This window comes from Diceros bicornis, chromosome 31 (genome assembly GCF_020826845.1).
Source record: "Diceros bicornis minor isolate mBicDic1 chromosome 31, mDicBic1.mat.cur, whole genome shotgun sequence".
In the NCBI taxonomy this organism is placed as follows: Eukaryota; Metazoa; Chordata; class Mammalia; order Perissodactyla; family Rhinocerotidae; genus Diceros; species Diceros bicornis.
In genome coordinates, this window is record NC_080770.1 from 239,567 (window position 1) to 377,408 (window position 137,842).

General features: G+C 57.2%; 5 protein-coding genes across 12 annotated transcripts; 2 read left to right on the forward strand and 3 right to left on the reverse strand.

Moving 5' to 3' along the window:
- Positions 1-7,795: 7,795 nt before the first annotated feature.
- On the forward strand, positions 7,796-16,888 carry PKP3 (plakophilin 3). The gene is made up of 13 exons (XM_058526042.1): positions 7,796-8,133; positions 10,802-10,881; positions 11,014-11,645; positions 11,733-11,856; positions 12,777-12,981; positions 13,279-13,453; positions 13,963-14,080; positions 14,152-14,322; positions 14,403-14,588; positions 15,171-15,324; positions 15,541-15,733; positions 15,813-15,900; positions 16,137-16,888. The coding sequence occupies exons 1-13, from the start codon at positions 7,902-7,904 to the stop codon at positions 16,170-16,172; spliced, it is 2,394 nt and encodes a 797-aa protein (XP_058382025.1). The 5' UTR covers positions 7,796-7,901; the 3' UTR covers positions 16,173-16,888.
- Positions 16,889-17,262: 374 nt separating this feature from the next.
- SIGIRR (single Ig and TIR domain containing) lies at positions 17,263-26,387 on the reverse strand. Of its 2 annotated transcripts, none has more exons than XM_058526054.1 (10): positions 26,138-26,387; positions 21,503-21,665; positions 20,424-20,622; positions 19,783-19,916; positions 19,542-19,682; positions 19,070-19,213; positions 18,605-18,707; positions 18,391-18,541; positions 17,918-18,107; positions 17,263-17,599 (listed from the first exon to the last, which is right to left on the reverse strand). In XM_058526054.1, the coding sequence occupies exons 2-10, from the start codon at positions 21,564-21,566 to the stop codon at positions 17,436-17,438; spliced, it is 1,290 nt and encodes a 429-aa protein (XP_058382037.1). In that variant the 5' UTR covers positions 21,567-21,665; positions 26,138-26,387; the 3' UTR covers positions 17,263-17,435. The 2 variants fall into 2 exon arrangements, with proteins under 2 accessions (XP_058382037.1, XP_058382036.1); XM_058526053.1 differs by lacking the exon at positions 26,138-26,387 and adding an exon at positions 23,551-23,761.
- A 497-nt stretch (positions 26,388-26,884) lies between these two features.
- On the reverse strand, positions 26,885-45,521 carry ANO9 (anoctamin 9). Its single transcript, XM_058526043.1, has 24 exons — positions 45,459-45,521; positions 39,180-39,254; positions 38,960-39,085; positions 38,634-38,779; positions 37,456-37,502; positions 37,271-37,329; positions 37,115-37,188; positions 36,403-36,537; positions 36,170-36,266; positions 35,928-35,988; positions 35,716-35,798; positions 35,484-35,588; positions 35,239-35,397; positions 35,122-35,158; positions 34,748-34,859; positions 30,621-30,678; positions 30,383-30,480; positions 30,099-30,229; positions 29,296-29,448; positions 28,318-28,465; positions 27,681-27,782; positions 27,515-27,608; positions 27,298-27,410; positions 26,885-27,163 (listed from the first exon to the last, which is right to left on the reverse strand). Exons 1-24 carry the CDS (start codon positions 45,462-45,464, stop codon positions 27,136-27,138), a joined length of 2,247 nt encoding a protein of 748 aa, XP_058382026.1. The 5' UTR covers positions 45,465-45,521; the 3' UTR covers positions 26,885-27,135.
- An 8,233-nt stretch (positions 45,522-53,754) lies between these two features.
- PTDSS2 (phosphatidylserine synthase 2) lies at positions 53,755-83,523 on the forward strand. 3 transcript variants are annotated; one of them, XM_058526044.1, is made up of 12 exons: positions 53,755-53,945; positions 60,492-60,593; positions 68,981-69,063; positions 73,403-73,470; positions 79,627-79,761; positions 80,368-80,418; positions 80,855-80,968; positions 81,225-81,343; positions 81,772-81,886; positions 81,961-82,106; positions 82,202-82,387; positions 82,625-83,523. In XM_058526044.1, exons 1-12 carry the CDS (start codon positions 53,770-53,772, stop codon positions 82,776-82,778), a joined length of 1,449 nt encoding a protein of 482 aa, XP_058382027.1. In that variant the 5' UTR covers positions 53,755-53,769; the 3' UTR covers positions 82,779-83,523. The 3 variants fall into 3 exon arrangements, with proteins under 3 accessions (XP_058382027.1, XP_058382028.1, XP_058382029.1); XM_058526045.1 differs by lacking the exon at positions 80,368-80,418; XM_058526046.1 differs by lacking the exons at positions 79,627-79,761; positions 80,368-80,418.
- Positions 83,524-85,483: 1,960 nt separating this feature from the next.
- Positions 85,484-96,916, reverse strand: RNH1 (ribonuclease/angiogenin inhibitor 1). 5 transcript variants are annotated; one of them, XM_058526048.1, is made up of 10 exons: positions 96,502-96,916; positions 91,175-91,276; positions 89,589-89,759; positions 88,946-89,116; positions 88,241-88,411; positions 87,990-88,160; positions 87,638-87,808; positions 87,167-87,337; positions 85,694-85,864; positions 85,484-85,591 (listed from the first exon to the last, which is right to left on the reverse strand). In XM_058526048.1, the coding sequence occupies exons 1-10, from the start codon at positions 96,522-96,524 to the stop codon at positions 85,504-85,506; spliced, it is 1,410 nt and encodes a 469-aa protein (XP_058382031.1). In that variant the 5' UTR covers positions 96,525-96,916; the 3' UTR covers positions 85,484-85,503. The 5 variants fall into 5 exon arrangements, with proteins under 5 accessions (XP_058382031.1, XP_058382033.1, XP_058382034.1 ...); XM_058526050.1 differs by lacking the exon at positions 96,502-96,916 and adding an exon at positions 93,515-93,547; XM_058526051.1 differs by lacking the exon at positions 96,502-96,916 and adding an exon at positions 92,899-93,145.
- Between the last annotated feature and the right edge of the window lie 40,926 nt (positions 96,917-137,842).

A 137,842-nucleotide genomic window follows, 5' to 3' on the forward strand; every position in this document is an offset into this window, starting at 1 on the left:
TCTCGGACTCTGACCCTTCTGCCTCCCTCTTATACGGACCCCTGTGGTTACCTTGGGCCCACCCAGATAAGCCAGGATAATCTCCCCATTTCAGTCAACATCCTTTACTTACATCTGCAAAGTCCTTTTTGCCATGTGAGGTGACAGTCACAGGTTCTGGGGATTAGGGCGTGGACATCTTTGGGGAAGTTATTCCGTGAACTTGCTCATTCACGTTCAGTGGGAAGGCAGCACAGCTGCCAAGCAGCTCAAACAGTTGTGAGATTTACCCAGATTGTATCCTTACGTCATCGGTCACCACGAACACAGGGCAGCAGGAAGGATGTCAATGAAGGAGGAACAAGATGGACACTCCAGTCTGGCCCCGAGAAGATTCTAAAGATGGCTCTGCTGGAAGGGATGGGAAAGGGACATGCAGACCAGAGCAGCCAGCAAGTGTTCACAGACACTGAGGCACCTGTGACATGTGGCTTCATCACAAGTCCTGCCGGTCCACAGGGACAAGTGCCCACAGGGCAGAGGACACAGCTAACCTGCCACACATCTACTCAGAAGCCACCAGATGCCCCAGCTCACACTGCCCACTCCTTCCTAAGTATCTAGTGCAGATGGAATTGTCCCCATTCACAGATGTGTCATAACAAGAACTAGCACTGGACTTAAAATATACATACTACAAAAAAGAAGAATGGGGGGAGAAAAGACATGTAAGCCACAGGCAGAGGAAGCATACACATCAGAAAAACAGTTACCTCAGGAAGCAGAAGGAAATTTCAGACAAAATTCCATGTGATCTGGACTATCCATACACCATAACTATTAACCCATTTTAACAACTACATGTTGAGCATCACTCTGTGCCAGGCACTGAGGAAAAAGCAGTCAACAAAGCAGACGAGTCCCTGCCCTCAGAGAACTTACGCTCTAGTGAAGGGTGGGGAGGAGCAGACAAGAGACACGAGAAAGTGTCTAGGATATTAGCTGGTGGCAGCTGTTGTAGAGAAAAATAAAGCCAGGAAAGAGAATGGAGAGTTGCTGCAGTTGTAAACAGTGGTTAGATAAAGCAAGTCAGAAGGTGACATCCCAGCAAAGGCCTGAAATTGTGGTGAGGGGGCTACCTTGGGGGGGGGGGGTTAGAGGTAACATCTGAGGAAACTTTTTAAAATCAGCGGTAAACTCCTCACCACTCCTCTTCAACGTCGGAAAGTACTGGAAGTCCTAGCTGATGCAGTAAGACAAGAAAAGGAAATAAAGGGTGTACAGATTGAGAAAGAAGAAAACTTTTTGTTTGCAGATCGAATGAGCATCTATGTAGAAAATATAAAAGAATCAACCAAAAAACTTCTGAAACTAAGATGCAGTTGAAGCAAGGTTGCAGGATACAAGGTTAATATACAAAATTCAATCACTTTACCAGCAATGAACAATTGGAATTTGACATTTAAAACACAATACCATTGGCATTCGTACCATAAAAAATGAAATACTTAGGTATAAATCTAACAATCTGTACAAGACCTATATGAGGAAAACTACAAAACTCTAATAAGAAAATCAAAGAACTAAATAAATGGAGAGATTTCCCATGTTCACGGATGGAAGACTCAATATTGTCAAGCTGTCAGTTCTTCCCAACTTTATCTATAGATTCAGTGCAATCCCAGTCAAAATCCCACCAAGTTATTTTGGGGATATCGACAAAATTATTCTAAAGTTTATATAGAGAGGCAAAAGACCCAGAATCGCCGACACAATATTGAAGGAGAAGAACAAACTTGGAGGACACGACCAACGTCAAGACTGACTATAAAGCTCCAGTAATCAAGACCACGTTGTATTAGCAAGAGCCTAGACAGATCAATGGAACAGAACAGAGAGCTCAGAAATAGACCCACATAAATACAGTCAACTGATCTTTGACAAAGGAGCAAAGATAGTCTTTTCAACAAATGGTGCTAGAGCAACCAGAAAGCCACAAGCAAAAAAAGAATCTAGACACAGACCTTACACCTTTCACAAAAATTAACTCAAAATGGATCACAGACCTACATGTAAAATGCAAAACTGTAAAACTCCTAGAAGATAACACAGGAGAAAATCTAGATAACCTTGGCTATGGTGATGACTTTTTAGATACATTGCCAAAGACATGATCCATGAAAGAAATAATTGATAAGCTGGACTGCATAAAATCAAAAACTTTTGCTCTGTGAAAGACAATGTCAAAAGAATGACAAAACAAGTCACAGACTGGGAGAAAATATTTGCAAAAGACACAGCTGATAAAGGACTGTTATCCAAACTATAGAAATAACTCTTAAACTCAATAATAAGAAAACAAACAACCCAGTTAAAAAACGGGCCAAAGACTTTAACAGACACCCACCAAAGAAGATATACAGATGGCAAATAAGCATATGAAAAGATGCTCCACATCATGTGTTATCAGGGAAATGCAAATTAAAACAATGAGATACCACTACATACCTATTAGAACAGCCAAAATCCAAAACACTGACAACACCGAATGCTGGTGGGGATATGGAGCTACAGGAACTCTCATTCATTGCTGGTGGGAATGCAGAATGGTGCTGCTGCTTTAGGAGACAGTTGCAGGTTCTTACAAAACTAAACATACTCTTATCATATGAGCCAGCAATCACACCCCTTGGTATTTACCCAAAGGAGCTGAAAAATTGTGTCCACACAAAAACCTGCACACAGATGTTTACAGCATCTTTATTCATAATTGAGAAAACTTGGAAGCAACCAAGATGCTCTTCAGCAGGTGGATGGACAAACCGTGCACATCCAGACAATGGAATATCATTCAGCACTAAAAAGAAATGAGCTATCAGCCATGAAAAGACATGGACGAGCCTTAAATACATATTATTAAGTGAAAGAAGCCACTCTGAAAAGGCCACATACTGTATGATTCCAACTATATGACATTCTGGAAAAGGCAAAACTATGGAGAGAATAAGAAGATCAGCGGTTACCAGGGGTTAGTGGAGAGGGAGGGATGAATAGGCGGAGCACACAGGATTTGTAGGGCAGTGAAACTACTCTGTATGATACTGGAATGGTGGATACATGTCACTATACATTTGTCCAAACCCATGGAATATATAACACCAAGAGTGAATCCTGATGTCAACTGTGGACCTTAGGTGATTATGATGTGTCAATGTAGGTTCACCAGTTGTAACAAACGTACCATCTGCTGCGGGATGTTGGTAATGGGGAGGCTGTGTGTGTGTCGGGGGGAAGGAGTATATGGGAAATCTCTGTACCTTCCTCTCAATTTTGCTATGAACCTAAAAGTGCTTTGAAAAAATTAAATCTCCAGTGGCCGGCCCAGTGGCATAGCGGTTAAGTTCACACACTCCACTTTGGCGGCCCAGGATTCACAGGTTTGGATCCCCGGCACAGACCTACTCACTGCTTATCAAGCCATGCTGTGGGAGGCGTCCCACATATAAAGTAGAGGAAGATGGGCACAGATGTTAGCCCAGGGCTAATCTTCCTCACACAAAAAAATAATAAAAATAAAATAAAATCTCCTTTAAAAATCAATGACAAAAACAAAGGAAATTAAAATTATCTGACAACACGAGGAAAAAATGGAAGAGAAAAATAAAACCTTTACAGAAATAAAAGTCACTTTTATTCAAAAACCACCATTATTCAAAAAGTAAGAATAGCTGTTGTTGAAAACCCAGTCAGGAACACAGAAGTCAGGTTTGAGGAAAGGATACAAAATGAAATGGAAAAGAACAGAGTTAAAAGTGATCAGTGAGGAGACAACAGAAGAGGGAGCAGAGACGAGTGAGAAGACGAGAAGAAACTAAAGAGAGAAAAAAGATGTAAGTGATACAGCAGAAGAAAATGTTTCTGAAATTAATAAAGGCCAGAATCCAAAGTGTGAAACACCGACGCCAGAAAGTTCCCCAGTGCGAGTGACACGAAGTCCCGGGCGGCAGAGGTGAGGACCCCTTGGGCATCAGCAATGGGGGTCTCCGCCCTCAGCCTGGATCAGGCCTCGGATTTCTCCACCTGAGGGAAGGAAAATTAGAGCCCAGAGGCACACGCAGCCCCGATGTGTTCACGCAACAAGGCGACCGGCGAGGCAGTGAGCGCAAAGGGCTCCAGGGTCAGGCAGTGGGAAAGGACCCACAGGAGCCAGATCCGATTTCAAACAAAACTGAAGCTAAACCCCAGGGTGGGTGAACAGCGCAGATGCCCCTTCTGGGTCCCTGTGGAGGAAATGGCCCCAGGAAGTGGCCCAGACCTAGCTAGGGGACCACCCCGGGCTCTGCCAAGACCCCCACCCCCCAGCCAGCGCTGCCCCCCCCCCCCCCCCCCCCCCGTCCTGCTGTCACCCAGGGTAAGAAATGTCTCCACACGGCTGACCAGCACTGCAACTTCTGGAAGCTACTGAGCCTTGGAGCCTCAGCGTCCCCACGTGTAGGGTGGAGGCCGTCACAGCTCAGCCCTCCCGGGGCTCCTGTGGACTAAGGACAGAGTGTCACATAGCGTTTGTTTGTTCATTGCCCACCAGACCCCAGAAGGAGGGATCTCCGAGGAGCCGTATCCTCTCCGTCACGCACACCTTCCCCAGAGCAGGGCCCCCGCACAGGAAGAGCTCAGGACCAACTGACGAAAGACGGAGGATGGACGGATGGGAAGGCGCCGGTGCGCAAGTCCGGGTAGGCTCCGTGGAGGAGGCGGGCCCTGGGCTGGACTCGGCGGGAGCCCGGACAGCAGGGTGTTGGAAGTTGGCGAGCGTGGGCGCGGGTTTGCGGACAGGAAGTGCCCGGGACGCGCCGGGCTGCAGCCGAGAGGCGGCGAGAGCTGCCGGAGCTGCGCCCCCGTACCTAGCGCGTCACTCGTGGGAGGGCCGCGCCGACCCGTCCCCGCGCCTGCAGGCTGTGCGCCCCGGGCGACCTACCTAATCTCTCGGTGCCCCAGCGCGCTCCTGAATTTTGTTTGGAATGTTATTATGCTGTTTGCGTCTTCGAGGTTTTCTCCCCACCTTCTGCTCCTTCATAAGCCCCCTCCAGAAGGGGGGTGCGGGGGGTGCCCTCTGTGCCCCCTCCTCCAGCTCCGCACGCACACACATGGCAGCCCCTTACCCCTGCTGAGCATCCCTTCAGGTCACCAAAGCCGGCAGCAGGGGCTCCTCCTTCCACCCCTCCTGACCTAGCCCTCGGCCCGGAAGGCCTCCCCATCCCCCACCCCTGCTCGGTATCCCCAGCTCCTCCTCTGGAGGCTTTTGTAACAGCCGCCGGGGGTCCCCACTCCAGTAGACGCCTCAGCCCATCCTTTACACCCGGTCAGAGGGAGAGGCCCCCACAGGCTTCGTTGGGACTCCCCACCGCAGAGTCCAGGCTCCCCCCCAACCCCGGAGCCGCCCACCTCACTCACGCACCCTTTGAGGCCGCAGGTCCCAGGTTCTCAAACTGGATGCCGCACCAACGCCACGGAGGGCTCACACGCAGATTCCCGGGCCCTGCCCACACAGCCAGCCCTACGCTCTGTTTTCTAAGCTCCTTGGGTGAATCCTCCGTCTGCCGCGGGCCTCCGAGCCCTGCGTTGAGAACGGTGGGGAAGGTTCTTGCCATGGCTGATCCCTCTGCCCTGCAGCAGTTTCCTGGGACACTGGGCCACAGAGGCGGGAGGTCCGCATGGGGAGGGGTCCACATGTTGCTACAAACAGCTTTGGGGCACCCCCAGCCCTCCCCGCCAAGAGAAGGGGGAAGCTCCACAGAACTGGGGACCCTGCAAGCTGTTCAGGAACTTTCAAGGCTGTTGAAAACCGGGCCTCTAGGGGTACCTCCCGCTGTGCCATCCCCTGCCCCGGGGCCTGCTCTCCCTCCCATGGCTCCCTCGGCACCAAAGCCCCCCTACCCCTGTGCAGCTCTGGCCCTCCACCGGGGGCCTTCTCACAAGCCCTCCAGAACCCTGCCTGCAGCCTGAGGCTGGCTTCCCCAGCCTTGCTGCCAGACCTGGTGGACCCAAGTGAAGGGCGGGCCCCAGGCCCATGCCAGGTGTGCACCTCCAGGCCCGCTCAGCGCCGCACAAACTTGTCTCCCGGGATTTTTCCACACAAAACACATCTCCCAGGGAAGCAACCGGTCTGATGAGCTGGGCGTGCGGGCGTTCCCACCCCGCCCCCACGGTCCTGTCCCGCAGTGAGAGGCAGCCCCAGACGGACGTGCTGGGCCGGAATGGAGCCCGGGCCAGCAGCAGTGGCCTCCGGGATGAGCCACAGGGCCAGCAGTATCCGGACCACCAGCAGGGTAGGTCTCCCACCCATGCATCACCCCTCCAGCCCGGCGGCCACACCCCAGGCTTCACCCTGACCTCTCCAGGGACCCTCCCCTCCACCTCTAACCCCCCACACTGACCTGTGACTCCCACCTCCAGCCCCCTCCTCCCTAGCACCGACCTCACCCCAGGACTGCCTCCTGAACCCCCTCCTCACCCCCCGGCCACTGCCACCCAGCCAGCATCCCCACCTGGGACCATGTCCTCTGCCAGGACTGACTGCAGATTAAGGCAAATGCCCCCGGGCCCAGGGTAAGGGCCTCCAAGGGAGAGAGGGCCCGAAGGGACAGACTCCAGGGACAGAGGAGGCTGTTCGGGTGGGCCCCATGGTGAGTTTTCGAGGGGAACCCAGGAGGTACTCAGCCCCCACCCTCCAGCCCTGCTGGGCTTACCCCTCACCCCGCCTCAGTCTACCAGGGGCCTGCCTGGACCCTTGCCAGGCCAACCCAGGAGGCCTTGAAGCATGCTGGTCCAGCTGGGTGGGGGCAAGCCCCGCTGGGCCTGGGCCTCCCCTCTCGCCTCTGACTCCGACACCCCCATGCTCTCCCAGACTCCCGGGTTCTTCTCTGCACACTCCAGCTCCTGCCCCCCCAGCCTGGGCAGGAGGGCCCCTCTGAGTCAGCCCCCTGGGGCAGCCCGGCCTGCCCTGCCCCATCACAGCCCAGCCTGACTCACGTGTGGGAACAGCCTCCCACCCCCATGGCCTGGGAGCAGGAACCGGGGAGGGGCACCAGAGGGCCAAGCCAGCCCTTTGGAGGCCTCTGCAGAGGTGGGGAGCTGGAGACAACTTCCAGGGTCTACAGGGTGGAGGTCTGGAGGGTCATGAACCCAGGGAATGGGCTGGTCTATCTATCCACATGCTTCTGGGGTCTCCCAGGCACCAGGGACCAGGTCAAGGATTCTGTAGGGGAGGGCCCCCTTCCACCCTAAAGTTCTGCCACCATCGTTTTATCCTCAACCCTGACCCTTCTCTCTGACCCCGGACCCCTAATAGTGACTCTTGATGCTGACCCCTGCCTAGGCCTCACCCCAGCCTTGTGGCTGGGCTGCCTAGTCCCTGGAGCTACCCGAAGCCCCCAGCCCCCTAGGGAGGGGAGCCCGCCCCCTTGGACTCCCGGGGGTGGCCAGCCACAGGCTCCCTAGTGGCCTCCTCTGGCCCTTCCCTAACACTCAGGATAGTGGGGCCTGATTAGCCGACCCCCATCCCAAAGGGCCCACTGTGACCTCTGCAGGCTGGGAACAAAGCTGGGCCCAGACCCCTGCTGCCCCTCCTGGGGTCGGCGAAAGGCGGGGAGGCCAGGCCGGGATCTGGGCCACGCAGGACCTGCTCTTCCGCCCAAATTCCCCCTTAAGCAGGCGGTGGCCCCTCCCTCCCACCTGGCCCAGGTGTCCCCGCCCCCAGCTGAGCTCAGGGCTGGGCGGGCGTCTGTCTCCAGGCCCGGCTCTGGGCGAGGCCAGGAGGGAGGGGACTTTGGGGACAGGGCCGCTCGGGACAGACAGTGAAGACAGCTCCGGCTGGAGGTGGCCCCGCGGCCCAGGCCAGGCGGATCCAGCCCGCACCTGCCGCCATGCAGGACGGTAACTTCCTGCTGTCGGCCCTGCAGCCCGAGGCCGGCGTGTGCTCCCTGGCTCTGCCCTCGGACCTGCAGCTGGACCGCCGGGGCGCCGAGGGGCCGGAGGCTGAGCGGCTGCGGGCCGCCCGTGTCCAGGAGCAGGTCCGCGCCCGCCTCCTGCAGCTGGGCCAGCAGCCACGGCACAACGGGGTGGCCGAGACCGAGGGGGCGGCCGAGGCAGCCAGAGGTAAGCGGACGCCGGCAGGGTGGGCGCCAGGCGGCAGGGACGGCTGTGGCGGCAGAGGTGGCCTTGGCGGGTGTGGTGGTGCCAGGGCCGGAGCCCTCGGTGGGGCGGGCTCCAGGGTTCAGCTCCCTGACTCACTGAGGCCTTGCCCTGAGTCACCCGCCCCGCCCCACCGAGCGTGGGAGAAGCATGGGTGGGGCCTCCCACCACCCAGCGGGGACCCCAGGGTCCTCCCAGCTGAGCCTGGCTGGGCCCACCTGCCCCCTCGGCCCTGAGCCCTCCGTGGGGGACGACAGCACATGGCGGGCCAGGCAGGCCCATGTCTGTCTGCAAACCCGGAACAGGCACAGTCGGGTCCCACGTACCAGACTCACACACGGTCTCAGAAACACGCAGACACACATGTCAGTCCCACAGAGACACAACACACTGAGACACAGACACCCAGACTCCAGCCTCCCTCCCGGCACCCCCCATGCCCCTTGGGAATGTGCAGACAGAAACATGAGGGGGCGGGCTCCGGGAATCCAGGCCTGTCTGGACCAGGGTCTCCCTGCGGAATTGCAGGGGAGAGCCCTGCTGGAGTGACCCAGATATTCTCTATGAGAACTGAGGGCGGGGGTGTGCCCCAAGAGCCAAGCTGCAGACCCTGTGCAGGAATCCTGGCTCCACTGGTGTGTGCATGCGAGTGTGTGAATGTGAGTATGTGTACACGTATGTGCGTGTTAGTGTGTATGCATGGGAGTGTGTGTGCTTGTGTGTGTGCATGCATGGGAGTGTTGTTAGTGTGTGAATGTGAGTGTGCATGTGAGTGTGTGCACGTGTGTGGATGCGAGTGTGCGTGTGTATGTGTGAGTGTGAGTGTGCCTGTGTGCACCTGTTTGTGTGTGTGAGTGTGTGCACGTGTGTGAATGTGTGCGTGTTTGTGCACGTGTGTGGATGTGAGTGCACGTGTGTGTGCACGTGTGAGCGTGTGAATGTGTGTGCGTGCACGTGTGTGGATGTGGGTGTGTTCACGTATGTGAATGTGAGTGTGCATGTTTGTGCGCTGTGTGGATGTGAGTGTGTTAAAGGGCCCCGCAGACACGGCAAGCTCAGGGCACTTGTTCTGGAAAGGCCGTCTCCTTCCTTGCCAGGCTGCAACAACAGGGGTGGAGGTTAACAGTGGGATGAACCTCCCAGGATATCAAGGGCTGAGAGCCCGTTCACAGTGGTTCACCTGACGCCTAGAGGGCCCTTCCCCACGACCAGCCTCCAGCCACTGGTCCCAGGAGAAGAGGGTCAGCCAGTGCGGGACGCCAGGGCAGCCTGGATTCCTGGGTCCTCCCCTCCCTGAGCCTCAGCCTTGCTGGTGGCCAAGTTGGGGGCCCAGGGGTAATGGGGCGGATGAGGGAGCAGGGAGGGGTTAATTACCACGCAGCTACCCTGTCAATTAGGGAGAGGAGGATTATAATTTGGGGGTGGGGGTAGGTCTCCAGGCTGGAGGCGTGCCCCCTGGCTGAGCCTCACCAGCATCAGAGGGTTAATAGCCCCGGCTCAGAAGCCTCATTAAACAGGGCGGGTCTGGGGCAGAGGGTTGGGAGGGGCCTCTGCCCCACCTCCCTTCACCCCTGGGTGCATTCAGCCTTCTGGGTAGATGTGGCTCTTCTCCCACAAGGTGTGGCCCCAGCAGGGACCCTGGCAGAGGCTGACCCCTAGACACCCCCTCCCTGTCCACAGACCCAGCCCCTGGCATCACCTGGTGCCTCCCCAGTCCATTCACTGCACTGCCTCCATTTGGCCCTTATCCAGCACCCCTTGTCTGTCCGTCCACCCATCCCTCCGTCCATCTGACCAACCACACCCCGCCCACCCGTGTGTCCACTCTGTATCCACCCGCGTTTTCATCCAGTTGTCCGTTTACCCTCCTCCCGCCCTCTTCCCGTCCCTCCATCCTCCCTTCCCTCTTCCCGTCCCTCCGTCCCCCCGTCCCTCCATCCCCCATCCCTCCGTCCCCCCATCCCTCCATCCTCCCGTCCCTCCATCCTCCTGGCTCAGCTCTCCCTTCACCCAGCCATCTGACCATCAATCCACCCATCTTTCCACTGGTTCCACCAGCCCTCCGTGTCCTTCCTCTCTCTCCACCCTCCACCCACCCACCTGTGTGTCCATCACCATGAAGCCGGGCTGGAGCCAGTGCCCTCAGTTTGTGTGACTGAATGGGGTGGGTATGGCTCTGCCAGGTGGAACAGACAACTGCCCCTCAGGGCAGAATGGCCAGGGAGACTGTGTGTCCTGGGTGAGGGCAGCATCACTCCCGTGTGACCATAGCACAGGACGGGCTGACAAGAGGTCAGTGTGGCTTCCTGGAGGAGGGGGCCAGGTGTTGGGCCCTGGCAGGGATTGGAGGGCAGATGGAGACCCCGGCACATTCTCCAGGCAGCCGGGTGGTCAGTGGGATGAGCGCGTCCATCCCCTGGCACAGCTGAGGGGCGGGAGGCTGTGGGAGAGGGATGACCAGGGCTGACGTCACAGGAACCGAGACAAGGCGATGGCAGGCACCAGGGGTCAAGACACCGGCCACTGGAGTCCACCCGGCCTCCCTGCCCTGGGTCCCAGGGTCATGGAGGAGAAGTGGGAGGCCAGTGCTTTGCCATCTGGCCCGGCCAGCTACCACTGTCCCTGTCCACAGGCACATCCCGAGGTCAGTACCACACCCTGCAGGCTGGCTTCAGCTCCCGCTCCCAAGGACTCAGTGGGGACAGCACGTCAGTGAGTGACACCCTGGCCAGCCCCGGGCTCTGTAGTTGCTGGGGGAGGCTGGGGGCTCCAGGGTCAGGGAGAGGGGATGGGTCCCGGGTGAGTCCCCGCACCCCTTACTACCCTCCCCTCCCTGCCCCACAGACTTTCCGGCCCATCGCCAAGCCCGCCAAGGCAGCCTACGGCCCCGCCTCCTGGTCCTCCCGCTCAGCTGTGGACCTGAGCCCCAGTCGGAGGCTAAGTTCTGCCCGCAGTGGGGGCAGCGCCTTTGGGGCTATGGGGTACAGGGAAGGCCCGCCCACGGTGCCCATGCCTGCCCGGCCCATGTCCTTCCATGAGCGTGGTGGGGTGGGAGGCCGGGGGGACTATGACACCTTGTCCCTGCGCTCACTGAGGCTGGGGGCCAGGGCCCTGGACGACCGCTACAGCGTGGTGTCCGAGCAGCTGGAACCCTCGGCTGCCTCTGCCTACAGGGCCTTTGCTTATGAGCGCCAGGCCAGCTCCAGTTCCAGCCGGGCAGGGGGCTTGGACTGGCCGGAGGCCGCCGAGGGGCCACCCAGCCGGACGATCCGTGCCCCCGCCATGCGGACCCTGCAGCGATTCCAGAGCAGCCACCGCAGCCGCGGGGTGGTGCCAGGGGGGGTCCTGGAACCTGTGACCCGAGCGCCGTCCGTGCGCAGCCTCAGCCTCAGCCTGGCTGACTCTGCCCACTTGCCGGATATGCGTGGGCTGGACAGCTATGGCAGCCACCGCACCCTGCAGAGGCTCAGCAGTGGGTGAGCTGGGCCTGGCTCGGGGAGGGGGCTTCGCCATGGCCCTGGTCTGTCCCTGGTTCAGGCTGACCTCGGCCCCTGTCTGTGCAGCTTCGACGACATTGACCTGCCCTCAGCGGTCAAGTACCTCATGGCCTCAGACCCCAACCTGCAGGTGCTGGGAGCCGCCTACATCCAGCACAAGTGCTACAGCGACGCCGCAGCCAAGAAGCAGGTGACTGCCCCTGCTGGTCCACAAACACCCCTGCTGACCACCTTCCTGGAGCCCCAACTCTCACTGACCTCCAGTCCCTGACCACCCCTCTGATCCCCAAGCTGACTGGGCAGACCCCATTCTGCCCAGAGCCTCCTCGCCAGGGGAGGGGCAGGAGGGAGTCATGTGCACACATCTGAATACACCTGCACACCCCTGCACATGCCTGCCTATACCTGCACACACCTACACACCTCTGCACATGCCTGCATATACCTGCACACATCTGCACATGCCTGCATATACCTGCACACCTCTGCATACACCTGCACACCTCTGCAGAGATCTGCATATACCTGCACACATCTGCATACACCTACACACCTCTGCACACATCTGCACACACCTGCATGCACCTGTCTGCCTCTGCATACACCTGCATACCTCTATGTACATCTGCATACACCTGCATACTTATGCACACATCTGCACGTCTGCATACATATGCACACATCTGAATACACCTGCACACCTCTGCACACATCTGCATATACCTGCACACACCTGCATACCCTGGCACACACCTGAACACCTCTGCATATACTTGCATGCCCTTGCATACACCTGTCAACCTCTGCATACTTCTGCACACCTTTGCACACACCTACACACACCCGTCCACTTCTGAATACACCTGCATACACCTGCACACATCTACACACACCTGCACACACATGCACACAGCTGCATACACCTGCACGTCTGCATACATATGCACACACCTGCATGTCTGCATACATATGCACACAGCTGCATACACCTGCACACACCTGCATCATCTGTATACACCTTCATATACTGGCACACATCTACACACACCTGCACCCACTCCTGTCTAGTGTGCACATGTGTTGCTGACACCCATGCGCCTCTGTCTGCAGGCCCGCAGCCTCCAGGCCGTGCCTCGGCTGGTGAAGCTCTTCAACCACGCCAACCAGGAGGTGCAGCGCCACGCCACAGGTGCCATGCGCAACCTCATCTACGACAACGCGGACAATAAGCTGGCGCTGGTGGAGGAGAACGGCATCTTTGAGCTGCTGCGGACGCTGCGTGAGCAGGACGATGAGCTGCGCAAGAATGTCACAGGTGGCCGGGTCCCCTCTCTGTCCCCGCTCCTCTCTCTGCCTCTGACCTTGTCCCCCGTCCCATCTCTCTCCTCGGTCCCCGTGACTGTTCTCATGCCATGTCTCTGTGGAGCTGCCTGCGGCCCGCCAGTTTCCCAAGCATTGTCCCTCTGCTCCGTGCAGCCCCATGACCTGCAGGTCATTCAGACTCCCCGCAGCAGGGCCCTGGGAGTGGTCAGGAGCCTCCCCCCACCCTCCCTGCAACAGCCAGAGGGGCCGGGGTACGTCCCTGACTGTGGCCTTGGCCCTCCTGCCCCAGGGATCCTGTGGAACCTGTCCTCCAGCGACAACCTGAAGGACCGCCTGGCCCTGGACACACTGGAGCAGCTCACGGACCTGGTGCTAAGCCCCCTGTCGGGGGCCGGGGGACCACCCCTCATCCAGCAGAACGCCTCCGAGGCTGAGATCTTCTACAACGCCACGGGCTTCCTCAGGTGTGCGGGCTGTCGGCTGAGGGAGGCCGAGACGATGGCCGTGGGGAAAGAGCCGGGTGCCTGGGAGGGGCAGGGGAGGCCTGCAGAAGGGGCGTTTGAATCTGAGGTCCAATGACAAGGTTGAGCCGGCCAGCAGGGCTGGGAGGAGTGGACAGACCAGGCAAGGCACAGGCGCTGATACAGGAGTGGACCCGGCTGCCAGGCATGGCCACCCTTAGGCGTCAGCAGGCTCTGGGGGCTGCAGGCTTGGGTCTCGTTAAATCAGGGACTTGGCCGGACGTTCATAACCCGCCTCAGGATGCTTTGGGGAGTGGATGGGGGTGGGCGTGAGAGGCACCAGGGCCAGCAGTGTCCAGCAGGGCCCAGGAGCAGGAGGCGCCAAGGGGCAGGGCCCAGCTCGGGGGATGAGGGGATCGGTGCTCAGGGTCGCAGCCTGTGGGTCTGGGTCTCTGTGGGGGTGGGCTCTGCTGGGGGTCCCTGTGGGGTCTCTGATCTGCCTCTGCCAAAAGGAACCTCAGCTCAGCCTCCCAGGCTACTCGCCAGAAGATGCGTGAGTGTCATGGGCTGGTGGACGCCCTGGTCACCTATATCAACCACGCCCTGGATGTGGGCAAGTGCGAGGACAAGGTGAGGGGCAGCTGGTGACGAGGGGACCCGGGGGTTTCCAGCCCACTCTGACCACTGTCCGCTCTCCGCAGAGCGTGGAGAACGCCGTGTGCGTGCTGAGGAACCTGTCCTACCGCCTGTATGACGAGATGCCGCCATCAGCCCTGCAGCGGCTCGAGGGCCGGGGCCGCAGGGACACGGCTGGGGCGCCGCCCGGTGAGGTGGTGGGCTGCTTCACACCGCAGAGCCGGCGGCTTCGAGAGGTGGGCTCAGGCCTGGGTGGGCCAGCGGGAGCAGGGGTCCCGGCCTGACCCCGGCTGACCCTCCGCACCCTCCCGCACAGTTGCCCCTCGTGGCCGACGCGCTCACCTTCGCCGAGGTGTCCAAGGACCCCAAGGGCCTTGAGTGGCTGTGGAGCCCCCAGATTGTGGGTCTGTACAACCGGCTGCTGCAGCGCTGTGAGCTGAACCGGCACACGACGGAGGCAGCCGCCGGCGCCCTGCAGAACATTACCGCAGGCGACCGCAGGGTGAGGGCCTCTCTGCCATGCCCCACAGCTGTTCTGGGAGCACACGGCAATTGCCCCAGCCTGACAGGAGGCACACCTGGCCATGCGCTGGGGACACTAGGGGCGTACGGGGGATGGGAGCCCGCCCCCAGGAGTTTACCGTGTGTGGGGTTGGGGGGGACAGCAGGACAAATGCAGACGGGTGGATGAGCCAGGACATCAGAGTGAGAGAGGAGGAGGCAGGGCAACCTCCGGTCTCTGCTGGGCAGGAGGGACGAGAAGGCAGCAAGGAGCGTGAGGTCGGCACCCCAGACAGGGCAGGCCATGGGGGCCGTGAGGATTTAGGTTCTGCACGGGGTTTTAGGGGAGGTGCCTGGGAGGTCTGAGCCAGAAGGGACCCTGCCGGGGTCACGCTTGGTGAGGTTCCTGGCGGGAGTGCAAAGGCAGAAGCAGGGACGGTGCATGAGCTGGTGAGATGGAGAAGCCCGTCCTGCCCAGGACCCCCGGGGAAACGTGAGGATCGAGAGGGGTGCCAGCCGGCAGTGCTGGCCGTGGGTCCGCCAGGCGGGCTTCACCTGCTCTTCACTCCCCTCCCCCCTGCAGTGGGCGGGCGTGCTGAGCCGCCTGGCGCTGGAGCAGGAGCGTATCCTGAACCCGCTGCTGGACCGAGTTCGGACTGCGGACCACCACCAGCTGCGCTCGCTGACTGGCCTAATCCGAAACCTGTCTCGGAATGCCAGGAACAAGGACGAGATGTGTGAGTCAGGCCGTCCCGCAGCCTGGGTTCTGCCCTGGCCCCGCCTGGCTGGGCGCACACCTGGATTCTGTCTTTACGGCTGCCCCCCTGGGCTGGCTTCTGGCCAGCTGGAGCCAGGTGGATGGACGGGCAGGCCAGCTCCCTGGGGAAGCAGGGACCGAAGGTGCCAAGGTGGCTGGGGTTGGGGGTGGAGACTGACCTCCCCACCTCCCGCAGCCACCAAGGTGGTAAGTCACCTCATTGAGAAGCTGCCGGGCAGTGTGGGTGAGAAGTCCCCCCCGGCTGATGTGCTGGTCAACATCATCGCCGTACTCAACAACCTGGTGGTGGCCAGTCCCATCGCCGCCCGAGACCTGCTCTACTTCGACGGGCTCCGCAAGCTGGTCTTCATCAAGAAGAATCGGGACGGGTGAGGGCCCCGACCCCAGCCCCCCTGCCTTCTGGCCGTGCCTGTCACCTGCTGACCTCTGCTCCCCCTCCTCCCCCAGCCCTGACAGCGAGAAGTCGTCCCGGGCGGCCTCCAGCCTCCTGGCCAATCTGTGGCAGTACAACAAGCTGCACCGGGACTTCCGGGCGGTATGTGCCGGGAGCCGGGGCAGGCAGGCATGGGTGTGGCACCCAGGTACAGGGCGTCGGGGGACACACGGGGACCTGTGTGGAGCAGGAGACTCAGGAAGAGGGGACACGGGAAGGACAGCAGGGACCCAGATAGAGGGGCCCATGCCCAGCACATGGGGGAGGGCGGGATGCAGGGACAGCAGAGCTGGGCGGGCAGGCATGCGCCCTGACTCTGGGCCCCCTCTTCACTGCAGAAGGGCTATCGAAAGGAGGACTTCCTGGGCCCGTAGGTGAGGGCTTCCTGGAGGAGGAGGATGCAACGAGGCCCAGCCTCTGAGGGACGGGCTCAGCTCTGTGCTGCTCGCCAGCTGGCCTGGAGGAGAAGTCCGATGGCTCATGGTCTCTCACCCGACCCCCGCGTGCAACTCTGAAGGGCCTGGGCCACCAGGGAGGGGATGGGGGCTTGTGGCTGGGGACTTGGCTTCTGCAGGGCAGGGGGTAGGGGAGGGCTTGAGGCTGCTCTGGTGCATGTGGTGGTGACCAGGTCACACTGGCAAAGTTGGGGCTGGCCATGGCCTGGCAGTGCCTTGGGACAGCCAACGCTGGGAATAAAGGTGGCTGTGAACACAGGAGCCATGGCCTTGCATGCTTCCTCAGCTGGCTTGACCTGGGGGTTGGATCCAGGGACTCAGGAGTGTCCCCGGGCACAATCACGTCTGCCCCTGAGGATGCTCACCCTCTGGGCTCACACACAGGCCTGTCCAGGTCATGGGACCCAGGACAGGGAGGAGGGAGCGTCCAGCAGGGGAGAGTGGAGGAGGTGGGGCAGACAGCAGAGGCAGCCCCGATGGCAACTGAGGTGCAGATGCAGCAGAGCTGGGGACCTGGTGCACAGAGGAGTGACCACTCCTGGCTTCAGTGCTGCCCTGCTGGGCTGTGCTCACGCGGCAGACACACCCAACACCTCTGTCTGCCCTCACCCCAGGCCTGGGCTGGCCCAACCAGTGGCTCTCATGCTGTCCGTCTGAGATGTGAGGTCCACTAGGTTCTTGGACCCCTCCCCCAGGTCACTGAGCCAGGCCATTTGGTTGTGAAGCTCTCACTGATATTTTTACAACAAAAAGATTCTTCTGCAAAGGTCAGAACCTGGAGTCTCTAAGGGGCCTCACCCTTGGATGTGTCTGCATCAGAGTGTGGCTGGGGACTGGCGCCCCCAAGCTGGGAGGCCCGAGAAGGCTACTGCCAGAGACAGCTGAGCTGGCTCCAGACAGAGAATGGAGACAGGGCGGGTTTGAGTGGACGGCCAGATTTGGTGACCAGGTGGCCATGAGATGGGAATGACGGGTACCCTGCCCAGGAGAGGAGAGGCCGAGGCCCAGGCAGGATCCAAAAGGACTTTATTTCTGGCACAAGGAGGGGTGCTGGGGCCACCTCCTTCCCTGAGGGTCCCAGGACTGCAGGCAGGCAGGGTCCTGATGCTGCCGAGGGGAGAAAAGTCCCCCTGCCCCCGCCCCCAGCTGTCCCTGACAATCCTGCGGTTCCAGCAGGCAGGGCTACACGTCGTCCTCGGACACCAGGCAGTAGAAGTCCGTGCGGGCGTTGTAGTTGCGGGAGCCGAGGTCCGAGACGTCCACCTCACTGGCCCGGCTCTCTCCAAGCGAGACCCCACTTGCCTGCGGTGGAGCCAATGGCTCCCCAAAGACAGGCCCTCGGACACCTGAGGAGGGGGCACCACCAGGCCTGAGGCTGGGCTGCCCACAGCCTGCCCTCTGCCAGGCCCCACTGCCTGGGCCTGGGGGTCGCTCCCTGCGCACCCTCCTCATGGTGGCTTGGAGGTCCTGGAGGGTCCCAGCCAGGCCTGGGGCCCAAGTGCCTTCCAGAAGGCAGTGAGGGGTGCTGGGGGGTTGGCCCATCCACGGGCTGCAAGGCGGAGTTCCCGGCCCGGGGCCCCCTTCTGGGCTCCTCCGCCCTGTGCAGCCCCCCTCCACGGCAGGCCGAGCTTCTCAGGGTCGGGGGTGGGGCCAGGTGGGCATACCCAGGTCCCCGTCGGGGTCAGGGTCCAGCTCCGGGTCCAGGGTCCGACCCTCAGGGACGCGGCCTCGCACGATCAGCATGGGGTCCTTGTCATCCTGCAGCCGGGTCTGGGGATCTCCCTCCGTCGTTCTGTACTGCACCTTCCGTGGCAGCGCCAGTTGCAGCTCTTTCCAAAAATCGGAGGACGGCGTCTGGTGACCAGGGTGGGGTGGTTGGCGTGTGAGCACACGCGACGTGAACACTGGGAGCCCCCGGCCTCCGGCATTAAAGGGCACAACCCGCAGCGCGCGCTCACCGGCTCCCGAACCTCGAGGAGCCCCCTCCCGGGGCGCCACGCACAGAGACCTCCCGCCCCCGAGCTCCTCGCGGAGGGCCTCCCCTCCCCGCGCCCCTGCCTCCCGCACCACGGAGCCCCCGCCCACGGGGTCCCCCGCACAAAGCCCCCGGAGCTCCCCGCGTTGGGCCCCCACGCACCACGGAGCCGGGCCTCCAGAGCAGCAGCGTCACCAGGCGGCGGTGCTGGCGCAGCAGGCGCAGCGCGGGGTGCGCGGGGTCGCGCCGCGGGCCCTCGAAGGTGATGAAGATGGGTCGGCGCGTGAGCTCCAGCAGCCGGCACAGGCCCTCCCTGCGGGGCGGCACCGTCAGGCCGGGCGCGGCCGGGGCCCACCCCGCCCCGCGCGGGACCCACCGGAAGCTGTGGCTGCACCAGGCGCGGCGCAGGAAGGCGTCCGACAGCACGACGACCAGGCGGCGGCAGCGGCTCAGGTTCACCAGCAGGTCGGCCGAGGGCTCTGCGGGGACCGGGCGTCGGCGGGGCTGGGAGGGAGGCAGGATGGGGCGGGGCCGGGGGTGGGGCCCGATGCTGAATGGGGCGGGGCCTGGGCCAGACGCGGCCGTGCTCAGGGGGCGGGGCCTGACGGCGCTCAGGGGGCGGGGCGGGGCCGGGCCGGAACGGAGTGGGGGCCAGGTGCCGCGCCCAGGGGGCGGTGCCTGACCCGGCGCTCAGGGGGCGGGGACAGGGGCGGGACCTGGGCCTCACTCGGCGTGCCCAGGGGGCGGGGCCTGGCCCGGTGCTCAGGGGGCGGGGCGGGGCCTGGGGCGGGGCCAGGGGCAGGCGGAGGCGGGGCCTGGGGAGGGCGGGGCGCCGCGGTACCCGCATGCGGCAGGAGGTCGCGGTCGTCCAGGAAGAGCTTGTAGCCCCGACGCCGCTCCAGCTGCGGCTTCAAGATGAAGTTCACGAACTTCCGGTCCTCGGGGCTGTCGCTGTAGGAGACGTAGGCGTCGTAGAGCTTCCCGTCTGCAGACAGCGGCGGGTCAGCGGGGCCACTCTCCTGTCCTGGGTCCCCCGCCGCCTCCCCGGGCCCAGGGCACAGGCCCGCCCCCCAGACGCCGCCCCCGCTGGTCCCGCCCCGGCCGCGCCTAGACCCTCCCCAGCGCCGGATTCCACGTGGAGCCCTCCTGCCGACCCCGCCCTACGCCTCCTGGGCCGCACGGACACCCCTTTCCTGGACCGTGCTCGCCGAAGCCCTCCAGGGGCTGACGCCTCCTCGCCCCTCCTCGCCCGGGCACCCCCACCCCCCGGAGCTAAGCCTGACCCCCCTCCCTGTCTGCCGGCCCCCACGCACCGTTCATCTCCACCTCCCCGTACGTGTCCTGGTACCAGAGCAGCACGTTGAGCCGACACTTGACGTACAGCAGCGCTGCCAGGAGCAGGGCCAGCAGGACCAGGAGAGAGGCCAGCACGGCGGCCACGTGGCCTGCCAAGCCTGCGGACAGAGCTGCAGCTGAGCGGCTGCTCCCCCAGCCTCTAGGCGCCCCAGGCCCCCTGGGCCTTCCTCCTACCCTCGACCCCAGTGTGCCCCTCACCAGCTCGCTGAAGAATGAAGGAGGAGGAGCTGACGTTCTGGATGGAGCAGGTGAAGGCCCCATAGTCGTCGGCACTGGTCAGGTTGATCCCCAGGACACTGGACACAAGCACCTCTGACAAGTTGGACTTGACCCTGGGGAGACCAGGCGCCACCCTCTCACCTGGGGCCGGAGAGCATCAGTGGACGCCCCAGAGCCCCACCTGTCTGGGACTCCCCCAGAGAGGCTGCAGATGTGGGCTTCCTGGGCAGCCCTCGGGCTATAAGCTCTGAGAAGCAGCCAAAACCTGTAGGGGGTGCGGATGTGTCTGGGGACGGTCACCCTAATCCTGGGTCTGGGTCCTGCAAGTCCTCTGATCCCAGGCTTGGCCTGATGGCCAGTGCCTCATTCAGGCCTTAGGACTCTGCTGGCACCCATAGCCCTGGGCAGTCTACAAAGTGAGCGTCTACAGGAGCCATCAGTCCCTGTGGTCACTGATCTTCAATCTGCATCCAGAGTGGCACTCTGCCACGTCACGTCTTTTGGCAGTCACTCCCCAGCCCACGTCCGGGTGGTTACAGACCAGGTGTAGGTCAGAGAGGCCACTGGCCATGGGTATGTCCAGGGTGGTCAGTTTGACCCTAGACGCTCTGGTCTCTTACCAGGAGTCCTCGTGGAGGTTGGAGTGGCTTTCATTGCCCAGCGGCAGCCCGTCTTTCAGCCACTGGACTGAGGGCAGGGGACAGTGGGGCCCAGAGACCACCCAGGCCGTGCAGTTCAGAGTGACCACACTGCCCAGGGCAGGCCGCAGGACCTGGTTTCCAGATGGGGAGAGGAAGTCAGGGGCCGTGTTGCAGGCACCTGCAGAGAGAGGACCCAGTGGGTTAGCTGTGCCCAGGACGCTGGGCTCCCACTGTCCACAGACGGTCCATGGGCCAGGAAAAAACAAGACAGCCAGTGGTGTGTGTTGCTTGCTGGCCACACCATCTCCGTCCACGAGTGGACGGGGCCTAGTGCTTGGCACATCTTCCCCTAGTGGTGGCTGGGTCTTGTGTGTCCTGCCTGCCCTGGCTGTGGCTGCCCTGTCCTTGGAGAGGACAGTGGCATGGAGGGCAGTGGCTAGAGTCACAGCTGAGCTGACCCACCCAGCCCAGCGGGGCCCATCTGGCTGCTCGTCCACCCAGGACATGAGCCCCCACATCCCCTGTGCACCTGTTGCCCACTGCTGTGAAGCTCCCTGGTGCAGGGCCAGGCACTGGGAGCTTGGGTGCTCAGAGCGTGCCAGCACCTTCCACCTGGGATGGGAGCCTGGGGTCCCAGGACCCTCTTCTGAGCCCAGACAAGCCTTCCCACCTCCCTGAGACCTGGACTTACATCCTAAATCGGGGTGATGAGCCCTAGCGAGGGATCAGAGAAGACCACCATCATCTTGGTAGTGTGGTTCCCAGGAGCCCACATCTACCCACCCCGCCCCCAGTATCCCCCATGAGCGCCCACTCCTGGTACCCCTGGGCTTTACTGACCCCCACAAGCCTGGTCTGGAGGCCTTGGGCAGGTGACGGCCCAAGGCCCATCCTAACGGTGGGGTCAGAACCACAGGCCATGGGGGTGGCGAGTAGAGGCCTTTGTACCCCTGGCTTGAGGCCGAGCAGAGAGCCCAGGCAACTTCACAGTGTGGAGCCAGCCTGAGGGGCAGGGGGTAGGAGTGGGGCCCGTGCCTGTCCCTCTCTGACCCGTCTACCTGCCATGGTCTGCCCGGGGCCTCCTTGGGGCAGGCTGGGCACTGGTGCCAGCCCCGGCTCCATGGGGCTCCTTGGCCGAGCAGACTGGTCCCCCAGGGGCTGGGCAGGACTCACTCTCTGTCCTCGTGGCTGGTCAGTCAGGGTGCCAGGATGGGTCAGAGGCTGCCACCATCCCCAGGGAGCAAGTTAAACAAGAACAGGATGAGTTAACGTGTAACTTTGGCCACAGACAGCACTGCTTTTGCACTAGCTTCCTTGTGGATGCCAGCGGGACACCCAGACACCAGCACCTCACACATGGCCAGAGTGGGCACTGCCTCACACGGCCCAGGGGGCTGGGAGGCGCCCTTGGACGGACCTTCACCTGCCCCACGGCCACCATGACAACTCAGGGTGGAGTGGTGGATGTGCACCTCCCAGACCCCTTGTGAGGCCAGTAGTTGGCCTCGTCCCCGCTGTCCCCAGGGACAGGGCTGCCACGTCCAGGGGTGCTGCAGTGCAGGCTGCACTCAGCCAGTCCCCGGGGACTTGGAGGCACAAGTGCCGGGCGGCCTGACTCTGAGCCACGGTCCCAACTCTAGGGCTTGGTTCTGGACCCAGCCCCGCGTGCACACATGTGCCCGCGGACACAGCACCTGAGCCTGGGCCAGGCCGAGGTCGTGGAGGCTGGGCTGGCCTGAGTCTGCTCCGAGGGGCCTCCCGGGGCAGCCCTCCTTCTGGGTCCTGTGCCCACATCCCCTCATTTGTCATTTCCAAACCAGAGACATTGTCCACTTGTCCATCTAGTTCTCCAAGGGAAGCCCCCACCCCACCTGTAGGCGACTCTTCTCTCCTGTGCAGTGTCTGGGACCACTCCAGGCCCACATCGGCAGCAGCCACACATGCCTTCTGATACAAAAGGGATTCAGGCCAAGGGGAGGGGCGGGAAGCCCCCAGCATTGGGGACTTCGCTGACAGCCTCCTTGGCAGCAGTGGGCCTGGGCCACCCCTCCCCGTTGCCCAGGTTCACCCTGTTGATCCAGCAGTATTTACTGAGCACCTACTCCAAGCTCTCCCTGCTGAGTGGACACACTGGGGGCCAGTGTGGGGATGGAGCCAAGGCCCTCTCCCTGGCTCCCTCGGGCCGTCCTCCCCATCCCTGGGGCCCCTGAGGCTTTGCAGCGACGAGTCTCTCAGCCTGCACCCATTCCTCCTACACGGATGACCCCATGAGTCCCCAGCCCTCGCCTGGCCTCTGCACAGCCAGAAGCCCCGGGTTTGGCTGGGCTGGAATTTCCTTAGGAATTAGAGGAGTGTCAGGCACGTTCCCAAGGGGTCTGGCAAGGAGGGTCTCTCCAGAAGCCCTTTGGGGTGGAGGGCAGTCCTGAGAAGGCCTTTGAAGTAGGAGAGCCAGCCCACTGAGGGGCTGTGGAGGACTGGGCAGCTCACACCCCCCACCCAGCATGCCTAGAAGGATGTGCCCCTAGCCCAGCAGGCCCTCGTGCTGTGGTCCCTCGACCTCCTCAAGCTCAGAGCTCCTAGCCCTGGAAGGCAGCCCGACCCTCCTGGAAGTTAAGGCCCAACTGCATGGTCAGGTGACAGGTGTCTTCCCCCTGCACACCCTCTCCTGCACACCTCTACCCTGCAGTCTCTGTTGCACACACCTTGGCACACCCCCTGCACACTCAGCCCTCTCCCCACACATGCCTGCGCTAAGCTCCTATGTTGGTCTGTGTGCACACATGCACAGTCTCCACACCTCCAACCCTCTTGTGGTACGCACACCCGGCACACACCGCACACACTTGCCACAGCTCCCACAGGGCGCATAGCCACAAGCATCTGCACACACCCCACACCACACACACTGCGCCTCACACCCACCCTTGGCCGCCAATGGCACACACAGCCTCCCGTGCCCCTCACTCTCTCACAGGCACACACACACGTGCACACTCATGCCACACGTGCTACGGGCCTCCCCTTAGCCAGCCCTGACTCCAAGCACAGAGGATGAGGATGCAGGTTCACGGGGAGTGCAGGGCCATGTGGGAGGGCACGAAGTCACCTGGTTCCGGCTCTTTCCTCCTGGGGGGGGGGATGTCGGTCACTGAGGTCATTGGCGTGTGCTTGGGAGCAAGCTCTCTGCTCAGCTGGGCCCCTGGCCGGGTCCAAATCACCACGACTGCCCGGGCCGCATCGCCAAACACGGTGACGACCTGGCTTTTGTTTGTGTGTTTAATCAGAACTTTCCCTGTAGCTTCCTGGCCTCGCAGTCACATCCTCTCCTAACCCTAAACCCCACCCAGGCACCCACCCCCCTCGCAGGCAGGCGGGCAGTTGGTGGTTCTCGCCGCCCCGCCTGCCCCACTCTTCCTGTAACTCTGAGTCAAGCGGCTCCTTCCTCTGGGGCCCGCCCCAGCCCACCAGGCCCCAAACTTCCCGAGGCCAGGCCTGGGGGCGCTGCAGAGGGGCTGGGGCCCAGGGGGATGTGTGTGGGTGCTGGCAAGGAGACCCCCGATCAGGGCCATCTTGCACACGCACAAGAAGGGCCAGCTGGGCAGTGTGGCCCACTTCCTGGATATCCCCACAATGCCACACCCAGGAAGGGGGGAGTCTCCATGTCGCTCCCCCAGGCCCAAGTGAGCAGCCTCTGACCTGCGGGGAGAGGGGGGTCCTGTGGAACTCCTGCAAATAATGGGGCCTTGAGCAGGGCCCTTTGGCCCCTCCCTGTCTACCTCCCAGGCATAGTTACAAGGAGGCTGTGGTATCAGGCTAGGATGGGAGGCCAGTGCCCCCTTTTCCGGATAAGGAAGCAAATGGGAGGCCTCGGCAGAGGCTCCTCGGCTCTGAGCCCAGGTGGGGGCAGTCATCATCTCCTGTTGTCACCACCCTCTCCCCCACCCCGCTCCAGGCTGACCTGGGATTCCGGGCCCAGCAACAGGTGGCTGGTATCACTGCCCAGAGTCAGGGGGCAAGGGTCCCCTGCAGCCCAGTGTGCTGTCACCCATGCAGGGGCGGGGCCCACAGTTCAGCTCCTTGTGCAGCATCGACTTCCCTACGTCCTCCCTCTGACTCTGTCCCAGCCCTGCTCAAGCCCCTGTGGCCCTGAAGACCCTTGAGTGATGGTGCATCTTGGGCTCGGTGACCTCAGAACTGGAGGGAGGCCTGACCACACCCCTTCCCCACTGAGCCTCGGCTTCCTCTATGCACGTTGGAGCTGGCACTAGCCCCTCCTGGAAGGTGCGCCAGTGGGCTCGGACGCCAGCGAGCAGACAGCAAAGCACCTGATGCACAGGTGAACTGCCCAGGATACCCAGGAAGGAAGCAAGGAGCTAGGCTCTCCTCGGCGTCCCCAACCAGCCTCACCCCCTCTCAAAGCTCCTGCCGGACTGTCCGCTGCTCTGCCTGCCCATCTGTGCCATCATCTCACAGCCCTGCCTGGATGCCCCCTTCCTTCAGCGAAAGGTCCACCCTCACCCTCCCTCGCCCCCGGACCCACTCTCCAAAGTGAGCGTGAAAACCCACATCGCCTCCGGCACTCTCCGGAACGGCCCTTCGACTGCAAGCCCGCCCCCTGCACCGCCCACCCCTCCAACCCCCGGGCTTCCTAGAGAGGCCCGGCTCCTCCCGCCCTCAGGCACTTGAACTCGGTGCGCGCGGTGGGATGCTGTCCTCGAGCCTCGGAGTAGGCCTAGCCCCCGGCCAGCGCACCTCCCTCTCCCCCCTACACTGTCTGGTCTGCTGCTCAGCACCCCCTAGTCTCCGAACGTCTCCCCCTCATCTGGAACGTGCAGCCCCTCCGCGCCTGGCGCGCGCTGCGACCCCGGACGTCTCTCCTGAAGGAAAGAACGTACATAAAAGACTGTGGCCCCGCAGGCCGAGGGGCTCCGTCCTGCTCCCCCCGGGCACCCAATGCCACACACCCCACATCTCGCGCTCCGCCTTCCCGGGGGATGGACCTGCCCTGGTACCCCCGCTATCCCTGTGCCGTGAGCTGGCGGCTCGGGGGCGCGCAGGGAAGGCAGGTCGGGAGCGCGCGCGTAGGGCGGGTGGGGCGCGCGGGGAGCGGGGGCGCGCGCGCAGAGGTTTGCGCTCGCGGAGGTTGGGAGGGGGGGCCGCGGGGCCGCGCACGGAGGTCGGGGCTCGCTGACGGCAGGGGGAGCGCGCACGGAAGTCGAGGTGGGGCGCGGGGCCGCGCACGGAGAGCGGGGGCGCGCAGACGGCGAGAGCTCTGCCCGGCGACCGGTGCCGCGGTCCCGGCTGTTTCTCGATTCGTTCTGCCGCCCTGGGAGGCTTCAGGCCTGGGATCCGAGCCTCGGGCAGAGGTGGGGGTCCCCGCGCGCCCAGGGGCTCCCCCTCCTCCTGCGCAAAAGTCACAAGGAAGCCACTGCCCACGTCGGGCGGAGCGGGAAGGGCGGCTCTTGCCCGCCCAGGGCCCAAGGGATTGGGATGCAGAGGAGCTCGGGCTTCCGGGCAACGCGGGAAGCCGGCCCGGCTCCGAGCCACTTCCTGCGGGACCGCGCCCGCCACGGCCCAGAGGCTCCTCGGGGCTAGGCGCACCCGGGCCCCCCAAGCTCCAGCCCTGGTCCCGGCTCCCGGGAGCTAGCGACCTCCACTCACCCCCGTGAGTCTGAGTCGCGACTGCCACTCACCTGCTGCCAAGACCTGGGGCTCGCGTGACCGCGGGGGCGGGGCGGCTCACCTGGGCCAGGTGCGCAGCGGCGACCGCCCTGGCGGCTGCGGCAGGTGCAGCCCCGCCCAGCAGCCAGGGCCTAGGGCGGACCCATGTGTCCCCCTTCGCGCCCAAGGTTGGCGCTCAAGACTGTCCTGCACTCAGCCCCTGGGAGCCAGGGCCTCCAGGCCTGCGGGCAGAGGCTAAACCGGCCCAGCCAGCCGGGAGAGTCTCGGAGCCCCGGGACTCCTCGGAGACTCTGCTGTCCCCAGGGGCACTTTTTGTGGTTCTGCCCCTCCTCCCCAGCTCTTCCTCTTCCTCCAGGAAGCCTGCCTTGACTCCCGCTCTTAAGCCCCAGGTGCAGGGAGAGTACGACTTCAACAAGGCGCCCCTCACTTGGAAGCCCATGGAAAACCAGAGGAGGGCCAGTAGGCTACCGCATTCCGGACCTTTCCGCATCTGGGCCTCCGTTTCCCACCTAGCTCTGAGGGCAGAGACAATCCACTGGATGCCCAAAAATCCACATAAAGAGTTTTATTTTATTGTAGAAAGTTCTGTTGGCTGAGGGGAGCCAGGGAGGTGGGGTCAGGGCCCCCACCAGCCAGGATGGGGGTGGGGCAGGATCTAGGGCAGGATCTCGGTCAGGAAACGGGCTGGTGTTCTGGTTTTCGTGCGTTGTGACCACATGAGAAGACCCCAGTGCCGGTTCTATGGGGGCCGGTCAAGTCAGGGCTGTGCCAACTGTGAGCTTGGACAGACGGAACAGACCACACGGGGGGCCGCTCAGAGCTGCCCTGAGCCGCCGACGTACACGGACCCATATGCACTCGGGCCTCCCGGGACCCCCACTTATATGCCCACATGTACACAGGCCTTCTTTCAGCCCCCCACTCCACACACGCAGCCATGGCGGGCATGGGTGGTGGCTCTGAGTCTCGGCCCCCGGGCACCAGCGCCTCTCGACTGGCTCTGGGTCCCCTACACGTCCGTGCTCTTTGGGCTGGAGCTGGAGGCAGGAAGGGGATTGGTGGGGATCAGGGCCAGGGCCCCCCTCACTGGGCGCCCCTGCCCCAGCCCCCCAATGCCCTCCAGGCCCTGCTCCGGCCCGCCCGGCACACCCCGCCTGCCTTGGCGCCGCACCTCAGCTTCTCCCGCAGCCTCTGGTACTTCTCCTCCAGAACCTTGTTCTTCACAGACTGGGGCACGTCAGGCACCAGCCTGGCGGCAATGAGCTTGATGCACAAGGCCACATGCTGGGGGCGGCAGGGGCGGGGGGTTGAGCAGGGGTTTCAGGGGTGGGCGTCCTGGAGGAGGCCTGGAGAGAGCTGTCCCAGCCCCTCCCCGAGTCCTGGCCCACCTCGAAGAGAATGAGGAAGGCCAGGCGGATGGCCAGGAGGACCCAGAACTGCTCCGAGAAGTTGTAGTCTTGAGCGTTGCGATAGTCCCGGTACCTGGGGTGGGGAAGCACCTGAGGTCAGGGGTCAGGAGTTCAGAGGGCCCCCACGGGGGACGGGGTTCCAAACCTGCACTCTGTCACGTTCTCTGAGCCCTCTATCCCGTCGGGGTCCTGGAAGTCCTTGGTGTAGAACACAGACAGGCTGTGGTTGACGTAGCCAGTCAGGCAGCTGGGGAGGCGAGAGGAGCAGCGGGTGTGGGCTGCAGGTGTGGCCCCGAGGGCTCCTGGGGGGCCTCCTGGAGCTACTCCCTGTCTGGTGGGGCCGTCAGGGTGGGGCACAGCACAGAGCCCCTCCTGCCTGTCCCTCCGTGGGGGAGACTGAAGCACCTCCGGGCGTCACCAGCTGCCTTCCCTGCTGGGTGGAGGACGCCCTGAGGGCTGGAGCAGCTGAGTAAGGACGCCGCTCTGCCCTCTCGCCTGGAGCAGGCTGTGAAGGGTCTGACTCTGGGAGAGGAGCCATTCTGGTCGTGCCTGCTCAGAAAACAGCTGGTTCTGGGACCTTAATCCCCACTGGGGTCCCAGTCACTGCTCCTGGGCTCCAGCCAAGGGTCTGCAGGCCGGTGCGGAGGACCACCCCAGGCAGTACTGGCAGCATCGAGCCCTTTCCCTGGGCTCCCCTGGGGCTGGGCTGTGGGTGGTCCGGTTTTCCCAGGGGTCTCTGGGCAGTTTGAGGCTCCCCGGGCTGCGTGGCGGCGCCCCCTTACTCTACTGGCGGGTGGGCCCCCCCTCGGCATGGGCCGTAGTGGTACTTGTACACCACTCGGGGGATGAACTCTGACGTGAAGGCGATGACCATCCCGTTGGCTATGACGGCCAGCACGCCGATGGTCTCCAACACCTGCAGCCAGGTCCCTGGGCCAGAGCAGCCGGGTGAGGGGTCTGGCTCCTCAAGCCCGGAGGCTGGTACCGCCCACCCCACCTCCACCCGTCCATCCCCCAAGGCTGGGAGCCTGGGTGGTCAGGGGGCCTCATCACACCTCTGCCCACTGCAGCCCATCGCAGCCGTGGGGCCAGGTCGCTGATGAGGAAGGAAGACCTGGGCCAAGGCCGACAGAGCACGGCCGCCGCTCTCCTGCACCCCCTTCTCTGTGACATGGACCGGGAGGGGCTCAGGTCTCCCTGCCCCCCCATCTTCTGCCTGAACCCCTCGGCTGCCCCCAAGCCTGCTCCACCTCCTGGGTCCCCATGCCAGGGTGGAACCTCTTAGCCTGGGCCCGAGACTGGGGCCTCCCTCACACTTGTCTTTCCCCTGCCCACGTCCAGCACCCCATCCCCTCTCTTCATCTCTGACACCTGTCCACCTCAGGAGGGTTTGGTTAGGGTCTGGGTGACTGAGGTCACCTGCTTTCAGTTCCTGCCCCCAGCTGCTGGACCCTCCCTCCCTCAGCTCCCAGCTGTTAGGGCTGGGTCCCCAGGGATCCTGGTGCAGGAGGGAGGGGCCTGCAAGGTGCAGCCAGCCACACCGTCCTGGGGCCTGAGCCCACCTCAGGCCCATCCCCTGTCCTGGCAGACCCCAGGAAAGGGCTGGGGGCTGTCTGTGGGGTGAGGGGCTTGTCTTGCCACCGCTACTTACAGCGATGATTTCAAGGGGCTGCCGTGGTCCCAGCGCCCCTTGCCACCCCAGCACTGGCTGGAGCGCCCCGCCCCGCCCTGCCCCACGCCGCCCCCAGTCCGGCCCTGACCGATGTCTTTGGCCTTGCGGGGCACCAGGCGCCGCTGCAGCTGGACCATCTTGATGGCATCCAGGCGGATCTCCATGAGGTTGCTTAAGAGCGCGAGCAACGGGGCGAGCGGGAAGGCGGCCACGAAGATGGTGGTAAAGCCATACTGGATCACTGGGGGCGGCAGGCAGGCATCACCCGACTGCGGGGCGCCAGCCACCTGAGCTCCCCACCCCCGCAGTGCCTGCAGCCTCCCAGGTTCCTCCAGCCCACCATGTGCCCCCCAGTCCCCAGTCCCCACCCCTCCACCCACCAGTCCGGAGGTACCCAACCCTCCACCCCGCCCCCGCCCGGTACCCGCCCCTCCGCCCCACAGCTCCCTGTATCCACCCATCCACTCCCAGCCCTCCCCCATACCCACCCCTCCGCGGGCGCACATACCAGCCCCCCGATACCCACCCCTCCGCCCACCACCCCACTCCCCCAAGCCCCTCTGCCCACCACCCCACCCCTTACTCTCCCCTCCTCCCACCCCCCGTACCCAGCCCCTCTGCCCACTAGCCCCCCAGTACTCAGCCCCTCCACCCCCAAACCCCTGGTAGCTGCACCTCTGCCCCACAGCCCCTGCCAGTACCCCGCCCCTCCACCACCCAAATCCCCAGTACCCACCCCTCCACCCAGCAGCCCCCTGGTACCCAGCCCCTTTGCCCCCTGGTACCTGCCCCTGCTACCCCCAACCCCTCAGTACCCGCCCCTCCTCCCCCAACCTCCCTCCCCATAGGCACCCCCCTCATTGACCCTGTGCCTCCAACTCCGCCACGTACTCATCTCCATGAACTCGTCGAACAGGCTGAAGATGTTGACCTGGTTCAGGCGGTAGTTGCGCTGCCAGGCCTCCAGGTCAGGGTCCCGGGACAGGTGGCCCTGCCTCGAGCGACACTTGTGGGTCAGCCACCTGGAGGTGGAGGACGAGAACCAGGTGGAGGACGGAGCAGCGCTGGGGCTGAGGGGCGCTCAGAACCGCTGGCTCTAGGCCTGGGCCCTGCGGGTTCAGTGCCCCCTGGGGGCAGGTGGGGGCGGAGGGCCCCTGGGAAAGGGCGGTCCTCACGGGCACAGATACTCCATGCAGTTGCTGAGCGTCTGTTTCAGACCCATGATGACGGCCATCTGCACAAAGAGGTCCATCATGCAGCCACTGAGATGGCACTGTGGGGTTAGGGGTGGGAGGTCAGGCACTGCAGGGTCAGGAGTGGGAGGTCAGGCATGGGGAGGTGGGCGTGTAGGAGGAGGCCCGGGAGGGAGGGTAGTTCAGGGACATGGCTGTAAGGCATCTGGGACAGACTGACCTCCTCCAGCTTCCACAACCCTGCCAGGCGCACGGACTTCCCAGGGTGACCGTTGATCCTGGAGCAGAGGACAGAGGGGCAGTAGAGGGGAAGGAAAGACCCCAGCCCCAAAGAGGGTGGTGCTGGAGGTGCAGCCGTCACCCAGACGCACCCACTCTGCACACACTCACGTGTGCACAGACATGTGTCCTGCACGGCCTGTCAGGAGTGGCCTCAGTTTCCTCCCCACGGAGACTGTGCACATGGGGTTACTTTGTGTTTAAATCACCTGCTTTCCGTAACATGATGAAAAATGTAAGCTATGTTAAACCAAAGGCCGGCTCACGTCAGCGGTGAAATCCTGGCAGCACTCCTGCCCCAGGTCATGAAACTGTCATTTAACACAGTGCTGGAATTGTATAAATTTGCAACAGAAAAAATTACTATTTTAGGAAATATGATTCTATACCTGGAAAAACAAAATAAATCAACTGAGAGGCTGGGTGGATAAATCCTGGCTAAGCACTCAGGGTGGATACAAAATTGCTGTCAAGCTTGGCTGGCTTTCCTGGATGCAAGAAAATCCTGGGAATCGTGGCAGGAGGGAATAGCTGTCGCAGACACCAGCAAAAATTACGAAATAACTAGAGTGAGATTCACAGGAGCTCGGTGGGACCCAGGTGAAGGAAACTATAAAACTGCTAAAGAACATGAAAAAAGGCATGAGTAGATTATATTTTGGTGTAGATGGAATGACGGGCCCCTGAAGACTTCCATCTTCTGATTCCTGGTGTGTGAGACTACGTTATCTTACACGGCAGAGGGTGTCACGGTGGCCAATCAGCTGGCCTTAAAGTGGAGAGATTGTCCGGGCTCATCCAGGTTTATCCTTAAATGGGGAAGAGGGAGACCCAGAGAGACGGCGGATGAGAAGGACACAGCCTGAGCAGCTGGCTCTGAGGACAGAGGAAGGGACCAGGAGCCAAGGAAGGCAGGTGCCCCCAGAAGCTAAAAAGGCAAGAGAGTAGATGCTCCCCGGAGCCTCTGGATGGAACCAGCCCTGCCAAAACCTTGATTTCAGCCCAGGGAGGCCCATCTTGGACTTCTGGCCTCCAGAACTATACAGTAATAAATGTGTGTTGTGTAAAGCCACTGAGTTGTGGTCATTCATTATGGCAGCCACAGGAAACTAGTACGGTGTCCATGTCAATTCTCCCTAAAAGAATGTAAAACTTTACTGCAATCTGAAGCTAAATCCCACAGAATTTTGACGTAGTTTGACAAAAGGATTCTAAAGTTGACCTAGAATAATAAATGTGTAAATAAGATAATTAAGGAAAAGTGGAGAGGAAGAGCCGTGAATGCAGGCCCCAGCTGACCGTGAAGCCGACGCAGTAACAGTTAACACGGGAAGGCGCTGGACCATGGCCACAGAAAGACCAGAGACACGAGTGAGCATGAATGTGGTAGATGACAAAGGATAGTGGTGGTGACGCAGGAGTCACTTATGGCTTGGGGACGACTGGCTGTCATTCAGAAAACAATACAACAGGGTCCCTCCTCCACCCCTCGCAGCAGAACAAGTTCCTTATGAATCAGAGATCTGAAGGTTAGATGCCAAAACCATAAACATCTAACGGGCATCACAGCTGAACAGGTTTTCAGTCTTGAGGAGGGAGAGGGCTTTTCGAGCATGGCACGAGAAACAGACACCATAAAAGAACATGTGACAAACCTCACGACCGACATAGAAAAGAACCTTTGCCTCCTGAGTAACATGGGCGACCGGATCAACTTTCCCCTCCTTTCCTGAATACCCCGCCCGCAGAGGCAGCGCACGTGAGGCCGGATGACCTGAGCTCTGGAAACATGCCCTCTGGCTTCTGTCTGCTCCACTGCCTACTGGCTGTGTGGCCCTGAGGTAGTGCCTTAACCTGTCTGGGCCTCGGTCATCTCATTGGTAAACGAGGATCAGAGAGTCCCCACCCCATGGGGCTGCTGTGCGGCTCAGACTTGAGGAACATAAGGCGTGTGGGTGTGCGTGCTGTGACCCCATACTGTCCCTGCCCCAGCTGAGCTCCCAGCACACGACACCCATCCTGCTGCCTCCAGGCAGGAGACCAGGGATTCCCCTCCAGGACTGACAGTGCAAGAGGTCCGAGGGGAGACGCATCGCCCAGAGCAAAGCCACTGGCACACGGCTTTCTCGATTGCAGCCAGATGGCCAAGAGTCAGGGACGTCTAAGAAAGTCTCTGACGTCAAAATCAGAGACCGACAGAAGAAAGAGCACACAAGATCGGAGGAAACAGACACGATGCCAGAGTAGAAGAAAGAGAAAGGCCCCATCCTCAGACTAGGACAGCCGTCCACAAAGAGGAGGCCGTGGGGAACCTGCAGCCATGGGAAGGAGCGCCTAGAATGTGCACAGAAGTGGGACATTTAGCTGGAGGGTTGGGACACAGTTAAGAAAAACTCACAGAAGCTGGAACAAAATTGGGAGAGAAAAGCCAAGAAAAGTAGATGGTGAATTCAGAAGGTCCAATTTCCAAACAAAAAGAATTCCAGAGGAGGGAGCAGGAAACCGAAGCAGGAGGTCATCAGACCCGAGATGCATGGAGATCCCTCGGAACCGGAACCCAGGGAAGACCCGAGGCTCCGGGCTGGCCAGTGCGGGTCATTTCTTCTCATTTGCCCCACTTGAGTGCACACGCCAGGCCTGCCGGAGGTGCTGAGAACTCAGCTAAGGACAAGCACCCACCCCGCCTCGGGTGCGTCCCGGGCAGGAGGGACACAGGGTGGGCACCAGGGGAAGAGGAGTCTGGAAGGTGGGCCGCGCGTACCGAGGGGGATTGGGGACGAGCTGTGGACGCGGTGAGGGTGGGGCATCCGCGGGACATCGAGTGGGGATGCCCAGAGGCAGCTGGATCTGAGTCTGGACTCCAGGGAGAGGCCCGGGTGGAGGCATGCGGCCTCGCTGCTGTGTCTGGTGGTGACTGTGATGGTGCCTCAGTCACAGAACAGGTCCTGGGCTAAGGGACGGTGAGAGTCGGGAGAAGAGGGAGAGCCAGCAGCGGGCGGGGGCGGCCGGTATTGAGGGGGAGGCAGGAACTGGACATGAGGTGGGAGGGTTCCTTGGGAGGAACGGACCCCATATTTGTGTGACGGTGGAGACCACCCAGTAGGGAGAAGGCTGGTCAGGCAGAGCAGAGAGGAGTGAGTTGCTGAAGCGTGTCGTGTGCAGAAGACCCTCGGAGACACAGGGCCGAGAACCTCAGAAGATGGGGTGGGACGGGGTGTGCAGAGCTGGGCCTGCGGAATGCACACTGCAAGCCGGAGACGAAAACCCTTCTGAAGTAAGGAAAATGCCGTCCCTCTGGGAATTCTGTCTCCGGCAAACGCTCGTCCAGCCCTCAGTGAAGGGGAAGCTACGACATCGGACTCTCCATCCCCCTGTCTCCGGAAAACCCGGCTCCTACAGTGAGGGGCTTCCCAGGATCAAGGGCCAAGCACGGCCCGAGGGGGCCGTCTCCAAGGACAGGGAAGGCGAGGGACCCCCATGTCTCTGGACATACCAGGAGGAGCTGGGTTTTTTTTAAGTTCTGGCAGGGTCTGGGATTAATCGGCAATGTGTATGTACCTTACAAAATTTAAGCAAACACGGAAGAAATGCAGCAATTATTTTCAGAAAAGGTGAAAAAGTATACTGACTGGACCCAAAGGGTTCATGTCGCTAATTAGGAAGGTGGGGGGAGTGTGTGTGTGTTATGTGGGAGGCTCACTGCAGCTCTATGGACAAAGCCCGAAACTGGAAATCACCCAGATGTCCACCCACTGACGTGGTCAGTAATCCCGGCCCATCCCAGGAAGGAGCACTTGCCATCCATGTGATGCGGCAGATGCCCAGGTATGTTTCCAGCGTAGAAAGCAGATAGAGTTACTTATGGGACAGAACCGTTTGTGTCAGTGGGGTGTGTGTGACTTAAATGTGTAGCAAAGCTGGGCAGACCCACCGACCAGCCACAGGGACACCTCTGGGGACGGGGGCTTCCATGCTGGGTCTCCACTTGTTCTGAGCAGGAATTATTTTAAAAATTGGAAGGAGCAGGTACTTCCATCTTTAGGGGGGAGTCAACTGGGGGGGGCCCACCTGCCCAGGATGAAGGCGATGTAGATGAGGGAGGAGAAGTGGACGAAGAACTGCAGGGTGAAGAACTTGACCGTGAACTTCCTCTCTCGCTCCCAGAAGGTCCGGGGCTGCTCTGGAACGAGAGGTGGGGCTGTCCCTCGCCTGCCCCTCACCCCCACGGCAGCCCCCTGCCCGGCCAGGCCCTCTCCTGACGACTCAGGGACCCCTGCGCCCCTCACCTGTCTCCCAGGTGCGAGCCCTGACCTCTCTCGGGAGCAGCAGTAGAGACAGTGGGAAGGGCCCTCCCTGGGCTCCGGGACCCCCAGCCCCAAATCCTCCCACCCACTTCCTGTGGCTCCCCCAGAAGCCAGAGAGGGGCTGGGCCCCCATCTCACCAAAGTCACAAAGCTTCAGGGCCACACGCTTGTTGACCTGCGGGAGGGGGGACCGGAAGGCTCACCTCGGCCTCGGCAGAGCCCCCCAACCTCCGCCGCACCCGCCCCTGCCCCCACCTTGGTCATGATGAGGATGGTCAGGTAGTGCACCAGGGCCCCAGTCACCACCACGGCTGTGGTCACCTGCTCCCCCAAGAAGGGCAAGTTGCTGAAGAGGGCAGCAGCCAGCACGCGGTAGACCACCAGGACGTGGGCCATTCCAATCATGAAGCAGATCTGCGGGAGGGCAGCCGGGATGCTGGGGCCTTGAGAGGGCCATCCCCAGCCCGGGTCCAGCCCCAGCTTGGGCTCCCCAGGGGTACCATAAGCAGAGACAGGACGAGGATGACCGTGCTCCGCAGGTAGGAGTGCTGGTACGGCCGGAGTTGGTAGTCGGGGCAGTTGATCAGCTCGAGCGCCATTTCCTCCTGCAGAGGGCACGGGACACATGCCTCAGACAGGGGACACACGCCTCCAACACGGGACACATGCCTCAGACATGGCAGACCCAGCTGTGCGGCCACACACAGCCCTGGACCACCTCCCCTGCCTCACCTGGTCCTCGTCCCAGCCATACAGGTCCCAGTGCAGGACCACGCGGGCTCGGTACCGCTTCCAGAGCTCCAGGAACACCGTGGCTGCAGCCGGGAGCAAGGAGAGGCGTCACAGGGAATCGCTGGAGGGGTCTGGGGTGGCGGCCCAGGGGGCTGGGGACAGGAGTGGTCCCGGAGCTCAGGCTGGCCCCCCGAGGTGCCGAGGTGACTCACCCCACAGAGCCATGAAGATGGCAAACAGCACAGTTCTGTCGTTGTCGAAGAAGTGGGTGAGCTGGGAAGGGAGGTGCATGCGTGGGGCGGGAGCCTCCTCCCCCGACCTGTCATCCCCCCAGGGGGAAGGGTGAGCCCTGCTCTGCAGGGACCCCACCTCGGCTTCCCCATTTCTGGGAGGACAGGCTGGGCCCCACCTGCAGGGCGAGCTGGGTCTGGAGTGGACCCCAGGGGTGGCAAACCTTGGCAAAGGCGCAGGTGTCCGAGAGCTGGTGGTATCTGCGGCCGTGGTCGCCCCGAGGGCACATGAAGATGTCGTGGGCCTCACAGATCTCCTTGCTGGGGGTGCAGGGGAGAACTGGTGCTGGCTGTTCCCTGACACAGGGCCCTCCTGCCCCCGCCCCAGGCCCCAGACCCTGCTGCACCCCATCTCTGGCCCTAGGACCCCTCCCGGCCCCCAGCCCAGCCCCCTCACCTGATCTGGCTGGTGTCTAACTGGGAGAAGCCGCTCAGGAAGACGAGGAGGCCCACCACTGCGGCGGGCACCAGCATGTAGGTGTACCAGCCGAGCCAGGCGAAGTACAGGGCCACCTTCTCACCAAAGTAGTCCCTACGGCCACAGCTGCCCCGTCAGGGCCACCCACCAGGGGTGACCACCACGGGCCAGCGCCTGGGTGGGGCGTGCCGCGTGTAGGGGCAAGGAGTGTTGTAGTGACAGCATGTGTGTCTGTGGGTGCACAGGTGTGTCCATGGGGGGTACAGGTGTGTCTGTGGGGGCACAGGTGTGTCCATGGGGGGTACAGGTGTGTCTGTGGGTATACAGGTGTGTCTGTGGGGGCACAGGTATGTCTATGGGTGTACAGATGTGTCTGTGGGTGCATAGGTGTATCTTGGGTGCACAGGTGTGTCTGTGGGAGGTACCAGTGTGTCCGTGGGGGCACAGATGTGTCTGTGGGGGCACAGGTGTGTCCATGGGTATACAGGTGTGTCTGTGGGGGCACAGGTGTGTCCATGGGGGGTACATGTGTGTCTGTGGGTATACAGGTGTGTCTGTGGGGGCACAGGTATGTCTATGGGTGTACAGATGTGTCTGTGGGTACATAGGTGTGTCTTGGGTGCACAGGTGTGTCTGTGGGTATACAGGTGTGTCCATGGGTGCACAGGTGACTTGTTTGGGGCAGTTTTACCTGATATCATCAATTGGCTGCTTGTGGAACATGTTTCTCCACTGGGCCCATTTCTTCTTCAGGTCCTCCTCCCTCTGGGCACAGGTGGCAGACAGTGAGAGCTCCCTGCCCCCGGGTCCTGCCCTCAGGCCCTCTCCCAGCCAGCTCAGCCCTCACCGTGTGCAGGGGAAACCTGGTCTCAAAGACCCCATCCTTCACCAACTCCTCAAAGGTGTCTAGGGGTCACAGGGAGTCTCGGGTCAGAGGGGAGTGAGGGCAGGGGAGGACCCCACCCTGTTCTCCCCAGGACAGCGCCCCTCCTGGTGGCGGCTGCACAGGCTGCCTGCCCATCCCATCCTTACCGCTAGCTGCCATTTTGCTCTTCAGGATGAAGTTGACAATCCGGATTCTGGAATACAAGAGCTGGTTCAGGATGGCCCTGCATGACCTCGGTGAATCCCCCCTCTGTCTGGCCTGGTCCAGGCCCCTCTCCGTCCCGGCAGAGCCCCCAGCCCCCCTGCCCTGACCACCTGACCAGAGCCCAGAATCCAGGACTCACCTGGGAGCACACCCCCCACCTCCTGAAATGCTCCCAGGGTCCAGCTGCTCCGTGGCTTCAGGGTGAGGCCCTCTCAGGGGCAGCGCCTCTCCTCTCAGGACCCCGACACTCAGCCCTGCACCGTTTCCTCCCAGACCCCCACCTCCAATCACACCTCCCACCTGGACCCCTACATGTCCAGGGCACACCCTACACCTTTATGTGCACAAATCTCCTTTATAGCCCTGGGAGCCATGTTGCCTAGGGGGAGAGAGAGGCTCAGAGAGGTTGAGTAACTTGCCCAAGGCCACACAGCCAGGAAGTGGCACAGCAGGCACCTACTACAGAGCCACACTCCTCTGGAACAATCTCCTGTGAGACACTGTTCTCGGGTGTCCCAGGGCACTCCCCACAGCCTGCTCCTCCCAGGCCCCATCAAGGTGCCCCTCCTCATCCACCCCTGAGACCAGCCAGTTGTCCTGTGTTCACAGGAGACCCCTCTGTTGCCTTGTATCCAAATTCCAGGCCAGTCTCCACCGACCAGGCCCCAGCTGAGCTGGAGGGGCCTGGGCTGGGCTGGGCCAAGCCGGTGATGGAGAAGGGAGAGGGGAGGGCAGTGGACCAGCTTGGAGGGCTGGAGGGTCGAGAGGAGAAGTAGATGCTTGGAGAGAGAGGAGTCGTGGGTGCCCGGAAATTGAGGACAGAAGTCCAGGGAGGGACATTCGGTCTGGAGAGGAGAGATGGGGCCCCGCATCTGGGGTCCTATCAGCCTCTCCAAAGGCTGCCCACCTTTTAAGTCTGGTTTACACTCTGTGTCCCGGGGACACAGTCACATGTAACCTTCAGAATCCCAAGAGGTGAGAAGGCCTTCACCCCTTGTCACAGACACGAAAACTGTCCCTTGGGGCCTCCGCCCAGAGACCATCCTGGGGAGCCTCACCGCCTGGACCAGGCACGTGGGTGGCAGGCTCCTCTGGCCCTGGCTCTGGGCCAGCCTCTCACCTGGTGGTGGCTGGGATGGGGGCCAGCCCAGCCGGCTCCACGCTGGGGGCAGGACCCTCGGGCTCCAGGAGGAGCGTGCGGTACAGGTTGAAGAGCCTGCTGTCGGCTCGGATCCCGAAGAACATCTTCTCCTTGTCCTCCAACACCTGGGGGCGGGGTGCGCATGGGACCCTTTGCTCCACCTCAGAGCCTTCCCCCTCATCCACGGCCACGGGCTTGTCCCCTCCACCTCAGGCACAAGGCTGCCGGCCACCTCTCCAGACCACGCCCCCCGGGACCCACCAGACCCCGGGACCCCGCACGGCCCTGGCCCCCAGCCGGCCCACCTTGTAACGGAAGCCCTTTCCCCTGAGCTCCTCCAGGAACCGCTGCTGCCGGTGGATCTGCCTGGGGTTTCTCTGGGTGCAAAGCTCAGCCACAAGGACAAAATCCCACTGCTCAGAAGTCTCGGTCTGGAGGAAGGAGGTGTGGGGCCGGGCACAGGGTAGGCTGGGCGAAAGGCGGCGGGGGGTGGGACCCCTCCGGAGAGGTCCGATTGAGACTCACCTCACAAGCGTTGATCTCCATCAGCGGGAAGCTGTCCCCTTCAGTCCCCCTCGGGATCTGGAGGCTCTCTTCACCCTGGGGTGGAGTCAGACAGAAGACAGGCTCGGTGCTACCGCCTCCCGGGCCAGGTGCTCCAGGTCCAGGGGTGAGAACATAAAGCTGGGAGGCAGGCAAACACGTGACCAGGCGGTGGTTCCAGGTGGGTGGGGGGCATGGGGGCTGCAACACAAACGAGCAGTGGAGGTGTGTTTGGGAGTCTACACAAAGAGCTCCTGAAATGCCCGAGACAGGACATGCCCGAGACAGGACGGGACGGAGTGATGCAAACGGATCTCACAGAAGAGGGGCACTTGGAAGGTGCCCCATCAGGAAAACACAGGTCAGGTGACCGGGAGGCGCCACCTTCTACGCCCCGGTCACAGACATTTTTGGGTCTGGCAGCGGCAAAGTCAAGAGAATTCCTGTGTGTGGCTGCAGTGCACAAGTTGGTACATGAATTTGGGAAACAAAATTGAACATCCCAGACCCTATGGCCCGGCCCGGCCACCACTGGAGACACAGACAGAGCTCACAGCAGCATATTTCACATCAAAACTGTGGAGAGAACCCAGATTCCCGTCAGCGGGTTAACGGACGAGACACTGTGCCGTCCCACAGGGTGGAAGATCACACAACAGGCGAACGAGCAGGCGGTGGGCGGGACACCGGGACCAATGACACGGTGCTGAGTTTGGTAATGGTAAGTCCGATGGGAAGCCCACAGGAGTAACTGCTCAGGCACGCCCGGGATGGACAGATGGACAGATGGACAGAAGGTCAGTGGGCAGAACCTGAAGGAGGAAGGGAATGTGTGCACGGCCTCTGAGCCTCTCCCTGCATATCTGTTTACCATGGCAGCATCAGGAGCATTACGTTCCCTTCCTCCTCCGTCCGGGAGGCGGAGCTTTACTCTCCCTGTGGAGCATGGGCTGGACTTAGTGACTGATGGCGAAAGTGCGGAAGGGAGGAGTCACTTTACAGAGGAGAACCCGGCAGGTGCCCCTCGGCCCCGCTGAGGAAGGTCAAGTCACGGTGATGTCCTCGGGTTGTGGGGACCCCCTGACAGAGTGTGAGGTCACAGTGTGAGGTCCCTGAAGCTCTCGTCCTGTCCCAGCATGAGGAGACCTGGGGGGCCTTCTCCAGAGCCCGAGCAGACTCGAGAGTCAGATAGCCAAGGACAAGGAGGGACATGGGGACCGTCACACACGGGAGGGCCAAGACGTGACCATCCGTGCCACGTGGGATCCTGCAGGGACCTGGCACAGGAAAGGGCACACGTGGAAAAGATGGTCAGGGGGGCTGCGCTGGGTGCCCCAGGTGGTGGGGCGCTGACGTCGGGGGAAGCAGGACTGAGGGCGAAGGGGCCCCGTACGTCTCTATAGCGCTTCAGGAACTCTTACAGCTCTGCTAAAAGCGCGCTGGCAGGCGGGGAGCGGGGGGTGGGGTCGGCGTCGGGTGGGGCATGGGCTCGGGCCTCGCTCCCTCTCAGTGGGCAAATGGACAGCAGGCTCTGAGGCCGGGACAAGTGACAGGGCCCCTCGCTGGGGGAGCTGCGTGGCATCGGGGTGAGGCATGCAGGAGGTGGGGACAAGGGCAGACGGTCAGAGCAGGTCACGCGGGGGCACCCCGGGCCGAGGTACGAGGGGAGGACGCTGGCTTCGGAGCCAAGAGCCTGGGGATGCCAACGCCGCATGCCCTCCGGCCAGATCACCACATCTTCCAGCCTCGGGCAGTGTCGGTGTCTGCCCCAAGGCGTCCTGTGGGCCCAGCGCAGCGTGGAGCACGCTGTGTGTGCCCATGAGAGGGACCCCAGCAGTATCCCAGCTGGCAGCTCCCTGGGACCCCCAGGGACCCCAGAGGGATAGGGACCCTGCAGCGTCCCAGGGGACCCCAGCCCCAGGGTGTGGGGGTCACTCTGGGGCTGTGTCCGTTGGAGCACCCCACCTCACCTAGACTAACTGGCAGGTTTGGGCGCCGCCCACCCCTCCGTGGCCCCCACTGGCCCTGGGGCCCTGCCAGCCCACTGCCCCCCTTGGCCCCAGGGAGGCCCCGCCCCACCCCTGCTCACCAGCCCTCAGCCCAGTCCAAAGTCGTCCCCTCCCCCTGCCAGGCATCACCCTCCTCCTGGCACCTGGTACTTTCCGCTGCCCCTGCTGATCCTCCCACCTGCTACCCCTTCTCTTCGCCAAACACATTCCTGCCCAGCGCTAGACCCGCCTCCTCCAGGAAGCCCCACTGGACTGCTCCAGCCAGTCTGCCTCGAGGGCTGCCGGGAAAACGCAGGCCGCCCAGTCACACTTGAATTTCAGATAAACAACAGACACCTTTTATGTAAGTGTGTCTCAACTATTGCATGGGGCATACTTACTAAAAGAAAATGTCATTGTTTATGCAGAACTCAATTTAACCAGGTGTCTGTTTTTTCCTTTGTTTTGCTAAACTTGCAACCTTGCTCCAGCCGCCCACCCCCACCCCGTGCCCACCAGAAATTGCCCGCTCCGGGACGGCCTGGGTCCCCTCTGTCTCAGTCACAGAAGCCAAAAATGCATCAATCCAACCATGGACGGCAGGCTCTATGGCATCAGACGCCGCAGTCACATGGAGACGGGCCAGTGTAGACGCCATCTCGTGCCCCAAACCCACAGGGTGGCTCCCACCCGGGGCTGTGAGATTCTCACCCTGTCGGTCGCGGGCTCGCCCTGGCCCTCTGCCCTGCTCTCCTGGAGCCGTGGGTCTCCACCTACCCCGGCCCTCTTGTCCCCCTCGCCAACAGCACCGCCTTCTCCCGGCTTGGGGCCTCCCGGGCACCCCCTGCCCTCCCCGACACCCACAGATCCCTGTGCTCAGGTGTGGCCTGCGGACCTGAAATGTCTCCTCCGCCTCAGGCCAGAGGAGAAGCCGGCGGTTCACAGACAAATTTGCAGGGAGGGGCAGGGGTCCCGGGCCTGAGGCCTCTGTCTCGGGGAAGAGAGTGAGTCTTTGCTAGAGGGGACAGGGGACATTCACGTCACCAGCATCCGGTTCCGTGACGTGCCCACCGTAGGGCTCAGTAAGCGTCATGCTGGAGGAATTCGTGAGTGACACTGATCCTCATGTCGGCAGGACCCCCAGTGCTGACTCCAGACCCTGCAGGGCCCTCCTTGTTCTCCTGTGCCTGGGACCGAGCTCCTCTGGCAGAGGCCCGAAGGAGACACCCCCCTACATTAGCAGGCGGAGGCTGAAGACCACACAGGACAAGCAGGGGTGAGAGAGGGGACCCCGGGACAGGAAGGGGCAGCTCAGGGAAGCCAGACTGGGCAGGACTTTGGGATCCAGAGAGGAGGAGGGAGCCCGGGAAGAGAGGATGTCCGCGAGGGACCCTCAAAGGTCGGGGCGGGAGGCCAGCCCTTAGTGGCCCCGGAAATGAGGCTGCTGGACCTGGCGCAGCTCCCGATTCACAGCGCATCACACAGGTTTGGGACGGTTACCTGGAGCCTCTTGGAAAAGGCTGACTCTACCTCCCCTGGGGGCTGGGGCATGATCTGGACCAGTGGAGAGTGATGCCACGGAGGTGTCTGCCGGGCACTGACCCCCACCGTTGATTCAGACCACGGGACAGAGAGACCCCGCAGGGCAGAGCTACACGCACACCTGGGGGCTGCCCTTGTCACTGCCTGGTCACTCCTTGGTGATGGGCCAGCAGCCACAGGAGCAGCCAGGTCAGAGCACCACCCCCCCACTGGCCCTGGTCCACAGCTGGACAGAGACCAGGTTCTGAGAATCTGCTTCCCGTACACTCTGGGCTCACGGCCCCATCCCGAGGCTCCTCCAGCCAAGCAGACTGCTCCGTGCACCCGAAGCAAGGTGTCCGGGACCCCTGTGTCTCCGTCCATTGGGTCCCACCTCCAGGAAGCTGTGTGAGACCCCCAGGCAGGAGCAAGGGCCGCCTCTGCTCACTCCACCTCGGGGGTCCCAGCCCTGCCATGTGCAGACCCCCAGCATGTCCCTGCACACAGATCGGGGGTGCAGGCTCTGGAGTCACTTGTCGTCTCCCTTCAGCCCTTCCAGCCCCACCCCCTACAGGCCACACACCCAGTGAGCCGGCACCTGGGGCCTGGCAGAGGCCAGAGTCCCAGTGGGCTCACCCCCCGCTCCAGATGAGAAAACTTCTGGAGATGCTACAGCTCCGGTGAGACCCTCCCTCCCCGTGGGGACATGAAGACTCAGAGCCAGGAACTCCTGCCCCTGCCCGTCCCTTCCCAGTCCGGCCTCCAGGTCACCGGTGGACGGAGGAGACAGACGTGCAGATGTGACGGCCACCCAGCTCCTGACCAGGCCTGGCCCAGCGGGCTACATGGAGCACATGTGTGAGATCACCTTGGCTGCACACGGAACACACATGGGCCTCCCCTCACCCTCCATGGGCCCCCTTGCCGAGGGGCACGGCACGTCACACTCCAGCCCTCCTGGCATGCTGCAGTTTCGTCGTCCAGCAAGGGGACCCGCCCACCCCCACCAAAGTCCACAAACACAGAGAAGCCCACCCTGCTTGCCCAGCCCAGCCGCCCTGTTGCCACCCTCCTTGAGCAAATCCCCCACCTGGCTCTGCCTCCTCAGCTTCAGAAGCCGGTCATCTGCCCCTCCGACCCTTCAGCTGTCCATCTGTCTGTCATCTGTCAGTTCATCCTTTTGTGTGTCCATCATCCCTCCTTCCCTCCCCGACATTCACTGACAAGGCAGCCTGCTCCACGTGCAGCCCACTCGGGCAGTGCGTGGTGTGAGTGGACATGGGCCTGGAGGGGCAGGTGCCTACTTGGCATGGGAGGAAGCCTGGAGCTTGGCCTTGTAGGGCAAGAGGTGGCAGGAGGTGAGAAAGTGGGTGCAGCATTCCTGGGAGAGGGAAACGTGTGGACAGGCCGTGAGGGACAGTGAGGGACTTGGTACTCAGCACGTCCCAGAGACTCAGTACTCAGCACCTCCAAAGATTTGGTAGTTACCACTCCCAGGGACTCAGTAGTCAACACCTCCAAGGACTTGGTAGTTAGTATCTCCCAGCGACTCAGTACTCAGCACCTCCAAGGACTTGGAAGTTGCTACTCCCAAGGACTCAGTACTCAGCACTTCAGCTTTGCAGAAGTGTAAAGAACAAGAAGGGAGCTGCCAGAAGGTGAGGCTGGGGCTTGGCAGAAGCGGGGCCATGGAGGGTGCCCCATGGAGCTGCTCAGGCAGCTATGCAGCTTGGGCTTCAGCTGGGGGCAGTGAGGAGCCAGGGGAGGGATCTGAGCCCGGAAGGGCAGGCTTGGACCCAGGTCCTCCCTGCTGTCTGCATCCACACCTGCCCTTTGCAAAGGGCTGATTCTCTAGCCTCAGCCAAACCAGGTGCTGCCTCCCACCCCCCACCCCTACCCCCACCCCCCCAAGGCCCTCCTCCACCCCAGCAGGGCTGGCATGGGAGGAGGGGGCTGGCGGGGCATCTGCTCAGCCTGAGCAGCCGGGGCCCAGAGCTGGCTCTGGAAGGGCTGAGGAGGCCCTGGGCAGAGGCAGAGGCAGAGGCAGAGCGAGAGGCCCCCCACTTGGCCCACAGCTGGGAGGGCCCTGGAGAGGCTGAGGGGGAGGCTGGTTCTGCTCCCCACATCAGCGTGGGTCTCCTCGGGGGGCTGCCCAGGCGCGGACTGCCCCCCCCTTCCCTGGCAGAGGGGAGAAAGGATGTCTTCCCAGGAGGTTCTCCACCTCCGGGGCCCCCACAGCCTCCTGCTCTGTCCCTCAGAATCAGAATCCAGCAGCCCCCAGCTGGCCCCTCCTCCACCTGAAGCAGGACCCCCAGGGAGTAGAGGGCCCAGCTGGTCCCCTGGGCCTTCCCACCCTGTAGGCCACAGTCCCCTCCCACCCAGGTACCAGCTGCAGGGCAAGGTCTGGGGGTCCTTGTCCTGGGTGGGGGTGGGGGTTGGGGGGGGACGATGGCGAAGACGCGATATGCCTTCCCTATCTCACTAAGAGCCCGGCCCTGGGGTCCCCAGAATCCCGGAGGAAGGTTGCCCTCCTGTGTCCTGCCCCAACACCCCCCCCCCCCCCGCGCCCCCCCATCTGGGGCCTCCGCTGGACTCTGTCACGGCTCAGTCGGCCGCCCCTCAGCCGCTGGGAAGCCCGCAGGCACTCCCCAGGTGAGGCTGGCAGGCTGGCGGGACGGCCCAGGCCGGGTGGGCGTGGCCGGGATCCCCGCGGCGGCGGCGCAGGTGAGACCCCGCGCAGCGCCAGACCCACCTGCATGGTGGCGGCTGCGTCCCGGGCCGGCCGGGCGGGCGGGCGGGCGGTCGGGGCGCGGGGACCGAGTGTGGCTGCGAGGCGCCGGGCTCTCTACCTGACTTCCGCGTGGGACTCACCCCTCCCTCCTCCCTCCTCCCGCCTCCCTCCTCCTCCCCTCTCAGTCCCTGAGCCCGGCGGCCGGGGAGGAGCGAGCCGGCCTTGGACAACTTCCTGGGGACCTGGTGGGGGCGTCCCTTTCCCCCACCTGAGGCCCCGCGCTCACCTGCAGGGGGCTTCGCCTGTAAGGTGGGGTTAGATGGGCACCCCCTCCTGGGGGGAAGCAGGGTGGGGGGCACGTGAGCGCCCACCAGTGTCCTGTGGCTCCCTGCTCGCCTTCACTCTTCCTGACTCCAGAACACACCTTTCCCAGGTCCCCACCAGAGCATCCACCCCTCCGCCCCGCTGCCCAGTGTTGGTTCCCATAGAGGAGAAACTGGGGCACGAGGATTGAGGAAGAGACAGATCCCAAAAAGAAACGGCGTCTTCTCCTGCCCTGAGCCCCTGCTTTGTAGACCCCAGCTGGCGGAGGGGAGCCATTGGGGTCCTGAGGACAAGTGGCTGACCCCGGGCTGCATGGACAGCTGAGGGGCTGTCTCCACCACACCCTGTGGCCTAAGGGCAGCAGCTGGCGAAGGCTCTGGGCCACCAGAGAGTGACTGTCCTGTGGAGACAGCCAGCTGCCCCCAACAGGAAGGGGCGTACCCACGCTCTGAAAGCTGCTCAGAAGCTGAGGACACAGGCCAGGAGCTCAGCCATCAAGACACATGGAGACACTGAACAGCATGGGGGGCAGGGAGCACCCACACTCTCACGGGGGCACCCCTGATGTCATGGGGACAGGGAGCACCCACATTGTCACGGGGGCACCCCTGATGTCATGAGGACAGGGAGAACCCACAGTGTTGGGGTACAGCATTATGCAGCCCATGCAACCCTGCGGTTCAGATCCCAAGTTGACATGTGTTTGCTCCCGGTTCCCCCAAGGAAAACATGGCCACACCTACATTTCTCCTTGGGAGTCCCCAGGGCAGGCTGTGACAGCAGCAGAGACCAGACTTAAGTATGAGGTGGCAAAGACAAGGGGCCAATCGGGCAGCACAGAACCTGTGCAACTCGGATGGAGCAAATTCGGACAAACACATTCAGATCCGTGTGAGGGGAAACCCCGAGGGTAGCACATTTCTCTCCCCCAGAAATGAAGTCTGGAGGTGGCCGGTCTGGGACTAGCATTAACTTGTCGCTCTGCCACCTTAAGCACGTGGTCCCATCACGGGGTTCAAAATGGCTGCTCAAGCTCCAGGCATCACATCCACCTTTGAGCCAGCAGGGAGAGTGAAGGAGGGGCCCTCCACCCTTCACGTGGTTAGTCACGTGGCCTACTGCAAGGCAGCCTCGGAATGATGATTGCTTTTCCTAAGGAAGGTGAAGGGCACTGGCGGCACCCAGCAGTCTGCACAGACCGGAGGGCTTCAAGTGCCCGGTTAGAGTTCAGGAAAGAGTCAGCAAGGGTTTCTGAGCATGAGTAATCCAAACTCAAGGTCCACTTTACCAGCCAGCTCCTGGTCTCTCCGTTCCCCAGTCTCCTGCTCGGGACTTTCTGCATTTACGTTTACGTTACGATAAAACAATCCACTAGCGCTTTATGGATTTCACCCCTGACCCAGGCGTCATTTCAAGTGTACACAGCTGCTCACTTTATCCGGCATGCCCAATTTTATTGCCACAGAAACACTGCTGCTTCTCATTCCCACCTTCCGAGGGTGTGCAAGAAACTGAGTTCCATCCAGATCCTTGCTGCTCCAGAGCCGGCACCTGTGGGCCCTCGGGGCGAAGGCAGCTCCCCAGCCCCGGGCAGGAGCACTGGCCAGGCCCCCAGGGGACGCGCCCCTAGCTCGGTGAGGGATGGAAGGTCAGGGCAGATCTCATCCCGTCCTGTCTGGAGAGAAAACAGGTGCAGCCCTCTCGGAAAGCAAATCAACAAAAGAATCAGAAGGCTTACAATTGTTTATACTTTGGTCTGTTAATTTAACTTCTTGTAAACTATCCAAAGAAAAAACCCAAAATAATGAAAATATATCCTTTGAGGCAAAAGTTGTAAACCAGCTAGCTGTTCAATAACAGGGAAGCATTTGAGCAAACACGGTCTGTTCACGTTCCGGTTCAGCAGCCGTTAAACACTGCTTTCAAAGAGTTTATGAGAACAGAGGAAAATGCTTCTACTGTCAAGTAGAAAACAGGTTGCAAATGTATTCATTTTTTATCTCAACCAAGTTAAAATGCATTAAAAGCCTGGAAGAGCAGATTTAGTATTTGATATTTATATTTGCTGAATGGTGTGAACTGTGGATGGCGGAATTAAGCTGTCCTTCCTTTAGTTAGTTTTCTTTGAATTTTCTGCCACACACACCACTTTTATAGACTATATTACTAAATTGACTTTATTGTCATAATAAAGGCTATTATCATGGACTTTATGTCCCCGGACTCAGCCTTGCTCTGCCTTGGTCTTGAGTACGTCCCGTGAAGACGCCACAGTGCAGTGCAGCCCCTCGAGGCAGTGTGGCCTGGCCACCCCGGCCATTGGCAGAGCTGACCCGGCCCTGTCCTGGGCAGGGAACTTTGGTCGAGGCCCAGGTGGGCCTCCTGCTCTTCCCCTGTGGATCCTGGACTCTGCTCCTCTTTCTTCCTCCTCCGAGCTCCACCTGTTGTCTTCCCTCCAGGGCCAAAGTGCAGCAGGAGGCAGGCCCCCCCTTCCCGCTGTCTCCAGGGCGCCTCAGACCCATTTAACTGAGGGGCCACCCCGCGGAGGTCAGGAGGACAAAGCCCCTGGGAATGCCCTAGGTGAACCCCACAAGCAGGAGTGAGCATTGCTCATCTTCACCGTGGGAATCTGTCCTCCGGACCCCAATGGGCTGTATGTGACCCAAACACACTCTGAGGTCTCACTGAGGATGCATCTCAGAGGCAGCACAGGTGGGCCTCCTGAGTTCTCTCTGGGCTAGTCCCAGGCATCCCCACTGTCTGGGGCAGCAGACCTCCCCAGCCTCAGGGGAGACCCCTCTCCCAGGCTGGGCCTCTGCTCCTCCAGTGTGTCAGGAGCCAGCCCTTGCCTGTAACACCCGAGTGGCATCAGGGTGGGGACCTGTGCCCCTGATGTCCTCACCTCAAGGACACTTCTTTCTGTCTCCCTGCTGCTCCCCCCACACCTCCAGGCCTTACATTTCCACCCGGACCTGTTTTCTGTCTCAAGGAAGCAGAGAGCCGTTCTTGGCTAAGTTGACAGCCCTGCTGTCCCAGATCCCTCCATCAACCTTGAGAAAACTCCCAGGTGGCAGGTGTGCATGGGTGGGGTGCAATTTTCCAGAATCCACTCACCTTTACAGATTTACCACACCAGCGGAAATAACAGTCATTGCTCCTTCACAAATTCTCAGCTTTCTCTCCCTTCCCTAAAAGAATCTTTTTAGAAAGCATTTCCGACATTTTCACTATTTACATCATGAAGGTGAGTCCTGCAGGCCTCAGGGAACCTTGGCATCTGAGGCCAGGGTGTGCCCAGGTAAGCTTTGACCCGGCTCTGCGCCAGGCGGTCACCGAACCTCAGCCATCCCTCGGCGAGGCCAGAGCCACCTTTAAAGCCCCCGCCTCCCTCCGCCCTGGGGCTTCTGGCGGTCATCTCGGTGGCTGAGGAAGGTCAGGGCCTCTGCACACTTCCCCCAGCGGGGGACCCCCAAGTCCTGCGGCCTCGGGCAGCCCCGCAAGCCCCCGCGCTGTGATGGACCACGTCTCCAAAGCTGCTCCGCTAACTACTGTCACCTGCAGCCCGGCCACCTGAGCCACAAACTGCTGGCCTTCCGGACGCCCTCGCCGCTCCTCCTCCGGCCGGCCGTTCTCCATGCCCTGCGGCGGATCCTGCCGGACCTCGCGAGCCGGGGGGGAGGGGTGAGCAGGGCTGCAGCCAGGGGGGAGGGTGGTGGTCAGGACAGGGACCCGCCGGCGGTGAGACCCAGATTTCAGGCCCCAGGTGCACGGCTGCAGGTGCACCTGCAGCCCCCTGAAGAGGGCGGGGTCCAGGGAGAAGAAGGAGCTGGGCGAAGGCGGCACCAAACTTCCTGCGCCTCAGTTTCTGGTCTCTAGACGAGAGACAAAAATAGAACCTAAGGCATGTGAAGAGCACAACAGTCAGCATCTGTAAAGCCTCGGGGACTCCCGTTGGCACGTGGCCAGAGCTCGGGGCGCTTGTTAATTAAACTTGGTCCGCGCGCCCTGCCCCATCCAACTCCGCCCCGGTCAGGCCCCGGCCCTGTCGCGTCCTCAGACCCCGCCCCGATCAGGCCCCGCCCCTGCCCCCGCCCCCACATCTAGCCCTGCCTCTACCCTCAGGCCACGCCCCTGCCACCTGGCCCCGCCTCAGCCCCGTCCTCAGGCCCCGCCCTGTCCCACCCTCCGGCCCCGCCTTTGCCCACAGGCCCTGCCCTTGTCCCGTCCTCTAGCCCTGCGCCATTCTCTGGCCCCGCCCCTGCCGGGCTCAGCCTGGCCCGGGCCCCAGGCGCACCGGGGACTCCAGGGGGACCAGTATGTGTCCCCGCCGGGTCTCTGCACCCTGGACAGGCGGCGGTGGCCCCGCTCTGCTTCGGGAGGAGGGTTCTCGGCGCAGTTTGGGAGAAATACCCCTACCCAGGAAACGATCCCAAGTCGGCGCCTGGAATGCGAGCGCCGCGGGGTGGAAGAAGAGGGGCCCTGAAGGATGGCCCCAGGCCCCGAGGGCAGGGCAGGTGGGAATCAGGCCTGGGGGTGCTTGCTGGAAAGACGGGGTGGGAGGGAGCCGGCCTGTCTGGGCACTTCCTGCTCCTGGGTCCAGCATCACTTCCCCTGACCAAGCGGGTACCAACACATCAGTCTCTGCAGGCCAGTGCCCTGGGGACTGCACGGCCCAGTTCCCCCACAGTGCAGCCGGGGACGCCAGCCGCATCACGACTCTCGGTGGCTTTCAGGATGGAGACCAAGGACCAGCCCTGGCCCTCTGCAGCCTCACTTTCACTCACTGGTGAACGCACTCAAGGATGTCCACAGTGAAGCTGGCTGCCCAGGCCACCCTGACGACCCCAAGTGGATGGCACCAGGGCCTGGGGCAGGGGGTGGACACAGGGGCAGGCAGAGGACAGCAGCCAGGCCCCAGAAGGCCCGACAGTACACCTCCTGGGGCCAGCGTTTCCTGGCATGCCTGTTGGTCCCTGGCTTATCAGGAGACTCCACGTAGTGGTCAGGGGCTGAGATAGTCACACCACTCTTGGTGAGTGGGGCTGCGAGGGGGAGCCTAGTAGACGTACATATATATATATGTATATAGTCAACCTTAAAAGTACAACAGCCAGTTATTTTACCAGCAAAACAAGTTTATTCAGGAATAGCCAAAGAATTGCAACTCAGGATGTGTGTCCCACAGTGGACCATAGGCAAATCCAACAAATGAGGGAGAGGAGTGTTATTTTACAGAGAAAAAGGAGGAAGTTGGGAGGGGTTGTTTTGAAGGAAAGTCCATTGGAGGAAAGGGAGAGTTCGGGGCAGTGACGGTTTGTCACTGGCTGAGTTGCTGGGATCCTCGATTTCTTTTTGGGATGCCATGTACATTTCTGCCAGTAATTGATGATTCTTTCCGCTTGACATCTTTTTTCTGTTGGAGTCTGTAGTTGACATTCTTTCCTGTAACTGAGCTCACTTAGTCCCACGTGGGAGCTCCCCCTTCTGGCCTCCTGACTCCACTTTAAACAGGCTTTCCCTTTATCAATTTTCACAATATATAGATGTAATACATATACATATATTAATAATAACTTCATTGAGATGTAATTCACATATGTGAAAATTAATAAAGGGAAACCTCATTTAAAATGGAGGCAGGAGGTCAGAAGGGGGAGCTCCCATGCAGTACCACTGGAAGTCAATTACAGGAAAGAATGTCAATTATAGACTTGGACAGAAAGAAGTCAACCAAAAAGAATGTCAATTACAGGCAGAAATGTACATGGCATCCCAAACAGAAATCACTACCCCAGCAACTCAGCCAGTGAGAAACCATCACCGCCTCGAACTCTCCCTTTCCTCCAATGGACTTTCCTTCAAAACAACTGCTCCCAACTTCCTCCTTTTTGTCTATAAAATAACGTTCCTCTCCCTCATTTGTTGGATTTGCCTGTGGTCCACCATAGCATGCACATATTGAGTTGCAATTCTTTGTTTTTTCCTGAATAAACAAGTTTTACTGGTAAAATAACTGGCTGTTTTATTTTATTTAAAAAAAATTTTTTTGTGAGGAAGATCAGCCCTGAGCTAACATCCATGCCAATCCTCCTCCTTTTTTTCCCTTTTTCTCCCCAAAGCCCCAGTAGATAGTTGTATGTCATAGCTGCACATCCTTCTTGTTGCCATATGTGGGACGCCACCTCAGCATGGCCGGAGAAGCAGTGCGTTGGTGCACACCCGGGATCCGAACCCAGGCCGCCAGTAGCGGAGCGCGCGCACTTAACCGCTACGCCACCAGGCGGCCCCCTGGCTGTTTTATTTTTAAGGTCAACGCATACCATACAATCCACCCATTTAGGGCCTGTCCGGTGGCGCAAGCGGTTAAGTGCATGCACTCTGCTATGGCGGCCCGGGCTTCGCCGGGCATGCACCAACGCACTGCTTGGCAAGCCATGCTGTGGCGGCGGCCCATATAAAGTGGAGGAAGATGGGCAAGGATGTTAGCCCAGGGCCAGTCTTCCTCAGCAAAAAAAGCGGAGGATTGGCGGATGTTAGCACAGGGCTGATCTCCTCACAAAAAAAAAACCAAAAAAACAATCTAGCCATTTAGAGAGTACAGTTTGGTAGTTTTTAGTATATTCATAGATATGTGCAACTACCATCACAATTTTAGAACACTTTCATGGTCCTGGAAAGAAATCCAGTACCCTTTAGCAGTCACTTCTCGTTCCCCTTCCCAGCCTGTGGTGACCACTAATCTCTCTCCACGGATTTGCCTACTCTGGACATTTCATGTAAATGGACCATATAATATGTAGTCTTTTGTAACTGACTTCTTTCAGTTAGCATAATGTTTTCAAGGTTCACACATGTTGTAGCATGTGTCAGAACTTCATTCCTTTTTATGGCCAAATAATTTTCCATTGTATGGATGTACTACATTTTGTGTATACATCCATCAGTAGATGGACATCAGGTTGCTTCCGCCTTTCGGCTATTACGAATAATGCTGCTGTGAACATCTAGGTACAGTGTTGTGTGGACATACGTTTTCATCTCTGTTGTGTATATACCTCGTGGGTCCTAGATAAGTAGGCTTGTGCTTCATAGATTGGTTATCGTTCAGGTCATCAGCAAAGTCCAGTTCCACCAGTCCTTACCCACAGGATATTCAGGTCCTTACTGACTTCTTGGAATGTTGGCAGTTTGGTCCAGTTTGGGAGATAAACAAGACGTGTGAGGCATTCCTCTGAAATGGCTGCTCTGCCTCTATTTTGAGAGGCTCCACACCATCTTTCACAATACCTAGGAGCAGAATTGCTGGGTCACATGGTAACTCTATGGCTGGAGGAGATGCCAGACTGTTTTTCAAAGTGTCTCAGGGCTGAATATTTTTGGGGGGAGCCCTGTCTATGCTAACAAATTGAGTCAACCAAAATCCACATGTCCACTCCATTCTGACGGCCCAATTTCACGACATCCCGCTAAAGAACTGCCACTGGCAGGGACGACCCTGTGGGCCAGAGTCCTCGAGCTCCTGGAGGCATCTGGGCAATCGCATATGGGGTATAGGGTCGGGAAGCGCCCCAAAGGGAGATAAGAGCAGGGACCACGTCCCGAGCCTGGGCCAGGGCTCCGCGCGGCCGGGAGGCACTCGGTCCGGCCGCCCCGGCAGGAGGGTCTGCGGTGGCCCCTGCTCCGGTGGCCCGGGGCACAAGCTACTCCGCAGCGCCCGCGGGCTCCGGGTACTTAGCAACCAGGCGGCATCCTTCCCAGCAAGCCCTGCTTCCAACCCGGGAAGGCGGGACCACGAAGCCCAGCATGCCCCGCGGGGCTCCCGGACTACAAGCCCCACAATGCAGCGCCCACCCTTTCCTCGCCGGCTCCGCCCTTGCTCTCCGGAGACCCCGCGGAGAGAGCGCCGCGACCCCTTCCCGGCGCTCCCCGCGCCTTGCGCGGCGCGCTCTCGCGGTGACCTGTTGTGCGTGGGGTCAGCGCGCGGGGCGGAGCGGCGGGCCGGGGAGCCATGCGGAGGGGAGAGCGCAGGGGTGCCGGGGGGCCGCGGACGGGGTCCCCGGTGCCCGCGGGCAAGGCCTCGCTGGAGGAGCCGCCGGACGGCGCACCCGCGGGCCGAGCGCCCGGGCCAGGCCGCCGCAGCACGGAGTCCGAGGTCTACGACGACGGCACCAACACCTTCTTCTGGTGAGGGGCGTCCTCCCGGGCCGGGGGGGGGGGGCGGGGGGTGCCCGCGAGACCCCCGGACGGGCCCCAGCTCGGCCTCCCCGTGGTCTCCCCGCATCTGCGACCCCTGCCCGGGAGCGAGGAAGTGAAGGGGTTCCCACCCTGCTCCGCCCTGGCCCCAGCCCGGTCTCCCTTCGGTCCCCCCGTATCTCCGACCGCTGCCCCGGAGCTGTCCGCAGACGTCTGGCTCCGCTCCCTCCCCTTTTCCTGGGAGGACTTGGCTCAAAAGTCACCTCAGAAAGGCTTTTTCTGACCTGTCTGTCCAAAATTCGCCTCTGCTCTCCGTGGTGTTACGTTCTTTTGGTTTCTTCGCGGCGCCTGTGGTGTATGAAATTACGTCCTGCGCCCCCAGCTCGAGCAATGACATTAACTAGTATGAACACCTCACCACGTGCCAGGACTTGAGTGAATGTTGGTCGAGTAAAGGGTATTTCTCTCTTTACCTGCCCCTTGCCAGGCCAGCTCTTTGATTCCTGTACAGCTGAGTCCCAGTAAGCCTCAGGGTCAGGCTGTCTGCAGTCTGCCTTAATGGGGGTGGGGGACAGAGAGGCCTGGGAGCAGCTCCTGCCCTCCCGGAGCCTCTGTTGGAAGGGTTCATGTTCTGGCTTTAGTCTGAGTTTGGCAGTTCTCTGTTTGAGGGTTCAGGAAACCAGCCTTGGACAGGAATGTGGCAGGCAGGGCTCCTCCACCTCGTGGCTCTGTGACCTTGGGCAAGCCCTTCTCCTTTCTGAGCTGCTCTCTCCTTATTTGTTAGAGAAACAAACCTCTCAGGCTAGAAAGTGTGCTTCATGAGAGGAGGGGGCTTGTTTTTTCTTTGCTGGTCAGTTCGTGTCCAGCTGAGCCACTAACAGTGCGGGCAGTTGAGTCCTCTGTGGGGCTCTGGGGGACAGGGGTGCAGTTGATGTGGCCTCAGCCCAAGGAAAGCTCACAGGAGAGGCAGACGTGTCTTTTGCAAGAGGAATGCATGTGGAAGCACAGTTATGGGACCTGGTCAGGGAAGAGGAGAACCTGATAGGGCTTGGATGTTGCAGGGGAAGGTGGGCCACAAGGGTGGAGAGCTCAGGGGAGGTGCATATGGGACTGAATGGTGTCCTGGTTTGTATCAGACTCTGGAGAGACGCAGGAAGGTGGGTGTGGGGGGAGGTGGCCCTGCATCTGGACGAAGTTGGTGTCTTCCCTGTGGATGCCCAGGCCTGCTTTGGGGAGATAACGCGCTTGAGCCATCGTGAAGGAGAGAGGGATGGGGTGCCTCGTCAGGGGAGGTGTGGCCCCAGAGCTAGTGACCTGAGCAGTGTTGGACCCTGCCGGACGTGCTGTATGTAGATCAGACCTCTCCATCCGCTGTCCTGCTGGGGGGTTGGGGACCAGCCTCCCACAGCCCAGTTGGTGACAACTGGAGACTGAGGTCCTGGAGTGTGGTGGCTGGGCTCGCTTTCCTTGTTTCCCTTCGTTCAGCACATATTTTGGGGGCTCCTGGGTGCCAGTTACTGTTCTAGGGCATACAGCCGAGAACTAAACAAGTGGCTTAGGTTCTGGGACAAGCCTGGAAGCTCAGAAGGCACGCGTGTGCTGGCTGAAGGGAGGCTGCATGTTGCAGCACCGCAGAAGCCAGCGAGCACACGCCTCGTCCTGTGCTGGGAAAGGCGTGTGCTGGTTTCTTTAGAAGCACAGACCCACAGCCCTGGGGTCCCTGCCCACAGGGGCTTGGTCACTGGGGAGTGGGGCACACAGACCCTGCTGTGGCTGAGCTTACCTGTGGGGCAGGAGGCTTTCCAGGAGGGGCTGCAACAGGGCTGGTGTTCTCAGGTGTCTGCCTCGGGGTCTCCTGGTGGGTGGCTCTGGCCTCCACCGCAGGTGTGGGATGTGCTGGGCCCTGGCCGGCACAGACACCGTCTCTGGTGTGTGCAGGTTCTTGCTGCCTCATGGGCCTCCCCCTCACCTGCGGGGGAAGGAGCTTCACGTTTCCTCAAGGCAGGTAACCATATGCCTGCCTGTGAGCATTACTTATTCTTACCTGCACAGCCTAGCCACTTAGCTTCTTCTGAGTCTCCCATCACTGACTTGCTGTGCTAGAATTTTAAAAACTCTTATTTTGTATTTTAATGATGAATGTTACAAAAAATTAACGTAAAGACTAAAAAGCATACATTTGTGGAAATGACTTTATGTTTCAGAATTCCTCAAAGGAACTTCTGCAGGATTCAAAACCTCGTTTTAGGGTTTTGTTTTCAGAGGCAAGCCTTCTTTGGAGGCTAGTTCTGGTGGCTGTGAACGAGGAGTTTCTTTGTTGTTCTTTGTCAGCCACAGGGTGTGGATTTAGGGTTCAGGGTTTGCCTGAGCCTTGGAGCCCTCAACCTGGCTCCCCCAGACTGAGCCCAGGGGAAGGGGCATGAAGACCGCGGGGTCTTCGGTGGCCAGGATGCTGCCTCTTCCACCAGTCGCGGTGGTCTCCGGTCCTCCACCAGTCCTGGTGGTCCCCAGAGGGAAATATCCAGGTAAAGTGTTAGGACCACACACAGAGGAAGATGCGTCAGCTCGCGTTGTCTGAAAATTGTCTGGGAGACGCTTGGAGACGCGATGCCCTGGAGGGCTGCTGCCGGACACGCCACCTAGGGATGGGAGGCTGGATTGGCAGGCTCCCCAAAGGGCTCCCGGGCCAGGGCGGGACAGACAGTTGTGACACGGGGGTGCTTGTGCTTGTACCTTAGAGCACCCCGCCTCCGGGGAGCACTCTTGGTGAGTCTCGGGGCTCTGCTGTCAGCGGCACATCTTACAGTAGCCGTGAGGGTGTGTGGACGTGATCTTAGGTGCCCCAGGTTCTGGAAAGTGCCTTTCTCACTGTGGGTTAGGGGTTTATCAGCTTTGCCCACATCTAGGTAGCGTAGTTCGCCAGCTGGTGCCTTTTGGTCTTGCTGGTCAGCAGGCTGGGTGGCGGGCGGTCAGTGTTGTGGTCCCAGGCGCCTCTTGGAGGCCTGGGGAAGCCCTCTGGTCTTGGCCTTTCCTGGCCGAGGCGTTGTCATGCACTCAGTCTCTCTTCCACAGCTTCGTGTCTTCTCTAATTGGTTTTGCAGGCCTGCCTTCCTGCCCACTCTGCATAATGAGTGTGGTCATCTCAAGAGAGGGACTGACAGCCGGGTATTTTCCACTCTTCGTGACAGGGAGCCAGCTGTCCTCACTCCCTCGCCATTGCTGAGTGACTGGAGTTGCAGGACTCACAGCGCTCTCGTCCTAGGCCTGGATCACAGGACCCAAGCCTTCACCCAAGCTGTCTGTCAGCCGTGAAACCGAAGGGTGTTTGTCTTCCTGGGCACCAGGGAGTGGAGCGGGGAGCCGCAGCCCTGCTCTGGTGTCCAGGGGCACAGGGAGGTCTGGAGTCTGGAGTGCTGTCCGGGGCGGCTCTCAGTCGGCGTGTCTGGATCCGTCAGTGTTGACACGCTCTTGCTGAGTGGCATTCCTCGAGTGACAGTCTGTCTGAGGAGGTCACGCGTCGTTGCTGAAGTGCTTGCGTGCACAGCTGCCGTCCTGCTCCTGGTCTCTGTCTCCGTTTCCTTTCCCGCCTCCGTTTGGTTATGTCTCATTTCAGCCGACCTGTTGCTTTTAGTGTGTCTCTGGTGCTCTGAGTTGCTCCCGGTACAGGGAGCATTCCTAAGCTTTCCGGGCGCCAGCTTTGCCACATCAGGTCCATGTTGACCCATCTAGCCTCCCGGCTGTGGCCATGCTGGTCCCCGTCAGGCAGCATGACAGTGGCTGCTCTCGGTCGGACGTCTGACATGTCAAGAGCTCAGGAGGAGCACGGGCTCCTCTCTGTCACTTCTGTTCCTGGCGGTGCCCTGTCCCTCTTCTGGAGAGCTTCCTTTAGCAGTTCTTTTAGAGCAGGTCTCCTGGCACTGGGTTCTCCTTGTTCCTGCATTTGAGAATGTTGAGTTGGCCTTCATTCCTGGAGGATGTTTGTGCTGGACACGGAATCCTGGTTTAATGTTCCTTTCCTCTCAGTGCTTCAAAAGTTGTGTCCCCTCCTCTGGCCTCGTGGTTTTGGTGGGAAATCTGCGTTCAGCCTCGGTGTTGGGTGACTTGTGTTTGCAGCTGGCCTGGGTCTGTGCTGTAGCTGTTCCACGGGTCCCTCCGGCTCTGCCGCATTCCCCATGTGGAGTTCAGCTGCAAGTTCCCTCGTGGTTTAGGGCTCAAATGCGAATATATTTAAAGCAGAGGGTGGTTGATATTGAATAGTATTACAGTAGACAGTTAAAGACGTTTTACTTCTACTTGTTTTAAATGCCCAGTATTGTGAAATGTGACGACAGTACGCGTCTCTGCTTTCTTCATTTGGGCTTGTCCACTTAAACACAACTTTTTTCTTTTCATAAAGAAAATAAAATTTAATTGAAGGGCGTAAAACAACACCTAAGTAAGTGGAGAGATAGTCCATGTCTTTTGAGTGGGGGAGTCCTCAGTATCACTCACATATCAGTTCTTCCCGCATTAGTTTATAAGTTCAGTGCGATTCCAATCAGAATCCTAGTAGGTTTATTTGTGTTAGTTTGTCAAGATGATGTTAAATTAACATGGACGGGTAAATGTGAAAGAAGAATCAGGATGAAGACACAAAGGGGCAGTCTGCCTGGCGTCAGGGGGGTTCTGGCTGCGGTCCAGCCTTCAAGTGCCACTCTGCCCTCATGCTTCCTGAAAAATCATTTGAATCGAGTGCGATTGTGTTCAGTGACACACACCCACCTTAAGGGTGTGTGCTTGACTGACTTACACACCCGTGCGGACCGCCAGGGTCGGCACATGTAACATTCCATCTCCTGGAAGGCTGCTGTGCCCCAGGCTCCACTCCCAGTCCCCCTGCTGTGTCGACACCTCTTTCGAGTGTCACGTCTGGGGACGCAGACGCGGGTGCTTTTGTGCCCAGCCTGTGTCAGCATCATGTTTCTGAGGTTCATCTGTGCTGTGGCCGGTATCCATGGCTCAGCACAATGTGGATGTTCCACTGTTTGCACATCCTGTGATAGGCGTCTGGTTGGCTTCCAGGCTCAGTTGTTGTAAATAAGTGTTCACATACAAGTCTTTGAACGGACATATGTTTTCATTCCTCTTGGGTAAGTACTTGGCAGTGAATGGCTGGGTTGGATGTATGTTTAACATTTTAAGAAACTGCCAAACTGTTTTGCAAAGCGTCTGTACAATTTTGCAGTCCCACCTGCGATGTATGCAAGTTTTATCTGCTCCACATCCTCGCCAGCACTTGGTGTTGTCAGTCTTTTTGTCTCGGCCGTCCTAGTGGTGGTGCTGGTGCCTTCATTTGCTCTCACCGTGACCAGTGGTGCTGCACGTCTTGTCATGTGCTCCTGGCCACTCCTGTGTCTTTTTCTGTGAAGTGTCTGTTCAGACTTCTGTCTGTTTTTCATTAGATTGTTTGTCTTTATTGTTGAGGTGTAAGAGTTCTTTATATATTCTGGATACAAAGTCCTTTGTCAGATATATGTATTGTGAATATTTTCTCCCAGTTTGTGGCTTGCTTTTGCATTTCTTTACGGTGCAGCTCTCCTTTGTAATAATTTACGTTTTCACGGAGTTCTGACAGGAGACAGGGAGCTAACGCTTGGTGACAGGTCCAGGGCTCAGTGCTTTATGTGTGTTCACGTAATCTTCATGATGTTCTTCGAGGTTGGAGGCATCCTGGTTTAGAGATGAGGTCACGTCATCTCTCCAAGGTCACCCTGCTTGTTTGGACCTAGGCGCTGGGTCTCTGGCTCCCTTTGCAGGCAGTCGTTAAGATGCAGAGGGGGCCGGGGTGAACATCTGTCGTGGGGCAGCGTGCGGGCCTGTCTTAGCGTTGGTCTGCTTGCCCTGCAGCCCTGGTACCTGACTGGCCGTGGGCCCTGCTTCCAGGTGAGGCACGTCCGCCGGCTGCCAGAGAGCACTGCCGCCTTCCTCCCGTGTCAGGGCTCTGAAGGCTGAGCCAGTGAGGGGACAGAAGGGACCGGAGCCCTTGTTGCCCTCCAGCTGGGCGCCACCTCTCTGCCAGGTGTTTTGAGTAAGTGTGCCCCTCTGGCTTTGGGTCCTGGTGTCTCTTTCTCTCCGCTCTTCCTGTCTTGGCCTGTCGTCCTCACAAATCTCTCAGGCGTCGTCATTTCATGGGTCGCGAGGCCAGTCATCTCAGCATAACCTTGCTCAGTGAAAAGTGCCATGTTAACCTACTGCCGGTCGCTCTTCAACAGATGCCTGCTCCGGGCACCAGCGGCAGGATGTGCCCTCCTGTCCTCTGAGCAGCAGCCCTGAGCGTTCCAGAGTTCCATCTGCTCCCCACGCGCGCGGGGCTCTTCCCGCTCCGACTGACAGGCTGATGTGGGAACGCAGGACCGCCTGGGAGGCACCAGCTGGTCCCTCTCAGTCAGTGTTCCTCCACTGGAGGTTGAAGGCTGAGCGCTCTCCTTTGGGGGCGCATCCCGCACGTGGTCGTGATGCTTTCCGTGCTCTGATATGGTCTGCGTGTTTGGATTCCAGGCGGGCCCACACCCTGACTGTGCTCTGCATCCTCACCTGTGTGCTGGGCTACGTGACGCTGCTGGAGGAGACCCCGCGGGACACGGCCTACAACATTAAGAGGTAACTGGCCCCGCCTGGGCGGTGCGGGCGCCTGGCCTGGCTGGGGGCTCCTTGCTCTCCTCGGGCTGGCCGGGCCCGGGGCCGCGTGCCCTCAGGCCGTCCACGTCTGCCTCTCTGTCACACATGCCTGAAACACCTCCCTCCCAGGGCTGCCCCTGGGCCCCTCTCCGCTTGTCCCTGGGATCCTTGATGGTCCTGTCTCCCGTGTGACCTGCAGCTCACGCTGCATGTGCATGTGTGAGAGACAGAACATGCTACAGCAGTTCCAGGGATGGAGCCCGAGAGGACGTTCTCATCAGCATTTCCATTGGGGAGTTCCCCCACACCAGCCAGCAATTCTCAGACACTAGCTGGGTGTCCTCCATTCGACTCAGTTCTGACACTGTCTGTCTGGGTGGCGTCAGATCGCACAGGTAAAGGCCTCCATCCTACAAGCCTGCCTTCCCCCCAGCTTCAGACCCCAGTCACAAGTCCAGGTTGTCACCTGGGCTTCTGATCCACCGGCTATGAATCAGAGGTTCCCACAACCCCCTCCTCGGGTTCGATTAATTTGCTTGAGTGGCTCACAGAACTCAGAAACATTTTGCTCACTGGATCACCGGTTTATTGTAAAAGGATGTAACTCAGGAACAGCCAGATGGACGAGTGCAAGGGGCAAGGTGTGGGGAAAGAGCGAGGAGCCTCCACGCCCTCCTGGGGTGCCTCACTCCCCGAATCTCCACGTGTTCACCAGCCCCATCCTTGTGGGTTTCTTCTCATGGGCACAGTTGATTAAATCATCGCCACTGGCAACCCGTGGCCCCTCACCCCTCCCCAGAGATGGGGGGTGTAGTGGGGGAGGCTGAAAGTTCCAGCCCTCTAACCACATGGTCGGTTCTCCTGCAACAGCCCCATCCTGGGGGGGGGGGTCCAAAAGTCACCTCATTAACATGACCAAAGACACCTTTCTGCTCTCATCACAGGAAATTCCAAGGGTTTTAGGAGCTCTGTGTCAGAAGTGGGATGAAGACCAAATATACATTTCTTGTTATAAATCACAACACCACAGAGACTGAGTCTGGGCGCCTGGGGGTGTGCAGGTCTTTGGGACGACCAGGGGTGGTCCCTGTCAGCCGCACCGTTCTTCTACGCTCTGTTCATACTGACACTTGTTGAGAACTTTAAACCGACTTTAAGATGTCAGACGCCTGAGTGGTGGAGGATAGCATCCTCAGGTCAGGCAGTGTAGACTGTCTTCACTGTTGTCTCTAGAGGTGGGCTAGCTGAGGGCTTATGTGTCCTCTGCCCGGGTCCAGTCTCAGAAGTGTGTGAGGAGAAGCTGGTTTCAGGACTCGGTCCTTTGAGTTTTCTACATTGGATGGACTCACTTCTCCTTCTCCAGGCCCACAAAGCCCCCGTTGCTCTTCCAGTCCTGGGGCCCAGGCCCCATTTGCTCTGGTGGGGCGGCCGGAGGAGGAGGGGACAGAGGCGGGGTGCCTGGTGCTGCCCTGGGTGTCCCGTCAGCTTTGGTTGGTGGGGCTGGGGCTTGGGGACCTTCGTCACCGGAGCCAGCCCGTTTTTGTTGAATGAGGGTGTTAGCATCTGCCTGGGAGTGCAGAGTGAGCACGGGTACGTGCTGTGCAGGTGTCAGCAGCCTGTTAGGACGCCAGGAGGCGGCTCCCTGTCCATGCCGCCCTCAGACCCCGGCTCTTCCCCGCAGCTGCCGGGAGTCTGGACTCGGCTCTGCTCCTGGAGCGCGCGTCTCGCCCTCAGCTGTGAGGTGCGTCTCCTGCCCTGGCTCCTGGCTCCACGCTTGGGGGGTTCCCTCCCTTCTCCCACGCCGTCTCCCAGTCGGCTTGGCTGGCTCTTCCTCCTTTCCCTGAGTCCTGGCAGTGCCGCTGCTCCATGCCCCTGCTGCCCCCGCTGCGCCCTCTCAGGCGAGTCCTCCCAGCCCACAACTGTGCCGCCGGCAGAGCCAGTTACAGCGGGGCGGGCGTGCTGATGGAATCCAGTAGAGCGGGGAGCTCGGGCTGCATCCTGGCCCCTGGCGGGGGGGAGGCCTGGGGCTGAGCTCACTGCAGTGGCTCCCTGTGGATACGGGAGACAGTGAGGCTGTTGGTAGGGGCCTGCACTTGCCTAGAGGGGCTTTTTGAGTAGAACTTGGTCTTTTCTGTGAATCTGTCCGTCAGCACCTGGTGTGGCAGGTGTGTGGCGGGTCTGTGGGGTCTGCTGGGCACAGCTGCTCGAGGAGTACCAAAAAGCAGGGCTTGGTCACGCTCAAGAGGTGTCCCCATACGGCTGTGAAATTAGGCCAGAGTTGAGCAGTTGCGACGTCACTGGGCAGGAATTGTCGTGAGGAAGACTGTGATCCCCCCCAGCCAGTGGGCCATGGGAGTGCCTCCCGACGGCAGGGTTGGTTCTCCTTCACCAGACGTCTGCCAGGGAAGTCACGAAGCCTCGCTGCCCCGGGGCCCTGCCCTCTGACCCAGACCCTGGGGGCCGTGGGATCAGACCCCGAGGTTAAGGGGGCTTGTTGGCCGTGTCCAGGGTAGCAGCTGTGGACCGGTGTAGGTAAGTCCTCTTCATTCTGCACTGGCCTCTCTGCTGAGCTGTCCCTGCACATGAGAGGCTGGGACAGGGAGCACGAGAGGTGCTTGGGCCCCCCACCCGGGAGTCCTGTGCCAGTTCATTGAAAGAGAGGCGGAGCGGGGGAGGAATTTGAGGGCTCCTGGCTTCTCTGCTCTGAAGTTCTGTGTTCTGGGGACACTGGGTGTCTTTTAGCTCCCAGTCTCTGGCCCTCTTGGCCCACTTCAGGGGCACAGAAGGAGCTACCCTCCTGGCCCTGTGATTCTGCTGGTGGTGCCTGGAACCTGTTCCCGGCTCCTCCCTGGGCACCTCCATTGCCCCAGCCTCCGTCGCTCTGCTTGCTTCTTCAAGGACATTCTCGTGCGTTTGTGTCGTGTGTGCATGAGTTCATCTGTCCTCAGTCCTCAGTCCATCCTCCCCACTTAGACCCCAGCCGGACCCACCACCCTGCCCCCCTCGTCAGCACGTCTGCCTGGGCTCACAGGGGGCCCTTGTGGGGCAGCTCCCTGCCCAGCCCCCCAGGGTCTCGAGGAGGCTGCTGGCCCAACTTACTTGTATTATGTCAGAGTTTTTGATGCCCTCAGGGATAGGTTTCATGTACAGAAGATACTTTGTAAAGGTTACACTTATTTAAAAAAATTAATAATTATGTTAAAAATTTAGGGGGCCTTGCCCGGTGGTGCAAGCGGTTAAGTGCGTGCGCTCCGCTGCGGTGGCCCAGGGTTCGCCAGTTCAGATCCCGGGCACGCACCGACGCACCACTTGGCAAGCCGTGCTGTGGCGGCGTCCCATATAAAGTGGAGGAAGATGGGCATGGATGTTAGCCCAGGGCCAGTCTTCATCAGCAAAAAGAGGAGGATTGGCAGATGTTAGCTCAGGGCCGATCTTCCTGATTTGTTTGTTTTCCTTCAATTTTGGCTTGTGTACCGTTGTTCTTTTTATGGATCTAACAAGGTCTGTCACTTTGGGGGAGTAAGTTTTGTTTTTCTTCTTAAGTCAACTTTACTGATGTGTCATTTAGTATTACATGTATCTAAATGAAAGGTAGGGCTCAGTGCGTTTGCGTGGGTGTGTGCATCTGTGTGCCCCCACCAAATGGAGCTCCACGCGGAGCAACTCTGAGCCCTGCCGTCAGTCCTCCACACGCCGGTCCCCGCGACCACTGACCTGTCGCCGTAGTTTCACCTACGTGGAGGCGTCCACCTCGAACCCTGTCCGACTTCTTCCTCTCGATGTGTTGTTGTGTCTGCCAGCCCTTGTTCTGTTTCATTGCTGGGGAGTGTTCCTGTGGACGCACCACACAGTTCATCGATCCATTTATCTGTTGGTGGCGTTTGGGACGTTTACATGTAGGTGTAAATATATAAGTATAAATATATAATAAATTAATATGTTTTGCAGATGTATAATATATAGAAAATATATTCGCAGTACTGAAGAAGAACAGTCAGAGGACTGACACCTCCCAGCTTCAAGGCTGACTCTGAATCTACAGTGATCAGGACAGTGTGGTATTGGCAAAAGGCTAGACAGATAGATCAGTGGAACAGAATAGTAGCCCAGATACAGACCCACACAAATGCAGTCAACTCATCTTTGACAAAGGGGCAAAGGCGAGTCAGTGGAGGGTGGTCTTTGAACAAATGGTGCTTTTACAACCAGACATGCACATGGAAAAAAATGAATCTAGGCCTTACACTTTTCACGGTATTTAACTCAAAATGGATTATAGACCTAACTGTAAAATACAAAACTTCTCAAGAAAACACAGGAGAAAATCTGGTGACCCTGAGTTTGATGATGACTTTTTAGATGCAACACCAAAAGCGTGATCCATGAAATAAAAAATTAATAAGTTGGACTTCATTAAAATTAAAAACTTCTGCTCTGCAAAACACACTGTTAAGACAAGGGAAAGACAAGCCACAGGCTGGTAGGAAATATTTGCAGAACGCACATCTGATAAAGGACTTGTATTCAAAATATGCAAAGAACTCTTAAATCTCAATAATGAGAAAACAAACAACACAGTTAAAAACGGGGCCAAAGATCTGAACAGGCCCCTCAGCAGAGAAGATAGTGAGACGGCAAGTAAGAGCCTGAAAAGAAGCTCAGCACATCTGTCATCAGGGAGACGCGGATTAAAACAGAGAAATGCCACTCGCACGTGGATGAGTGGCTCACGTGAGAAAAGGGAACAACATCAAATGCTGGGGGGCTGTGGAGCAACAGGAACTCGCACTGCCTGCTGGCGGGGTAGCAGAATGGTGTGGCCACTTCGGGAGACAGTCAGACCATCTCTTACAGAACTGCGTGTGCTCTCACCGTGTGATCCAGCAGCTGTGCTCCTAGGTACCTACCCAAATGAGTTGAAAACTTAGGTCCACATAAAAACTGGATCTTGAGAGCAGTTTTATTTGTAATCACCAAAACTTGGAACAACCAAGATGCCCTTCAGTTGGTGAATAGATAAACTCAATGGAAAATCATTCAGTGATAAGAAGGAATGAGCTATCAGGCCACGAAGACGTAGATGAAACGTAAATGCATGTTGCGAAGTGAAAGAAGCCAGTCTGAAACGGCCACATACTGTACGGTTCCCACTCTGACATTCTGGCAAAGGGGGAGACTGTCTAAAAGACCAGTGGTTCCGGAGGAGGGGAGAATGACACGGAGAAGCGTGGATGTTTTAGGTGTTGAAGCTGCTGTGTATGGAGCTGTAACAGCAGACACGCGACCCCAGGCCTTTGTCCACATCCAGAGACGTGAACAACACGGAGCAAACCTAATGTGTGAAGTCGTGAAACGTGGTGTAGGAGGTCGGGGATCCGGGAAGGGTGCGGCTGTGACAGGAGAAGGAATCTGAGTTACAGACGTGTGCAGCCACCTCCCTGAGGGGCTGGGGAGGGGCCGACCTCGGTCACTCTGGAAATGAGCGGAGTCTGTGAGACTGAAGGCGGGAACCACACACAAGCACTGCGCTCAGCCGACGACGGCGTTCCCCACAGGCCCAGGCCCCGAGTGTGTTCCTGCTGTACGTGAGAGCTGGGACTGGACAGTTCAGTGGACGGATGGTGGGGCCAGGGATCTCACTGCTGGAGATGAGGTTACAGGTGAGCAAGGGGAGGCTGGTCCACAGGCATAGACGGTGGGAGACATGAGTGAGAACGCAGGTTTAGCCTAGTGCAGGTACAGATGGTTACACGCAGAAGTAACACACATATGTGTGTACGTGCACAGTCAGTACACACATACATCTCATTGCTCTGCTGGCTGAGGCCCAGAAGCCACGACACCCGGGGGCAAGGAGCACCCCCGCCCAGATCTTGGTTCCTCAGACCGTCCTCCCATGAAGGAACCAGGGCCCCTTGGAGAAGTGGCTGGTTCAGGGCCGGGGCAGGAGATGCCTAAGGTGGGCCTGGAGCTCTTCCAGCGCCAGAAAGGAAGTGCTCCCCAAAAAGTGCATTGAAGGGTATGCCAGAGGGACACGGGGGCCAACTGAAAGAGCTCCCTGTGGAGCAGCATCAGTGACGTAGGGACTGTAACCCAAAGCACAGCACAGACGCCACGGTCCACACCGACATAAACAAGTGACTGACCACAGGAGCAGGTGGTGGGGAGGAGACATGTCTTCTTCAGGCAGAACTCCAGATGACACGCAGATGCTCCCCGTCAGGAGAGGAGCACCCCTCGCCCCCCTCGAGAGCGGGCTGTGCAGAGGGACCTTCCCCCAGAGCACAGCATGGAGGGGACCTGGCAGACACGCCTCAGCTGGGGACGGAGGTCGGAGGTCGGCATCAACATGGAAATGGTCCTTTCCCTCTACAGTCTTACTCCCCCAAACCTATAACCCTAATCTAACCCTAAAAAACAGCAGACAGCCTTCATGAAGGGATCCTACAAAATCCCTGACCAGTCCTCCTCAAAACTGTCTGGGTTATCTAAAACAAGGGACTGCCGAGGACCCGTCACAGCCAGAGAGGCCCAAGGAGACGTGACGAGTAGATGTCGTGTGGAACCTGGGCAGATCCTCGGGCAGAAAAGGGACATGAGGGGAACATGGGAAATGGGAAAAACCAGGGACTGTAGTTAATGTGTCAGTATTGGTTCATTAAGTGTGAGTAATGAACCATACTAATGTGAGGTGTTAAGAATAGGGGGAACCGGGTGTGGGGAATATGGGAATTCACTGCTGTCTTTGCAGCTTTTCTGCTCTAAAATTAAAAGTTTGTTTTAAAATGTAATTTATTTGCTTTCCTTTAAAAGTACGTCCTTCTCCTGACTGACTAACCTTCCCAGGTGATCTTAACGCTACAGTGGACGCGTAACTGAGGATGGAGGCATGAGGCTGACCTGGCGAGGGACGGTTGCCTGGCACCATGGGCACAGGCGCCCTGGGATCGCATCTCCTTAGTTCTTTTCTTGCCGTGACTCTCCGTGTGCTCACCCACAGCTCTGAGGCCATCTCTCGGTGACGCCCACTTCTCTCTCTTCGGGGCGGGAGGGTGTTTAGTGGTCTCTTCACCTGTCACTGCAAGGGTGATTCGGTGCCACTCTGCAGGCAGCCCCGCACATGCTCGTCACGTCCACACCCACCACTGACCACTGGGAGGCCTCAGGCAGGTAGGCACCTCGCTGACCCTCTGTGTCCGTGCCTGTGACGGGGCTGTGGGTCCTGCACCACGAATGACCAGACCGTGGTCCCAGCTTCGCTCGGGGCAAGCAGGGCCCTCAGCCCCACTCCTGGCCGTGGTGTGGGGTAGGCAGGACTGCAGAGGGCTGTCGGGCGGCATTTTGCACCCCTCGGCCCTTGAGCACCTGCTGGCCTCCCTTGTGGGCTCGGCCTCACCTTTGCCTGCCCTCGAGACCCGGGTGCTCTTGGTGGGCAGAGGGGAAGGTGTTTTCAGACTGAAAGTCTGTCGACAGACTGCATCCGGCCTCCGTCTGTCCCGCGTCAGCACGTGTGCTTGTGCACGGCAGCTTCCGGTACAGCAGCCAGACCCGCCAATGGCAAAGTGTGGGGTCCTCTCGGTGTGACTGTCAGCAGTGGGAAGGGCAGGCGGTGCTGCGCTCTCAGACGCCGTGCTGGCGGGTGGGCGGGCGGGCGCACCACACCCTCTGGAGCAGCGGAGTGGCACGGGGAGGGTGGGCGTGTCTCGGTCCAGGCTTTGGTCACAGGTGTGACATGTGCATGCCGTGTGAATACTGCTGTCTGGCCTCCCTACCTGAGCCAGTTCTCTCTGGCTCAGCCTGCTCCGTCGTCCCGGGCTGTGTGTGTGTATGATGGTAGTCTCAGGACTCACCCTGTCTTCCTGTGAAGGACAGCGGGCCTGTTGGGGTTGGGGGAGGTGGTCCCAATGGGACAGGAGAGCTATCTGGTGGCACCTGCTGGGGGTCCACGTCCTGGAGCAGAAAGGTTATCCTAACGTCTTCTCATCTTAGGGGGGCTTTAGTGAATCCTGGATTGTCATGGATGGAATTTTAGGTGTTTTTTAAAGTGTGACGTGCCTATTAGTGGTGTAACACTTTATGGTATAAATAACTCTTAGCCCCCACTGGAAGGCTTCTCCCGGGGGTGGTGCTGCCTCTGGGGGCCCAGAACTGATCCGGGGGCTGCTGAGGCTGGGGTGGTGGAGTTGGCCGGGCAGCCCTGCCCCCCGGGTCCCAGCTTCCTCCTGCCCTGCCCCCACCTGGGGGTCGGGCATCACCTGTAGTGGGCGTCCTGGGGTCCCTCGCCCCTCCCTCCTCCCACCTCCTGCCTGGAGAAGCCGACCTGGCACGCGCTGCCGCACACTGAGGGGCTGTTTGTTCTTTATTTGCAGAGGTATTGTGGCCAGTATTTTGGTTTTCTTATGTTTTGGAGTCACACAAGCTAAAGACGGGCCATTTTCCAGACCTCATCCAGGTAACTTCCGTTTCTTTCTCTGTGTGTGCCCGCGTGGCAGCTCTGTTCTGAGCGGTCGCTGTGTCTGTGCTGCTGGGTGTGTCCTCCCCTCTCCTTGCCCCTCCTGGCCGGCCAGGGCACACTTGTCAGCCGAGGAGGGTGTGGGGTGCGTTTCAGAGAGACCCGTAAGTTCTGCTTCCAGCCACCTGGTCCTTCAGACCCTTGGTGTCCCGCTGCTCCCTGTCCTGCAGCTGTCCATGCCCTTCTGCTCCTCCTGCCCTCCCTCTCGTAGGGGGGTTGTCCCTGCAGGCCGGGGTGCCCCAGGACTGGCCGTGGGGTTGGTGTGGGCTCGAGCTGCTGGCTCTGCCCTTGGCTGTGAGGTGCCCGCCTGCTGTGGGGGAGCTCACTGGGTGCCTCCTGTGGCGAGTTTTCCCGTCTCTGTCCCCCACTCCCCAAGTTATGGGGAGTTCTCACAACCCCTGGACCTCAGAGCTGGAGAGCGCTGCTCGGCCGCCCCCGGGCCTGCCCTCGGGCCCCAGCGTGTCCAGGGCTCCGGCCTCACCAGGGGCCGGCTCTGGGGGTAGGGGGTGGTCGGTTTTCCTGAGGGGTCTCTACTTAGTACCATGTTTCTTTTCTGTCTCAATAGGGGTGTGTATTGTAGAAAGTTGGGAAAATACAAAAATATTTTTAAGTAGAAATAAAACCACTCAGGAAAGAAGACCCATTAAGTTCCGATGTGTGTGTGTGTGTGCGTGCACACACATCGCTGTACGGAGAACAGGGCCGCGCCGTGTCGGCGTCCTGCACTGCGGCTGTGACGCGAGCATTTCCTTGTGAACCGTGTATTTGAGAGCCGGGTTTTCATGGCTGCGGGTTCAACCGCCATGTCAGCATACTACAGGTTACTTAAAGTCCCGTGGGGTTGTATGTTCGGGGCTTCCAGTTTGCTGCAATAAATCAGGTACAGTGAACTCTTGCACATCCCGCTGTGTGTACGTCTCTGACTGTTCACGTAACAAAGTCTAGGAGTCGAAGTGGGGAGTTACAGGGCCTGAGAGATGCTGTGGAACTGCCCCCTGGAAGGGCCGTGTCTGCCCAGGGGTGAGTGAGTGCCGCGGTTGAGCGCGGCCTCAGTGCTCTGCCGCTTTAGTGCCTAGTGGGGACGTCGATGCTGGTCACCTGCGTGGTCCCTGTCCGTGGGGCGGTGGGGAGTGTCCCAAGCTGGAGGGCACAGCCCACGGGAGGGGTGGGGAGGGACCGGGCCCCCAGCTCTGGGGCTGCAGGACCTCCTCCGCCTGCTCAGTCGTCTGGGCACATCCCGTCTTGCCTCAGAAAGGTCTGGGCTCCTAATCAGAGCAGTAGGGGAGAGAACAGTGCAAAACCCACCAAAAATCTTGGTGGAAAACCAGGTGCAGTTAAGTGTTGTGTTGTTTTGGAAGGAAAGGTAAGAGCTGCTGGAAACGCAGCTGATGTTCGTCCGCGGTTGAAGGCACGGCAAATCCCTCGTGGGCGCTGGGCCTAGACGCAGCCGTGAGCGGGAAAGACAGGGTCCGGCCTGGGGCCAGACTGGCCAGCCGGCAGCTGCTTGTCCCGGCATTTGGCCCCTGGGCTCTGGGGGACCCTCGGCTCTGTCCAGTCCTGGGGCTCCGGCTTCAGGTCACCCGGCAGGATGCCGGTCATCTTCGTCTGAAAGCATCCACTGTGGTTCCTTTGCGCTGTGGGAGGGCTAGACCAGCCTCTCCTCTGAGAGGGTGGCGCGGTGGTCTCTGAGTCTGTGTTCTGAGCTCTGCTCTGCCTGCCTTTTAGTTGAGTTCCTTTGCGTGAACTTGGTGCTCCCGTGCCAGTCTTCATCCCGGGGCTCCTGCTTCCAGATGTCTTGTTAACCTAGTGGTGGGCGGGAAGTCCTCCAGCGTCTCAAATCAGAGTGCATTTGAAGTGAGTCTGCGACCAGCGCCGGGCAGCACGTTGAGAGGACAGTGGGCACGGTTTTCTGGCTCCAACGGGAGGTGCTACCGGCCCCTGGCCTCCTCTGGGCCCCGCTGAGGGAGCAGACTGAGCTTGGCCGGCTGGGGAGTGGCTTTCTCTGGAAACTGGAGGTCTCAGGCAGCAATTCCAGAGGAGACCGGCCTGTTAAAGGGCCTCTTCCCCTCTTGGTGTTTATTTTCAGCGGCGGCTCCCTGCAGAAGCTGGAGTCAATCAGATTGCCAGTGCTGTTGAGGGGGCAGGTTTCATGTTCAGCAAGAAAATAGGAGTGTTGGGGGGGTGCGGCTACTGCATCAGGGAAACCAGCTTCAGGAGAGTGGGGTGGTTCAAGCGGGGGGTGGGGGGAGTGGAAGTAGGGGCGGGCCTGTGGGATGTCGGGGGCTTTGGGGGCCCTGCAGGGTGAGAATAACCAGGTTTCTGAGGTTGCCCACTTTTCTGGCCAGGCAGGGTGCAGGCCCCCGACGTCAGGCAGCCTCGGGGGAAGACAGGTTCAGTTTCGGACAGGTCTGCCAGGTCCGTTGGAGACTGTGCTTCACAGGAGCGCTCTCCTAGGCCCTTGCGGGGGAGGCGCCTGAGTCATGTCACCACACCCGAGTCACATCACCACAAGCCCTGCAGCTGCTGGTGCGTTTCCCAGGCTTTCTGCATCCTCGGGGGCTTGAGGAATAAGTTGGTCCCTTCAGCTGTTTATACCCAGCATCCAGCAAACGTTAGCAAACTTGCTTAGAACTCACCACGTTCGTACTTCCTGCCTGTGCAAGGTTGGTTTTTCTTCAGCCTTTGTGGCTCTCTTCCTGGCACGAGGATTAGGTGCTGGGTTGGCCCTAGGGCCTTGTGTGTGCACACCTGTGCAGGAGCTACTGCCCAGGGACTCAGCTCGGGGGGCCTGGCAGCTGGGCACTCAGCCCTCCTGGCATGTCAGGCCCCTCCAACTGCCCGTCCTCCCACGGTCTCCGCCAGAGCCAGGGGCTCGAGAGCATGGGGCAGGTCACGGGGCAGGCTGCAGATGAACCCAAGAGTTCCCTGGAACGGCCGTGGCCCAGCCTTGGGTCTCCCAGTCCAGAGGCTCTTAAATGTTTGCAAGTACTACCTTTTTTATTTGAGGTGAATTAGTTTTTAAAAGTAGGCTGGTAGGGCCGGCCCAGTGGCATAGTGGTTAAGTTCACGTGCTCTGTTTCTGTGGCCCAGAGTTCGCAGGTTCGGATCCTGGGCGCGGACCTATGCACCGCTTATCAAACCATGTTGTGGCGGCGTCCCATATAAAGTAGAGGAAGATGGGCACAGATGTTAGCTCAGCAACAATCTTCCTCACCGGAAAAAAAAAAAAAAGGCTGGTGATTTTTTTTTTTTTTTTTTTTACAGACATGAGCATAGGGAAAGCAGATATCTTAGGCGTTTATTAAACAGGATTATCAAGATTCATGGGAGGTAAAAGATAGGCTTGCTTTTTAGAATAGATCTAGACTTCCCCTCCCAGCAAAAAACCGAGCTTTCTGTTGGAGTGTAGAAAGCAGGTGGTGGAGAGAGAGGAGTCCTGGCTAACAAAAGGAGTTTTGAGGAACAAATTCTTTCCAGCTTGACTGAGATATAATTGACATATAACATTGTGTAAGTTTGATGTACGTGTGATGGTTTGATATTGTATGTGTTGCAGAATGATCACCACAGTCAGGTTAGTTAACAGCTCTGTCACCTCACATAATTACAACTTTTTTTGTGGTGAGAACATTTAAGATCGACTCTCTTAGCAGCTTCCAAGTATATAATCTGTACTGTTAACTGCAGCCACCAGAGGGACAGGTTCTTACGTGTGCTGATTGAAAGTGAAGACAGTTCCCTAAAAGAAATCCTCATGCCCAAATTGGGTTTGTCCCAGGAATTCAGGGATGGTTTAACACTGGAAAATGTGTTAATGTAATCTATCACGTTAACATGAAAGAGAAAAGGTGATCCTCTTAAATACAGAAGAATAAAGTTTCACATTTATCGTAAAAACGTAGCATACTGGAATAAGACGATTTTCTTAACGTGATAAAAGGCATCCATCAAAATCCGCCTGCAGACTTCTGTCACGAGGAAGGTCACAGGACAGGGATGTTTGTGGTCACTGCTGCTGTCCAGCAGTCCATGCGCCTTCTGTGCCGCTGCAGTGGACAAGAAAAAGAGGAAGGATTGAAGGACTGGAATGGAAGAAAAGGAAGGAAAAAACATTCCAGAACATTCCAGTGCTCACTTCTGAGTTAGATCTCTCCTGATGAAGTCTCTACAGGGAGCCGGGGGCCTGGAGGAGACGACACGGGTCCGGGAGGCACGTGGGGGCGGGACTCTGCGGTGTCCACGGGCTGGCCCCCTAACGCTCTGTGTCCTCTGTCTCTAGCTTACTGGAGGTTTTGGCTCTGTGTGAGTGTGGTCTACGAGCTGTTCCTCATCTTCATACTCTTCCAGGTAAGCGGTTTCCTTGGTTGATGCACTGTGGGAAGTCAGGTGGTGGTGTGGTCCCAGGTGGTGAGTGACAGGTGACAGAGAAGGCTTTGCACGTCAGCCCCTCCCGAGCTTTGGTGGGAAGAGGCAGGACCAACCAGAGTGGGCAGAGGCTGTGGGGACCCTCAGAAGGGTCCATTGGTGGGAAGAGTAGCCGTCGCCTTTCAGCAGAGCCTCTGTTGTAAGTGTGGAGTGCAGCGGGCTGGACGTCGGGGTGCAGGCAATGCTGTGTGGGCCCTGCCCTGATGGGGCAGGGGCAGACCGGGTCAAGGCAAGTGGATGGACCTGCAGGCAGTCTGTGCTTTGAGCTGCAGGAGCTCCCAAGTCAGCAAGGGGCCAAACCCAGGGGAGGAGCACACCTGACCCCATGCCCCTGTGCTCTGGGTGTTTAAGGAGGCCCAGGGCCAGTTGTTACGGGGTGGTTGTGATTTCTGGTGGACCAGGTGTGGCCTCGAGTACTCCCCTCCCGGCACACTCTGCCCGCTGTCGGGGGAGGCGGGACTCATCTCCTTAGTAAATCCGGGACCCAGGTATGTGGCTGCGAATGTCTGTTTTATTAATCCGCCTGTTCTGCTCAATGCAGTGTGTTTGGATGGTGATCTTTAGTTCCCAGGTGCCTTCCTCTCCACAGTCTCAAGACCCCATCAGTGTGGCTGGGTATTAGCATCACGGGGTAACTTACCATTTTAGGGCAGGTACCATTCTGTGAATTTTAACTCCTGTTTATCTAAACACCACAATTAGGACACAGAACGATTCCGTCGCCCCCAAAACTCCCTCGTTACCCCTGGGTAGTCATACCGTCTCCCCACCCCTGGCAACCGCTGACTGTGCTGCCTCCGTCACCGCAGTTTTGTTTTCACGAATCTCCCATGAACCGGATTGTGCAGTGTGTGACCCTGTGGTCCACCCACATTCCACTCCTCTTGGCTGCCCCACGGTGCCGGGACAGTGGTGTTGTCCCCTCCCCATGTAGAAGGACGTGGGAGGGTCTCTGGGCAGGGCTGCTCTGACCCTGTGCAGGCCTCTCTGTGGCCCTGGGCTCCTCTCTCTTCAGGGGGCCCCCGGGTGGGACTGCTGCGCCCTGCGCCAGGCGAATGTTTAGCTTTTTAAGGAGCTGCGGAAGTGCTCCCAGAGCGGCCGTGCCACGGCTCTCTCACGTCCCAGTCAGCACCGGGAGCTGCCAGAAATCTTCATTTTAGCCGTTCTAATGGGTGTGTAGTGGTATCTTATGGTTTTCATTTGCGTTTCTAGAATGGCTAATGATGTTGACCCACTTCTCCTGCGTTTATGAGCCATGCAAATATCCTCTTTGGTGAAGTGTTCATTTTTTCCCTTTTTGAAAACTGGGTGGTTTTCATAGTGTTGAGTTATGGTAGCTTTCCATGTACATGCCTGTGCTGCGTTTCTCACGACTGTCCCCATCGCCAGGCGACGTGTGCCCGTGGTCCTGATGCAGGCCGCTTCTGGACGAGTGGTGTCCTTCCATCATTGACGGTGGCACTCTCCATTTCTTTTATGGATTGATTGTGGTGTCACATCTATGGTTTCTCTTAAGACCAGGTTAAGATTTTCTCCTGTATTTTTTCTGAAACTTCCATGGTTTTATATTTTAGGTTTAGATCTCTCTTCTATGTTGAGATTTTTTCACATTTTGTTTTGAAATATAGATTCACAAGAAGTTGTAAAAAACTGTAGAAGGAGGTCCTGTGTGTCCTTACCACCCTGTTCCTCGGTGGTAATATTTTGCATAAATACAGGACAGTATCGAACCAGGAAATTGACACTGATACAACCCACAGAGCTCATCACGCTTCTCTGGTTCTACTTGCACGCTTGCACACACAGGCACATGTGTGTATGTAGAATTCTGTGTAGTTTTCCCAAGTTTTATTACAGTGCATTTTAAAAAATTCTTAATTATAGTAAAAAACACATAACATAAAATTTACCATCTTAACCATTCTTAAGCGCACAGTTCAGGGGCATTAAGCACATTCACACTGTTGTGCAGCCACCACCACCACTATCTCCAGAACTATCTATCTTCCCAAACTGAGACTCGGTCCCCATTAAACACTGATTCCCCCTCCCCAGCCCCTGGCGCCCACCGTCCTACTTTCTGTCTCTGTGAATTTGACGACTCTGGGGACCTCATATGAGTGGAATCAGACGGTATTTGTCCTTCTGTGATTGTCTTACTTCACTCAGCATAATGTCCTCAAAGTTCATCCATGTGGTAGCAGGTGTCAGAATTCCTTCCTTTTTAGGGCTGAATAATATTCCATTGTGTAGATAGACCACATTTTGTTTATCCATCATCCTTCCATGGACACTTGGGTCGTTTTCACCATTTGGCTGTTGTGAATAATGCTGTCACTATGGGTGTGCAAATACCTGTTGGGTCCCTGCCTGTTCCTTTGGGTGCATACCTGGGAGTGGGATCGCTGGGTCACATGGTAATTCTATGTTGAACATTTAGAGGAGCTGCTGGACTGTTCCCCACGGCGGCTGCACCGTCTTACACTCCCACCAGCAGTGCACAAGGGTCCAGTTTCTCCACGTCCTCACCAACACTTGTTCTTTTCCCTTTTTTTTTGGCGATAGCCATCCTAATGGGTGTGAAGTGGTCAGGTGGTGTCTCTGTGGTTTTCATTGCATTTTCCTGATGGCTAGTGACCTTGAGCATCTTTTCATGTGCTTATTGGCCATTTCTATGTTTTCTTGGGAGACTCGCTTTTGTTTTGATTTTCTTCATGGTCAAGACTTCATTTTATTTATTTATTTAAAATAAACCCTTTATTTATTTTTCTCTTTTTTAATTTTTATTTATTTATTTATTTTTGTGGAGGAAGATCAGCCCTGAGCTAACATCCATGCTAATCCTCCTCTTTTTTGCTGAGGAAGACCGGCTCTGAGCTAACATCTATTGCCAATCCTCCTCCTTCCCCGCCCCGCCCCCCAAAACCCCAGTAGATAGTTGTATGTCACAGTTGCACGTCCTTCTGGTTGCTGTATGTGGGACGAGGCCTCAGCATGGCCAGAGAAGCGGTGTGTCGGTGCGCGCCCGGGATCCGAACCTGGGCCGCCAGTAGCGGAGTGCGTGCACTTAACCGCTAAGCCACGGGGCCGGCCCTAAACCCTTTATTTTCAGTCACAAAACTGTGAAGTTAGTACAGAGAGTTCCTGTAAATCCTACACCCAGTTTCCTGTTATGAGCATCTTACATTAATATGACTCATTTGTTACAATTAACCAATATCAATACATCATTATTAATCAAAATCCAGAGTTTTCCACATTCTCTCTGTTTGTCCCCTGGGGTCCTCAGGCCCTCTGGCCTGGGCACAGCTCCCAGACGTCCCTGTTTGGTGGCCTAGGCCGTTGGGAGGAGGACTGGTCGTGGTCAGTGGAATGGCCTCAGGTGTTATTTGGGATCGGAAAGTGTGCGTCCGCCCACTTGATTCCTCTTTTTCAAGATGGTTTTGACTCTTCTAGGTCTCATGTGTCTCCATATGAGTTTTGGGATCCCTCTTCCATTTCTGTGAAGAGAGCAGGTGGGGTTCCCACGGGGACTGCACTGAAGCTGCACATCACTTGGACTGTTCATCTAGCTCGTCCGCGAACACAGGATTCCCGTTCATTTGGGTCTAAGATTCCTTTCAGCAACGTTTGGTGGTTTTCAGAATCTCGTTTCATTTCTTCTGTTACGTGTATTCCTGAGTGTTTTATTCTCTTTGATGCTGTTGTGAGTGGACTCGTTCTCAGGTTCACTTCTGGTTTGCTCAGTACTGGGGAATAGAAATACAGTGACTTCTGTGTTGATGTGTGTCTTGCCCCTTGCTGCACCGACGAGTTCCACGGCACTGCTCTCGTTCGCTGGGTTCCCGGGGGTTTTCTGTGCACAGGGCCGTGTTATCTGCAGAAGGAGTTTCATTTCTTCCTTCCCAGCCTGTGTCTCAGTCTTGTTCCTGCCTCACTGCCCGGCGAGAGCCTCCCGTCCCATGTCGACTAGACTGGACAGGTCCCTGACCCTGTGGAGGCACTCGGTGCGTCACCATCAAGTATGCGGTCCCTCTGGGTTTTTTGTAGACGCCCCTTATCAGATGGGGAAGTTCCCCTCTCATCCTCATTTGTTGGGTGTTTTTACCATGAAAGGATGTTGCGTTTTGTCAGATGCCTTTTCCACATCCAGTGGGATGATCATTTGGTTTTTTCCCTTTATTAACGTGATGTATTACATTGATTCATTTTCTTATTCTGAGCCAGCTCAGCATTCCTGGGATGAATCTCACTTGGTCCTCACTTGTGTCTAACCCTTTTTACATTCTGCTGGATTTGGTTTCTAGTGTTTTGTTGGGGATTTTTGCAACCACACTCGTAAGAGATGTTGTCTGTGGTTTTCCTGGTTTTGGTGTCAGGATTACTTGGGATTTGTGTGGTGTTTTCTCATGACTTGACTGGGGTCAGAGTTCCTGCGATCAACATGTCATCACTGTCAATGCCGACCTCCGTCCCCGGCTGAGGCGTGTCTGCCAGGTCCCCTCCATGCTGTGCTCTGGGGGAAGGTCCCTCTGCACAGCCCGCTCTCGAGGGGGGCGAGGGGCACTTCTCTGCTGACGGGGAGCGTCTGCGTGTCACCTGGAGTTCTGCCTGGAGAAGACACGTCTCCTCCCCACCACCTGCTCCTGTGGTCAGTCACTTGTTTATGTCGGTGTGGACCGTGGCGTCTGTGCTGTGCTTTGGGTTACAGTCCCTACGTCACTGATGCTACTCCACAGGGAGCTCTTTCAGTTGGTCCCCATGTCCCTCTGGCATACCCCTCAATGTACTTTTTGGGGAGCGCTTCCTTTCTGGCGCTGGAAGAGCTCCAGGCCCACCTTGGGCATCTCCGGCCCCGGCCCTGAACCAGCCGCTTCTCCAGGGGGCCCTGGTTCCTTCACGGGAGAACGGTCTGAGGAACCAAGATCTGTGCGGGGGTGCTCCTTGCCCCCGGGTGTCGTGGCTTCTGGGCCTCAGCCAGCAGCACGGAGACATGTACAGCCGGTGTGTCTGCAGATACCTGTAAATACAGCTGATTCTCCTCATTCTCTGTCAGGCCCTCCTGCCCAGCATCCCTCTCCAGGGAGCCAGATCAGCAGGGAAGGGCCGAGGGTCAGGGCCCGCTGGCCTCTGCGGGAGTGGTGGCTCACGGCCCTGACCCGCGGGCTTATCTGAGCAGGGGCCTCGGCTGGGACTGGAGCTGTCGGCCCTCAGATACCCTGAGACAGACTGTGCGGGTTTTCAGTCTTATGGGGTCGAGTGTCCCAGAATCTGGGCCCCAGTTGCCCTGGCTCCCTGGTCAGGACCCCGTGGGGTTGGTGCGTCCCCATTGGCCCCCAGGTCTGTTGTTACTAAGGCAGACGTGGGGTACTTTCAGTTACCAGCGACGTCACCGTCACAGGGTCGCCTCCAAAGACCCCAAGGCGGGGACCTTGCAGGAACGGCCGTGCGTCTGTCTAGCACGCTGGCCTCAGTCACGTGGCAGGATGCAGGTCAGCGTGTGGTCTGCCCACTCATCACGGATGAGGTCACGTCACCCCAGCTCCTCCCCGCTTGGTCCCTTGGCTGGGACTCAGGGCAGGATCATGAGGTCCTGGGGCCCCAGCTGGTGGCTGGATGGGGCCCGGAGGGAGGAGTGAGGCTGCGCCTGCTCGGGGGATGTCCTCGTCCGTCGGTCAGTCCCAGAGCCTCCTTTGTCCTGAGGCCAGGAGGAGGTTTGGCTAGTGTTGGTGTCAGCGTGTCTGGGAGGCTGCCCCACGTCGTGTGGCGTGTCACGGAGGGCGATTCCTGGAGGGTTTGGGCCCTGAACGGATGTGGGGAGGGGGAGGCAGCAAGACCCCTGCTCTGCACCCCCACCCCACCCCTCCTTCGGAGGCACAGCTGTGACCCCACATGGCGCTGGGCTGGGGGGCTTGGGGCCCTGAGTAGGGGGAGGCTGCTGAGATGGGTGCTCACCCTCACAGTCAGTGGAGGTGTCGTCCACACCACAAGCCCCGTCCCACGTGTGCACCTCGAGGTGTTGGTAACAGACCTGGGTGCCCACGTCTGGCCGCACTAATGGGGACGCCGGCCTTGCAGACCGTTGAGGACGGCCGCCAGTTTCTGAAGTACGTCGACCCCAGGCTGGGGGTCCCGCTGCCGGAGAGGGACTACGGGGGGAACTGCCTCATCTACGACGCAGACAATGAGAGCGACCCCTTCCACAACATCTGGGTGAGGCCGATGGGAGTACAGTGGTGAACGGGCCCTCCAGGCGCTGCCCAGTCATGGATGTTTCTGGAGCCCGAGTCACCCTGCAGATGGATGGGGTGGGGCAGCGTGGGCCTGGCAGGCCCGGCCCCCTCCTGCCTGCCCTGGGGCTCCCCTCAGGCTCAGTCCCCTTGGAGCAGGTGCAGGCGCCGAGGGCTGTGCAGCCACACATGGGGCTGCTCCCATCTGGCGGTGGGGGCGAGCCCTGCCTCCCAGGGTAGACGCCTGCTCTTGGCCCGGGTGGTTTTGGGGGCCCGTGGAGGGGCACCTGCTCTCCTCAGGGGTTAGGCTGTGTTGTCTGCACGTGCCCACGGCAGCAGGTGCACGCAGCTCAGCCTTGTCCCTCGTGGCTGACGGGCGCTGCCCAGAGGGGCTGAGGGGGTGGGAGCCAGTGCAGTGATGTGCGTCGGGGAGGGCGGGGCTCCCAAGGGAGAGGGGGTTCTGGGGCCTGAGACAAGTGGGATGTCCACATGACCTGGTCCCAGGCAGGGCTGTGGGGGGCCGCGTGGAGGGTGGGGACTGCACATGGGGCTGGGGCCATGCACGAGGCCTGCGTCCTGTCACCCACAGGACAAGCTGGATGGCTTCGTGCCTGCGCATTTTCTTGGCTGGTACCTGAAGGTGAGGCGACCTCGTTGTCACAGGGGACACCCTGGTTTTCGGGCCCGCCCTGTGCTCTGGGTCTTTCTTGCAGCCACAGTTCGAGGGTCTGAGTGATCTGAGTGTGGTGGGCGAGGGCCCAGGGACTGCACTGCAGGACACGCCAGCTGTCCAGAGGGTCTGTGAGCCACTTGGGAGCTCCAGGTCCCGGCCCTGACCCATGCTTGTCCAGGGTGTTGTGGTGGCCAATGAGAACAATGAGACCCCCACCGTGAGGCCTCTGGCCACTGCTCCTGGGTGAGGGTGAGCATGGGCCCCACACACCCTCAGGCCCTGGGCACACGTGTGGATGCCTGAGAGGTGTCTGAAAGTCTGAAGTAGAGGCCGCTGCATGGCCTCTGTCCCCTCAGGGAGGTGGGCTGGGGCAGGAAGGGCTGATGCTCTGCCACACCTGCAGACCCTGATGATCCGCGACTGGTGGATGTGCATGATCGTGAGCGTGATGTTCGAGTTCCTGGAGTACAGCCTGGAGCACCAGCTGCCCAATTTCAGCGAGTGCTGGTGGGACCACGTAGGTGCCGGGGCTCGCGGCGGGGTCACGTGGGTGCCGCCGGGTCGTGTGGGGACAGGTACCGCCTCCACTGGGCACCCCTCCTGGGCCTTAGCCTAGGGCCCGTCACTGAAGCGTCTGGCTTGTTTGGAGGCCCCCTGTGTCCTGAGGCCCAGGCCGCCCTTGCGGGGAGGACACGGGCACAGGGTCCCCTCAGACAAGGCAGGACAGGGCTGGGGGTCCATGGCACCCACCTCCCGCCTCGCTACCCCTGCAGTGGATCATGGACGTGCTTGTCTGCAACGGGCTGGGCATCTACTGCGGCATGAAGACCCTTGAGTGGCTATCCCTGAAGACGTACAAGTGGCAGGGTCTCTGGAACATCCCGACCTACAAGTACGTCGCGTCAGGTGGCCCCGAGGTCCCGGTTGGGCTCCATCTGCTGCGCCTTTTGGGAGGGGCGCCCCACGAGGATTTTCCCTCCTGTAATCTCCACCTGGGACTCGTCCCTGGGCTGCCTGGGGGAACCCCGCCAAGACCCGCAGGGTGGCCGTGTGTCCGTCCAACTGGCTCCTCCTCCCCTCCTGGCTTTTCTTACAAAGTGGCTGCAGGCACTCTGTCTGTTGTACTTTGGGATTTAAAAGAAAGCAGCAGTCCAGGAAAAGATATGGGGGCGCCGGGAAGTGGCATCTCCTCTCCCATCCATCATGGGTGCCCAGAGGGGGCGAGGACCCACGGCTGGGGCGCTACCCCGTGCTCAGAGCACCTGGCAAGGTCCCGTGAGGGCGGTGCAGGCCTCGGGCTGACACGCTCCGTGGTTCTAGGGGGAAGATGAAGCGGATCGTCTTCCAGTTCACGCCCTACAGCTGGGTCCGCTTCGAGTGGAAGCCCGCCTCCAGCCTGCGCCGCTGGCTGGCCGTGTGCGGCATCATCCTAGTGGTAAGGCCGGCCAGCCCCGTGCGCGCGTGGCTCCCGGGCAGCCAGCCTCGCCCCCACCCTCCTCTGTCCCCCAGTTTCTGTTGGCAGAGCTGAACACCTTCTACCTGAAGTTCGTGCTGTGGCTGCCTCCCGAGCACTACCTGGTCCTCCTGCGGCTGGTCTTCTTCGTGAACGTGGGCGGCGTGGCCATGCGGGAGATCTACGACTTCATGGACGACCCGTGAGGGCTGCGTGGGGGGCGGGGCGGGGGCGAAGGGCCTGTGCCGCCCCTCGCCCTGGTGCACACATCCTCAGCCTGGCGCTCGCCCTCTGCAGGAAGCTCCACAAGAAGCTGGGCCAGCAGGCCTGGCTGGTGGCGGCCATCACGGCCACGGAGCTGCTCATCGTGGTCAAGTACGACCCGCACACGCTCACGCTCTCACTGCCCTTCTACGTTGCCCAGTGCTGGGTGCTCGGCTCTGTGCTCCTGCTCACCTGGACCGCCTGGCGCTTCTTCCTGCGGTGAGCACGTGTCCCTGCGGACAGGCACCTGATGGCCCCACGGGTGCCAGTCTCCCGGGTCGGGTCTGCCTGGCATCTGGGTCCCGTGCGGTTTCTGTCTTCCCCTGCTGGCCCTCCGGTCCCTGCCCACGGCTGTGCGAGCTTCCCCATGCGGGGCAGCCCCTCAGCTCTCCTGGAGCCCCGGCTCCTGGGACCTCCTCGGGCCAGCTGGTGATGACGTGGCCCCCCTGCCCCCAGGGACATCACCCTGAGGTACAAGGAGACCCGGCGGCAGAAGCAGCAGAGCAGAGGCGACCAGGACAGAGACATTGGCAACATGGATGGTCACCTTCCTGGGCCGGACGACCCCCCGGGACCTGGGGAGGCCGAGAGGGAGGGGCGCCGGCTCTGAACTGACGCTGTGCCTTGGACCCACCAGGCACCCAGGCCTGCCGTCCCCTTCATCCTCCATGGGGTTCCCACCAGGAGCCTCCCTGCGGGCCTTGGCCTCGCAGTTTTATCTTCCTTTTCTCCCGTGCACACAGCAGGGCACTGAGAGGAGGGGGTGAAGGGGGTCCCCTTCCCGGGCTTGTGCATGTGGCATCTGAACACGTGTGTGCACGTGTGCTCTGTGCTCCTGGTTCCTGAGGCTTCTCTCGGACTGGCAGGTGTTGCGGGGCTCGCCGTGGGCCGGCTAGTACCGGTGGAGCGAGGCCCTGCCCTTCCCCTTAATGTGCGGGCAGCCCGCTGGCCTGTGGGCCCACACCGAGCCGTCGGGCCCAGACGCCCGGAACTGGGCAGAGGTGTCGCACTGCCCCTTTCTCCACTCCGTGGGCCCCTGGCCACTCTGAGGCCCTGGGATGTCCATGCTGGCCCCGTCAAGCCCCTGGGTGGCACGTGTAAAGGCTGAGAAGGGGCGCGTCCAGGTGGGCAGCCCCGAGCCTGTGTCTTCGAGAGCCTTTGTCTAATCTGACTGACCTGGAGGGCGTGTGGGTGGGGTCCGAGGTCACCAGACTGGCCTCTCGAGGGGCGTCATGTCAGAAACTCTGAGGTCCGGTGCCCACGGTCGGGAGGAGGGGTCGTGGGTCTGTGTGGCCTGAGCGGAAGGTCATTTCCACGAGCAGATAGAACAAATAAAGTGACGATGAAGGTCTGCAGCTCCGCATCCTCTTTGCTGACCCCTGACCTCCGCCAGGCCCCTTGCCCGCCTCAGACACTGTCCAGAGGGTGGGAAGTCCTGTGGGTGGGAGCTGCTTGGCCTGGACGCTCGTCCTGGGCAGACGACCCATCAGACATGAGGACTCCCACCCTGCCACGTTTATCCCCACAGGCCGGCCCTGGGAGCTGGTTCCGGCTGGGGCGCGGTTGGTCAGCCATGAGGGCGTGTACACACACACACACACACACACACACACACACACACACACACACACACACACACACACACACACACACACACACACACACACACACACACACACACACACACACACACACACACACACACACACACACACACACACACACACACAGAGTGCCCTGAAGTTCTGGGCACGCGCACACACACACACACACACACCTCAACTGCCCTTTGGGAGGCTTGCAGACCTCAAGAGGTGGGAGTGGGGCCCTTGTGTGCCCCCCCACCCAGGTCCCCCAGCCTGGCTGAACCTCGGGGTGTCAGCTGCAGGGGTAGAACCTCCACCCCACCCCCGCCCCGCGTGGGCTCGGGGACGCAGCGCCTGTGCAGCCACACTCGCTCGTGGGCAGTTCCCATCAGTCTCTCGTGGACTCATCACGTTTCTCAGGGTTCCTCTAAGTTCTGTCCACCCGCAGCTCCCGTGGCCCTGCCGTTGACAGCACAGGCCTTGTCCCGTGGCCGCCCTCACCAGGGGTGTCCTAGCTCGACCAGGCACTGTTGGGGGACACGGGGCCTCAGCACCCCAGCCAGAGGCTGGTTCTGCTCTCCTCGCTGCTTGTGCCCTGATCTGGGGTCAGGACCCCCGCCCCACCCACAGCTCACACCCGAGATGAGCGGTGTCATTGGGCAGGTGGTGATAGTGCCTCTCGCAGAGTCACTCAGGGTCACAGTGCCTCCCTACTCCTCAGTGGTGGTGACCCTTGCTCCTCTGGCCCAGGTCGGCGCTGGCAGCCCCGCTGGTCTCAGCAGGAACATGGTTCTCAACCAGACACTTGGGGCTGACTGTGCGTTTCCTCCCCAGACCTGGGGTTGCCTCTTTCTCCGAGGAGCCCTGGTTACCTCTGGTTGGGGATCGCACTAGAAACCAAGATCCTGGGGTGTGTGGAGGGGCTTTATAGCAATGCGCCGCCGCTGCTGTCCAGGTACCAGAGCCTTTGGAAGCTGCCGCGTGTCCCGCGGCCCCACTGAGTGGCACCCCCGTGATGGTGCCGGTCGGGGCAGGTCACCCTATGCTAGCCGCCCACGGCAAGACGAGGCCAGCCAGACGATGGTGGACCCTGCCCTACCGTCCAGAGGGCTCTGGGCTCTGCCGGGAGAGCATTTGGGGGCCAAGGCTGCAGGCGCGGACGGCGCGGGAGCAGCTCCCACAGGCCTCCAGTCCGGAGGGGGGGCCGTCAGCGGAGCTGCTGGCCAAGGCGAGCCCGGCTCCTCACTTCGAAGGACAGAACACGGCAGGTCACCTGAGACCTGGTCCCTACAGACACAGGAGGCGAAGGCCTGTGGGGCGGGGCCTCCAGGGGCTGCCGGAGCAGGACCTGCCAGCGACCTGGGAAGCACGGCCCCCCGACGCCAGCGCAGCCTGCAACCCTGCGCAGAGGGCCCAGCGGGCACGCCCCTGCCAGGGCCTGCAGCTCTAAGCTGCTGAGTTTGTGGTGATTCTGGGCAGCAAGAGAGCGCTCAGGAAAGCATCACACCTCAATACGGACGCCCCTCACGGGGACCCCACGAAGGACAGGGACCCTCCTGCCAAAAAAGTGCTTTAATAGTTACAAAGTGTCCAGAATTTCCTCATGGAAGTAAGTAGATTTGAGCACTTCTCTTCAGTTAGAGCTGGAACAGCCAGAGAGAGAGGCCGGGGGCGGGTAGCCCCGCAGGGACGGAGGCGGGGCTGTCTGGGAGCGTCAACAGGTGGGGGCTTCAGGAGCGGGGCAGGGTCTCAGGAGATGAGTCTCAGGCCTGGCTTGCTCTCCTCCAGGGCCCGCAGGCGGTCCTCCAGCGCCTGCGTCCAGTAGATGTCATAGAGGCTATGTGGGAAGAGGGGGGTGTGGGCTTTGTGCCGCCCGCCCAGCTGTCCTCCCCAGTTGGCCTGAGCCGCAACCCGCCAGGCCGCCCTGTGTGTCACTTACACCAGCTGCTCCAGGGCGCAGCCGGGCTGCTCGAGGGTCTGCAGCAGCTGCAGGAGGCCTGGGTCCCCCAAGCAGTTGTTGCTCAGGTCCAGCTCGCGCAGGCTGCGGTTGGCCAGCAGGAGCGAGGCCAGGCTGCTGCAGCCGCTGTTGCTCACGTCACAGTCCCCCAGCCTGGGCAGAGGGCAGGGTGGAGTCAGGACAGGGTGCCGCTGACCGGCTCAGTGACCTGGGCCTGTGGGATGGCGGGGGGTCCACAGGCCGCCATGCCCACGGACCCTGAAATGTCTGCACGTGGCGTGTCAGATCACCAGGGTCAGGGCTGTTCCCCAAATCTCAGCCGTGGCGTGTGCGTTTCTCACGGTGTCTGTGGCCCTGAACTTACGGCTGGCCCCGGGCAGATGTCCCCCCTGAAGACGGGAGGCACACGCAGAGCTGCCCTCAGTGGCACAGTGGTCACCGACACCTGAGGCGAGCACACCCTGGACTTAGGGCACCAGACGGCCTTTGGGAAGGAGCAGTGTAGGGGACATGGTGGACAAGAAGGGACAGCGGAGGCGGCTGTCCACCCAGAGGGCCTCACACCCACCCCACCTCCTCTCCACCTGGGGGCACCAAAGGGAGAGCGGAGGGAGTGGAGGGCACAAGAGGACCGAATGCAGGAAGGCTTCCAGCAGGAAGGCCACAGGTATAGGCCACAGACACGAAGATGGATGGGCTGGCCCTTCACCCGCTCCCACCAGGGAAGGGGTGATGCCAGCCAAGGGGCCCCCAGGATGACGATGCCAAGACAACATCGAGGAGTCACGCCAGGCCCCGCGTCTACAGGGCCCTCGATCCACAGCCCCTCTCCTCGCCTGGCTCCAGAGCACCCCTACAGCCCTGGCAGCAGGGAGCTGGAGGACCCCTGTGGGCTCCAACCCGCACCCAGGAGAGCCGCCCGAGAGGCCCAGCAGAGAACAGACGAGACGCCCGATGGCAGAAACGAGAGGCTGAGTCCACAGGCCGGAGACACAAGGACCCAGAGAAAAGCAAATGGCGAGGAGACCCAACGACCATCCCCGAGGACCATCCCCGAGCACTTCTGTCCAGGAGACGGAAAGGGGTTAGAAAACACTCCAGGGCACAAAGCACGCGTCCCTCAGAAGAGGTGCCCAGAGCACAGTGCCCCAGACCACAGCACCACGGCCGCAGCGGGCAGGTGCCGCAGAGGCTCGGGGCTGAGGCGCACATGCACAGACACACATGTGCGCAGACACGCACACGGGCTCCAGGAATCACCGCCTCCAGGACCCGTTCCGGAAGCCACTAGACGAGAGTTAAGAAAAGAAAAGAAACCTGGAAGGCCCTCGGGAAACCACACAGAGGAAGGGGGACAACCCAGTCGGGCCGGGACCTCCGTCCTGATCCCTGGGGATGAGAACCGAGCCAGCATGGTGCGGCCCCACAGGTGCACGCACACTCGCGCACACTCACCAGAGCACCCGCAGCGTGCTGCCGGGCTGGCCCAGGCCCTGACAGAGCTCCTGGATGCCGGCGTCCCCTAGCTTGTTGCTGCTCACCTGCAGCTCCAGGAGACACCTGTTGTGGGCCAGCATCGCGCTGAAGTGGCGGCAGCAGGCAGCCGTGAGGCTGCAGGACTTCACCCTGTGGGGACAGACCAGGCCTGCAGCCACGCCTCCGGGGTGCCCTGGAGGCCCCATGGACTCGAGCATGGCCCCCCGAAGCGCCCCCTGGCTTCTGGGCAGCTCAACCTCGGCGCCCTCCCCACCCTCCAAGGAAACCTGGCGCCCTCCCCCTTTGCAGCCACCTGCCTCTTGTCCTCGGGTGTGGCAGAGGATGAGGCACCTCCCTCCCGGGCCTCCAGGGCTCCAGCCTGGCCCAGCTCCCTCCTCACACGGGGTCCCCTCCGGCGTCCTGATGCTCTGCCGCCTGGCCCACACTCACCACAGGGACTCGAGCCGGCATCGGGGCGCCAGCAGGCTCTCGCACAGCAGCCGGGCGCCCTCGTCACCCAGCGCGTTGCCGGCAAGGCTGAGCTCCTTCAGGCTCTCCTTGGCCCTGAGGACGCGGCACAGGTCTCTGCAGCCCGCGGCAGTGATGTCACACTCCCAGAGCCTGCAGGGGACGCGTCACTGCATGGGGACGCCAGCACAGCTACGTTCTTGGACACCCCCCACCCAGCTGCTCTGCAGGCCCCTCGCCCACGGCCACAGCCCTGGAGGGAGCGGGGAGGGGCCGGCGCCTCGGCAGTCAGAGCCACTCGAACCCTGCGCCCCACGCCCACAGACTGACTCACCACAGGGTCTTGAGCTGGGAGCTGGGGCTCAGCAGCCCAGGGCACAACTCCGCGATGCCCGCATCACCCAGCTTGTTGCTGCCCAAGTCTAGCTCGCGCAGTGAAGCCTTGGAGGCCACGATGCCGCAGAGGTCCTTGCAGTTGGCTGGCGTGAGGCCGCAGTTCTCCAGCCTAGGGCACAGGAGGCGCCATGGGAGCTGGGGAGCACCCCACCCGCAGCGCCACACCCCCAGCCCCAGCCCCATGCTTACTTGAGTGTCTCCAGTGGGCAGGTGGAGTCCGCCAGACCCTGGCACAGCACCCGTACACCTGCCTCGCCGATGTCGTTGTTGCTCACCATGAGCTCCTTGAAGTCCTGCTTGGCCCTGAGCACCGAGGCCAGAGGCCCGCAGCTGGTGGCCGTCAGGTTGCAGTACTCCAGCCTGGGGACGGGCGGGTGCAGTCAGCCCCTCACCTGCAGGAAGGCGTCCCGGCCGAGGGGCACCTGTCTGGGTCTCCTCTCCCACCCGGGCTGAGGCCCACGGAGTGGGGAGGACGGAGGGGCAGTGAGTGAGTGCCCGGAGCTCCTGGAAACCGTCCACTGACCACAAGCCCCACCCCAAGCTCCGGGTTCACTGGATTCAGGAGGACGCCCAGCCTCCTGAGCAGGGTCTTTCTGGCTCAGTTTCCTTCCCTCGTCACTGAGCCCACCTGCAGGCTCATGGTGGCTGGGCCACCCTGCACTCACATGCGGGTCACAGGCCAGCTGCCAGCTCCTCTCTGAGGGCCAGAGCCCCAGTGTCACGGAGGAGGAGCATCTGCAGGTCCCCAAGCGCCCCCTCCCCAAAGGTCCCTGCAGCCGACGTGCTGGGGGAGGCGCTTGACCAAAGCCCACGAGACAGCTAGGTGTGGGGGCGGGGGGTGCCCGGGCGAGAAGGCAGGCATCGCGGGGACCTCCGGGCAGGGCACACACTCACTGCAGCTTCTCGAGGTGGCACTGGGGGTGCAGGAGCCCCTCACAGAGTAGCTGCAGGCCCGTGTCCCCCAGCGGGTTGTCGTTGAGGTGCAGCTCACGCAGGGTGGGCACCGAGTGCAGCATGCTGGGCAGGACCCCACAGCCGGCCTCTGTCAGGCAGCAGTTCTGGAGGCTGGAACACACCCGGCCGTCAGCAGGGCCCCCACGAGCCAGGCGTGGCCCCCACACTAGAGAAACTGCCCCTTTGTCTGCAGGAGCCTGGGCAAGGCAGACACAGAGCACTCCCATGCCCACGGGGAGGCCACCAGCCCGGCCCTGCAGGATGGCCTTGCCTGCTCCTCCTCTGGTCGGGGCTCTGGGGTCTGCAGGCTGAGGGCAGAGGGCAGGAGGGGATGCATGGGAGGGGCTGCGAGTGGGCTCAGAGTGCCTCAGGACCCAGAGGAAGCTGTGTCTGCACAGGAAACTGGGCTGTAGTGGGAGCAGGGGCCTGGGGGGAGGAGGGAGGGGCCCCCAGGCTCCAGGGCCTCTGGCTGAAGGCCAGACACCTGCTGCCACCTCCTGCCCTCCTGCCGCCCGCAAGTCCCCACGTCCCTGGGCCGCCCAGGCAGGTTCAGACCCAAGCCCGCCTGGATCCTGCCTCTCACCTAAGCTTCTGGATCTTGCAGGTGGGGCTCTGCAGGCCCTGGAGCACCAGGTGCACGCCGGCATCGCCCAGTTTATTGGTGCGAAGGCTGAGCTCCGTCAGGGAGGGGTTGGCCTGGACAGCAGAGCTGATGTCCTTGCACCGCGCCTCCGTGAGGCCACAGTCATCCAGCCTGTGGACGGGACACGTGGACGGTCATTTCACCCAGCAGGCTGTGACCCAGCAGTGGGACAAGAACTCAACAAGGTGGGTCACGGCCAGGGCAACTTAAAATGAACCAGAAAAAGCGTGTGGATCCTCTTGTGAAACTTTTGTAAACCGCACCGGCACAGACTGCCCACAGACGGAGGTCTGCCCACAGACGTGCGCAGAGCTCCCTCTGCCTCCAGGAAGGAGAGCAGACCTGCCCGAGGCCCAGCTGCGAGGCTGTGCCGGGGGAGGACGTGGCCTCCAGGACACAGCAGCCTGCGGGGCCACAGCCATCGTGGACGACCGAGCCACGAGACAGGCACCAGGTTACAGCCGGGACCAAGTCCATGCGGAATAAGCAAACGTCCAGTCAGTGCAGGTGGGAGGAAAGCCAGCTCTTGCTCACAGAAGAACGACAATCAATAAATGTGGAAGGAATGAAGAAACTGAAAATCCCAATTAGGCAAAGGCCCAGGGATAACTGTTCTGGCGAGACCCCTGATGGACATAACATCGGCAGGCGAGGGCCTGAGCAGACACGGTGCAGGCAGAGCTGTGAGATCTCTCACCAGGACGTCTGTCACCTCCAACGGGAAACAGTCACTTCCCAGTGGAGGCCGGGGGAGGCCCGGCAGGCACAGGTGGGCATGGTGACCGTCAGGGGGACCATATGGTGCCGTCACTGTCACACCCCCCACAATACGACAGGCCAGACAGGACACAACATCATCTCTGTGTTGCCAAAAACGTGTGTCTCAGCACGAGGAGACCTGGGGTACCTTCAGAGCACGAGCAGACTCGAGTCAGATGGCCAAGGACAAGGAGGGAAACGGGCCTCTCACAGACGAGAGGGCCAAGGAGACGTGAGGATCTGTGCCACGTGGGATCCTGCAGGGACCCGGCACAGGAAAGGGCACATGAAAAACCTGAAGTCTGAGTCAAGCGGGCTGAGCTGGGTGCCCCAGGCAGTGGGACACTGACGCAGGGGGAGTGGGCAGAGGGCTGAGGGGCCCTCTGTGGGGTAGCAGCACCTCCACAGAGCCCAGTGGGGCCACCGCTTTCCCAAAGGAAGGAGTCGAGCTGAAGACCCTGGGCCCGGAGGTCTGCCCACCTGCCCTCAGAGCCTCCACCCAAACCCAGCCCACCCATCCCGAGCCAGCAACAGATTTAAGTGGTCAAACGGCTGGAAAAAAGTACAAGACTAACATTTCCTGCCACGTGAAAATCAGAAAAACGTACACTGCCTGTCCATAAATAAAGCGCTTCCAGGGCACACCACACCCACTTGTGGGTGTCGGCTGCAGGAGCAGAGCTGGACACCATGGGAGCCCGCCACCCCCAGCCCACCGTGGCCCCCAGCCGGCCACACCTCCCGCAGGGGCTTGGCAGGCCTTCTACCTGACCACCTCGTACTGCTGGATCAGCGGCAGCAGCTCCGTCCACCGCGAGTCGCTCAGCTGCTCACACTGGATATCGAGACTCATGGTGGGGCGAAGGTTTCTAGACAGAAGGGAGAGCAGGAGGAGCACGTTTCAGCCAAACTCTCTCAAGGTACGACAGGCCAGAGGTCCGGCAGACGGGGAAAGTCCACGTGGGACCCCAAGGGGCTGAGGTTTCAGGAGAGGCCACAGCCACTCCCCTGGCCAGGGCCTGCTTGCTTCCTTCCTCCAGCACCTTTATCCGCCTCAGCCTCCAGGAGCAGAACCGGGGGCGAGCAGAGCGGGGGCTGTGCCCACTGCACACCCTGGCAAAGGCCACCACGGACCGCGGTGCGCAGGGACGTGGCTATGGGGGCAGAGGCCGCTCTCACCTCCCAGCCTCCCACACCCAGCCTTCACGGGCACCTCCTGCCAGTTAGCGAGCCAGGACCCGCCTCTTGTCTGCCTGGGCAGGGATGGGGGGCGGGGGGTCTGTGGGCCTGGATGAGGTGTGGAGACCCTGGTTCGGGAAGCACAGGGGCAGCATTTGTGCAGTGCTGTGGAAACCTTTCCTCCTGCTCAGCCTATCTTCCCCTCTGAGAACAAGAGGGCTGTGCTGGGCAGGGAGCGCCACAGCCCCACCTGGCCAGGCCATCCACAAAGCCAGAGACCCCCCCAGGACGCGAGAAGCCTGGGCCTCACCGCCTTGAAGCAGCTGGGTAGGAGGAACGGGTTCTGTGGTCAGCTAACAGTTCCTCGAGGGGGCCCGCCACGGGGGCCCTAGACAGAACACAGCAGGTGGGTTGGGGACCACAGGCCCAGCGGCCTGCACACTGGGTGGTGCCTTCATAGGTGGCCACTTGGGGTGCCTGCTTCCATGATCCCTTACTGGGAGCTGGGGACTCAGGACAGGCCAGGGCACATCCTCTGCCCCACCTGGGTCAGCCCAGGGACCAGCCCACGGAGAAGGCAGGCCATCAGGCGGACTGAGAAAAAAGTAAGGCCTTTAGCCAGCAGGTCTGGGACGAGAGCAGGGCACAGGCCCTGAAACCCCATCCGGGACAAGGTCAGAGCCTGACTAAATGGGAAACCAGAGCCCCAGGTGGGCGCTGACTGGAAGGGTGTGCCCCAGGCCCTGAAGGGGCCCAGCAGGAGAGGAGCCCGAGGGCAGCCATGACGCTGAGACTGGGCAGGGAGCTCAGTTTCATTCAAGAGCGACAGAAAGCGCAGGAAGGATGCAGCCTGGAAACGCCGCGATGCGAGCTGCCCTGGAGGAAGGCTTAGCCAATCAGGATGACTCAGCCCCACGGGAGGTTGAGGTTCCCGTTCCCGAAGCCCCCAGCTTCCCGACAACACTGCCCCCCTCGAGTGTGTCTGCCTGACGGCGGCCTCCCCTCCCGGGGCGGTTCTGAGCCCAGAGTGGAGGGCAGGCCAGCACAGGTGGCGGCTCTGTTCTCCTCCTGCTGAGCAGAGGATCCCCTTGAGCCACCAGCACGGCCAGGGCGCGGGCCGCTGAGGAGCCGGGCGAGAGCGAGTCACGACCATCCCACGGAGGAACCGGGCCTGCCCCGCCCGGGAGTCCAGGGCGTGGTCGCCCGGACCGTGACTCAGTCCCCGTCGTCGCTGGAGGGGACCCGGAGGGGGAGTTCAGGGCTGCTGACGCGGGCCCTCCAGGGCAGGACCACCTGAGGACCTCAGCCCGACCTGCTGCCCAGGCTGCGTCCTCGCCCGAATCCAGTGACGGAAGGGCCCGGCCCTCCTGAGGCGATCTGAGGTTCAGAAAGGACAGGAAGGCACGCCGAGCACCCCCGAAGGCTTGAGCAGACCCCGGGGTGTCCCCTTGGCGGGGCCTTGGGACCAGGAGGACGCCACTTGACCTGTGGGGCACCGATCCCTTTAAGAACCCCACGAAAACGGGTAACAGGCCCCGAAAGGTGCCGAGTGGGCAGCCTTCCGCACAAGCCTGGTTAGGGTCCCTGTTCCAGGACCCCGCCCCACCGGCCGGCTGCACCCCAGCGTCCAGCATCTGCACAGTGGCGCCTAATTAATGCTTTCAGGGCGAGAACGGGCCGCTCAGCAGGCCCGCCCCGGAGAGCAGGAGCCGGGTCCTTCCCCACCTTCGCGATCGGCACCGGGCCTTCACGGGGGCCACTCGCCTCTGGCCAGGCCGCCCTGCACGCGGTCACCTCCGCGAGCCGCGGAGCGGCGGGGATGGGCGCTCGGGCCGCGGGGACCCCGCCACGCGGCCGGGCCCGGGAGGGACCCCAGAGGACACGCGAGAGGACCCCCGAGTCCGCCCCTCAGGGCCCCCGGACCTCACCTCGCGCAGCCGCCGCCGCCACTGACCCGACGCTTCCGCCGGGGCGGGGGCGGGGCGCGTCCTGGGGGCGGAACCCGGCCGGGGCCTGCGCCACGGGCGGGCCACGCCCCTGGGGGCGGGGCCGGACCGGCTGGGAGGGCGGGGCTACGGGCGGGGAGGGCCCGGCCCTGCGGCTTCTCTGAGCCGTGCGCCCAGCCCCCGCCGCTTTCCGCTCAGCCCCGGGTGCAACTCGGCGACCCCGCGTGACTTCCCACGTTGTGGCCCAGACGAGCCTTTCAACTCCGCCTCCAGAACAAGGCGCCGGGAGGCCCACCCCACCCCACCGGGACCCTGCCCTGCCCCGCCCCCAGTGCGCCGACGGGAGACGCCCGAGCCTCTCCCCGTCGCACCGGACAGGGAGGTGGCAGAATGACACCATGTGTGGCTGTGATGACACGGGTGCGACTGTCATCAGTCGGCTCTGGGGACGCGACTAGGCCCACGTGAAACATGCACGCACCCGTTTCCCCGTACGGATCAGGGGACGTTCGCAGAGAAGTCTAGCGGACACGGTCAGAACGTCCCTTCGCAGTATTCTGTAACCTGCACTCCTGGAGAAGCCTCACGTCCATCAGTGGGAGGTGGTTGAGTAATGTAAGACACCCGCTCTCCGCCAGTTAAAACCCCGCTGCTGACAGGGAGGACTGCGGAGGGCACGCTGTGAAGTTTATTAGACACACAGAACGAGACACACGGCACCAGTCCCGAACTTCCAAAATGACGGGGAGACAGCACGCGGCCCTGCGGGCGTCTGCGGGCTCCCAGCACACGGCTGTGGGTGTCCGTTCAAGAGCGCCCCTCGCTGCCATGTGCACGTGTTAGAACAGGGTGCTCCACGTGCTCGCATTGCACAGCATTCCTCAATTCAGCCGCCACTTACTGAACACCTATTGTGTGCCGGGCACTGTTCTAGGCGCTTGGGCCACATCAGTGAGCAAGCAGGGCAAAGGTCTCAGCCCTCTAGGAGCTCAAGGGGACACATGAAATTAAAAAGCAAATTAATAGTAGGGCTGCCCCAGTGGCCTAGTGCTTAAGTTCATGTGCTCTGCTTTGGCAGCCCAGGGTTCACAGGTTCGAATCCCAGGCATGGACCTACACACTGCTCATCAAGCCATGCTGCAGTGGCATTCCATGTACAAAATAGAGGAAGACAGGCACGGATGTTAGCTCAGGGACAATCTTCCTCAGAGATTGGCAAGGGATGTTAGCTTACAGCCAATCTTCCTCACGAAAAAAAAAAAAAAAGCAAATTAATAGTGAGGCAGCCCTGATGGCCTAGCAGTTCAAGTTTGGCAAGCTCCGCTTTGGCAGCCCAGGTTCAGTTCCTGGGTGTGGAACCACACCACTCATCTGTCAGTAGCCATGCTGTGGTGGCGGCTCACACAGAAGAAACAGAACTTACAACTATACACAACTATATACTGGGGCTTTGATGGGGGGCGGAGAAGAAAAAAGGAGGAAGATTGGCAATAGATGTTAGCTTAGGGCGAATCTCCCCCCCGGGGGAAAAAAAAAGGAAATTAATAGTATTTAGAATGTGGATAGTGCCAAGGGGCAAAAATAATGCAGAATAAAAGGGAATCAGGAGTGCTGGAGGGTCAGGGCAGACGTCAGGCATGTCCACTCCCAGGCGAGAGCAGGCCACGGGTAGCAGAGGCCTGAGGCTATGGTGGCCGCCCACAGGTGGGTTGAATGTTTCACACACTGCTCACTGCCGACCTGGCCTAATCCTGGCGGCCGCCAGGGAGCAGCACAGTGCAGATGGCGACAAGAGAGCAGCGAGCTGATCTGCTGCAAGGGGGGCCAGTTCTTTGGGGGAATAAAGTGGAGGGTTACTCAATTTGGGGATATTTGGCTGGGCTGGTTCCTGCTTGTGTAGCTTGCTGGGTGCCAATGGACAAGGGGGTCGCACCACCAACGCAGCCCTGGAGAGCCCAGTGGCTTCGCAGGGACAGACCACTAAGGTCCAGACAACCCCACCCATGAGCTCCCCCCGAGTGGGTTCAAGGTGTCAAGTTGTCGAGTGAAGACAGCCAGCAGCTCTCCTCCCCCTCGACGCAAGAAATGAGCGAGGTCCTGGGTTTCCCACAGAGGCTGCTGCAGCCTGAGGTTGGGTGAGGGTGGGTGAGGCAGAGGGGCGAGGGGGGAGGGGGGCCCCTGGGTGTACCGGAGCTACAGTCAACGTGATCGTGATTTTTGTCACATGAGCATTATATGCTCTTTGTAGAAAAACCAGAAGACAGAGAAAAGAAAATGAAGAGCGCTAGAATGCCCATCTTCTAGAGACAACTGCTCTGACATCTGTTCACGTGCTCCTACCCACTCTGTACACACATTTTTAAAAAATAAAAAATCAGATATTAGGAATGTTAGGCAGAATAATGGCCCCCAAAGGTGTCCACGTCCTAATCCCCAAACCTGTCAATAGTTACCTTCCATGGCAAAGGGATCTTTGCAGATGTGACTAAGCTAAGGGTCTTAAGATGGGGAGACTGTCCTCGATTACCCGGATAGGACCAATGTAATCATGAGGGTCCCTATAAGAGGGAGGTGAAAGGGTCAAAATCAGCAAGGAGACGTGACCATGAGGTTGGAGTGGTTGCGCTTTCAAGATGGAGGAAGGCAGCTTCTAGAAACTGGAAAAGGCCAAGAAGTAGATTCTCCCCTGGAGCCTCCGGAAGGAGCCCGCCCTGTGGATACTCCGATTTTAACCCCCTAAGACCCATTTCAGACTTCCAACCTCCAGAACTGTGAAATAAGGAATCTGTGGTAATTGTTACCGCAATAGGAGACGAACGCATTATGGAGCTGCTATAACATTTTCCTCTCAAGAACAGATCGGTATACAATGTATACAAGCTAACTTGCAGTGAACCCCACATTGTGTGCCAGCCTCTGAATGTATTCCATTTACTCAACCCGTCTTACAGGCCGACATTTCGTCTCACCTGGTTAGCTTCCTGGTACCCATCCTAGAAGGGGGGCCGGCCTGGTTCCAAGATGCCGCCCAACTGCCCTCCGGAAACGCTGCAGAAGTCCACCAGCTTTCCCGCACGCGTGTCTCCGCACCGCGTGGGCACCGAGAGGTGCCAGCCCAATAGCGCAAAGTGCCTGGACCCCCCTGCACATCTCAGCCAACCCTGAGACCACCCTGAGCCCGCGGCCCACGAGGCGCTGTTCCAGTCACGCTCTCCTCTTGCCCCCGGGAGTCGTCCACCCAGCTCCCCCAGGCCTCTCAGGTGACCTCCCAGGGCTCCTCTGACTGGGCTCCGCGTCATCACCCGGCCTGCGGTGTGCTTCTTCCCGGGCACTCTCGGAGGGGTGGCCACTGGAAGCACGTGCGAGTGTCCCTCCACCTCTGGTCGTACGTCATGGAGACCCCGTCCCCCCGTTTCCCCAATACCCCCTGGGCGACTCCTCTCTGCCAGGGCTGTCCTTCCTGGGGGTCGGTTCTTTGCGGCAACAGGCCAAAGGTTACTCAATTTGGGGAAGAAAGTGTGGCTGGGCCAGCCTCTGCTTCTGCAGCTTGCTGGGCGCCAATGGACCAGGGGTCAGGGAGAACCCCGCACTCGCGCGGACACAGGCACCCAGAGCGGACCACGCAGGCGCAGACCAGCGCGCCGCGCCGCGCCTCCCAGCGTGCCTCGGGAGAAGGGCCTGAGCGGTGCGCACGCGCGGGGGCGCTCTCGGTGCTGTGACGTCCTCGGGGCGCGCCGACGGCCTCCAGGAGGCGCCGCTGCCTCGGCCCGCTCGGCCCCGCCCCGCCCCCGGGCCCCGCCCGGGCCCCGCCCGGGCCCCGCCCCCGCCGCACGCCCCCCGCCCACACGCCCCCGCCCACACGCCCCCGCCCACACGCCCCCACGTCCCGCCTCACGAGCACGTTTCTCCCCCGGGGAGCATGGCAGCAGTACCGCCCCTGCGCGTCCATAGGCGGCCCGACCACAGCCGCCGCCGGTGAGGGCTGACCTCGACACGACGACGGACTATCACTGGCCTGGAGACCGGAGGGAGACGGCGCACTTCCGGCAGGGAGGGCGGGGGCGGGACTGGAGGGGTGGGGGCAGGGCCTGGCGGGCGAGGTCTGGCTGCCGTGTCAGGACCGGCGGGGGGGGCGGGGCCCGGAGGGCGGGGGCGGGGCCTGGCGGGCGAGGTCTGGCTGTCCTGCCGGGACTGGTGGTGGGGCGGGCCCTGGAGCGCGGGGCGGGGCGAGGTCTGGCTGCCGCGTTTGGACTGGCGGTGGGGCGGGGCCTGGATGGGAGGGCGGGGGCGGGGCCTGGCGCGCGGGGGCGGGGCGAGGTCTGGCTGCATCGTTGGGACGGGCGGTGGGGCGGGGCCGAGCCGGCGGGGGGCGTGGCTGGAGGACGGGGCCGGGTGGGCATGGGCGTGGCCAACGGGGCGGGCGCAGCCTTTGGGGGTGGACTCCTCGCGCCCACGTGGCGGCGGGGAGGAGCGGTGGTCTGGGCGGGCTGGGAAGCGTGGTTGGCGGGCGCGCTCCGTGGGCGGGCCTCGGACGTTGGGCACCGTGAGGGCGTGAAGTCGTCTGGCCGTGACGTTGGCGTGGCTGTCAGGGGGCTCGGCTCGGTGACTTGGAGCGAAGTCTGGCTCCCGAGTTTCTGCACAGCAGTCCCTGCCGAGCACCGACCTGGTCGTATAGCTGGAGAGTATACGTAGATGGATGAAGTCATAGGAACGAGGGTGGCCACGTTATTCATTAAGGCACGGTTTGTGGTCTATGGGTAGTGCTTCATGAGTCTAACATTGTCAATTAACGGAAATAGTTCAGAGTCTCGCCTGACTGCGTTCATTCGAGGATAGTTATTAACTCCTTTGTGCCCGGCTGTGTTCTAGGTGCCGGGGATTCAACGCTGAGCAGAACAGAGGAAATCCCTGGTGGGGGAAACGTGGGACGGGGAGGCCAGCCTAGGAGGGTTACCTGATGAGGGGCGTGGCCTGGCGTCCACAGGCTGACGCCAGTGGTGCTCGGCGAAGGACATAAAATGGAAAGGTGGGAGTTTTACCGAGGAGGGGAAGACTGGTCTGGCAGTAAGCAGCACGGGGAGGAACCAGCCACACTGGAGAGGGCCTTATGGGAAGCCCTGTCCCCAGGAGCGCCAGTTCCTGCTGGAGCAAAAGGGATGGGAGGTTGTTGAAGAAAAAACTGACTTTTCTTGCGGACTTACTTCTTTAAGTGCTGAAATTTCATTTTAACAATTTTGATAGAAATTGTTTAATTACAGTATTCACTTTCTTCTTTAGACAAAGTGTACTGACCTGAGTGACTCTTCTAAAACTAACTTCAACAAACCGTTTGGGAGATACTTCTGTGGGCTGGCGCCACGGCGGGTGCCTCGGAGGAGGAAGGGATGAGCCAGGCCGAGGCCTGCTACCTGGAGCTATGTTTTGGGCAATACTCCAGGTGGCAGGCGGTCACAGATGCCCCAAAGGTGGTAGAGAGGAGGGTTGTTGAGAGGAGGCAGAAGAAATCATGAGCAATGTCTTTGATTCCTTTGCTGAAATACAGTGTGCTCATGTGATATCTTGAGTACGTGCTGATGCCGGATAGACCCAGACTTCTTATCTCTATGTTAGTTTATTTCTTTGTGTTTAATGGGAAACAGCAGTCAAGGCTTGTTGGAATCTGCGCATGGGTTTGAGATGTTCTCAGGTGAATAAACATTATGAACTTTAGCGCATAAACGTTATGACTTATATTTTTGGTGCTTATTCAACAAACGTTAAGTTGTGCGCTAGTCCCCAATTCTCAGAATTGATGTTTTGGCAGATGAGGTCTGCAGATAAGGGGACTGCACGGCAGAGTTGTTCCTTACCATTTTATTAAACTGCTCTTCTGACTGTCTTTAAAGGAGGTGGCTGAGCACTGGGAAGGTGCAGGGCCTGGAACCAGCTGACCTGAGTGTGACCTTCACTGTGTGGTGACCAGAGGCCGATCTTTTGAGCGTCTAAGCTTGATCATTTTCATCTGTACACCAGGCCCACCAAGTACCTCCCTCCAGGCGGTGAAGATTCAGTGCTGGGATGCAGGTAAATGCTCAGTGCACCTGGATCTGAATATTGTTTATGCAAAGTGTGCACTGGAAAAAGTAGCTGCTTTTGACTTAGAATCTGGCTGTGGGGTTTCGAATGCATCGCAGGTCACTGGAAGGCCTCTGCTGGCCTGACTCCTGGGCGGGCTCCCTTCCCCACCACAAGAATTAGATCTTAGGAAAGCTGCTAAAATGTTGTACTTTCATTTCATTCTTTTCTATGCCATAACCTCTTAGGTTTGTTTCTTGCAATTCTCGTAAGGGTGAAGAAAACAATTCAAAATAAACGTTTGGCCCTGAAGCTGTTTGGGCCCCTTTGTGACACCCCATGGAGATACGAGGACTTGGCTGCTCTGGGGACTGGTGAGAAAACGTGGGGGAAGGCGCTCGTCAACTTTGAGACACCCCACGAAGCCGAGCACGCAGGTGACCACCATCCATGTGGCCACATCCCGCCCAGACAGGACACTGGCCACAGGGGGGGCCACGTAGGATTCACTGGAAGTCATGTCTTTATACATATTTTTGAACTTACCTGATTCACCCAGTTATGTCCTTATCGTTGTTTTTAAACCGACCCAGTTCACCTGACGGGGGATCTGGAGTGTACGGAAGTCCCCCCACCTCCAGTTTTGTATTGCCGTCCCCCCAGAGGTGACCATTCTTGCCCACTTCTCGAAGGTCCTGGCGTGCTGGGCAGTGCTTTGTCTTCCTGATCCAGTTCCAAACAGGCACCTAGTAGATGTGAGTTCCTTGCCCTTTCCCTTATTCCTCCGGCCCCGTCTAACTACACGTTTCCTGAAATAGAGAGCCTTTGGGTTGTTCCTGCCTCTTCCTCAGTGCTTGTCAGTGTCCTGACATAGGGTCTCAGGAAACAGGAATAGGGTGAGGGGCTGAAGAGGGAAACCCCAGTCCATGTTTATGAGACGCCGTCTACAGAGACCCCAGTGCTACAGGTGGACTGGTCAGACACGTGGGAGAGATGCCGCCCAGGGCGTCTTTGGGTGGGAGTCCCTGTCCTGCTCTACTTTTGTAAATATATTCCTTTTTTTGCTTTTTTTTGTGAGGAAGATCAGCCTTGAGTTAACATCCATGCCAATCCTCCTCTTTTTTGCTGCGAAAGACTGGCTCTGGGCTAACATCTGTGCCCATCTTCCTCCGCTTTATATGGGACGCTGCCACAGCATGGCCTGACAAGCGCACCCAGGATCAGCACCCCGGCAGCCAGCAGCGGAGCACGCATACTTACTGCTACACCACGGGGCCGGCCCCCTATATTCCTTTTTTATTGAAATTTAAGATACATACAGAGAAGTGTGCATAGTGTAAGTACAGAGCACCTGGGATCTTCACAGACAGCACCCAGGTAAAGTGGAAAACATGGAGGATGAAGTAGCAAGGGTTTGAGGATTAAACCTGACCAGTGGCTGCTCTGGGTTCATATGTGACTGGTTATATTGTTGACAGTTTGTTTAAGTGACGCTAGAGATGGCCAACTGAGTGTCATCCCAAGGTTTGGAAAGTAGAGCGCCCTCTGATTCATGGGTGAAGCCTGCCACGTGGCAGGACGTTCACAGTGTGGCAGGTGTAGGGAGATCTGGGCTCCTCACCTCGAGTGAGAAGGTCTTGACTTGAAGTTGCGATTTCAGTCAGACCATGAGGAAGTGGGCCAGTCAAGGGATGGTGCACGCTTCTGGAGTCCTGAGTTCCACGTTGGTCTTGGCCCAGGGGCGACGTTCTCTTCCCTCCTGTGTGGGGATGCTACAAAAATAAGATGTTCCTCCAAGGGCCTCAGGTCAGACACTGAGTCAGCCTCTGGAACTGAGTGGTGTTTGAGACAGCAGCCCGCCCCCAGGAGCTGCGCAGTGTGGGCACTGTGGGCACTATGGTGGCCTTGGCCAGGCATCTTGATGAGGCCTGGGAGGCACCTTGATGCAGGAGCTACTTGAGTTCCCGGGGCACGGGGGAGGCATGTGCAAAGGCGCAGAGGTTCGAGAGAACTGCTCTTCTGACCGCTAATTCTGCAGACTCCTTCTGCCTGTTTGTGAGCGTCATGTAGGTGGAGTTATGTTGCACGTTCTTTCTTTGCTGAGCACTGCGAGAGGGACGGTGGTCTGTGCACTGTCGGCGCTGTGTTCTCTCTGCTGCACGGTTGTTCCATGCTTCTTCACCCGTTCTGTCTCGACGCTCAGCGGGGCGTTCCCAGGTCTTGGCGTCACACAGCTCTGCTGGAACACTTGTGCGTGTCCTTTGCTGGGCGTGTGTGGGCGTTGCTCTTGGGTGCGTACCTGGGAGTGGGACTGCTGAGTCATAGGGTTCAGCTCTGGTAGTGTGGGTACCAAGGCTGTGGTGGCCTCCTGGCTGGGAAGTGTTTCCCCGTTTGCTTTTGGGAGAGTTTGTGTAATATTGGTGTTAATTATTCCTTAAATGTTTGGTAGAGTCCACCAATGAATTCTTTGTTTTCTTTGTAGGAAGTTTTTACCTCATGTATTCCATTTCTTTTGTAATTCTAGAACTATTCAGATTTTTCTGTTTCTTCCAGTGGTGGTCTTTGTAAGTTGTGTTTTTCTAGAAATTTGTCAATTTGCACTATATTTTCACATTTTGGGGCATAAAGTTTTGCATAATATCCTGTTTCTTTTTTTTTATATATAATTTTATTTATTTATTTCCCCCAAAGCCCCAGTAGGTAGTTGTACGTCACAGCTGCACATCCTTCTAGTTGCTGTATGTGGGACGCGGCCTCAGCATGGCCGGAGAAGCGGTGCATCGGTGCGCGCCCCGGATCCGAACCCGGGCCGCCAGTATTGGAGCGCGCACTTAACTGCTAGGCCACTGGGCCGGCCCTGCTGTTTCTTTTTTAATGTCTCTAGGATCTGTAGTGATTTCCCCTTTTTCAGTCCAGATATTGGTTATTTATAGCTTCTCTCTTTTTTTATCTTCAACAACCTTATCAGTTTTATTCGTCTTTACAAAGAACTAATGTTTGGCTTTATTGATCCTCACTTTTGTATTTTTTTCCTATTTCACTAGTTTCTGTTCTTTATTTTGTATTTTCTTCTAATATGCGGGGGCTTAACTTCTTACTGTCAGCTCTTGAGATGTATGCTTAGGTCACTGATGTTTTCCTGTTCCCATGTATGCATCTAAGATGATAAAAATTCCCTTTCAGCTACTTCCTACAAGTTTGGACTTGTGGTTTTTTTCTTTAACATTAAGTTCAAAATATTTTCTAATTTCTGTTGTGATTCCTTCTTTGACCAATGAACTATTTAGTTTTTAATCCTTTTTAATAGGGATTTTTATTTTTCTATTTATTTTTTGTGTGTGAGGAAGATCGGCCCTGAGCTAACATCTGCCAATCCTCCTCCTCTTTTTTTTTTTTTTTTTTTTGTTGCTGAGGAAGACAGGCCGTGGGCTAACATCCATGCTCATCTTCCTCCACTTTATATGGGACACCGCCACAGCATGGCTTGTCAAGCGGTGCGTCGGTGCGCACCCGGGATACGAACCGGCGAAACCCGGGCCGCTGCAGCGAAGCGCGCGCACTTAATCGCTTGCGCCACCGGTCTGGCCCCAGGATTTTTAAAAAATTGGTTTCTGGCTTACATCCACTGTGCTCAAGGAGCAGACCCTCTGTGATGTCAAACCTTTGGCATTTGTTGAGACTTGCTCTTTGGTCCTCCATGTGGCTGATTTGGGTGAGTACTTTTGTGCTTGAAAACCATGTTTATTCACACTGGGGCAGTGTAATACAAATGTCATACAGTCAGGTCAGGTTTGTTTTTCTTGTGGAAATTAATAAAGGAGACCTCAGGTAAACTTGGAGTCGAGAAGGTCTGCAGAGGGAGCTCTCACGCCCTACGCTTGTCCTCAGTCACCTCAAACAGGAGGAGGGGGACCTGCATCTCCAACAGGAAGTTGGCTGCTGCCTTACTGCTCCAGCAGGAGGGGGGAGGAACTTCTTCCTGCCCGGCGACCAGCTTAGCCAACGAGCAGCTGTCGCCACCCTGAGCTCTCAGTCTCACCCAGTGAACTTTCATCTAGAACAGCCCCTCCCCACTCCCCCTTTTTCTCTGTAAAAGAAAACCCCCTTTGTTCTCTGGACTTGCCTCTGGTTTTGCCATAGCTTGCGTGTTCTGAATTGCAATTGCTCTGGCTGTTCTCAAATAAACTCATTTGCTGGTAAGGTAACTGGCTATTTTATTTTAAGTTGACATTCAAATGGTGTCAACAGTGGGATCTGAAGGAGGCGACCTCGAGAGACAGCGACCCTGGACTTGAGTGAGACGCCCGAGCTGAGCCCCTCATACGCATTGCTTCTGTGAGTTCCCGACTACGTTCAGTGTGGCGAGTCTCCACTCGGGTCCCGAGGTCCACTCTCCTTGCATTTTGAGCTCTCCAGCTTTGTTCGGGATAGTGAAAGGCTTTGTCCTCAGTTATTTTCCTTACGGTAGTGCACTGAAAGGGTTAGGTTCCTTTTGGAAGCAGGCTAGCTAGGAGTTTTCTTTGGTTCTTGGAAAAATTTGACAAATGGGTTCCCATCATCTAAATGCTCTAAGGGCAGCCCTTCTTTAGGGACCCTGGCCAGTTTTTTTGTGTGTGTGTGTGTGAGGAAGATCAGCCCTGAGCTAACATCCATGCCAATGCTCCTCTTTTTGCTGAGGAAGACTGGCCCTGGGCTAACATCTGTGCCCATCTTCCTCCACTTTATATGGGACGCCGCCACTGCATGGCCTGACAAGTGGTGCCTCGGTGCGCACCCGGGATCCGAACCTGGCCCGCCAGCAGCGGAGCGTATACGGTTAACTGCTATGCCGTGGGGCCGGCCCCCTAATTGCTATTTCTAAGTTAACTGGAGCAAATAAACAACTGGAAGGAAAAATTTAAATAGCAGTTACCCTAGACTTACTTTCTATTTCTGCCTGTCTGTTTGCTGATGCTTCTTGGTAAGTTACCCATCCTGCTCAAAAGGGAGAAATAATTCTAGAATTTGATAGCATTCAAATAAAAATCTTTAGGGGAAAAAAAACTCTTTGGCCATCTGAGCAGGTAATCTTAACTTAGTCTATATGCCAGAAACACAATTTGGATCCAACTGTTCTTTTGAGCTATATATTATTTTACCTGAGACATAGCTAAAGTTTTAAAATAACAGCTGTGAGATCTCTGTCTGTGTCTACCTGCATGTTACGTGTGTCTGTGTCTGTATGCTATAGATATGTGGTATATATGTGTATTTTACCTCTGGATGGTATTGCCAAAATTAACTTGTAAAAGAGCTTTATTCAATTGCCTTAAAGAAAATCAAGCGTTCTTATGAACTGAGTATTTGCAAAACTCTCAGAGATATAATAAACTAATCCAAACGTTTTTCAAGTTCAGAGGATCTGGGATAATCTTTGGTAAATAAAGCTAATTTAAGCTAGGTTTTAATTAAAATAGGTATGTCTTCCGAGTTATCAGTGTGTGCTTGAAAACAGCTTCCCCAAATCTTTTTGGTAACTTGAAACCTTAGAGTTTTGCTAAGTTAAGGTAAATGATGGTTAGTCATTAAATATCTAGATAATTTCCAGATAAGATAAAACAGTGAAACATGATTAAAAATAGGTTTATCTAGTTTTGGCTTCCTGTTGCAGGAAAACTAAAGATATTTGGGCCTATTGGTAAACATGTTTTGTGCCACATGGGAAACCTTACCATGTGGAAAATAGACTTCTAGGAGTTATGAAATGTATTTATAAATTTATAAATTGTTCACAATTGTTTAAAGCTACTAGAAATAATAAGGGAGGTAACTCTGTATGCAAGGAAAGTAGGATGTGTTTTTGCTAAGAAAAAGTATGAGGAATGGAAATGTATTTTTGTCAAGGGAAAACAAAGGACAAAATTTGAATGTTTAAATAAAGTTGTAGAAAGTTTGTGGAAAGGAATCTTGGGAAAGGAATGTTGTATGTGGTCAGGACTGGCCAAGATTGGAATGAAGGAGTTTAATATCAAAAGTAAGCTGATGCAAAATTAAAATTCAGCTTTCTTTTTTGTTGAAAGGACAAGGTTTTGGGGGCTATTGGTCTGCTTTTGGTAACAGATTGTGAAAGCTTCTTTACCTTTTAAATAATATGCCTAGAAAACAGGGATTTTGTGTTTTATCAAAATAATTTCCTGTGTTGTTTTTTAAATCAAGTTTTTAATTACTTAGGAAAACTGAGTCTTCTTAAGAGAGCTAAGTTTTGCTCACAACTGTTTAATCTTTTGTATTTGCCTTTGAAATCTTTAATTTTACTTTGGTAAAATAGATATAACATTATCACTTGTAATTCTAGTTGCTATCTAAAAATGTATGCCACTAAAAGTACGCAAATTTCCTTGTCAATTGCATTTACCCATCACCTTTTTTAAAAAGTCTTTTGTCATTTACAGACAGTTACTGTTTTACTCTGATACTTTTACAAATATGTTTCATCTTCAAAGAGATTCATGGGAAGATCTTTAATAAGTAGTCTGGAATACAGGTTTTGATAACTTTAAGATCATAACACTGGATGGAAATTTCTGGAACTCGAGTGGAAGACTGATTGCTTTAATGTTTTCTTTTCCAGATGTAAAAGACCCCTTTTTATTCTCTCCTTTAAGCTACCTATAACTTACAGCAATTTGGCAAAGTGTATCTTTGCAACAGGGGTTGAAACATTTATCTTTTTCTCCCTACCTGATCCCTCCAGAATTTGGCAACTCTTAAGTATTCTTTTCATGACAATATATGTATTTTCATAAATTCAGTGAGAATCTGTTCTCTTTATCACAGGACACAATTGGAAATATTGGCTACTATTACGAAGGCTTTGACCAAATTTTCATTTTCAAGAGAGATGTACATGGACTCAAAAATGACATAGCTTTGAGGATTGCTTGGAAAAGTCAGCCTAGTACCTTGCTTACAAGGTTCCAGCAAAGCAATCTTAAAAAAAAAGAAAGAAAGCTTGTATGGTCAATCACCCTTTCTTGCTGCATTTATCATACCAAGTTTAATACAAACAAATTAGTTTTAACTATGATTATCTTTAATAAAATTGGGGGTAATTGTAGAGAGAGAAATTATGTTTGTACCTTTGTAGATATTAAATTTTAGTCCTATTAATTGTCTTTAAGGTTTTGTTATATGTGTAAGCTGTACTGGATCCTAAACTGGATCCCAGTTTTCTTAAGTGTCTGGCTGCAGCTCTGCAAGCTAACGTTTCCAATTTTACTGCCCTTGAGATCTCCTTGGAGGGGCCTATACTAGGCTCTCCTCACTACCCAGATGGCAGGCAAGCTTCAGGGACGCGAGCCTTGGGTGTACCTCTCACAGCTGAAGAAGGCTCCACCTGACATCTGGTCCTGAACAAGCAGTGGAGACACCAGATCACACTGACCAGGAAGAGAGGCAGCCAACATCCGAGGCAGGCAGCTTTCCCCAGATGATGGGACCAGGCCTGTGTACCCTCTTCCCACTGTTGTTTCTTACTTTATCTTCTCCCTCTCTCTCCTGAAAGGACAATGCCCTTGTCTGTGTTTTCCAATCCCTTGCGAAAGGGGGAACCTCTCTGATTGCTGGATTTGCCATGAGAAACCTCGGTCTGTCCAAGACAGTAATGACCCCGTGGTGCACCCAATAAGCAATTTCACTGGGATTCCAGAGGCTGCTGTTTGTCTAAATTGAGCTTCTGGCCCATTTTACCAACTCAGGGTGCTAAGCCTGCCTAAACTTGTTCCTTGCTTTAATTTGACCCAGCCTTGGGAGGGGAAAACAAGGTCTTCTAAATATTTGTATGAAAAATTCTTTGGGGCCACCATTATAAATCAGGCCATCTGTAAATTTCTTGATATACCCATATATTTAGGCAACCTCTCAGTGTGTAACAACATAATATCTGAGCCTTGGTTAGATAACGTTAACACCTCTCTGCCAATGAGTGAGTCCATAGATACCCCCACTTATGCAGAGGCCTTATGCGCACCCCCTGGTTATACCTTCACCAGGTCAGTGTGATCTGGTGTCTCCACTGTTCAGCTGTGGAGGTTTCAGTAATGGCCTTTATGCTTGCACAACTCATTGCCTTGACAGCCGGAGAATACAAGGACAGTGTGCCCTTGCCGTATTCACTGTCCTGTTCTCTCTCTATAAACAAACAGAGACCTCTCATTGGTCTGTCCCATTGAATCTCCATAGTCGCTCTAAACGAGAACTTCCAGGAGGCAAACGTGACTCTGGGTTTGCCTCCATGGGACGAGCTTTCTTCCCATGGATCAGAGTGAGTGCTAACAAACAAATGATCAGGAATCTCTCCCTGACACTAAAAGAGTTGGCCGACTCCACAGCCAAAGCAATTTCAACTCAGCAATGGTCACTTAACTCATTGGTCAAGGTAGTTTTGGATAATCATATAGCCCTTGATTACCTACTTGCTAAGCAAGGAGGTGTCTGTGCAGTGGTGAACACCTCCTGGTGCACATGGGTAAATGCCTCTGGGGGAAATAGAAACCTAATTACATAAGATTAGAGAGCAGGCACATTGGCTACAACTAATTGCACCTAACAATCCACTGTCTTTTGCTTTGTCCAGCTGGCTACCTTCAGGTCTGGGCTCCTGGTTTAGAACCATCCTGCAACTGGGCTTATAGTATTGCTCTTAATCCTACTCTGTATACTTGTTATAAAGTTCTGTACCTATTGCCTCAAACCTCTGTAAAAATGACGTGCTCAATAAGGTGATGCTGGCTCAGCGCTTCAAGATGATCTCCAACGCCTGCAACCTCAGAGAAATATAGACTTTGAATAAGAAATGCCTGAGAGTTCTCCCTCCTAACCTTCCTCGTTTCTCAAATGTGGCAGAATGGTCTCCAACCCCCATGTACTGTCCCTCCAGCATGGGACATGACAGCTGGAAAAGGTCCTTCCTGGAATTGAGGGACAAGACCACTACGAGCAGAGAACCTGACTGCTGATCAATGATGCTTTCAGAGAAAGATCTTGATCAGAAGGGAAAAATGTGGAAATTAATGAAAGAAACATTAACTAAACTGGAGGCGGGAAGGCCTCTAGGGGGAGCTGTCACACCCATCACACATTGTCAGTGTCACCAAACAGGAAGAGAAGGACACTTGCATCTCAGACAGGAAGTACAACTACTTTCTTACTGAAGGAAGCTTCTCTCCCCACCCGGCAACAACCCAGCCAATGAGAAACTCCATAGCCCAGCCGATGAGAAATGCCACAGTCCAGCCAATGAGAAGCTGTTGCTGCCGTGATCTGTCACTCTCCCCCAGTGGACTTTCTTTAAGAACAGCGCCTCCCTTTCCCCCCTTTTCTCAATAAAAGCAGCTCCTCTCCTTTGTTCTCTGGATTTGTCTATGGTTAGCCATAACATGTACATCCTGAATTGCAATTCTTTGGGCTATTCCTGAATAAACTCCTTTTGAGATAAAATAACAGGCAAATTTGCTTTTTAAGTTGACAGGAAGAAAGTGAGGTCCATGCGCTGCCAGGTGGAGGCTCAGAACACGGCACCGAGCGTGATTCACGGTACAGTGTTAGTCGTGATGTGTGGTAACGATGTGGTGGGGCTCCACGGCCTTGGAGTGGACGGTGAGGGTGGACATAAGCAACAGGATCAGGTGACACGGGCCTTGAAGGCCAGAGTGAGGGATTTGAACATAATCTAGGAGCTAGTGGAGTAAAGACAGACAGAGACAGAGAGACAGACAGAAGGAGAGACAGGCAGAATGAGAGAGACAGGTAGAGACGGAGAGAGAGAGGGAGCGGGTGTGACCTGGGGAGGGAATCCTGCTGACCGACTGCACTGACCCTCTGCACATGGGGAGCTAGTGCCCGCCGCCCGCGACGCCCGTCCAGCTGGGCCTCGAGCACGTCCTGAGAGACAGGGCTCTCCCGGCGGTGGTCCCGGACCCTCTGTGTCTCTCTCCAGAGGCCACGTGAGGGCCACACGGCTCCGTGGGCAGGGACGAGGACCCCCTCGTGGCTCTGAGGACAGGGCAGGGCGTTCTGTTGGTTTTCTTGGCGCTGTTGACTGTTCTAGTGGCAGGAACCCTGCAGTCGTGGGCGAGGTCGCGGCCTCTGCGCAGGGGCCTCTGGTGGCGTCCCAGCTCCTGCCGGGCTTGGTGTCGGGGTGGAGACGCAGCAGCGTCTCCTGGGGACCCGCGTCCTGGGCTGTAGTGTTGCCCCAAGCCGGGAGCAGCGTGGAGACGGCGGCCGGCGGCCGGGAAATCGCCACCCAGGAGTCAGGCCAGCCTCCCTGTGCTGGTCCTCAGGAGCGGACGCCCCTGAGGGTGTGCACATGCCGCCACGTGTGCAAACACACGCGTGGGTGTGCATCCCCGTGCGTAGAACATCTCTGGAGACTTCCGGCCCCTCTGGGGAGGGGGCTGGGCCGAAAGGAGCTTCCAGTGAGTAGCCTCAGCACCTCTGGATTTTCCCCTGTTGGGAGGGGCCCCCCCCCCCGCCGGCTTGCACCCCTCTCCTCACCACGCCCCCACCCTGAGTCCCGTCCTCCTCTCGGCCGCCTGGCCTGCGGCCCTTCGAGTCCTGGCTTGTAGTTTAAATATCACCCACATCGCAAAGCCTCACAAAACCGTGTCTCCCACCTCGCTCTCCCCAGGATCCCGGTGTCCAGCTGCCTGGTGGGCGTCACACTCGAACAACCACATGGCCGGTAGCCAGCAACCATGGCTGACTTTGTGCACGTGACGAGATGCCCTCACTCTCCACGGAAGGTCAGCGGAGACCAGCACCGCGCAGGCTGTCGTCTTCCTGCCAGGTCAATGGAGCGGGGGGGTGCGAGGACCCGCTGTTGGGGCAGCGGCGAGGGGCGCTGTGGACTGGGTGTCAGCCAGAACGGCAAGTGCACGGGTTCCGTCCTCCCGTGACGTGGTTGTCCCACTGGTCAGGCAGGTCCTGCAGACACGTGTGCTCACACGTGTGCAAAGGGACCTGTGTGTGAGGACAGCAGGATCCCTAGTGGCGGAGCCTCTCAGTGTCTTAGGGAGCCGGCCTTGCCCGGAGGCCCGTGTCGTCTGCCTGTGTGCGGACGCGCTCACGTGCTCTCTTGTGAGCCGAAGCGTCGTCTGCTCACGGCCTCCTGGAAGGACGGCCCGGCCCTGCCGCCCCCGTGTCCCCTGTGCTCTCCTCTCTGCCTCGGCCTCCCCTCCGCTCCGTGATCTGCCCCCCGTGTGACTTCCTTCGTGACGCCCGCTTACGGAGGTGTCGTGTCTCTGTCTCTCAGTTGCAGCAGTACCCTCTACGTTCTCCTGGAACGCACTCTAGCTGCACCCCGAGGGCTGCTAAGTGTCGTCTTTTCTGAGTATTTGTAGTTCCCTTTGTGGTTCTTCTTAGACCCGTGAACTATTTGGTGGTGGGTTTTTTCCATCATCAACAAGGATTTATTGAGGGCATCTCATAGCCAGTCCCTGTTCTGGGTGCTGGAGATACCCAAGAAAGCGCTTCCCACTAAATATACATATTTTGGGCTACACATGTTTTTGAAAAGTTTTACAAACATTTAAAGGTTTGATTCCATAGTTTTCTTTACAAATATCAGAAAATACATTCTCGTAGCCCTTTGCTAAGATCACAGGCCCATGCGGAGGGTGCCTCATGGCTACAACAGCCCTGCCACCCAGCACCATGAGGCCCTCTCCTCCAGGAAGCCCTCTGGAGTTTCTTCAGACTACGTGGTGCTGGACGAGGATGCCAGCCACCCCACCCCTACCAGGGAAGGGTCCACACAGGCGGGTGCCTACCCCCACCCGGGCCAGCTGCTTCCTGGCTTGGGCTGGCCGTGGGCTGGGACACCCTGGGAGAACCGCCTCCCAGGCCTCCCCCCCGTAAGCTGGGATAACAGCACTGAGCCCCTGGCTCCCACCTCTCACAGGGCTCCATGGGGTTCCTGGAGGAGGAGCCGCTCCCTGTCCCTGGGCAGCCTGGCCACCTGGCCGCAAGGCCACACGCGTCTCCGGGCTTCAGAGGCCTCAAGCGGAGCCCAGCAGGAGGTCTTGGCTGCAGGGCTGAGTGGCCAGCCTCGGTGTCACGTGCAGCAGGACAAGGGGCGCAGCTGAGTGCGTGTGCCGCCCTGGACAGGCCCTGCCCTCCTGGCCCTGGAGCACCGGTGTCGGCAGGATGGGACCGAGGCACAGGCCGGGCTCAGCTGAGCCCTCTCCACCCCAGACGTCCAGCTGACCCCAGTGCAGATCCCCGTGCCCTGAGCCCACAAAGCCTGTGCCCTCTCCTAACACCCTCCCAGGCTCCTGAGGCCCCTGCAGGGAGAGGCTGGGGTGGGCTTCTGGGTCAATCCCTGGATGAGGCCAGTGCGGGAGGGTGGGAGAACTCTGGGTTTTTAGTTATCTTTTCATAAATGGCTCTTCTCTCAATGGCACTGTGCTCAAGGGGTGTCCAGATGGTCCTGATTCTCCAGTGTTTGCTGACATGGCTTCTTCCCTGGTGTCTGATCAGTTTCCGTGACGGTCGCACGCATACGTGAAACGCACAGGCAGCCTCTAATGTGGGGGCGGCGTTCTGTGTGTGTCACCCGGCTGAGTGAGTCCCATGATGTTCACGCCGTCCATAGCTCCACCCAGTTCTGTGTGACTCACTGCCCACGACGTGCAGGACATCCCCCAGCCTCTCCTGTCGTCAGACACTTGCCCCTCGGTTGTTGGTGTGCGTGTGTGCTGAGGCTGTGGATGCACACGGTGTGGGGCCCTCGCCTCCCAGGGAAGCGCATCTCCAGACAGCGCGTGTCCCCGACGCCGGCTCTGCCGCCAGGTCCGCCCGGGCTCTCCTTGCCAGCACGTCCTCCTCCACGGCCACCATCCCCCGGGTCCCACGTTCAGGTGTGCTCGTCACAAACAGCTTCAGGCGGAACTTACTTCATCTCGCCCTGCGTAAAATCCCCGCTCTCAGCCAGGGCGTCGGTCCCCGCACAGCTACTGTGATCGCTCGTGTGTCGGGGTCGTTTTCACTGTTCTGCTCTGTGCATCCTGTCACCTTGCCTTTTCTCTCTCTTCCTTGTTTCATTGTGATGAGAACACCTGAGATCTCCCCTCTTAATGCGTTTTACGTGCACGATACAGAGTTGTGAACCTCAGGCGGGATGGTGGGCAGCAGGTCTCCTGAGCGTGCTCGTCCTGCATGGCTGAGACCCTGTGCCTGCTGGACGACCCCCGCCCTCCCCAGCCCCCGGCTCCCACTGCCCACCCTCTGCTCCTGTGATGGTGACAACCCTTTGGGAGTGGAATGGGAGAGTCCTGTCCTTCTGTGACGGGCTCACTGCACTCAGCACTGTGTCCTCGAGGGGCATCCACCTGTCACACGCGGCAGCACCTCCTTTCTGCTCAAGGCTGACGACGTTCCGCTGTGTGTAAGACCTCGTTTTCTGTGTCCATTCCTCTGTCAACGGGCGTGTGAGTTGTTTCCACATCTCGGCTTCTGTGAGCAACACTGCAGTGAACGTGGAGGGAGACGCCTGGTCGAGACCCTCCTTCAGCTCTTTTGGGTGAATACCCAGAAGTGGGATTTCCAGGTCCTGTCTTCATTGTACTTTCAATTTTTTGAGGACTCCCAATACTGTTTCCCACAGTGGCTGTACCGACTCACCTTCCCACCAGCGGTGCACGCGGGCTCCCTTTCTCCACGTCCTCGCCAGCACTTGTTGTTTTCTGGTTTTCATAATAGCCGCTCTGACAGGTGTGAGGTGACATCTCAGTGTGGTTTTGATCTGCATGTCCCTGATGATTAGTGATGCTGAGCATCTTTTCAGGTACCTGCTGGCCATCTGTGTGTCTTCTTTGGAGAAATGTCTATTCAGGTCTTTTGCCCATTTTTTAAATTGGATTATTTGTGGGTCTTTTGCTATTGAGTTGTAGGAGTCCGTCATATATTTTGGATGTGACCCACTTATCAGTTCTACAGTTTGCAAATATTTGCTCTCTTTCCATAAGTTGCCTTTTCACTCTGTTGATGGTTTCCTTTGTTTGCAGAAGCTTTTTAGTTTGATGTACACCCCCTTGTCTATTTTTGCTTTTGTTGCCTTTGCTTTTGGTGTCAAATCCAAAAATCATCACCAAGACTGATGTCACGAAGGCAAGGATGCCCACTCTCTCCACTCCTATTCAGTTTAGTACTGGAAGCCCCAGCCAGAGCAATTGGGCAATAAAAGGAAATAGAAGGCATCCAAATTGGAAAGGAAGCAGTAAAATTATCTCTGTTTGCAGAGGACATGATCTTATAAGTAGAAAACCCTAAAGACTCCACAAAGTCTGTTAGATCTAATAAACGAATTCAGTAAAGTAGCAGGATACAAGATTGACATATACAAATCTGGTGCCTTTCTGCACATCAACAGCGAACTATCCAAAAAGGAAATTAAGAAAATAATCCCATTTACAATAGCATCAAAAAGAATAAAATACTTAGGAATAAACTTAACCAAGAAAACAAAATACTTGTGGGCTGAAAACTTCAAGACATTGACAAAAGAAATTGAGGAAGACACAAATAAATGGAAAGATATCTTGTGCTCATGGATTGGAAGCCTTAATGTTGTTAAATGTCCATACTACCCAAAGTGATCTACAGATTCAATGCAACCACTATCAAAATCACAATGGCATTTTACAGAAATAGAAAAACAATCCTTAAATTTGTATGGAGCCACAAAGGAGCCCGAACAGCCAAAGCCGTCTTGAGAAGGAAGAACACAGCTGGAGGCACCCACACTGCCTGCTTTCAAACTCTCCTACGAAGCTACAGCAATTAAAACAGTGTGGTGCTGGCGTAGAGACAGACACAGGCCAGTGGAGCAGAATCGAGGGCCCAGGAGGAAACCCACACGTATGCGATCAACTGATTTTCGACGAGGGAGCTGAGCCCAGCCAGCGGGGAAAGGACGGTCTCTCAACAATGGTGCTGGAAACTGGACGTGTGCGCGCGGGAGAGTGCATGCGGCCCCTCATCACACGCCGTTCACACCACGAACCAGCGCGGACTCACTCAGGGCTTTGGCGTGAGACCCAGACGCGTGCACTCCTAGAAGAAAACACAGGGAGCTCCGCCCTGCCTCGTCCGTGCTCGAGTTCCTCCCCTCCCGGCCTCTTCCCATCGAGCAGCTTGGTCCCGAGCTTCCCGGCGTCCTGGTCTGAAGGTGGACGTCTGTCCACGTTGTTTGTGGTCGCCCTGAAACCTGCACCTGCACCATCGGCTTCTAAAGCATCTGCCTGCACACGGCTCCTGCCCTGTTTTGGACAGTCTCCTCAGCGGGGTCCTGGGCGTCAGATTGCCGGGTCAAAGCTGCCGCGCGGCCCCTCCTCCCCTCTGCTCAGCGCCGCCCTCTGGAGCTCCCAGACTTCTCTTCGGGGTCGGCTGTCCCCGCAGGCCGCCCTGCGCATGGAGCTGGGTGACGCCTCCCCTGGAACTCGAGGCCCTGAGGTCAGTCCTGGGAGGCGGCTTCTCAGCGGAGCCCGGGCAGTGGCCGGCGCCTGGAGGCCACGGGGCTGGGGCTCCTCTGGGCCCGGGTCTGGGGAGGCCCCCGCCGTGCAGCCTCCACCTTCATTTCTGGACTGAGGGTCAGATGCCCGACCACGGGGCCCAGGGAGCCCCTCCCTCAGCCGACAAGGGTCCCAGGGAGAGGCCGGTCCAGTGACGGTTCTCCATTGTCCGGCAGAAGCAAAGTCACAGGACGAGTCATGAGCCATGATGTGGGGTCAGTGGGAGGGCCAGCTCCGTCTGCCCGTGAGTGTCCCGTGTGTGTCCAGTGGGTCACAGGGGCCGCTCCGGGCCCCTCTGCCCAGCTTCGTCTCAGCGTGGTCCCAGGCTGCGGCTTTGTGCCGTCTGCTGGGTGCAGGACACTGTGCAGCCTTGTCACCGCAAGTCCAGGTGGGCAGGGGAGAGTGGGGGGGGACAGGCGAGCCCAGCTCTGGTCTCAGGGCCACTGTCCCGTGGGCCTCGGTGGCCGGCTCGACTGAGAGGGTCCCTGGGGGTTGTCATGGACGCCGCCTCCCCCGCCCCTGATGGGACGGGCTCCCCAGGTCCCCAGCATTGGAGGGGCTCGCAGATTCTGGGGTCCGAGTGGCAGCCTGCGTGAGTGAGGTGCCTCGGGCAGGGCAGCCTGTGCCTGAGATCGCAGGTCTTTATTCCTCCAAAGGCCGACACCAGAATGCCCTGGAGTCAGATGTTTGTAAACTTATTTTTATTTGAGGGCTTCTGCTATGTGTCCAGGAGCAGTTCGGGGTGTGGAGACCAGAAGAGACGCCACCCTGCCCATGGGAACTTCAGGAAACAGTTGACATCGATGCAATAAATGGGCGCTGCATGGTGTTAAGTGCTCAAGAGAGAACCGGAGCAGGGGACGTGGGGGGCTTGCAGCTTTAGGGGGCAGCCGGGAGGGCCTGGCCAAGACCACAGGTGGGCAGGGATGCCCCTCCTCCCACGGGGGGACAGAGCAGGGGCTTCTTCCCACTGGAGGGTCTCGTCAGGATGAGGAAGCCAATGGCCGTCCTGAGCAGGGCATGACATGATGGACATGTGAATGGGGGTCTCTGGGTCACAGTCTGTGCCGGAGCCAGGCTAAAGGTTAACGGGCGACAGCAGAAGGAGGCGCGAGGGTGGCGGCCGAGGGGGATCTGCTGCTGGCACAGCCCTGGGGGAGGCCTGAGCAGGGCCGCCCCTCGTCCCTGAGGGACCGCGTGCCTGGGCCCAGGACAGTGAGGACCTGGGGCCGTCACCACCCCACCAGTCCCTGCGGATCGGGGCTGTGCAGAGGGAGGGCCGTGGGCTGGCAGGACCGGCCGCAGCCACCAGTTCATCCCGCTGCTCCTCTGTTTCATTTCCAGTGGCCGCGTGACTGCAGAGGGGAGATGGCGGAACAGGAAGGCCCACTTGACCCCCCGAGGGCAGGAGCTGAAGGCCGACTGGTGAGTTCTCACCCTGCCCCCTCACCACCTCCTCCACCTCCAGGGCCTGGTCAGCCGGCCCTGGCCCCGACTGTCCCCCACGCCACCTGGCTCACGCCTGGCTCCTGCACTTCCCATCGTGTGGCCTCGGGCAGGGTTCATCCTCTGAGTCTCAGAGCCCCCCGCCAGTGAGGAGGGTCAGACAAGACGTGAGTGATGGGGAGGTGTGTCGTTTCCTGCCCTGCTGGGCCAACCTGGCACCGCACACACTGCCTGCCTCACTCCTGGCCAGTGGGCGAGCTTCAGGATGGGGCCTGTGCCCTCCAGACCCTCCGTCTGCATCTCCAGCACATCCTGAGGGGGTGACTGTGATGAGATGCTGTGTGCTCACGGGCGGGTCAGCCAGGTGCAGAGGAGGAGCTGGACACACACCAGGACACGCACACACGTGCGCACTCACACAGCATGCACCTGCTCACACGCGCATGCACACATCACATGTGCGCGTTCACACACAGTGCACACCTGCTCACACAGTGCACACATTCACACGTGCACACTTGCACACACGTGCGCACAAATGCCTACATGTGGACACATTCCCATGTGTACATTCACACACACAGCATGTGCCTGCTCACACACGTGCACATATTCACACATGCACATTTGCACACACACAGCACGCACCTCCTCATATACACACATGTGCACACATCACGTGCACATTTGCACACATAGCACACATTAACGTGCACATTTGCACACACAACATGCACTGCTCACACATGCACAGGCTCCACACCTGAACACCTCTCCTCTCCACCTGCTCCTCTGACCTGCTCCACCCTCAACAACCAGGACCATGGGCTGCTGTGGCTGTTCTGCAGGCTGTGGCTCCAGCTGCTGATCCCCCTTTTGCTGCCAATGCAAGATCCGAGGCTCTGGGCGTGGACACGGGTAATTGCCCACTTTCAGATTTCTCAGGATGTGTCCCTGGCTGCGTGTCTTAGCCCTGAAGCTGTAACGTCATCATATCCTCCAGGACATTCTTTCCTCGTCTCCAGAGCTGCATGTTCAGCACGGCTACAGATGAAGACAGTTAAAGGAGGGCATGCAGTCAGGCCCATCACTGGTGATGGGAGGCCCACCCCCTCCAGCACCACCTGAAGGTGAGCCCTGCTCCTCACTCTCCACCTCACAGCTTCTGAGCACCTCACTCCACTCCCCCGACGCCCCACCAGGGGCCTCCTGCCCCTCCAGCTCTTCAGTCACTCCCACTCCTTTTCATTGCATGTTTTGGTCCAAACTGGGCACTGTGAAATCCTTCAATAAACACATTCCCTCTGCACAAGACATGTCTTCCTGGTGAATTTCTTTTATCTAATGAATGAGATCCACGTCTTTGCCTCCCCGAGCATCTTGCTCCGTGCACTCACTCATTCACTCCTACACTGGCAGACCTACTGTGCGCAGGCCCTGCTCCAGTCCTGGTTACAGAGTCCCTGCAGAGCGGGGAGTGCATGACCCCCACAGGACAGCACGAAGGAGACTCGCAGAGAGAAGCCCAGGCCGTCTGGAGGAGAGGGGGAGCCCCTGCTGGGGGTGGGGAGAGGGTGTCCTCAGGTACAGAGTTGGGTGGGGGCATGTGGGGCTCAGGGGAGAGGACACCAAGGGCACGGACACACTCCCTGGCATGCGGAGTCAGCACAGACACTGCGTGGCCTCTGGACCTCTAACTTGTCCTCTGGGCATCTCCCTCTCCTGGTCTGTAAACGGGGAGGTGTGGGTGTCCACCGCAGTGTTGTGGTGATGATTGCGTGTCTGATCCGCACCTGTGCTCAGCATGCTGCCCCCACACGCAGCATCGAGAACATCATGGCTCATGGAGGGGGACGAGTGGAGTGAAGAGCTGTGGGGGCCGGCCAGGCACTCCCTGCAGAGGACTGTGGTCTTTCCAATGAAAGCGCAAGAGCCGTCAGACGACCCTAAGCAGGGGTGTCTGGAGTTTCGGGAAGTCCATCTGGGACGTGGGGGGTCACTGAAAGCCTCAACTGACACTGTGGAACAAACAGATAACGAGGGAGCTGACCTTACAGGACTGGCATTTGGTCAGATGAGGGCGGGACGGGATGAGGCTGGGGTCCGGGTGGCTGAGTGGAAGGTGCTGGTCATGGAACACTTGATGCTAATGTAACCATCAGAGACCAACTGTACTGGCCCTGTTGGCTCCTATCGTATCAGTGACGATGTATTGAAGTCGTGTTGCAGGGGCAACGAGCAAAAACTGCAAGTCAGGCAGCTGGAGGACGCTCAGAAGATGGAAACCTCGTCCTCACGACCTCGAGCCGCCGGGGAACCAAAAGGTCCCCAACTAGGGGACTCAATGTGAAGAGAAAGTGGAACGGGGAGTCTAAGGCGAGGGGCCCCTCGATCTGTAGCGCATCAGACTTACAAGACCCTTATCCTCCCACCCTCCAATCAAATTCCTCCAAGCTAGTGTCTTGCATGACCACTCCCACTGCCAACTCCTTAAAGGTCTGTCCCCGCTTCAGCTCAGGAGACAGATTGGAGCTCTGCCTCCTGTCTCCTTGCTGGTTGGCCACGCAATGAAGCTCTTTCTTCTCTCAAAACCCAGGGCCATAGTGTTGGCTTCCGTGCCCATTGGGCAGCATGTCCTGATCGGTAACACTAAGAGGAGGGGTATTAGTTTTCAATTGCTGTGTAACGAACTACCACAAACTTGGAGGCTTGAAACAACACTCGCTCGTCATCACAGTTTCTGCAGGTCTGAAGTCCGGGCACAGCAAAGCTGGGTCCCCTCCTCGGGCGTCACGAGGCTGCAGGCTAGGTGGCAGCTGCACTTGGGGACTTCTGGGACTTGGGATCTCTCCCAAGCCCGTTCAGTGTGTTTGAAGGATGAAGTTCCTATGATTGCAGGCTTGAGTTCCCCATTTTCATGTGAACAGTCAGCCAGTGACCTTCCTCAGCTGCTAGAGGCCACCCACAGTTCCTTGAGGTGTGAGCCCCATGGACTGTCCACGACGTGGCTGTTGATTCCTTCCAGGCCTGTGGGAGTGCGTCTCCCTGATTTCTTCTGTCTCCAGCATCTAGAATCCCTTTTTAAGAGCTCACCTGATTAGGGTAGGCCCACCCACGATAATCTCCCTTTTGAAGAAACTCAACTGATTAGGGGCCTTAATTACACCTGCAAACAGCCCTTTTGCTGTAGAGCAGACAAATCACAGGGGTGATAGCTCATCGTAATCACAGGTTCTGCCCATGCTCAAGAGGAGGTTACGGGAGGATGAGGGTCGCAAGGGTCATTATGTACTCCTGCCTGTCACAGGAGGAAAGAGAAGACTGGAGGGACAAGGAAAAGCACATTCACAGTCTCCACAGGACGTCACAGTGGAGGTATCCAGGGATGGTCAGACGTGTGGGCCTGGAGGTCAGGGTCATCACGTGGTCCAGATGCTACCAACACAGACGGTGGCCATGGGAGACCCATGTTTCTGAACACTGGTCAGCAGAAACACTGCTGCCCAGACTGAGGGAATCAAGCAGGACATAGTAAGAGAGGCTGTGGGATTTCCAAAGTTCCCCAAGCAGGAAATAGGCCCACAGAGCCACTCAGCTGCTTGCCTTCCATCCTCCCTTTCAGAGGGAGCATGTCCATACTGTTGACTTGTGGGGGTCCCACCATTGTGCTCTGGAAGCAGACAATTTATTTTCTCGTTTCACTGGTCCAAGGTGAAGGGGAAATTTGCCCCAGGATGGATCCCACCCAAGTATCTCCCCTACTTGATGCCGATGATTTTGTTGATGAGATTTGAGATTCTCAAGCTGCTGATGTTTAGATGAAACGTCAGACCTGATGTGACGCTGTAATGGGCTGGGACAGTGGGGTGCTGGGATGGGGTGAGTGTACTGTGCACATGGGACAAATGTGAGTGTTTGGAGGCCAGAGGATAGACTGCAGTGGGCTGAATGGTGGCCCCCAAAATATGCGTCCATGTCCATCCCTGGAATCTGTGAGTATTACCTTATACAACAAAAGAGTGAATGTTGCCTTATTTTGAAAAACAGTCTTTGCAGATAGAATTAAGTAAAGGATCTTGAGATGGAGAGACTATACAGATGAGCCAGGTAGACCCTAAATGCCATCACAAGTGTCCTCATAAGAGAGAGGCAGAGACAGACACAGAGAGGAGGGGGCAGTGTGAACGGGAGGCAGAGTCTGGAGTGAGGTGGTCACAGGCCAAGGAAGCCACCAGAAGCTGGAGGAGACAAAGAACAGGTTCTCCCCCAGAGACTTCTGTGGGGGTGTGGTCCTGCCAACACCTCGAGTTTGGACTCCGGCCTCCAGAACTGCGAGAGGGTAAATCCTGCTGTGTTAAGCAACCAGTCTGACGTAATCTGTCACAGCAGCCGTGTGAACATGATATGTGGGTGAAGACGTTACGGGTCTACACCCCAGCTCTCGGGTCTGGCTGACCCACCCACCGTGGGTCTTTCCTGTTCCCACCAGAGCTGCCAGCAGAGCTGTCTGCTGTCTGATGAAACGTCTCGTGTGTGCGCAGCTCAGTGAGTTAACCACTGACCCCATGAGGCCACCACAGACCTGACACGGGCTGGTGCGCCTGAGGAACGGACGTGTGTGTGTCATTCGATTTTCATCAGTTTGAATTTAAACAGCCCCACATGGTAAGAGGCGACCACAGAGGACAGCACGAAAGGTCCTCCTCCGCAGCCACGAGCCTCTCCTCCTGCACAGCCAGCTTAGGAGGGATCCAGGGCAGGGAACCGCAAATTTAGACGCCCAGGAGCATCCTCAGTCCACACAGGCCGCAGAGTTAGGAAAACTGTGGGTTGGTCCGTGTGAGGGACAAGGAAGCACAGGCTGGAGCATTCGCTGCTCCTTTGTGTGCTCATGACTCTGTAGATTAAAAAGCAACCTTTCTGTGTCTTGTCTGTGGCCTCCGATCCCAGATCCTCCAGGGGCCCCGAGACCCCTGGGACAGGTGCTGTGTCCTTCCTGTCCTCCTGGTGGTGCCCTGAGTGGGTGCTGCACCCGCACGGGTTGGTCACAGGAGCGGACAGCACAAGGTCACATCGAGATGTGAATGAGTAAAGGGAGCCCCAGGCGGGGAGGAGGGCAGGGAGGGAACAGGATGCGTTTGCTAATCAGACACCAGATGAAGAGTCACCGTGGGACAGCATTTAGGGGGAGGATGTTTATTTAGGGACCTCTTGGTACAGTTCCTGCCTCAAAACACAGAGTCACAGGGAGCAGGCACGGGAGATGGCCAAGTGGAGATGCCCCGAGGTGGGGCCAACTCTTGGTGGCAAACAGGGACATGCTCCAGGGGACGTCTCCAGGGTTTAGGGGACCCCATTGTCTGCTGGTCCTCTACCTGGAGTCAGAGGTCAGACAGGCAAGAGGAGGAGGTTTGGGGATGGAGTATCTTCAGAAGGGGGGATGGGCCAGGAGCCGTCACGTCCGTGAGAGCCCAGGTCAAGCCAGAGCCCAGGAGGCAGTGCTGGGGCCGGGTCTGGGCAGAAAGTGATGTCAGGCAAGAAGCACGATTCCTTAGAGCAGGAAAGAAGGGCCTGAGTCCACCAGGAGAAAGATGTCTGTCTTCTACACCAGCAGAGCCGATGCTCCTCGGTCTGGAGACCCAGCTCCCCGAAACCGGAAGATGAGGGCTCCAGAGGTGAGCTGCAGGGAGGATGTGGACAGGAGCTGATTCAGGGAAACTGCAGGACCACGGGCTTCACCAAACATTGAGAAACTGAAGGTCTGGGCTCAGAGCTTCAGATCTTGCGCTGGCAGCAAATGGGGACACAGCAGCTGGACTGGGGGCAGCAGGGATTGCAACAGCTGGACTGGGAGCAGCCACATGAGCCATAGGCCCCCTTGCCACAGCTGGAGCAGGAACCGGCTGGCACACAGCAGCGCTTGGGCTTACAGCAGCAGACAGGCACGCAGCAGCTAGAGCCACAGCCCCCACAGCTGGAGCCACAGCCCCCACATGAGCCACAGCCCCCACAGCTGGAGCCACAGCCTCCGGAACAGCCACAGAAGCCCATGGTCCTGGTGGTGGAGGGTGGAGCAGGTCAGAGGAGCAGGTAGAGAGGGGAGGTGTTCAGGTGTGGGGCCTCCTGGGCCAGGAGCCTTTATATCCCTGTCCAGGGTCAGTGTGACGCTGGGCACATGGTCACTTCCTTGTGGATGTTTATGCTACAACCCAGGGAGATTCTGTTTGCCTTCTACTAAAAATAGATATTATGAGCTTGGTCGTTGCATCCCATTTCTGCACCTTTACCACTGTTCTTCAGCCCCCCTGCACTATCCCTGTGTCAGCTGCGGGGACTGAGGCTGCATGCTCGGGGTCCGGCTTCTGTCCCACCCCAGGATGCTCTGGGCTTATTTTATTCAAAGCCTTGGACTTTCTGTTCTGTTCTGCCTGGAAGTCTGCCTACCCAGGCACCACCACCGTGCTGTCTGTGGCCCCACATGTGTCTTCACGTCCAGCGGACCTACTGCCGTCCCCCGCCTTCCCCATCCTTCCTCCTTCTCTCCTAACAGTTTTATTTTTACCTACGTTATACATGAACGGTCGAGAAGTAAAACAGTACCGCAAACATTAACAAAAACAGCTGTCTTCCGCCCCAACACTTTCAAATATTTCAGCTGCTTCTTCTGTCATTTACCTCAATAGTTTTTTAGGCATTATTGTTTTATCATCTATTGCGTCTCCTGTTTGATACCTGTGGGCTTTCAACAATGAAAGATGAAGATTTGCTTTCTTCTTTTTTTTTTTGTGAGGAAGATTAGCCCTGAGCTAACACCAGTTGCCAATCCTCCTATTTTTGCTGAGGAAGACTGGCCCTGGGCTAACATCCGTGCCCATCTTCTTCCACTTTATATGGGACGCCGCCACAGCATGGCCTGACAAGTGGTGTGTTGGTGCGTACCTGGGATCCAAACCTGCGAACCCCAGGCCACCGAAGTGGAGCGCAAGCACTTAACCGCTGTGCCACCAGGCTGGCCCTGAGGCTTTGCTTTCTTTAAACTCCTACTTCCTCTGCTGATCCCAGGAACTTCCCGACCAGCCTCCCAACACTGTCTTAGAACGTTTCCCTAACTCATCCCCACATTCTGCACCTCAAGAGTGGATCTCCTTGTAACCCCTTCAGCTCTTCAGGCTGTCTCTAATCTCACCTATTCTTTCCCCTGGAGATGGTCCGGGGGTCCTCTGTCTTCTGCCTCTGGGTCTGTGCCCACGGGCATCCTGGACCCTCCTTCACCCTCCCCCTGGAGGATCCATGGCTCTTCTGTCACGTCCACGTCCTAGTTAGTGGATCCCCCCTCTATCTTTCGGTTTACTCCCTTGTTTTGGTGGAGCACATCCTCCAGCAGTTTCTTGAGAAAGAAAGCAATGGGGGATACATCTTTTGAAAATCTGCATTTCTGAAAAAAATATTAATCCTCACCTCAGATTCAATCCATAGCTTGGCTAGGTATAAAATCCTGGATTAGAAAATTCTCCCCAGAACAGGGATGAAATTGCTCTATTTTCTTCTGGCTCTTAGTGCTACTGTTGAGAATTCGAATGCTCTTCTCACACAATATGCCAATTTTTCTTTCTGGAAGATTTTAGCATTTTTCTTGGAAATTCACACAACGTACCTTGGTTCTGGGTTTTTTTCTTTTCTCTCAGCTTTTGTGTTGCTATGACGGTGGACGTTTTAAACCTGGGAATAAGTGGCAAGAATAGCTTCCGAAGGGTCCCTCATTTCAAGGAAAAAAAGGAACAAGAGAGAGGGCCAGAGGGAACAAAAGAGCATATTATCAAAGATGTCGTGGTTTTCCTTCCTTTGCTGTTCACTTTGCTCAATGCAATAAGCAGACACAAGGAGACAAACACTGCATGATTCCACTAGTTGGGGTTGAGAGAGACCCTGTGTGTGGGGACAGCAGAGGGGCTGGGCGGGGCCCTGGGGAGCATGGACCCCGAGAGCAAGGAGCTGAGAGGAGAAGGGGCAGGAATGGCCCCGGGTCACACGGTGAGCAAGGCTCCAGGGAGGCCGACGACCCAGAGCCTGAGGGGAGCTGGGCTTCCAGAACGCTGGGTGCTGTGGGGGCCGGAGAAGCTGTCCTGGAGCTTTCTGCTCCCAGACACAGTGGAGAACCAGGCCTCGATCAGGCTGAATTTTGATCAAGAACCAAGACAGCCCAAGCTTTATAAATGCAGTCATCCCCCTTTACCCATGGGGGACAAGTTCCGGGACCCCAGCACGTGCCTGAAACCACGGATAGTACCAACCCCTGTGCAGACTGTGTATTTCCCTAGACATACAGACCTATGATAAAGTTTAATTTATGAATTAGGCACAGTAAGATATTAACAACAATAATAATAAAACAGAGCAATTATAACAACACACCGTAGTAAAAGTTACCGTAGATCTCGGCAACCTCAGCACATGACGTTTTCCTTATTAAGTCGAGAACTTTCACCTTTTCACTTAAAGGAAGCAATTTCAGCTTCTCTTGGGCACGTCAGAGTTGCCGGCATCACTCCTCTGGTGCTTTGGGGCCATTATCAAGTAAAATAAGTGTTACCTGAACACAAGCCCTGCGAAGCCACGGCAGTCGATCTGATGATCGAGTCGGCAACTAAGTGACTAACGGGCCAGTGGTGGATATAGCGTGGATCCCCTGGACGAGGGGACGAGTCACGTCCCCCCGAGGGACAGAGCAGGACGGCTCGAGACTTCATCACGCTACTCAGAAGGGTGTGCAATTTACAATTTGTGAATTGTTTATTTCCGGAAATATCCGTTTAATGTTTGGGGACCACAGTTGATCACAGGTAACTGAAACCGTGGATAAGGCGGGACTACTGTATCTCCATGAAACAGAGAGACCATTAAAAGAAGCTCACTGTCCTGTAAGTCCTTCTGGAATAGTGCTAGAAGCCTAGGACATAAGGGGCGGTGGGCGGGGACAGACGAAGCTGGCCCTGTTCCCAAGGTCACCAGAGGGAGTAACACTGGACCTTGACAGTCGAGAGAGGAAAACAGTGTCTAAGGAGGAAACGGTCACAAAGGTAAAGCAAGATTCTTATCATTTTAAAATGACACACAGGGGCCGGCCCCATGGCTTAGCGGTTAAGTGTGCTGGTGGCCCGGGTTCGGATCCCGGGCGCGCACCGATGCACTGCTGGTCCGGCCATGCTGAGGCCACGTCCCACATACAGCAACTAGAAGGATGTGCAACTATGACATACAACTATCTGCTGGGGCTTTGGAGGGAAAAATAAATAAATAAAATTATAATTACATGAGAATATCTTTGAGAGTGGGGATTTTTGTCTATTTATCTCACTTCCAGATTCTGAGTACAGAGAACAGATCCAGCACATAGCTGACATTTAAGAATGTTTTTTAAAGATCCGAAATAATAATGTTTAATTCAGCAGTTTCCATTTGTCGGGCTCTGCTTTGAGAGCTTTATCACTTAATCATCCTTAACAGCCTTTTGAGGTTAGTGACACTATTGTTCCCATTTTCCAGACAAGGACGCTGAGGCACAGAGAGGCTAAAAACTGACGAGGTCACACAGCTCATAAGTGAAGAAACTACGATGGGGCCCTGGGTTGTCTTGCTCCAGAGTCCATGCTCCTAACTCCAGGAGGCATTTGACAAGAGATCTTCACACACTGAGGTATGTGGGGCGGCTACTCTGGTTCAAAACTGACTTGGCTTGAACTAAAGAGGCCTGACTTACAGCCTAGCAAACACGTATTGTGCATCTGCTTTAGTGTAAAGAATGCACTGTCTAGAGAATGCACACTTCCCCTCCTATGCCCACCAGTATCGGTAACGCCTATATCAGTGCTCCTGAAGATAAGTTCTCTTTGTGGACATCAGGGTCATGCTGACATGCTAATTTGCAACTGGATATCTCTTTGAAACTTTGATCAATATGTATCCTGGGCATGTTCAATGTATGTTCTTTGTGCTGAAAATGTATAAAACTGTACTGAAGACCATGCTTCTCCAGAATGCTTTCTTACTTTGTGGAGACTGCCTTCCTGGGTTATAATCCTCAGCTTGGCTCAAGTAACACTCACCTTAACTCTCCCGTCTATAGAATGGTTATTGGTTATTTGAGTCAATATTTCTTGGTGAGGTCAGAAGGATTTCAGAGAAACCCACCAGAGAGACTTGGATCTACTGTGAACAGGTGCCTGGTACCATAGGGGCCCATTGAGCCCCCAGATCACTGCACACTTCAGGTGCCCCAGTGAGTTCTCCTGAAACCCAGACCTCCTTGTTTAAGTCATATGTCCTGACTTTTATTTGAGCTGTTTCAGACCTTAAGACTAGTTGTCTTCAGGGGGTACTGGTACCTTTCCTAGGTGAGAAGAACCCAGGGGGAATTTCCTAGGCCAGGGGGGCCTAGAGGGAACTTTGGAGTGAATAGGGCAGGCTGACCTTTCTAATTTGGCTTTAAATTGGAAAGAATTGTGTCTACAAAGTCTGAACAAATTATTTAATAGCAAAATGAGAGACTGAAAACTCATTCAGCTCTGAAGAGAAGGGACTCCAGCTCCTCCAGCCACAAGGCATTCTCAGGTGGCTGAGAACCTCATGAGAGTGTCTGAGGTTGAGCCTCATGACATGCAGTGGTCCCATAGGGAATCCCATTATGATCATTCACTTTACGTAACTGACGGCTCATAGGGGATGCACACATGAGGATTTGTCCTCCAGTGCTCTGAGCCCCACAGTAGTTTTAGGATGCTGGCGGGAGAAACCAAGACACGTAAAAGAGTGTTCATGGCCTTTTAGGAAGCGACACTCACAAGCAGGACACTTCTGACTCACTGCACTGTCCTCAGAAATTGTTCAGACTTTACAGTAAAATTAAACTAAAAGAAAACAGGAAATTGCACTTCTAAAAGCCAACCAGTTCCTGAAAGGCAGCCTCCCCCAGAACTCCAGCTGGCTTCATGTACAGTATGCATGGAGCTGATACTTGCAAGTGCCTAACGGAAGGGGGATGACTGTAAATGGCTGGATCTTTGGATCAAGATAACCCAGGATAATTTAAAATTACAGTGGCCACTTTGGGGCTCCTTTGAGCTTCCAAAACTTGTCTTTCTCACACTAGATTTAAGGGCCATGGAGCAGAGATGAAATGCAATCTTTAATCTTTAAAGAGTCAGATGCGCTACCTTCCATGACAATTGCTCAAAAAGGACAGTTTCCAGAAGCTGTAAATATTTACAAAGAATAGGAAAATCTTACTAACCTTGTTTCACATCCTGAGAGCTTGGTTTGATAACAGTCAGGATGGGATCCCCAAAATACAGTCAGACTAAAATGTGGTTGCACCCCATTTGTGGTCAGAGATGGTTGGACAGAAATGTGGGTTGATTCCATTTGCAGCTGGGGTCCACCAAACTGCCACTAGCCTCAGGGGAATTACATTGGCCACTAGGAGGAATGTTCCAAATAGATAAGATCATTTAAGAAGTGCACTTAAAAGCAAAGGCTTCAAAATTCCAAAAGAGCCTTACTGAAAGTTTTGTTGCAAAAAAGATAATAAAAATTAAGTCATAAGAGGTACCTAAAAGATGAATCTACTAAGTCATGGGTTTATAGCCACCCCCATAATCTATCTTTGAAGGAGGCCCAATGTGAGCCCCTTCCAGAGGTAACGAGACTCTGAGAGATTTTCTGGGAAACTGCTACATTATTCCCTTAAACAGTCAAGGGGAAACTAAAATAAAAAATTAGTGGAGTCGTTTATTGCTGCCAGGTGTAGTTACTGTTTGTCCCAGCTGAAACCTGGATAAGATATTTGAAAGGATTTAGCAACTTGTGATCAGAAATTTTGCCAAATTGGAAGTTGATATTCAAAGGCTGATAGCATTTTTTCTGAGGCCTTCTTCCTTAAATTAAGATAAAACTAGGGCCAGCCCCATGGCTTAGTGGTTAAGTGCACGCACTCCGCTGCTGGCGGCCCGGGTTTGGAACCCCGGGTGTGCACCAACACACCACTTCTCTGGCCATGCTGAGGCCACGTCCCACATACAGCAACTAGAAGGATGTGGAAAGCGAATAAGTTTTAATATCAAAGGAAGCTGCTGCAAAAATTAGAATTTAGTTTTCTTTCTCTTAAAAGGATAATCTTCTTGGACTTTTAGTCTGCTCTTGATAAAGAGATTATGAAAGATTTTTCTTTACCTTTGAGTAGTCTACCAGAGGGGCAGGGACTTTATGTTTTATCAAAATAAATTTCCTATATTGTTTTTATCAGGGCTTTAATCACAGGAGCTAAGATTTTTCTTATAGCTATTTAATTTTTTGTATTTGTCTAAAAACCTTTGTCACCATGGTTAAATGGATACTAGCATTGTCTCAAAGTGACCTATGATCCTGCTTGACCAAGGGTTTTAAAACATTTTGATATTTTTGACAAGCTTCCCCAAAATTCAAATCCTAAATTAAGTCTTTCTTTTGACCTAAAGTAAATTTGAGAATTTCCAGCAGGCCCCTGGGACTTCTCAAAGAATTTGTTCTCTTCCTATAAAGAGGGAGATACTAAACTAATTAGGTTTATTTGGTAAATTAAACTGCATGGGAAGCATTGTCAAGTAAACGGTGATAAGCCTTCCTAGGTTATACTGCATGGGTAAATGTTATTAATGAAAAAAAAATCCAGTATGTCTTGTATAATTCTAGTCATTATCTTAACATCACCACAGGAGGAAAACGACCATGACTGCATTTTATTATTTAATTTGGTTTACAGATGTGTCCTATTTAAAAGACAAGCAGGGACATTACCAGACTGGATATCTTGTCCAGCCTCAAGGATACCCACTGCTCTCTGTTACCCCTGCTAACTCAGCAAAAGATTTCCTTCTACAGGCTCAAGAAATTGCCACGGAAGAAGAGAAACAGATATGGCAACCAAAAGGGGGAATTTTTGACCCTGCCACACAAATGTGGTTTGGACCTGATGAAAAACCTGTAGTGCCTCTTGGAGCACAATAGCTGTTACTCCAACATGTGACAAAGACCTTAAGGATCATGGACTACAACCTAGAGATTTTGTTTATTGGGAGAGGCATCAGATAAAAGACTCTCTGCAGCCTCATTGGAAAGGAGGACTTTTAACCAATCCATGAGCTGCAAAAGTAAAGGCATGAACTTATGAATTCACATTTCTCATTTAAAAAAGGACCCTCTGCCTGAGTGGGTTTCAACTATTTCTGACATTCGACTTCAACTGACCAAGACAAACACCTCCAAACCAGGATGAGAAGAAGATGGCATCTGTTGTAAACAGCTGTCCCCAAACTCCAGACCAGGCCTGAATTTCCAACCTCATATCTCCTCAGTTAAATCCTTTGTTGTAAGACTGGCTTCCAGGATAGAGTGATGATTGCTCAACGACTTGAGATAGTGGATCAATCTTGTAACTCTGGATGAATTTCTTTTCCTGATAAAGACTATGCCTAAAACTCATTCTTCTAAACTAATCATTTCAAGTATTAAATTTATTACCATTGTTACTATATGTCTTCCATAATTGTTATAAACAATGTAATCACAAGAAACCACATAAAAACACATGTACAATGTTTGTGTGATAATCTAAAAATAATTGACAAATTACACAACCCATAAAATGCTTCTCCTGTCAATATACAGCTCTATGCTTGTCCACTACATCTGACAATGTTCCCCCAACATGGATAACTCGGCAAGCCAGAGAAATAAAAGCCTAGCATCAAGGGACATGATGGACCCAGGACAGGCAGGAACCACCCTGGCATTGAGGGACAATATCTTGATCATCAGTGATTTTTATCAAAAGATTAATGATCAAAAGGGGAAAATGACAAGAAATATTCACATATTGAGGTATATAAGGTAGCTATTCTGGTTAAAACTGATTTGGCTTGACCTAAAGAGGCCTGACTTATGGCCTGTCAAACACACATTGTACATCTACTTAAACCACTAGAGTAAAAGAATGCACTCTTGAAGATAAGGATACATACTTCCTCTCCTAAGACACTGGTATGGGTAACGCCCATATCAGTCCTCCTGAAGATAAGTTCCCTTTCCCAGACGTCAGGGTCATATTGACCTGATAATTTGCAACTGAATGCCTCTTTGCAACTTTGATGAATACGTATCCTGGGCATGTTTGATGTATGTTCTTTGTTCTGAAAAGGTATAAAACTGTACTGAAAACCATGCTTCTCCAGAATGCTTTCTTCTTTGTGGAGACTGCCTGCCCGGGTTGTAATCCTCAGCTTGGCTCATGTAAACACACCTTCTCTCTCCCGTCTGTAGAATGGTTATTGGTAAATTGCATCGACATGTGTCATAAATCATGTGTCACTTAATGACGAGGTTACGTTCTGAGAAATGTGTCATTAGGTGCTTTTGCTGTGTGAACATCACTGAGTGCACTCACACAAACCCAGATGGTACAGTCTACTATACACTGAGGCTATCTGGGACTAATCTTACAGGACCACCGTCATACAGGCAGTCTGTTGTTGACCTAAATGTCACTATGCAGCACATGACTGTGAAAATAAAATTTCCCTGGGGAAGTGGCACAAACAGGAACCAGGAAGTGACCGTGTGCCCAGCGTCACACTGACCCTGGCAGGGATATAAGGGCTCCTGGCTCAGGAGGCCCCACACCTGAACACCTCCCCTCTCTACCTGCTCCTCTGACCTGCTCCACCCTCAACTCACTAGAACCATGGACTGCTGTGGCTGTTCCGGAGGCTGTGGCTCTAGCTGTGGGGGCTGTGGCTCTGGCTGTGGGGGCTGTGGCTCCAGCTGTGGGGGCTGCGGCAAGCCTGTGTACTGTTGTGTGCCAGCCTGTTCCTGCTGCACCTGGGGCAAACGGGCCTGTGGCTCGTGTGGGGGCTCCAAGGGGGGCTGTGGCTCGTGTGGCTGCTCCCAGTCCAGCTCCTGTGTTCCTGTTTATTACCAGTCCAGCTGCTGTGTCCCTGTTTGCTCCCAGTCCAGCTGCTGCAAACCCAGCTGCTCCCAGTCCAGCTGCTGCGTCCCTGTTTGCTCCCAGTCCAGCTGCTGCAAACCCAGCTGCTCCCAGTCCAGCTGCTGTGTCCCTGTTTGCTCTCAGTCCAGCTGCTGCAAACCCTGCTGCTCCAAGTCCAGCTGCTGCGTCCCTGTTTGCTCCCAGTCCAGCTGCTGCAAACCCAGCTGCTCCCAGTCCAGCTGCTGCGTCCCTGTTTGCTCCCAGTCCAGCTGCTGCAAACCCAGCTGCTTCCAGTCAAGCTGCTGCATCCCTGTTTGCTCCCAGTCCAGCTGCTGCAAACCCAGCTGCTCCAAGTCCAGCTGCTGCATCCCTGTTTGCTCCCAGTCCAGCTGCTGCAAACCCAGCTGCTCCAAGTCCAGCTGCTGCATCCCTGTTTGCTCCCAGTCCAGTTGTTGCAAACCTTGCTGCTCCCAGTCCAGTTTCTGTGTTCCTGTTTGTTCCCAGTCCAGCTGCTGCAAACCCAGCTGCTCCCAGTCCAGCTGCTGTGTCCCTGTTTGCTGCCAGTGCAAGATCTGAGACTGACCTCAGACCTCAGGCAGCATCTAAAGACCTGTACTTCCCACCAGGTGACTACAGACACATCCTGACTCCTCAAGAACTCCCTCTCTCGGTGTTGGACAACTGCAGTCTCCTGGCTCAGAACTCTCTCCCCAGCCCCTGAAGGAAAGGAATAGACTCCTCCATTCCCATTCCCTAAAGGGGATCCCATCCTTAGGCACTTTCCATTTCTTCTCCACATGCTCTAATGCCGGAGCCAAACTCTACCTGAAAATGGCCCCAGGCCGGGGAGGCAGCTGAAATTCCCATTTCTGATCACTCTATGGAAAGCACCAAACCCTTGCTTTCCTCTGCCTGCTAGGAATGGCCTTTGCATATGAATGTCTCATGTAACTTGCTGGATTAAAACAAGTGTATTAAGATCCAGTATGGATCTGGGTGCACCACTAAATAAATTCTCCACCCATAAGCCTTGGTCTCACTGTGACTCTTTCCTTCTGGCCTCTCTCATTAGCAAATTGATTGTGTTTCCTCCTCCCACTGCCTCCCAGAGCTCTGCTCCTCAGCTGTTCACACTGTCACTCCAGTGCCGGGCTCAGCGGTCATTCCACAATCATTTGTTAAATTAATTAATGAAGGAAGGAATCACTCAGTGTATGTATGAATGTGAAGAACGAGTGAATGAAGGAATATTTCTTTTATTTTTATTTATTTTTATTTATTTATTTCCCCCAAAGCCCCAGTAGATAGCTGTATGTCATAGTTGCACACCCTTCTAGTTGCTGTATGTGGGATGTGGCCTCAGCATGGCCGGAGAAGCGGTGCGTTGGTGCGCGCCCAGGATCTGAACCCGGGCCGCCAGTAGCGGAGCACACGCACTTAACCGCTAAGCCATGGAGCCGGCCCGAAGGAATATCTCTTATTAGTGTATGGGTCTCAGCCGAGTCTAAATGGGATTCCGAGTTTTTCTTTGTAGGAAGAATGGATGCTGCTCCGTCCCCATGAGATGATCTGCTTGGAGGAGAGGAGATTTTTGCTCTCAGTGCCCAGGAAGGGAGCAAACGGGTGGTCTCGGTGCCCACTCAGGCCCCGGAGCAGGAGTCAAGCCCAAAGAGAGAGGAAAGGGAGGCTAATATGAACTGTGTTCCTGCGATGTTCTGTAGTACAAAAATAGAAATACATCAGAGACTGTGACTTGGCACAGTGTGAGGAGTGCTCACTCCATTACTGGGCTCGGATTAGTGGGACTCAACCACCCACAGATTTCACAGCTTTGGTTCCACACAGGGGGGATAGAAGGGAACTTCCTCAACCTGATAAAGGGCGTCTACCCAAACCCACAGCTGTCATCACACATTGTGGTGGAAGCCTTGATGTTTTCTCTCTAATATCAGGAACAAGGAAAGGATGCCCACATTCACCACTTCTAGTCAACATTGCACTGAAGTCCTTGCCACAGTAATAAGGCAAGAAAAAGAAATAAAAGGCATCCAGGTTGGGAAGGAAGTAAAACTGTCTCTATTCACAGAAGACACGAACTTGTATACAGAAAATCCCACGGCATACACACACACACACACACACACACACACACAATTAGAGGTAATAAATGAATTCAGTAGGTTGCAGGATACAACTCCAATATACAAAAATCAGTTGTATTTCTACACACTAGCAATGAGTAATCAAAATTTAAATTAAGAAAATAATGTCAACAAAAAGAACAAAATACTTAAGAATAAACTTAATAAAAGAAGTGCAAGACTTGTGCACTGGAAATTGCAAACATTGTTGAAAGAAGTTAAAGAAGCCCAAAATAAATGGGAAGACACCCGGGTGTTCATGTGTCAGGAAACTCAATACCGTTAGGATGACAATACTTCAAAAATTGATCTGCATTATACTTCCATTTCTGCATAGATTACATCATGTTCACCACCAAAATACTAATTACAACCCATCACCACACACATGTACCGAATTATCCCTTTCACCCTCCTCCCTCCCCCCCCTTCCCCTCTGGTAACCACCAATCCAATCTTTGTCCCTATGTGTTTTTTTTTTTTTAAGATTTTATTTATTTATTTTTTCCCCCCAAAGCCCCAGCAGATTGCTGTATGTCATAGCTGCACATCCCTCCAGTCGCTGCATGTGGGACGCGGCCCCAGCGTGGCCGGAGAAGCAGTGCGTCGGTCTGCGCCCGGATCCGAACCCCGGGCCGCCAGCAGTGGAGCGCGCACACTCAACCGCTAAGCCACGGGGCCGGCCTCTTATGTGTTTGTTTATTGTTGTTATTATCTACTACTTAATGAAGGAAATCATACAGTATTTGACCTTCTCCCTCTGACTTATTTCACTTTGCATAATACCCTCAATGTCCATCCATGTTGTCACAAATGGCCGGATTTCATCATTTCTTATGGCTGAGTAGTATTCCATTGTGTATATATACCCGAAGTTTTTACAATGTTATAAACCAATGTTACTGCAATAAACAAAAAATTTAAAAAAAATTGATCTGCAGATTCAATGCAATCCCCATCAAGATCCCAGGTTGCTTTTTGCAGAAATTAACAAGGTGATCCTAAAATTCATATGTAAATTCAAATAACCAAAACAATCTTGAAAAAGAAAACCAAAGTTGGAGGACTCACACCTCTCAATTTATAAACGTACTATGAAGCTACAGTGATCGAGGCAGTGTGGTACTTGCACAAGAACAGACATAGAGATCTATGGAACAGAACTGAGAGTCTAGAGATAAAGCCTTACGATTATGGTCAATTGACTTTCAACAAGGGTGCTGAAGCAATTCAATGGGAAGAGTCTTTTCAACAAATGGTGCTGAGACAACTAGATATCCACGAGCAAAAGAGTGAAGTAATGAAGTTGGACCTTTACCTCACACGATATATATAAAAAATCCTCTAAATGGATCAATGACCTAATTGTAAAAGCGAAAACTACAAGCTACAAAATTCTTAGAAGAAAACATAGGTTAGGTCTTTATGACCTTGGATTAGGCAATGGCGTTTAGATGTGACACCAAAAGCACAAGCAAAAAAAGAAAAACTAGACATTTTGGACTCCATCAAAATTAAAAACTTTTGTCTTCAAAGGACACTATCAAACAATGAAAAGACAACCCTCGGAATGGGAGAAAATATTTGCAAATCATATATTTGACAATTGACTTGTATCCAGAGCATATAAAGAACTGGTACTACTCAAAAATAAAGAGACAAAACCCGATTAAAAACCTAGCAAAGAATTTGAATAGGCATTTCTCCAAAGAAGATATACAAGTGGCTAATAAGCACATGAAAAGATGCCCAGCATCATCAGGCATCAGGGACATGCACACCAAAACCACAATGAGATACCACTTCTCAGCCCTTAGGGTGGCTATACTCAAAAAGACATACAATGACCAGTGTTGGTGAGGATGTGGAGAAATTGGCGCACTTGCGCATGGCTGATGGGAACAGGAAATGGCACAGCTACGTGGAAAAACACTTTGGCAGTTCCTCAAATGTTAAATATAAAGTTCCCATATGACCCAGAAATTCCACTGCTAGGCATACGCCCAAGAGAGTTAAAAACACATGTGACACAGAAATTTGTGTGATAATGTTTACAGTAGCATTATTCATAATTGCCAAAAAGCGGAAATATCCACATGTCCATCAACCAATGAATGGATAAACAAAATGTGGTCTAGCCATACAATGGAATATTATTCAGCCATAAAAAGGAATTAAGTTCTGATCCACGCTACAATATAAACAAACCTTGAAAACATTATGCTAGGTAAAAGAAGCTAGATGTAAAAGGCCACAGATGATCTGATTCCACTTATATGTCATATAAGTGAATCCATAGAGCCAGAAAGTAGTATTTTCCAGGGGCTGGGTGGAAAGGGAGGAGTGGAGACTATTTGCTAACATTTATGGAGTTTCTTTCCAAGGTGATGAAAATGTTCTGGAATTAGATGGTAGTGATGGTTGCATAACTTTGTGAATATACTGAAAATCACTGAGTTGTACACTTTAAATGAGTTATATCTCTATTTTAAAATGCACATGATATTGTTACTGAACCAAGTGGCCTTGCCTCCTGGTGAGTTAAATAAGACTCTACACCAGTGGAAGTCGTCTCATAAAGTAAAGTGTATTTGCAGCAGATAGGAGGCCATGAGGAGTCATTTCCAAAGTTATGGCGTCCCCGAACAAAGGGAAGCAGGAACTTTTATTTGGAATGAATATTCAAAATGGAGAGGCGAGTGTTTGTTGCACAGGCTCAGTTGGAAAACATGCTTCCACTTAATGAGGCCTAAGCTCCTCCTGGAGAAATCTTTGCTTTAAAGGTAAGGCAAAGGTCATGGGCACAGCTCTTGTGGTGAGGCCCGGTCAGTTTCAGGGTGGTTGGTGGTTACATCTCCTTGACAGACACAGGGAAAAGAGACAACTTGGAAAAACAGTTAATTGCTTCCAAACACACCTTTGAGTTTCTTGAGGCACCTAGTACGTGACAATATGACTTTGTTTTAGGAATAATCTGTATATGTTTAAGATATTTTTCAATATTAAATGACCTTACCAAGTCACCTTGTGATTTCCATTGAAAATGTGTATTTTAGTCATTGATTTTAGACTTGCATTTCAAGGTAAAGGTTATAAGTAACCCTAACTGAGTTTAAAGGCAGTACTGAAGTATTTAGGAGAACTTGATATTCATTATATTCAAAAGCTGTACTGATCTGGTCCATATACATTAAGTACCAGAGGAGTTTTAACTTTTAGGGGTTTTAGAGTGTTTTAAAGAGGTAAATTGTTCCAGTTCAGCATGTAAGGAGCTTGGAAGAGGTCCCTCCCATCCACACAGCAAGAAAAAAGCTGAACAAACTGAAAATCCACAACTCTTCTCAGACTTATCGAAGAACTGAGGTTACCGCTGCCTCTAAAAATTGGAGAGACAGACAGATACAGACAATCACAACTTACAGGAGCAGAAGCCTCCGTGGAACCCATGCTGGGGCAGAAAACCTGGGCTCTGATCAACGAACTGCTGGGGGCTCGGTGTGGACAAGTCTGAGGGCTAATACTCCAGAGGGACCAGTTGTAGGGGCCCCCACACTTTCGTGAGTTTTACCTCCAGGAGCCCCACCAGGTTCTCACAGTGAAGATGGGAGGAAAATCCTCTTGTGCCTCTGGTGGTGGTGGGGGGAAGGAGGCGTTTTTGAAATACACCAGAGCACTCTGTTCTTAATGAGGTGTGCCCTGAGGATAATAAGTTATTTTACCAAGTCTACCCTGCTGAGGTTTTATCAGAGCCCAGATGACCTGGGGGAAGGTAAATACCCACTCCAGCCCCCTGCAGCCTTCCAGATCCACCTAACGGGGAGAGGAGAATCTGAGAAGCACTTGTGGAGGTCACAGTCAGGTCACTAAAGGACTGAGTCTTAACCATGGGACGATGGAACACTGCCCCTCCCCACACCTCACCACCACATCGGCAGAGGCCTACTTACAGCAGTCCCTCTGCCAACTACGGTCGTGTCTGGCTGTCCATGAAAAATGACAAGGCAGACTACAAGGCAAGAGCATGGTTTGAAGAGACAGAGAAAACGTCAGAACCAGACTCAGACACAGCAGGGATGTTGGAATTATCAGACTGAGAATTTGAAACCAA

What these genes read in the sequence shown, in the direction of transcription:
- PKP3 (XM_058526042.1), top strand. Translation starts at nt 7,902, where the DNA reads ATGCAGGACGGTAACTTCCTGCTGTCGGCCCTGCAGCCCGAGGCCGGC. An exon ending in ACGCCGCAGCCAAGAAGCAG is followed by an intron (nt 11,857 to 12,776) that starts GTGACTGCCCCT and finishes CTCTGTCTGCAG; the next exon opens with GCCCGCAGCCTCCAGGCCGT. An exon ending in AACGCCACGGGCTTCCTCAG is followed by an intron (nt 13,454 to 13,962) that starts GTGTGCGGGCTG and finishes CTCTGCCAAAAG; the next exon opens with GAACCTCAGCTCAGCCTCCC.
- SIGIRR (XM_058526054.1), bottom strand. Translation starts at nt 21,566, where the DNA reads ATGGAGCCGGGGCTGGCACCAGTGCCCAGCCTGCCCCAAGGAGGCCCC. An exon ending in AACCTCCACGAGGACTCCTG is followed by an intron (nt 19,917 to 20,423) that starts GTAAGAGACCAG and finishes TGGTCTCCCCAG; the next exon opens with GGTCAAGTCCAACTTGTCAG. An exon ending in TGACCCCGACGGGGACCTGG is followed by an intron (nt 17,600 to 17,917) that starts GTATGCCCACCT and finishes CCCCCTCCTCAG; the next exon opens with GTGTCCGAGGGCCTGTCTTT.
- ANO9 (XM_058526043.1), bottom strand. An exon ending in GGTTGTGGAAGCTGGAGGAG is followed by an intron (nt 30,481 to 30,620) that starts GTCAGTCTGTCC and finishes CTAACCCCACAG; the next exon opens with TGCCATCTCAGTGGCTGCAT. An exon ending in AGGCTGCGGGAGAAGCTGAG is followed by an intron (nt 27,164 to 27,297) that starts GTGCGGCGCCAA and finishes TCCTGCCTCCAG; the next exon opens with CTCCAGCCCAAAGAGCACGG.
- PTDSS2 (XM_058526044.1), top strand. Translation starts at nt 53,770, where the DNA reads ATGCGGAGGGGAGAGCGCAGGGGTGCCGGGGGGCCGCGGACGGGGTCC. An exon ending in ACGGCCTACAACATTAAGAG is followed by an intron (nt 60,594 to 68,980) that starts GTAACTGGCCCC and finishes CTTTATTTGCAG; the next exon opens with AGGTATTGTGGCCAGTATTT. An exon ending in GCCTGGCGCTTCTTCCTGCG is followed by an intron (nt 82,388 to 82,624) that starts GTGAGCACGTGT and finishes CCCTGCCCCCAG; the next exon opens with GGACATCACCCTGAGGTACA.
- RNH1 (XM_058526048.1), bottom strand. Translation starts at nt 96,524, where the DNA reads ATGGGTACCAGGAAGCTAACCAG. An exon ending in TGCCACCTCGAGAAGCTGCA is followed by an intron (nt 88,412 to 88,945) that starts GTGAGTGTGTGC and finishes GCCCGTCCCCAG; the next exon opens with GCTGGAGTACTGCAACCTGA. An exon ending in AGCACGCTGCGGGTGCTCTG is followed by an intron (nt 85,865 to 87,166) that starts GTGAGTGTGCGC and finishes CCCTCTGCCCAG; the next exon opens with GCTGGGGGACTGTGACGTGA.